Source organism: Helicoverpa armigera, chromosome 8 (assembly GCF_030705265.1).
Source record: "Helicoverpa armigera isolate CAAS_96S chromosome 8, ASM3070526v1, whole genome shotgun sequence".
Classification (NCBI taxonomy): Eukaryota; Metazoa; Arthropoda; class Insecta; order Lepidoptera; family Noctuidae; genus Helicoverpa; species Helicoverpa armigera.
In genome coordinates, this window is record NC_087127.1 from 12,813,671 (window position 1) to 12,957,849 (window position 144,179).

A 144,179-nucleotide genomic window follows, 5' to 3' on the forward strand; every position below is an offset into this window, starting at 1 on the left:
GTGAACTTTTTAGCTGTCAATGAATATTTTAAAAGTCGAGTTGCGCCGTAGGTTTATTAAGGTCCTAACACGTAAATAATCGTTATGACAGAACATTGCTGCGTGAAACACGAAACAAAAGACAGCCGAGGAACTCCAAAACGTCTGTATTTATTTCGCAAGTCTTTTAGTATAATCCGCGAATGACAGTTCATTTATTAGTTTATGGAGATACTATAAAAATTAGCTGGAATTGGCAGTTTTTAGAATAGAAACGTACAAATCTAAGGCTTATGCACGCAATCCAATTTGTTCTTGAGGTTTGAGGCCTATTTTGTGCGTTACTGTTTTGACATGAGATATTTTCAAGGCTGGAATTTATCAGGCTGGAAACTGTCGGAAATAATATAATATTAAGTTCTCACAAGAACTTAATATTTCTCACAAGAACTTAATATTTCCGACAGTTTTAACAAAACTAGATTAACATTTTTAATTCCTCTCTCTAGCATTATCATTTCTATTGCTTCAATGAGCTAATGTGTAGCTCCATAAGTTCATCAAGCTACTTTATAATGTATATTCGAAAATGAAATCTCAAACCGCACATTACAGGTTTCTACTTTACCTAATGTTTACCTAAACCAGCTGATACATACTTAACTAAGTTCCCACTACCTGTAGAAGTTGCTTCAATACTTCGCATCTAAGTTAGTTAAGGCTTCAAACTTGGTCGCCATAATACCCTGTTGTTATAACGATGATATCATGAGAACTAAGAGTTGCTACTTTCTACAAGTTCGTCATTTAGGGGCTGCTTAGTCTAGTATCGGATTCTATCGCGTGTATTTTGTTCTATGTTCATACTGTTAGGTAGGGCCATGTTGGAGCTGAAGAATGCTATAATGTGGACGGAGGTTTTCGGTTTAAATCGAATATAATTGAACTTTGTTTGTGCTATCAAACAAATTACATGTCGAGTTAATACCTACTATTACATTGTAAGCAACTTCTACTTTTTCATTTATCACTTAACTGTCTCCAATCAAGGGGAGTTCCATTGAACTCCCCTTGATTGGAGACAGTTAAGTGGGGTCATTACCCATATCAACATGTTGTATTTTTACATAAGACTGGCATAACTTGATGCGTCTGTTTGTCCATTTGACAAGTCGTGAGGGACGGCGTGTCTCTTTACGTTCCTTTCGTACCAGTCCCGTAGCACGTTTTTTTTAGATAATAATTTGATTGCCTGCCGTCAATCGCATAGTTTATTTTTGGATACAATTTTAAGAATTGTTATTTTATCGGTTATTAAGAAAAAAAGTTACGTTCGCATATTTATTGATTTGGAAAAACCGGAAAAGTCACACAGTTTTCTGATTTATGAAATTCAAATGTACCTGTATATTCCATCTTAATTTCATTGATTATAATAATTTCTTCCTATGTAGTGCAATCAGACCGACACACATTACTAGTAATTTGGTCACATTTCGGCAGAACTTGTGTCAACAAAGTTAACCCACAACACGATTAACGCGACAGTTTCACAACGCGGAGACGAGCGCTAACATATCCTCGCACTAGTGCACAACTTGTCCCTTATACTGCATTGGACTAATTGTATGCACATTCATGAACTTGGACTCGAAATACTTTTGTAACCGAAACTTATGGAAAATTATCTATATAAGCTTGATATGAAGAATAGATTATTACCTCAGGCTAGTCGAAAACGAAGAGCAACATTATCTCGAAAGTTTTCATTGAATCTCTTTCAATAAACTCCGTCCATAGCATTGTTAAAAACAATAAATCCTCAAGATCAGCTAACAAACGCTTAAACGGATCGAGGCACGTAGAAATTTGTTCAGAAAGACAATAAAGCACAGGCCATCGGCGCAATAAAACAATATTCGTCTCTGGCGGCGCGCCAGCTGCTAACAACTCTCACTAAACGGCAGAATTCGCGCTTTTTTACACAAATCCTACAAAAGCAGGTCTTCCAGCCTTTGCTATTGAACACGGCGATATTTCGTACAAAGCTCTGTTTTAAAATACGATGCTGTGCCTCCATGAATAATGAATCCAGCAGCGAGCCAACGAGGTAAGCACTGAATATCTTATATTGTAAGTCATTATTGAAGTCGCCTCATGAATTTTACAAGATTTTACATGAAGACTTGGAATTGTAATATTGCTTTGTGACTACAAGATGGCGGAATTGATCTGAGAAGTACTTTATATTCATAAGCATTTGTGAAAGGAAGCGATGACCGACTGAGCAATATCTGAACGTCTTTGTGTCTTTGTGAGCTCCATAGCGACAGAGTCAACGGTGTGATTGTGCATACAACGTGAAAGATCAACCATAAACTCAGAAAGAATAGTTTAACATTCAAATATCTACTGCCGTTAAAGCCTTGAGGCACAGTCGAACCATTTACAAGATAATGTATCGCTAGATGCACTTTCAAAATCAAGAAACTATGTGTGTCTTCAGTTAAAGCCTGAACTTTTTACAGATGTTTATTCATTTGTGAATACTTTGATGGATTATAGTCATATATTTGACAACAACAAGAAGATTTGCCCATAAATAATACAGTCTAAAACAAAAACAAGCCACTAATCCTAAAGTGACATCCTCTTTCTGATGCAAATCTATGTTGAATCCGAAGTGTCTACACCAAGTCATGATAATCCGCATTCGCCAAACTTTTTGTTTACATCTCTCAGTGAAGCGAATCACCAACAAACGCCTGAAATTGGCCTCCTGAAATATTGCCCAAACGTTGTGTTTGCCTTAGGTAAGGGATAAAAAGGATTTTTGCCAAATTTTACCCTTCGCATGAAAAATGGTCACTGAAAGTTGTGCTCGACAAATTCAGAAACAGCTTTGTAAGCGAGCGCAGAATAGAAAATGCGGGAATAGAATGTTTCGGAAATTAACACCCGCTTTTCTTTAATAACCGGTAAACAAGGCCCTTCATATATGTGGGAACATTTAGCTTCTTGACTTTGTGAGGAAAACAGATAAAATAATATGTGTTCACACCTTCTTCACACTTTTATCTCGATAAAAAGTTGTCGTAACCCATTTTTTTGCTAGAACCTTGTAATCGAACCTGGGTTATAAGAATCAAGGGTTTATTTCAGTTAGAATATTGGTTCAATCGAATTAACGTCGACTTTAGGGTCACCATAACTTCGGTGCTTTATACTTTTTCATTTCTCCATCCGATACTTTATTCTAACTACTAGACCTACAGGAGAAAAAAGTTAGGTTACATTTTCTCTTTTGCCAATATAATCTAAGATTTTTTATACCCATCTAATATTATAAAAGAGAATGTGTGAGATCGTTACTTTTAATGAAAATAAGTTAGCAATCATGTATCTTATATAACTTATCAGCATAACACATAGTTATGCTATTTTTATCCTGTTGCAGTAAGTAGTTCCCACGTAACGTGGCTGAAACCGCTGGCTGAAACTAGTACATCTATGTTCTTATTCTATCTTGTAAATTAACATTACCTTCGCTACACCCAGAAGTTCTTTGCATTATAAAGTGTTTGAGAAAACTTGTAAGTACCACATGTACCGAATGTTTTACATAAATCTCACGACTTGGTATCGGTTTCATCAATTTCCTTCACACCATTTAATATGAACACAAAACTTCACCTTTTGCACAGATAATAATTCACTGTTCACGGTTTATATTGAATTATCCACTTTCTTCGAGGGACTATGAAATACAGAGGTATGATTGCAACTACGACATTAAATGTCGACGACGATATTTGTCTTACAAGTTAGATGTTATAATTCCAGTTAAGCTTTTCAGGTTGAGCCCTAATAAGGCCGTAAGAATTGTAGTGTATAAAGGAAGTGGAAGCGAGCTGCCGACTGCAACAGCCGACATCACATGCAGCTTAGATCAATAATGTATGTTCTTAAGACTGTATGTACTATGTACTTAAATATATGAGATATTCACCCATTCAGATTTAAAACTTCAATCAGTCTCCGATCCGCTATAGTTTTAACTACCCCACAGTATAAATTCCATGGTATAATTCCAGCTGCAAGTCTTGCTAAGCTGGGTAGTGTGGGGCGACTATCGATAGTAGAGTTATCGATAAAGGATTACGGCAATGCGTCGGGTCTGTCGCTTACACGACGCGTCTAATATTCTGTCTGTGACTATTATCGGTTACATACTAGATCAATAACAATCGGCGTTCTTTTGACTTAAACATTTTAATCTTTACATAACTGATATTTTTTTAGGTAATTAGACTACAAGGAAAACGTAAAGTAAATCACAAATATGTTCGCTAAGTTATCTCAATGATTTCTTTCCTGCAAACATTTACTTACCAATATCAACATGCAATAAAAAGACACTTTCACATTATTAGAATCAGTAAAGTTCATGTCTCACCTCCATGCACATTCCATGGCGTCCCATGGCCCATTAGGCAGCGTTATCGGGTATTATGGCACATTATACCCTTATATCGGAACGTAAATAATAAGTATATCGACTGAAAAATACAAGGGGATTTTTTGTTCCATTAACTTTGAGATTTACTTTTTTCCTCCTTTCTACGTTCTGGTTTGAACTGAGAAATAACGTATTATTCTCCTTAATGGAAACTAAGAGTTATGGTGACATAAACCACTTGCCTTATATCCAGTAAAGGTACCTGTGAAAATTGGCGATGAATAGTTTAAAAATTCAGTCGTATTTTCATGGCACTAAGGAGCCAAAACATAAAAACAAAATACGATTTTTTTTCAACAAGCTCCAACTTTTTCAAAAACTCCCGTAGCTCGCAACTCACCCAGTGTGTACTTCACTAAAAGCCAGGCCGTCGCACAATGATTGCAGAATCACCCGGCGCCCATTAAGGCGCCACACGTGAGCAAATATTAGACGCGCGTAATGGCCGCGCGTAAGAGACCAGAAGTTGCGGATGTACTCTAATAGTGGAGGACTTTTACAAGTGTTCGCTACCTTTAGTTTCTATGGTGAGATGTTTCTGTGGCATGTCGGATTGTGTTTGTGTGCGTATGTGAAAGGTGTTAAGTATATGTCACTAGCTTTTGCCATCGGTTTCTCATCTCATCTCATTTCTATAAATGGGCCTGTTTTGAACGATTTTTTCCAATCAATAAATTCCCGGGAATAATGCGTAAAGTTAACACACATGTAAACTTCATTACATAGTTTACTACAAATTCGTATTTTCTGTCCATCCCTATGGCCCTTTGTACGCTTAAATCTTCAAAACAACGTAACCAATTTTCATGCATTTTTTTTTATAGATAGAGTGATTGAAGATTAATTTATATTACAATGCGCCTTCTTGGACAGATAAGTCAGCATACTCCTGACGCGACGTTACGCGTGAAGACGACGTCGATAGGTATGCGACGCTGGCTCACTGGCGGACAGTTGGCGGCGCGCCACTGCGGTGCTTGTTCAGTTGCTTTGAGATGTTCCAAATGAAATTTATTGCCATTTGTAGGTAAGAAATTAGGAAACCCAAGCCAATAACATAGAGTCAATTAAACAAGTCCAGAATTCGCCTGCATCGTCAAGTCAGCATACTTCTGACGCGACGGTACGCGTCAAGTGAAGACGATGTCTGTGGGAATGCAACTCCGGCTCAGTGGCGGGTAGTTGGCGGCGAGCCACCGCGGTCCTCATTCAGGGGCTTTAGATGTTCCAAATGAAATGTATTGCCATTTATAGGTAAGAAATTAGATTTTGAGATCTTGGTTGAAGTGGGTTTTGGAGAAAAGATAAATAACCTTCACAGTCACAAACCATGGTTAAGTTTGCGGCTGCAGTTAAACCAACAGACAATCGTGGAGGTGGTTGTAAACTTTGTGTAACAGTAACGTGCCACAAACTAAAGTTGTAAACAAGGAAAGTAATCAACGGATCAACAACCGCAGCCCTATTGTGACGACATAGTGAAACTCTTGCAGGAAATCAAAACAAGCGGGAACTAGAATAAACATGAATAATAATAGATTTTTGAACAAATAATAAATACATAAATAATTTGCTTATAAATCTACATATACAATTCCTTCTCATTTTTTTTATTTCGATATTGAGTTCTTCACAGCTATATTTGTCAGTTATGGTCTTTATCTTGTTTAATTCTAACCTAGGTAAATAATTTGCAGGAACTTTTTTTGACTACCAACAACCATAGGTATACAAACCACCTTATTGTTTCATCAACGCACTGCACCCACAACGTAGTTATGTGCCGTCAAGAGGAAACTATGAATATCTTCAAACTACATCACAAACTAACTCAACGATCTGTGTCCTATGTGAGGGACGTGATGCTACAGTTAGTAGACCATTGCTATGTTTGTTTGCGTGATCGCTCTGTCAGTAGCGGGCACGTAGTAATGGTAATGGATTTATTACGTTAAATCGGGGTTGAGTGTTTGTGATGCGTTTGGAGGATTTTACCTTGGAATTAGACTAATTTACTGCGCGTAACCTTTAGTGTTTCTTTCTTGAATTCGAAACAAAGTAGAGGGAGTAAGTCTCTCAATGGCAATCAGATGATGATTTACGCTTTATCATATTAAATATAATATTAATATAATCGCTTTATTATATTAAAACTCAAATACACAATACCGGTTAAACCTACTTAATAAAAGTATGTCAATACTCGAGCCCAACATCCCAAAATACAATGTACATATGTAAAGAAAATACATTCGAAATGCGAACGTAATCGGAATCTCCAAAATTGCGGTCGAATACAGACCGCATACAGACAGTATTCTGCTGAAACCAACACAAACCTAATTTACTCGTCCAATGTAATGCATCCGCTGCAGCGAACGAAAGCACACATTATTAAAACAGCGGCCAAAGCGCTGCAGCAGCTGAATGTTGCTGTGGGATTATTTTCGTGATTGGCTTTTTGGCGTATTGGCTATCGGAGCCGTAAAAAAATTAAACTGTTCGACAGTTCAAATTGTGTTTTTTTTACGAATCGCGCTCGAATATCTCCCGAATTATTTCGGTAACTGCAAAATCGGTTATACTACCTTTTTTCCTCTGCGTACTTTGTTTGTAACATTCTAACTTCGAATAGGTATAGCAAATCGCCTTTTGGCGGTTTAAGTCACATCGATTACACTAAGCTACGCTCATTTAGCCCGAGTTGATAAATGATCACACGACCGCAAACCTAATCTTGCGCAAACACAAATACTACAAATTACCTGACCCATTTATAATCTTAACAGGGGCCTTCAATTAATATTATGTATGTGTTTATATTATACACGACTTAGGTACCTACTGAGATTGATGGAGAGTGTACTGTGTGCACTAAAGACATTTAAAAACATGATATTCACAGTTTATTTTTATTAGATACTACAGGTAAATAGAAACAAATATTCCAACAAACAACAGCACTTGAATTAAACATGAGGAATTTCGAGTAAATGGTATTAATTGCCCGGCTCCGGGGTCAATGACCGGTTCACATAAAGCTCAGGGAGGGAATATAATAGTATCGTGGATATTATGTATATTCTGTTGTCTCGGGATATTAAATATTTGTGTCTAAAATGGTGACCATTCTACAGTAAACCTTATAAAGAATGACACACATTACTCCCTTTAATCTCGTTGACCTACATTTTTCCTATTAGATATTTTCTCGCAGTAATTCCAGGTTGACGAAACGAAATAAAACCCAAACAACTTTTGTACCAAAAATTGATAATAATTGACATAAAAGACCGACAGTTGAGACCCCAAAACACTATTCAACTGTCCAGAAACGTTAAAGAAACGTACACAATGACAACGTAATCGAATTGCGAATAGTACTTAAGTCCCGAATCGTGATTGGGTACATTGTACCTGTTTGAGTACAATGGCCGCTAAACGTACTCATCTGAGTACAAAAGTTCTTTGTCGGGGTGTAATGTCGGGGGTTAGGCAGGCTTTTGTTTTCTAATGCCTTTGTTGCATGAGCCTGAAAGGGGCGCTAATGAGTATGTGCAACCACTACATTTTTGTAAATATCTGCGCGAAATAATGAGGTTTCTTGTGAAGCTTGCGTTGAATGAGACTGCTTTGTCAGGTGCGAATATTCTCCAAGAAAAACTGAGGAAAATTCACTGAATATTGAAGGAAAGCTGGGATTTTACACTGAAGTTACATAAAACTTGCATAAAATGTAAGCAGTTCTTACGAAGGTTCGTTTGTTTTGTTTTTCTTTATTTACTTTCTATCAGAAAAAAGCATAGTATGAATAGGCCAATGCCATAACTATAATTTCAATCGTCCATTAACTTATAGCTTTCTGAATAAGTATTTCAGACAAGAGTAAAACTTGCAATCAGCACCATAATTGCCCTACCAAATTAACCTATGAACAATAGCCTACGTAGCACCAAAGTGGGCAATACTTAGAAGCATCACAGTTATAGTCATGTTAACTGGTACAACTTAGGGAGAGCACTTAGTACTCGGGCAGGTACAATTATAGCATACAGGTCTATTAGTGGTACCAATAATATACTGTTATGCGTCTTTACTTCAAGTGAATGCTTTTATGTATTAAGTTAATTTCACAAACTAATTAATATAATTATGAGTGTGTAGGATTATTAACACATAACGGTATGTGTATTCGTATTAACTGATATATTCGTAAAGGATTATTTTATTTATGGGAAATCATCATCATCAGAAGACGGGCCAGCCAATTAGGTACATGATCTCACACATTAATTAGTTTCAATATTGTGTTGAAAAACCTATAGAATGTGCCTGGGCCCATATTAACTTTCGGGTAACTGTCACAAATAATTCATTATTCCTTATCTATACTTTGTTGGGAGTTTTCCCTACTTTTAACTACTTAGCGTTAATCATATTTTTAAGTAACATTAATTTAGGGACGTTGGGAACTTGACATTTAAATAAAAGGAGGTTCAAGATGAACCCGCGCTTTTCCTGATAAAATTAAGTAGAATTTACTTTAGCAAGGTAAGTATTTATAATTCCGGTAGGATTTTTAATGGTTTTCATATCTTTTATAAGTTTTAATTAGTTTTAATAACAGTCTTGTTGCCCCAACAAAACACACTAAGAGCCATTTTCACCAACATGACAAGTAATCGTCTTATTAAATAAAATAACTATTAATTGGAAAAATAGCTCCAATACTCGTAAGCAAAGCAAGATTGACCATGAAGTAGATTTCATTATACCTTCAGCATAAAATAAAATACATAAGTAATGATGTAGTTAGCGATTATTAAATTTGGTGAGCTATAACTGTAGTCATAGTATTAACTGACCAATTACGTAATCGACTGTTGCTAAAATTGTAAATTTAAAAAAACCCCCGACCCAAAAAAAGTACGCAATAATTATGACAAAAGGTTAAAAACGCTAAACCCCATAAAAAGCAAAAAATAACTTTTAACACTACGTAAACTAAATTTTGTCGTGTCGGGGGACCGCTCTAATTCATTACTTTAGATACGTGTTTTTTTTTTAAACGAATGTTGTAATTAGGTAGGTATCGTTTGATTTATGTAAGTATTTATGAAGGTAAAAAGCGGTCCCCCGACACGTCAAAATTTAGTTTACGTAGTGTTAAAAGTTATTTTTGCTTTTATGGGTTTAGCGTTTTTAACCTTTGTCATAATTATTGCGTACTTTTTGGGTCGGGGTTTTTAAATTTACAATTTAATTTTATTTCATGCTTTTTAAAGGAGCTCCTTAATTTTTCCTTCTTTCATTTAATTTATTTTATCTTAAGATGGGGTCGCTATATGCGATCTCGGCCAAAGGAAGCTGTTTAACAATCCTCATGACAAACTGGCTCTGGGAGAATTGCACAGATTGAGAAACAATAAAGATTAACCTTTGGACATTCTAGATTTTCAGCAAAAATGTAAATCGGTTTATCCGTTTCATTCCGGCATTCCAGGGTTTCATCCGCCACATCCCATTTCCAGCATCAGGTTCTCGTCAATCAGAAACATGAAGAGAACTCGTCAAGACAACTTCAACGAGCCCAAACTCGATGGGTTTACTAAAAGGCAGTTCAGGGTTACGTCTCCTACCTTCGTGCCCTAACAGCAGACCAGCTCAGTGGTTCCAAAAGACATTAGTGTTTCAAATTTCAGATCCCACATATACTTGCAAGTAAACTGAGCGTGTAACATTCCTATCACATCTAGCAAACGAGCTGATGACCTTGAAGACCTGAACCGATTTCCACCAAACATAGCTAAGAACACTCCCGACTGACATACCTTTTAAACAAAAAAAACCGCATTACAATCGGATCATCCGTTTGGGAGCTACGATGCCACATACACACACACACACACACACACACACAGACACGTCAAACTTATAACACCCCGTCGTTTTTGCGTCGGGGGTTAAAAATAATCCCTAAATCAACAATTCATATAACAATTCCTTGTTCCTACCACTGCTATCAGTTACAATCTGTGTGCAAAGTTCGCGGGTCGCGGTCACTGCGAGTGTGTAGCGAGCCCGCATCGCAATGTGCGGGTCACCCGACCCGCTAGTTGCTGTATTAACTACTTCTGCAGCCTTAGTGCTCATTAACTGGAAGTTTTTATTTACTTCTACTTTTACTTCTGTTGTGGTTTTTTACGTAAACTTTTTATTTAAATTTAGCAGTGATGAATACATTTTGTCCCTTATTAGCTGTTCGGAGAGAATTATTATTGGTTAGTAAACAAAAATACAATCTTGAACCATGTCTACTATGAATTATGTGTTCTGACTTGCAATGAATCCATACTGTAAACTCTTCTTAATGGAGCCTTGGAAATACCAACCACATTGAATTATTTCTTAGTTCCCTACAAATAAAATTTACCTAACCAATCCAAAAACTCAGTTTGTACCTGTCGATAAGCACTAAATAAAATAAAACTAGCGATGTCCACAAAGCCGTGTCGATATTTCCCACGCTTCACCAGACAGATAGCTTCGGGATCGTTCGGGAGCATTCGGGTTTGTTCGGCGCCGCTGTAAAACTGTCCCGAACGTCAAAGTTTAATAGAATCCAAGTTGTTGGCGAATTGCTTTATTTTCAGATACGTGTCCTGTGTTAGGTGATATAGAGACTTTGAATATTCTACGAGGGTTACAAATATTTAAAGTGTAGCAAAGATGTATTGAATTTGAATGCCCAATACTGATGTAAGAAATCTGTAGGCATTTTTGTAGAGATCTTTCTGCAATATTATCGGAAATAATGACTGAATTATAATGTTAAATCAATTGTAATGTAATGATGTAATCTCGTATCAACAGAGATTGATAAAGGCTTTTGGAAGGACTCATAGAAATACATATTTAGTCGTCTTTCCCGAGATAAGTGCATTTTAGAAAACAAACAAACTCTTTAGCTTTATAATATAAAGCATTGATAAAACGGATATTAATATTTCCATATTTTAGAGGGAAGATAAATCATCGATAGCGACATTTCCTGTGTCAATTATAAATGTTTAATGTTACTCTCTCTAGCTTTCGTTCATAATAAATTAAGTGAACACAAGTGCATGCTGAAGGAATTTGAGTTCTATGCAGTGACAATAGAGCTTAAATTGGTTTAGTTGAGTATAAGTCCTAAGGCGTAGTCCAAGTTATAAGAAATTGCACTTCGCTAATAAATAGCCGTGAAAATCAGATCGTGAAATGAATAAATATATACATACCTAAATATATTATGCACCCTTAAAGTAACATTTTAATCGAACCAATTTTTAATTGGTATCATAACATCTTGCTTTTTCTTAAGAAGTATGAAGTTATATCGGCATACCATTTTGTGAGCAATACAATGGTTTTTAAAGTAATAATAAAATAATATTTTAACCCTCCTCCACCTGTGTCTAGTGCCACACAATTAGCTAAAATCAACAAAGTGAACGGTCGACTGCTCCACAGTACCTAGCGCTGTTGGACGATTCCTTTTGCCGGCACTCGATACTACTTTGTCATCTAATATCATACAATATCTCACTCCATTCTCGATGGGAAAATGAAATAAGTCGATTTTAATCGGATATTATTAAGGGTGCATCTACACGGTGCATGTAGCTGGAGCAAGTTAACATGCGCAAGCGACAAGTGACAAGAGCACGCGGGTGGGTATTTTTCTCTGGTACATGCGCGAGTCGCTGGATACTCACGTTTTTAAAATGAATGTAACCTGCGCATGCCTCAACATGCGCAAGCTATTTGCACCATGTAGAGGCACCTTTACTGATTCAATTTCTTGTAATAACAAAAGACGGTCTGAAGACTTCGAAATGATTTTATTCAGTAGGTCCTCGAAGAGGCTGTATATCACGTTTAAGCGACAGGTGAAGTGACTCAGTATACTCGTCTGTCAGCCCGGATTTGCTCGCGAGCCTCCGACGCTGGTTGAAGCCAGTACTTGATGTCAAGTGATTTATGTTGTCACTTATGTAAGATTGCTTCTGTGTTTTTAATAAGACCTTTTTTTGCTTCATTGAAAGCAATATTTTCGATTTTAAAAGCTTTTGAAAAATTATACTCCGTGTACATTTAATGGTAAAGGACTATACAATTATTTACGAAACTTTTTAATGGAGTAATACCGGTAATAAAAACACTGGTGTACTGTACCTTTTTATTAGGAAAAAGGCGCAACTAATTCCTGCTTACATTGTAATTGCAAAAACATGATACGCAGTTCATTTGCTGCGGTATAAAGGGTATATTTTATGGCCATAATAAAAAGGTAAAATAACGCAAATTAAGACAGTTTAATTGCCCTTTGGGGCACAAGCACACCTTGTTTAAAAACAAAATGAGATATTTTAAAAAATAATGGCAACCAATTTTGGCCTTTATTTTTATCTGACACCATTTTTGTGTAATCTGGTAAATACATGGTTTTGTAATATTTGCTGAAATATTAATATCTGTTCAAAAGTTTATGTCGTATTTAAAATTTATTGTTTTCACATTACCAGTATCTGCCATACCACACCTCAGCGTCTCCTGTTCAGAATACTTCAGCAACAAATTATAACTTTGTCGAAAACAACTTTGTTATAGTGGTCAACAAAATGAGCGAGAATAAATATGAATACAACAAAATAATAATATAAGCTAATCTATGAAATAGCTAATAAATGACCATGTAGCAAAATATTCCATGTTGGTAGTAAGTCTTGGCTATCATTAGAACATTTTTTTATACTCGTTACAGGGATGCCAAAATGAGTGTATTGCCTGTGGCCATACTAAGGAATAGCGTATTGTCAGCCGACCTATATAATATTTGGTAAAGCCTAGGCTGATGATGATAATGTTTATATCATATCTTTTTGTATAGAAATTGTAAAGTATCTGAATATAGCGCAGTGATGATCGCGACGTAATTAACCGCGGCTGGTCGGAGGATCCCCGCGGATCCCTGATTGGACCGCCTTTGTGCAAAGCTTCCTCATTTCACGTAAAGCTTACGGGTGGGGGCGCACTTGTAGCTGGGAATAGAGTATTGTAATATAGAGGACAATGTTATGAATACTGACTAATGTTATAAAAAGCTGAAGAGTTTATATGTTTGCTTCAACGGACTAAGCTTAAGAACTACTAGAGTTTTTAGAAATAAGTTGGTCCCAACTCCCACGGGATGCAGGTGTAACTGCTAACGGAGGGTAGTATAGAACAATACTTATATGTACATTATATATTATAACGTAGGTAATTAGTTCCTTTATTAACAAGAGCGATGGTAGGCTGAGCTTAAAATTATTTATATACACTGTAACACTTATTACTATAAAGATAAGAAACAAACATAATTAAACTAAAACTTAATGCTAACAAGCCGCTGTCACTGCGCCCACACCCACCAATCCCCACTCAATAGCCACCGGGAGAAGCGGCAACAATTTAAACCGACGCTTGCACCGCAATGTGTCAGCCGGGCCACTAATCTGACGCTAATGAATGAATGACAGACGGTGCAGTGTGGGTATCACTGTACAACAACTGGGTTATAAGGTCGCTAGGGGATGGTGTATGTATGCATGCAGCATATTAGGCATCTCTGGACTGCGATGGTTAATGGATGACATTATATGGGTTAACTTGACTTCGTGTACCAGAAACGCATGTTTGATCTTGTTGAGGTTTCCTTTGATAGCTATGTAACAAATCCTCAATTAAGCTACCTAATCATTTCCCACGAGCATGTGGCGTATGTAGAAAATTTATAAAAACAAAAATACTAACTAAAATAATTCTCTGAAAATACAAAGGGTTGTGGTTAGATTATCTTAGTTAATTGACGGAATATTGGACATTACATCATTTGCAGGTAACCGTAATATCTTCACAAATATTTATGATGGAAACCCATTTTCTTACCTAATTGCCGTCGCTACGAGACGGAGGAAGACTACTGAACAAAGCGGAGACGATGCAACTAAATTGAACAAGTTAACAACTCAAGGTAAACTTACCCTTTGGAAAATTAGCGAAACGAAGCAAGATTTCCTTGCAAGACAATAGTAAACATCTCAGTACAATAACTTTATGTTTTTTCTTAATAACTACGTCTTACTTGTGCGACTGATCGCTTTAATTGCATCAATCTAAGATATTGAAGTCAAAAATAGTATCATTAAGCCAAAGTCAATGACAAAGTTCAAAAGCTACTCCAAAAATTGCTACTTTCATGCAGTTCATATGTATCTTATTACCGAGAAATAAGGTCTGTTATGCTTCAACTGTTATGTAAGAACTTTGTAATGAAATGACAAATTGTTGATATGATTCTCGCGACCTTACAAGATACCCTCTGAGAGATACATACACAAGTTATCAATATCATAAAACTTAACAAATTTTATAACAAGGAAATCTATGGATACGCTTTCTAGTGTATAATTTAGGGGTGTGTTCGTGAGCACTCTGATTCCTATAGTCTTCGTGCTAACAGAGAGCAGATAAGTAGTACAGTGATGATAATATTGTAGGCAATGGGTTCAGGTCCCAGCAGGAGTGTGGAAACTATCGCGGTATAAAGGTCATGTCCCACACCATGAAGCTCTTTGAGCGGATCGTTGACTCTCGGCTCCGGCAGGAGTGCATTGTTTCGGATTGTCAGTATGGCTTCCGCCCTGGTCATGGAACCATGGACCCTGTTTTCGCCCTAAGGATCGTGATGGAGAAATACAGGGCGAAGAACACACCTCTGCATTTCCTTTTTCTGGACATGCAGAAGGCCTTCGACTGTGTTCCTCGCATGATGATCCCGTGGGCGCTGCGGTCCAAAGGGGTGCCAGAAGTCTATGTTGACATTATCCGAGACATGTACCGGGATTCCGATTTAGTGGTTCGGACCGCTGTTGGTGACACTACACCCTTCCCTGTTACCGTTGGAGTACACCAGGGCTCCGTCCTTAGCCCGTTTCTGTTCAGCGTGATACTGGACTCATTGTCCGAAAGCATCCGAGATGCGCATGAGCAGCCCCCGTGGTTGCTCATGTATGCTGACGACATCGCGCTGGCAGACGCGGACAAGGGACGGTTGGTGCAACATGGTGCCATGGCGCCTCCACCCGGCCGGGGCAGACTGGGTAGACCCAGGAAATGCTGGCTTGACGTCGTAAGGGATGACATGCGTGCCAATGGACTAACCACCAGGGATGCCGAAGACCGAGCGAAGTGGAGGAGAAGAAGCAGGAAAGCGGACCCCGGGCCCGGAAGGGCAACCGGGACAGCGCTAGGATGATGATGATGGTTCAGGTCCCAACAATGTCAGTATACAAAATACAAATTTGTGCTTTCTTAGTCTTCCTAAATACATCTCTGTATAATATTCTGAAACATTCCTAGTGAGAAGAGACCAGATACTGACGACTAACAGTGTTCTATACATCGTGACTGTAGTTACGTCACCTAAACATTAAAATCAAATTCTTTATCCTAATGGTCCTCCAAGTACTAATAGCAATTAACTTAAACATTACTTAATGAGAAGACTTCAAAAAATAATACTTTGTAGTCATTTGTCTAAGTGTCTGTTATAATAATGTCGTGCGATAACTTTAGCGCAATTAAATATACGCTACTAATTACAAGTGAAGATTCTCAAGTTAGATCCACAGGTTCGAAAAAATACATAAAATTCTATCTACATGTATAATAATATTGATTTTGTAATTACAATTGTTGAGTTAGAAAAAACAATAGAAAATTAAAAGTAATTTGTTTCCGCGATAATATAAAACTTTATGCACCGGTATTATTAGTTTTTCAGTGATAGTTGCAACAATAACTGTTGGTATTTGTGTTTATCCACTGCATTTTTTAAATTTATTTTTTAACACGTAATTTACATTTTATCTGCGATTGTTTTACAAGGTTTTAGTGCTAATATCGTCTCTATAGTTTTACAAAATCCGTGCTAATGTCTGCGAGTGGTCGATTAGTGTCATCCTGACACTAAGCGCCGTCCCGCGCGCCTGTGAGGTAGTGGCTAGTGACATAGTGACAAACTGGTACTTTCTAACATGGGGATTACCGATGAGAAAAATGCGGTTAGGCCTAGTAAGTATGATGTGGATTTATGTTATGTTCTCTTAAAAAATGTATGATAATTGTAAGAGAAAATATGAAAAAAGGAAAGGCTGTACGTACCTATACCATACGCATAATTATAATTTTTAAATAGAAGATTTCAAAGTGCAAATAGTGGGATGATTTTTTTCATCTTCTAACTTTATCGTTATTTATAATAACAAGGTCAAGCAAATGGTATACATCAATGTAACGATAAACTACAATATTTATTTACAAACTAATATGTGACCTCTGGTCACGCTTCGCGTGACCAGAGGGCTGGCTTATTCTTTGGACAAAGAATTAGCATTGCCATTCAACGTGGCAATGCAGCCAGTCTTCTGGGCACGTTTCCGGAGGACAGTGATGCGGAGGAATACTTCGACGCCTGATCGATGCTCTTTTATATTATGTTTTATGTTTATATACATTTTGTATATAGTATTTTATTTTTAGTTTTGTATAAAGATAAGTAGCTTAAGTTTGTATATATATGTGACGTAATTTTCCGTAAACAAATCATTTGACCATTGTTTTCTGAATTAAATGTTCAAATATTCATAAATGGTAAAATATGAGTTTTCATTAGTTTCACACTTCGTATTTATTATTAGATGTTAGCTATTACAGCTGAAACGACTTAGTTATATGAAATTTGCGGAGACAGCATTTTATTATCCCGGTTCTAATAACAAAAAATTAGTCTATAAGTTCCCACTTGATGCAACACAATATTGCGTATAGCCTATTTCAAGTTATTTGAGATATAGGTTTCGCAAAGTAAGGCCATTTTCATGTAATAAGTTCAGCATTATTGGCGTCCACTGGGCACACTTCCAAACTCTGTTCTTCTGTCAAATAATCGTTCATAAAAATCACCCAAAATACAATTTCTACTACACACTACTGATTAACTATAACAGCTTGTATTTTATCTATTCATTTTAACGGAAATATAAATAGATAAACTACTGGCAACTTACTGTACTCACAGACTGGCCATTAGCAGTTTACATATTTCTTCTTGACATGAAAATTGTTTTCTATAGGGATCATTCAACTATGTATACTATGCTTACTATTCATAAAAGCTTTACGTATTATTAAGCCATCATCTTCTTACTGACATTATCTTGATCCATCTTAATCTTATTATTATCATTTCTGCATTGATTCATCCGCTTTGTGATCGCTTATTGATTCGTATTGGACAGGCGAGCCATTAATTTGTAAGTAAATATTGTTCATGAGGAAATTATTATGTCGCTAATGTTACAATAACCCATTTGTTTTGATCTATTCGTTTGTGATCTCCAGTTACATACAAGTTAACAACAATATGTGGTACACAAAGCACACACTATAAGTCCACCTAACATGGAAAACTTTTTATAATACACCATTTTTAGACACAATTAATGCAATCGGAAACCATCACTATGAGTTTGATAAACAACTTTTTTACAAAAAATAAAACTGACTTCCAAAAACAATAAAATCCCAAAATAAATAATTTTTATTGCATCGGTCTAAAAGTCGGTGTCTAATGGTTGTCCTTAAGTTAATTTTGCCACCTCCGCTTTTTGGGAAATGGGTTAAAAATGGCTTTTCTAAATACAGAGTAATAAAGAAGAGGAAAGAACTTATGGAACAGTCCAACCACTGTGACGTTTAAAAAAGCTTGTACTTTAAAGGCCTGAATTAAACAATATGATGACGATGATGAGACTCATTGCTATACCATTTCCACGTAATTCCAGAGGGTCTGGGCGTTCGTCACGCGCAGACGTTGCTGCTGTTCTTCGGCATGCTGTTCGCGTTCACCATGCGCGTCAACATGAGCATGGCCATCGTCGACATGACCGACGAGAGGAAACCCGATGTGAGTCACTTCAGAGACATTCACAATGTTCAGCATGTACAGCTTGTACAAACTTGTCCTCCTCCAAGCCGGTTATCAGCCACAGTGGCTGGTCTCATGTAAGGAGATTATCCAACTGAACAGGACATATTATAGTGCACAAGCATTTGCGCAGACACAAGTCTACTCTCATAACCCGATGGGACGGTAATCCGACACGTCCGGAGAGAGATCAGGCGCAGGACTCTTTGCTCCCTTATGTACTCCCTTATGTAATCCTTTATGTACTCCCTTATGTAATCCTTTATATACTCCCTTATATAATCCTTTATGTACTCCCTTATGCAATCATTATCTACTTCCTTATTTTTTATTTTTTTATTTATTTATTTGATTCAGGCAACTAGGGCCCATAGAAAGTACAATACACAAATATCAATTAACATTAAAATAATTATAAACTAATACATACAAAAATAAATCGTCAAAACAATATCTATTTGTTTACACGAATAGGCGGTGTCGTGTTGCACTGCGTGGTGTCGCGTAGCCTCCCGCGGAATCGCCGGAAAACGACACCTTTCGGCCAAAACGCTTCTTGGAACATGTCGAGATGCTGAGTCGGCACACGTACCACAAACGATTTGAAATTTGTGTTGTGTCTCGGCTCCAACTTCTCGACTTATGTACTCCCTTATGTACTCCCTTATGTAATCCTTTATGTACTCCTTTATGTACTCCCTTATGTACTCCCTTATATACTCCCTTATGTACTCCCTTATGTTCTCCATATGTATGTGTATGTATGTGCTCGCGCAAGTTTTACATTTTAATTTCATTAGTTATATTGTTTCTAATACGATTTCTGAACGCATCTTTTCTAAAAATTTTATACTTCCGCAACCGCACAGTATGAGTTGGCTATCCTTCCCTTTCCCTCCTATCCCGCTACAATACATCAGAAAGAGAAGGAAGATGCGCCGCGCGCACCAACTCTCGGCGCGACTAGCGCCGCAACGCTCCCGCCGTTGTATTCCGAAAACTTTCGAATCACCGCGACACCGCTCCGCATTTTATGTGAAAATAAATAAAATAACCGCACCGCTTCATCTCAAACCGCTTAAAATCTGTGTTAGTGTAGCCGGCACACAAGAACTAATCGTGAGTGACAGTGTTTTTAACCTACGCGTAGTGGAAACAGCATCGCAGGCCTGCAACAACGTGCTCGTCCACCATCCAGCGCAAGTAAGTCCTTTTTCCTTTCACCAAACCCCTTTAGCTTCACTCATACTGTGTCTCGGTTAGCCTAATCCCCGACGAAGCTATTTTCCCGCATCCGCTACGGTCCTTCGATACAGCCCACCATACGGGCATGGTGGTGTAACAACACTGCACCACCATTTTTTCTGGTCCAAATCGACCCGGATCCCAAGAATCAGCGATCTTTTCTCATTATTTTCCCGCATTCTATAGGTCTTTTACCTGGGCTTTAGGTCTAAATACCTATTTTCGTAAAATCGTCATATTGTACGCGTGCATTCTCGAACATTCCCGCTAGGTACTTACCTACTTGTTTGACTGAGAACTACTGTATCAACTTAATACCTACTGCATTGTAATAGCATAGGTAAATACCACTAATATTAGTAAATTCCTTCAGTTAACATAAGTACAAACTTATATTTCAACCGCATTCTTTTGTTTAGTCAACAGCTAAATACCTATTTTACACGCCATCTTTTCTTATTATTCCTTCCTACCTACCAACATGGAGGATATCAAAATAAAAGTTAAAATACTGCAAGCTAAAAACAATGCTATTTACGAACGTTTAACTTCATTGTATGAATCTTCTAAGAAAATAAATATAACTAATATGGAGCTTCGTTCTGCGGAGATATTCATGGCAGACACGGAGATTCTTTCTGTAATCCGCCAGGAATTTAGTTCCAACCTTGATAAACTAAACGCATACCTTTTACAATTAAATCCTGATCATACAGTCGAATATAGTAGCCTCATCTCATTCGACGGTGTTTACACTCGGGTAGAACGAGTTCGTTCTCTTATCATGACTTGTCGTTCAAAATCGTCGACAAGCTCAACGTCGCACGAGAGCGCCGCGCAAAATAAAGGTGTAGTCAAACTACCACCGATTCACATTCCTTCCTTTGATGGTAAAATAAATAACTGGCCGGTTTTCTATGAATCATTTAAATCAAATATCCACAATAACTCTAATCTTACAGATTCCCAACGAGTTCAATATTTAGTAGGTAGTCTCAAAGGCAACGCTTTACAAATTACCGCCGGAATTATTCCGTGCGGAGAAAATTACTCAGCTATTTGGGACAGTTTAGTAAAAAAATACCAAGATAAACGGGCACTTGGTTCGCATTATCTTTCTAATATTTTCAATATTAAACCCGCAATTAACAATTCTATTTCATTGAATAATTTCATAGAAAGTTTTCACGCGTCAGTTTCAGCTTTAGAACAATTACAGATCAAAGACCTAAAAGATTTTATTTTATTAAATTTAGCTTTGAAAAAATTAGATCCTGCTACAGTACAATTATTTGAAATGCATATGAGAGATGAGGAGATTCCTACTTACACGGATTTCGTTGAATTTATAAAATCGCAAGTTAAAATATTAGATCGCACAACATCATCTCGATACGCTCTAGTGAGTAATCACCCTAATAAAAGTATTTCTCCCGCGCCGCGTACTCAGTCACGTGATACTAGCACGGTACATACTTTCGTTACTTGTGACAATAATAACCAGTCTTGTTTGTATTGCAGTAAACATGATCATTTTAAACTTTATATTTGTCCATCTTTTCAATCGCTTTCACCCAATTCGCGTTTGGATTTTATTAAAACCAAACGGGGATGTGTAAACTGTCTTAGTGCTACGCACACTGCTTCACAGTGTAAATCTATACATACTTGTAAACAGTGTAATAAGAAGCATCATTCACTTTTACATCTTGATAATAATAACTCGCAAACGCAGCCTTCTCGCGCGCCCACGGTTGAGTCGGCCGTCGCTGACGCTAGTTCCGCGACCTCGCAACAGGTGGCGCTATGTGCATGCGCTAGCGTAGGTAAAACACCGCGTTCTACAATACTTCTTTCGACTGCGCAAGTATACGTGGACACCAAACATAATAAATACATTTCTGTCAGATGTTTAATAGATAATGCTTCTCAAAATAATATAATTACGTCCGCTTGTTGTAAAAAACTGCAATTAGATATTAACCCGCTTTCAAATTCATTTATAAAGGGCGTTGGAACCTCATCGCGTCCTATCTTAGGTTACGTTGATATAACTGTTTCCGCGAAAAATAAAACAGTTTCTTTCAAAATTACCGCGCTTGTTGTCGATTGCATAACAGATAACTTACCATCTCACTTTGTTGACACTTCTACAGTGCAACATTTGTTCGATTTACCGCTCGCTGACCCACTATGGCATATACCTGGTGAGGTGGAATTGCTACTAGGGGCAAAGCTGTTCCCGTATTTATTATTAAATAACAAAATTATCTCACCTACCGCGCCGTCCGCTATTGAAACCGTGTTTGGTTACATTCTTATGGGTGAGGTGCCCGTTAGTTTATCTAACAAAAATTATAGTCCCGCATCCAGTGAATTAAATACTGCCTCATATTTTTCTACCGCATTAAACATCGATAATACTCATTGTTTTCTTACTTTAGAAGAATCTTTACATAAATTTTGGAACATCGAAGAAGTACCTTCAAAATCTTTCATGAGCCCTGCCGAACTTGAGTGTGAGCAGCTGTACGCTTCTTCTGTGTCACGCGACGCTAGTGGTAGGTATTGTACCGCGTTACCTTTTTGTAAAAATCCAGATTCACTTGGAAATTCTTATGCTGTCGCTTATCGACGTTTTATTCATTTAGAAAATACTAAACTTCGCGACCCTGCTTTGCGCGATAGTTATAACAAAATAATTAAAGAATATCTCGATCAAAATTATTTAACGGAAATTACGTCTAGTTCCTCTGATAAATCAGTAGGTTATTATATACCGCATCACCCTGTTATTAGAGATGATAAACAAACCACAAAAGTCCGCATTGTCCTTGACGCAAGTGCTAAGTCTCACAATGGCGTGTCATTGAATGATCTGTTGCATACAGGGCCGAATTTACAGGCTGATATATTTTATTACTTTTAGATTTCCGATTGTTTCCTATAGCAGTTACATCTGATTTAAAACAAATGTATCTTCAAGTGGCTGTTATTGATGAGCATAGAAAATACCAAAAAATATTATTTCGCTTTAATACCGCAGAACCTATTCGCGAGTTTCAATTTAATCGCGTCGCATTTGGTCTGAAGTCCAGTCCCTTTCTAGCCATGCGCACTGTGCGCCAGCTATCAGAGGATGAAAAACATCGTTTCCCTCGCGCATCCATCGTTGCTTCGCATGATCTTTACATGGATGACCTGGCTTATTCTATTCCATCACTGGAGGAAGCCAAGGTTCTTTCCGCTGAACTCATCGACTTATTTAAGGCCGGGGGCTTTGACCTTGTGAAGTGGGCAAGTAACTCTCCGGAACTACTTGATGCCGTTCCACATTCTAACCGCTCTTCCATTAACTTCTCTGATGGGGACAATATAAAAATTCTCGGACTCAAATGGATTCCTTCTGAAGATTGTTTCACTTTTACCACATCTGACTTAGATAAACGTTGCACTAAACGATCCATACTTTCCACTGTTGCTCGTCTGTGGGATGTTCTAGGTTTTGTTGCTCCTGTAGTTTTATTCGCGAAGCTACTTATTAAAGAATTATGGAAATTAAATACGGATTGGGATGAGACTCCGCCCGATTCTATCGTGCATCTCTTCCAGCAATTTAGTGAGCAATTGCCTTTACTTTCTACGCTAAAGATACCGCGTCACGTAGCCGTTTCTATGGGTTGCGTGATTAATATAGTAGGTTTTGCTGACGCCAGCATGAAGGCATATGGCTGCGTCATATACTTACATGTCACTGATACAAATGGTAACACACACGTATCTTTGGTGTGTGCTAAATCCAAAGTCGCACCTGTTAAGGTCATATCTCTGGCTCGTCTAGAGCTATGTGCCGCTCTTCTTTTGTCAAAATTAATTAAACTAGTTTATGACACTTACCGCTCCCGTACCGCTATTAATAATATATTTGCCTTTTCCGATTCTACTATTACGCTTTCATGGATTCATTCCTCACCGCACAAATGGAACACTTTTGTCAGTAACCGCGTCGCTAAATGTCAAGAAAATCTTGATCCTAAATATTTTTATCACATTAACGGTAAAGAAAATCCTAGTGATTGTCTGTCTCGAGGTCTTCTACCTGAACAGATTTTAAATCATGATTTATGGTGGCATGGCCCTGAGTGGCTTATGCTCCCAACCGCTGAGTGGCCTATCACTCCTTTTGTGTCTTCATGCAACGAACAATTACCTGAATTTAATAGTAAAACTTTAACGTTAGTTACTACCGCTTCTGAAATCAATTTAATATATAACCTTTCTCAAAAAATTTCCTCGCTAAATAAAATATTACACATAATAGTATACATTCTGAGATTTTTGCGCCTTATTCCTTATGACAAATTACAAAAGGTTATTACTGTACGCGAGTTAGCTGCCGCTGAGACTTATTTGATTCGTTGCGTTCAACGACATCACTTTAAACATATCTACGATGAAATTAACAATAAAAAACTTTCCACACAATTTAAAAAACTCGACCTTTTTATTGACGAGCAGGGTATAATTAGAATCGGAGGCAGGCTTTCCAATGCTGATATTCCCTATGAGGCTCAGCATCCCGCACTCTTGCCAAAAGGCGATACATTTACACATATTCTAATAGATTATTATCACCGCGTTCATTGTCACACTGGCGCAAATGTTTTGACTTCTCTTTTGCGACAAAAATATTGGATTCTCTCTTCTAGAGGTGTTATAAGAAAGAGATTACATGCTTGTAACTTCTGTTTTAAACTTTCTCCTTCTCACTCCAGCCCAAAAATGGCTGATTTACCCGCTTGTCGCGTACAAGAGACTAAAGCTTTTGTTCATACGGGTGTGGACTATGCTGGTCCCATCAAAATAACTTTATGTAGACGCCGCGGTCAAAAAAGTCAAAAGGCTTACATATGCCTATTCATTTGTTTTGTTACCAAGGCAGTTCATATTGAATTAGTCACAGACTTATCATCTGATACATTTATCTCCGCTTTTAAAAGATTTATTTCCCGCAGAGGACCAGTTTCTTGTCTATATTCAGACAACGGAACAAATTTCGTAGGAGCCAAGGCTCAATTGCAAGAATTATTTGCTGACCGCTACCGCATAGACTGGAAAATGATTCCACCCCGCGCTCCCCACTTTGGAGGGTTGTGGGAATCTAATATAAAATCTATAAAAACTCATTTATACCGCGTTATTGGTTCCCAACTTCTTACCTATGAGGAGCTTTCGACTGTTCTCACCGAGATTGAGGCAGTTCTAAACTCGAGACCGCTTTGTGTCCTGAATGAGGATCCGTATCCAGAACCGCTTACCCCCGCGCATTTTATAATGGCTTCTCCATTAACTTCCTTGCCTGTCGTGGATGTTCCCGACACAACGAAGTCTCTAACTTGCCGCAAGAAATTACTTGACCAAATGATTTGTAGCTACTGGAAACGCTGGCGTATAGAATATTTACATAATCTTCAAGTTAGACAAAAATGGTTGAATGCTGTAGACAATATTAAAATTGGTACAGTGGTTCTCATACATCAAGATGATCTTCCTCCTTTACGTTGGCCAATGGGTGTAATAACCGAAGTTTTTCCCGGCAAGGATGGGACAACCCGCGTAGCCATGGTGAAGACATGCAGTGGCTCTTTCAAGAGACCTGTGGTCAAACTATGTCCTTTACCATCTCAATAATATTACCGCGTAATCCTAAATTAATATTAGCTTACTTTACTCAGTATACTTACTTTCAATTTCTTTAATTTCCTTTTGAGCATATTGCATATCCTCAAAGCCGGGGAGAATGCTCGCGCAAGTTTTACATTTTAATTTCATTAGTTATATTGTTTCTAATACGATTTCTGAACGCATCTTTTCTAAAAATTTTATACTTCCGCAACCGCACAGTATGAGTTGGCTATCCTTCCCTTTCCCTCCTATCCCGCTACAATACATCAGAAAGAGAAGGAAGATGCGCCGCGCGCACCAACTCTCGGCGCGACTAGCGCCGCAACGCTCCCGCCGTTGTATTCCGAAAACTTTCGAATCACCGCGACACCGCTCCGCATTTTATGTGAAAATAAATAAAATAACCGCACCGCTTCATCTCAAACCGCTTAAAATCTGTGTTAGTGTAGCCGGCACACAAGAACTAATCGTGAGTGACAGTGTTTTTAACCTACGCGTAGTGGAAACAGCATCGCAGGCCTGCAACAACGTGCTCGTCCACCATCCAGCGCAAGTAAGTCCTTTTTCCTTTCACCAAACCCCTTTAGCTTCACTCATACTGTGTCTCGGTTAGCCTAATCCCCGACGAAGCTATTTTCCCGCATCCGCTACGGTCCTTCGATACAGCCCACCATACGGGCATGGTGGTGTAACAACACTGCACCACCAGTATGTGTAATGACTTAGTTTTGAGAAGTTGTAATTATGTTAGTATCTAAAAGATGGATAAACTGAAGTCAATACTAAAAAAATAATTTTAATATTTTTCATTACAATTTTTATATCCCTGTTGTTTTTCTCTACTAACACTAAACGCCCATAAAATTATTAACATTACATACAATAAAATTATCTTGAGGCTATTTAAAACATCTAAACAAATATTGTGTTGTATGTCTTGCAAAAATATAATCTTATCTGTCAAGTCAATTAATTGGCTCGTAAAATTAAAACTGGAAAGATAAGAGGAATAAATAAAGAGTTATCTCACTACTGAATGATAAAATAGTAAACTTTTGTTAAGAACTAAACAAAAAACTATCGCGACGCAGTCTGAATGACTTTAATCTTGACAAAGGTGAGAAGTGTTGGAGAGCAATAATCTTAGGTCAAACTCACCACGTGAGATTTCATACCAAAATAAAATAATCAACAGCTTAATGAATATCATTTTATTACTTACTAGCTTCTGCCCGCGACTTCGTACGCGGATAAAGTCCCTTATGCCAGCGACTACGGGGTCAGCAAAATCAAAGATCTGAACCGTCTGATATTGAATTTTAAGGGCCCGTTGACTTGAAAACAACGGAATACGCATAGCCATTAGAAACGTTCCATATACTTAATTTTTGTACTTCAACGGCAAAAGCACAGCAGACTAAACAAAACGCTGAGAACTGAACCGCAAAAGACGTGACCATAGGGATAAAAGTAGTGATTCTAATTAGTCCGCATTTAAGTTGTGTGTGGCAAAAATATTACACGTATAAATACGTTAAAAAACATTAAATGTTACTGAGATAACAAAGTCGTGATGACTTAGTGGAAGTCGTGGTGGTTTAGTGGGTAGAGAACCAATCTCTCAAGTATGAGCGTACGTCTTTGATTCCAGGTCTGGCAAGTACCTGCCAATGCAACTTTTCTAAGTTCGTATGTACTTTCTACGTATATTTTGGATACCAATGACCGCTTTTTGGAGGCGTCCCCTCCAAATAACGGTCATTGGTATCCATAAACTATAGGTTCCGGCTGTCATTGAACATTCTTGGCAGTCGTTATGGGTAGTCAGATGCCAGTAAGTCTGACCAGTTTTACCAAGGGGTATTGGGTTGAGCGGGTAACTGGGTTGTGGAGCTCAGATAGGCAGTCGCTCCTTGTAAAACACTGGTACTCAGTTGCATCGTGACTGGAAGTCGACTCTAACATAATTGGGACAAAGGCTCTTGAGATAATAACGACAATAATAATGAGATATAAGCACCGCAGGATATCTGAGGCTGATGACAGGGAGTAGCGACCCCGCGGGGCTATACATACTGAGTTCTCCAGGGAGAGTATACTGTCCCCCATCTCCGGCCGGTCGGAGTGAACCATGACGGGGGTAGGTCTCACGCCTCTGGCTTGGCTTGGCCGTCCAGAGTGGAGTCGCTAGAGCAGGGTTAGTAGCCCTGCTCGGAGGATAGGTGCCTCGTGGTAAGTGACCCACAGGGAGCGCGTAATCTGCGTTTAAAATCCGCCGAGGTATCCTCACACTTCAGCCGCTCATATCCCAAGTAGTTTTCATCAACAGTTAGCAATGGTATAGCACAGAACCGGGGATTGTCTTTTTTTTAACGACGTCCACCGGGGATTGTCCTCGGGTTCATTTCTATAGTGTATAAAGGAATAATCGTCGGTTTTGTTTCACCATTTCATTAAAGTTGTCTCAAAAGGGCTTCAGAGTGTTGGCTTCGGCCCCACGTTTGCCTCCCAAAAATTCGGAACTCTGTAGTCCCGAGGTCTGGAAGAGACATACAAAATAATAATGAGATATAACGCAACAAATTTGGAGAGTGGGCGCTCGTGACGCCACGTCTAGGTATGTAAAATTTGTACTAAGCAGTGACTTAACACAAAATTCAAGTTATATCTTCGTTATTATTTGTTTGTGAAAAGGAGAAAAGAAAAAATACGTGTCCATTATTTTAGGATTATCTAAAAGACGGACTAATTACTTTTTTTGATTCACCATACCACCTATTTCATAACATTCATTTCTATCTATAGGTACATTTCAAGTGTAGTATTGCTCTTGAAGTTCCACATCAGGTGTTCCAGATCTTCGATGTATATACGTCAATAGAGAGTGCTTATCAGGTTGAACCACTTTTGCTAAAACGTCATATCTTAATATGCTATTGTCTAGCTGGGCTCCTGGAGTTCCACATCAGGTGTTTTAGATCTTCAATTTGTATAAGTCAATAGAAAGTGCTTATCAAATTGAACAACTTTTGCTAAAACGTCATACCTGTATATGGTACAGAAAAGCTGGGCTCTTGGGGTTCCACATCAGGTATTCCAGATCTTAAAATTTATTATCTCAGCTGAAAATGCTCATCATATGAAACAATTTTTGCCACGGCACCATTTTTGTATCTCTTATAGTTTTGTTGGTCTGTTGGTGTTCTGCATCAGGTCTTCAAGTTTCGAAGATAAATTATAGCCTATATGTTGACCAGGCTTAATACTGATACAACACAGAAAAAATCATTGAAATCCGTTCAGTAGTTCCGAAGATTACCGTGTACAAACAAACAGACATACAGACATACAGACAGAATTTTTTTTTGGATTTGTGCTCCATTACCGTTTCTAAACCCCACCCAATTATTATTTTTTTAAATATATTCAATGTACAGACACAGTTTTTTTACAGATTTATTATATGTACTAGCTGTTGCCCGCGACTTCGTCTGCGTGGGCAATTTGGAATTGTCAAAATACTACTTATGCCGTAGCGTAGGTGTATTCTATTACAATATAATTAGGATTACCACTTAGCAGCAGCACGGGTTGATCAATCAAGGTGGTGTCGACGATGTGTGACTATTTATCTAAACAAAAGAAGTAAAGTTTGTGACGTTGAGGAAATCTCTGGATCTAGTCAACCGATTTGGAAAATTATTACGTAATCCTAACTAATATTATAAATGTGAAAGTAACTCTGTCTGTCTGTCTGTCTGTCTGTCTTTTCTTCACGCCTAAACTACTGAACCGATTTGTGTGAAATTTGGTACAGACATAGTTTGGAACTTGAGAAAGGACATAGGATAGTTTTTATTTCAAAAAAAAAAATTAAAAAAAAAAAAATATTCCGGACATATAGCGCAATCTATTGGTCAAACCAAAAATATGCCGGAAGTCACTATTCCATGCGAACGAAGTCGCGGGCAAAAGCTAGTTCTCACATAAAACAAAGGTCTGACAAAGTTGTCATTTGTACATTTTCTGCAGCAGCTGCGACAAATCAGGAGCCAGAAAGTCTGTCAAACAGTTTTACTTACCATGGATAACGCGGTGTCTAGTTAACTGGGTTGAAGAGATCAGATAGGCACTCCAAGTAAACATTGGTACTCAAAAAGATTCGGTTTGACTGGAAGCCAACACCCACACAATTGAGGAATAGCTGGGTGGATGATGACTGAGTCATCAGGCAAGCGCATAGTTTCACTACTTGTACTTCGGGGATTTTCTGTGCACTCACTCACTATGTTATGTTGGAATTCCATCGAAATGTTTGCATTAGTTCTCGATCGGGTAAAGTATACGTCCGAGAGAGTAAGTCCAATTCGTGTGTTGGCACTTGAAGCCTGCAGTTCTTCCAAGATTTTCAAAATGTACGCTCGCAATTTGTCATTTCTTGGTGGAGCCAGCAGATCAGAAGAAACATAAGTGCTGTGTATACTGTGCGTCACTACTGCACAACGGTAAAATTTCGTCTTTATAAATAGCACAAACGTTCGCTCTCTTGCGGAGGACGTTTAAATACCATATTATGTGTCACACGTAGGTAAACAGGACAACAGTATATTATCATCGAACCACTTTCAAAGATCTGATGAGCGATCAGACCAGAACTGACTTGATCGCCTAGAGAAAATCAGAGCTCTATGAAGCGATCATTCGCTTTGGTTCCTACTGTTATTGTGGTTTTTGAAAATGTATTCAATTAACCAACGATGAATATAATTCTTAGCCGGCCAACTCTTTTGACTTCTCGAAAATCATAACGTTGGTTTTTGTGCAATGCACAAACGGAAATTCGATATATTACACATTCGATGTTCACACTTCTACAGAATTGATATTAAAAGGTTTGACAACGGGCTATAGTAGCGTAGTTAAACTAACTGAAACAATTTTAGTGATCCTTCAATAAAGTTAGAGAAGCGGGTGTGCGTGATGAACATTAAGAGTTGGTAAATACGTGATGAAGATGACCTAATTCATTACTATTCTAATTTGTTCATGTATCACAAAACTCAAGTTAAGGTGGAGAAAAGGATTACCAAGCTCCCAAAGGCCTGGGCATTTGCAACACGTTGCATGGCATCCTGGAAAGTTACGTAATTCTCAGCCATCAATTTGAGCAGCGTGAGGGAGTGTCAGGCTTTGGCCCTAGTGGGCCTCACAGGGGTTTGCTGAATCTCCTTGAGGGGCGCGTGAAATAACGGGTCTCCCAGAAGCCGGAAGGTCGATGACCCACTCAAAACTAATCGCTCACGCCTACGGTGGCCGGGAGTCGTCTCTCGACATCCGGCTTTCGTGGTGTCTTACCGCAGTGGCTGGGATGAGAGTTGGGAATTTTCAGTCGCTCCGCCGCCTCATTCTTTGTCATCCCATTTCTTCTCGCTCCAGATCATGGTTTAAACCGGGGCCGGGTGCGATAGGTCGCACAGTCCGCACAGTGGTGACACCCGGGCGCCACCTCCATGAGATCAGAGTTGGGAATGTATGTTTGCAAAAACTAATAGAACATTTAGCGAAAACACGTTTGATAGTAATTCTGTCTTTGTAACTGAATAATATAAATGATATAAATGTAGCTATATAAAAGATGTTTTTTTAGACTCAGTCCGTGGGTCTGACTGTGACTGTTCGTAATTGTGAACGGTGTATTTGTGATATAATTCTTAGCTCGATAATTTGTGATCAGAAGTTGAAAGCAAGTATGTCTCTGGCCTGCGACGCGTAATTTGTACGTTTTCAAAACGAACGAACTCTTGTCTTCTGTTGACATCTTGTTGACGTATTGTGACAGGTAGTTATTCCCATTGATGTTAATTTTAGAAGTGACACAATGTTTTCGGTCGTATTTTGCCTACATTCTTCATTACTCAAAAAGTATATTAATAAGGACCTTCTATTTATATTTATGTAAGTGAATTCAAAATAATGTAATATATTAAAACCAGGAACTTATTCTTAAGGATGTTTGAATGTTAATTACAATGTTTTTTTTTATAATAATAACATCTTAGACTCGCAATGCACTTTCAGTGTTATGCATGTTTGTTATTGGATGAAATGAATGGATATTCATGTTTATGAGAGGTATAGATTATATTATGTCAGAACAACATATGTAGACTTTTTAAGAATGTGGGGAAGTTCATAATTTCTTCGGGACGTGGGTGCCGTTCCCATGGGAACTACTGCCCGCACCGGGATAAACTATACCCTATGTTACTCGCAGATAATGTAGCTTTCTAATGGTGAAAGAATTATAAAAATGTCCCTGATGATGCGCTGATATTTCTTGTAGTGTTTTTATAGTAGCGAAATACACACGTTGTCATATATTTTTTTCTTGAAAGTAAGAACATACCATGACAAAGTGAAGTCTGTTTTCATTGATATTTTACCTCCTATCAGTTTTATGGCACATCTGTTTCTGCATGATTTTCTTCATCTATAATTTTAGGATATCATTTCTTTAAATTCAGTTTTTTGCTCAAGTTACTTATAAAAGCGTTATTTTCTATGTAAAGATTGATAATAGGCCGATAAACTTACAAAGTTCAACATTCAAATATGTGTCATTATTGCACCCGCTGTTGCAGAAACGTTAACAGAAATTATCGTTCATTGCTCATCCCCTGTAGGTGATAGCGTGATAATATATATCCTATATGTTGAACCGGCCCCCAGGTAATATTCATGCAAAATTTGATTTAAATCTATGCAGTACTTTTCGAGTTCAGTGAGACCAAACATACAGACAAACAGACAAACAGACAAACAGACAAAAATTCTAAAAACTATATATTTGGGTTCAGAATCGATAATAGATCACCCCCCAAGTATTCTTTTAAAAAAATATTCAATGTACAGTTTTGACTTTCCTATCATTTTATTATATGTATAGATATAGATTTAACTCAATGAAATCTACCTACGTGGAAAATTTTGTAACAAGATAAATCCAGTCATAATTGTGCTAAAATAACTGAACTCAGATAGCAGTTAAATAATATGAAATAATAACAATGTTTTTATGACTTGTTCTTTCATAATGAAGTGAACGTGTACAGTTGGGAAAATTACTTAATTGCACCTCACGCGTTATCTTAAGCTTTCGCAAATAATTTTTAATACCAAAATTTTAAATCCTCACTGAAATTATTTAAGACACAAGAACCTTTTTAAATCTCTGGCTTCTGCCAGCGGTTTTACCCGCATCCCGTGAAAATTTCAGCACGAACCCGGGAAAAAGTAGCTTTCCTCGAAAAATGGGCTTCTGAGTCTGTAAGAGTTTTCAAATCGGACTAGTAGTTTCTGAGATTATTGCATTCAAGTAAGCAAACAAAGCAACAAACTCAGGTTTAAAATATTAGTAAAGATTCAGTTCAGAAGGATTGGTGGAGCATGTTATAGCGTAATGAATTGCAGTCGATTTCGATAAGGTAAAATCTATTAATACTCAGTTGTGAACTGCAAATTTCCGGTTTCAGTGATCAGGATTAACATGCTCATAATCTCGTGCGCAGTCGCACGATCTCAGTTATCTATAACACGTGTGTTGTGATGTTATTGTAATGTTATTGATGTACATGTTAGTATGTTACACTGAATTGTTAGAGGTCGTTAGTACTATATTATTTTTTATCTTCAATATCAAGTCGGTCTCTCCAAGACGAAGAAATCAAATTCAACAACATATTTAAAAAATCATGAAGAAGAACGAGTGTTAAAAACTTAGGATTTTGTGTTTATTTTAATATGGTCCATATAATGAGGTCACAGATTTAGGTCAAAAGTCACTCTTATTTATTTATTCTGCTTCTAAGGTCGGCTGGTAATTTTAACGCATTATATCTTTTAATTCTCAGTATACAAACATTTCAGTGGAAATACAATAGACATCGAACATTGTGAAAATAAATCCTTCTTTTTTACACGTACTCGCCTTACAGAAAGTAGGTTAACATTTATAACCCTGGCCATTTCCACTGGTCTTCCTTAGAATGGAAAGTTTATGATGTCAGTCGGACGGTGACGACCTCACCCCGCCCACTTAGATATGGCCGACCTTATCCTGAGTGACGTCACGACGGGCCACTGCGCGCACGCAGTTAGTTAAACTATATATCAAGTACGATATTAGGTTAATTACATTTTCTGACGTAACTGGCACAAAAATATGAACTAGATTTAATTTTGATAGACATAGAAAATCATACAGCTTATTTAATGCAATGGTGAAATGTGCCTCACATATTAGCTCAACTGTTGTTTATCGAATGTTCAATAATGATTCCAGGAAATATCTGATCAGTAGTCGTGGTTAGATACGCTAATTAATCTGTGGATTATAATAATGATGCGCAAAATGTGCAGAGCGCCGTGATCATAGCAATGTATTGTGTTGCTGCGTATTCCAAGTATTCGTAATTAGCTAGACATTATATGCTAATGAGCTATGCAGTTTGCTTTACATGGATGTTATTGTAACATACTCGAGTAATCTACGCTTGATTAGATTTAAAATGTTAACTGTAAATACCAATGCATCCATTAATTATGCGTAATTATCACAAAGTGAGATTTTTCAGCCTTGTCTCAATAAAATCCTGAATATGATTAAAGTCCATATGATAACCTAATGGAACAGTTTCACCTTTACCTGGTTCGGTGATAGTCAGTCAAAATCACTTGTGGTTCAACGATGAACCATTCATAATATCTGTTACTGCTATTTATTTAAAATATCTCTTATTTCGTTATTCATGCAATAACTATAAATTAACTTCCGCCCGCGATTTCAGAATTTGTGCGAATTTGGATTTTTTTGGAATTTGCGCAAAGCAAATAAACATCAAAACTAAATGCCTGCCAAATGCAGGCAACACCGTACACTTACTCGTATATGTTCTGCTATTGCCTGTTCTTTTCTTTTTCCCTCTTTGTGTGGGAAAAAGCCTGTGTCCAGCACTGAAAGAATAACGAAAAGCTGACAATGATATTTGACTGTTTTTCATTGTATCTTCTGCAGCACTTCCCCTGGCCTCACAGCGTGCAGGCTGTGATCCTGTCCTCGTTCTTCTGGGGCTACGTGATCCTGCAGGTGCCGGCAGGGGAGCTTGCTTCCAGGTTCGGTGGCAAGTGGCTGTTCACCACCTCTATTGTCGTCAACTCCGCGATCTCGCTGCTGCTGCCCACGGGGGCTGAATGGGTGAGTGAAAAATAAATTGCCACTTCAGAATATAAGCTATAGCATAGTTATACATTAAAGCGATTATGATTAGAAAGACACACGTAGCACCTGCTAAGTATTTCATGTTAAGTCGCTGGAAAAAAATACTACTGCACTTCATTATCATCATGATCCATCATACATTATTTACCTTTTCTGGCGGCGAGGCATCTTGTGTCTTCTTATGAAAATTAATTTCATATACCTCACCTACGTCCAGTAGGTCACTGTATAATGTAAATATTGCCCACCAGGGTGGTTGGAAGCTGGTGTGCATCTGCCGAGTGCTGCAGGGTCTGACGCAGGCGTTCATCTACCCGAGCACGCACCACCTCGTCAGCCAGTGGATGCCCAAGGAGGAGAAGGGGCTGCTCACCACCACTGTTTATGCTGGTGAGTAAACACTTGATAAATAAAATAATATTAATAGTGTATGCAACCATCCGCTAATTGTGCATTGTAACTTACATTCATAAAATCTATTTAATTAAAAATTAATTGTTATTCGTTAGTCTGATAAAAACTCGAGAACGGCTGGGCCGATTGAGCTGATTTTGGTTTTAAAAGGTTTGTAGAGGTCCAGGGAATGTTTGAACGATACGAAGTTCGCGGGATCAAGCTGCTGATGATTTTAAAGATAAAATCAGAAAATGTATTAAGGTTGCCTATATTTTTTTGCCATTCGGTCCTAAAGCTTTCATCAGATTTATAATGGTAAGTTACTTTAGTCACGTTTGTAAAGTTACAAAATGTAAAAGACACAAGTTAGGCGGAACTCCTGATAAAACTATTACCGCAAACATTTCAATATGCAACATAGTTGTATACTTCAGAATAAACAAGAGAGCTCGTATTAATTTGTGGCCGTCAACAAGTCACAATGAAGTCACCGAGTGCAGTTGCAACGCTGGCATTATGCAGCACAAGTGCAACAACAGATGCATTAACTGCAGTCACAAGTACTACGTAATTGGACGGGTTGCAGCCGGTGCTCAGTTGCACATAAATAGGGTTTGTTACAGACATCATTATGGCACCATAATGGGATACAATGGGAATAATTTGACCAGGAATAGCTTAAGCATGAAATATGCCAAGCTGTCATTATATTTTGTATTGGAAGAAAATACAGATAATTGAAGTGTAGCACGAGTGACACAGTAAATTAATCGTGTGACTCCCTCGTGCCAGACTTCAACATCAAATAGTAAACAAAGTTAATTACCTCACAAACTGCTTTAATTATTTACTTTCAATCAATTCTTTAATTGACTGCGAGTAAATAATAAATAACTCAGTCGAGTCTTTACACACTCAACTATCACAAATTAAAGTAACGAGTGAACATGACACTCGGGCTCAATTGAAACTCAATCAATTACGAGGGCTGTGATTAAGGATTCAAATGATGTTTGCAGGCGGGCAACTGGGCATAGCTCTGCAATTACTGGCATCAGGCTTCCTGGCCACGTCATGGGGCTGGCAGGCTATATTCTACGCGAACGGAACCTTGGGAGCAATCTGGTCGATCACATACATCATATTTGGTGCTGATTCACCAGAATCATCCAAATTCATTTCGGATGAAGAAGTATTGTATATTCAGACTTCTTTGGGAAGAGATGGCGAACAAAAGGTAACTATGACGTGTTTTTGTCTTTGTTTAGAAATGAAATTGATTTCTAAACATCCCCTAAAATATTAGTTCATTTTATCACTACAAAGTATAAAACAAAGTCGCTTTTTCTGTCCCTATATCTCTCCGTACGCTTAAATCTTCAAAACTACGCAACCCTGTTCTCATGCGGTTTTCTTAATAGATAGAGTGATTGAAGAAGTTTTATATGTATAATTACATCCATTAAATTGTGGGGAAATGCTGTTATCCTGTGCGTCGTATCTTATAAAAATCCGTTTTTTTTTACTCTTTCCATTCATTACCTTAACATAAATTAGTATTATATTTTTGCAGAAATACCCGACTCCATGGCGCAGCATCGTGACATCGCTGCCGTTTTGGGCGGTGATCGTGGCGCACTGCGGTCAGAACTGGGGCTTCTTCACGCTCATGACCGAGATGCCCACTTACATGGCCAAAGTGCTCAATGTTGATCTCAAAAATGTAAGTACTATAGTATCCATAGACCCTTAACAGAACAAAAATGCGGAACTTATTGAAACTAAAAAACTATGCCAAGTTAGTGTCCTAAACAACTAGAACTAAGAAGAGCTTCTGAACACGTTTTTAGTAGTAACATTTTCGCTTGTACCTAGATTAAAATTATTCTGCACCCTTCCTTAGACGCTCTGCATACTCAATTTAAGCTAGTATGCTTTGGAAGCGCGCCAAAAAGCTCTCATTCGCATTTATTAGCTTAAGATGAGACATAAGAATATAGCTAATATTATATTGTATATAATTTTTTCAATTTATCTTTCAGAATGGTATGCTATCGTGTCTGCCGTACCTGAGTATGTACTTGCTCAGTTTCGTCATGGGAGCCATGACAGACGTCATCATCAAGAACCAATGGCTGTCAGTGTCAGCTACTAGGAAACTTTTTAATTCTATTGGTGAGTGATGATCAATAACTATGTATCTATCAATATAACGTTTGTTACCGTACATTGTTACTGTGACTATACATTTTTATTGGAACATAGCAACAGGTTTTCGTTACTGCTCTCGATTTCATTATCGACAGAAGTTTACATAAAAACATTCCATTCAACGAATCATCATATCAGGAAACTATGTAATATACCAACTACTATTGAAAAATATGTATTTTTCTTAGGTCTATGGGGTCCAGCAGTAGCCCTGATAGGTCTGTCATATGCGCCTGAAGGAAACATGGCGTTTGCCGTGGCTATGCTTACTCTCGCTGTCGGTATCAACGCCGGCCAGTACACTGGATATATGGTAAGGAAACTGTCTGTTATTTACGTCGATTGATATTTTTATTGATGTTAAGTGTAACTAAGTTACGTTTTTAACGGAATCTAAAATCAATCCAATATTTTAAACTAAACAATCCCATTCACGCGACACCATCCGATTAGGTCCACCATAGACTCAAACGACAAACTGTAAGTAAAGTTGCAAGCTAACGCTGCAACAACTGGCGATGATTAATGGAATGCATCAAGTTTGCACGCTCCACTCATATATCTTCAGAGGCTGTGAAGTGGAAAGCACAGTCGGGATAATATAGGAAGATAAACGACCGCCGCTGTTAAAGAATAAACGTGTACTAGTCAGCATAAACGGTCCCGTGTCTGGGGATACGCGTCAGCCGAGCTTGCTGTCTACACGTTATATATCGTTTTGTTTTATAAACTTTCTCAAGGGAATTTCCTGAAAGATACAAAACATGGCCCTAAATTATTTAAGGCTGACATCTGAATCTACTAACATAATGATAACTAAAAATGTTATACCAAAAAACAATTTGTAAAAGCTCTATTCAATGTTATCTTTTTTTCTCACAACAACTTCATAAACAAGGCTGCAAAGACAGGATATTAAAAGCACAACTAAAGAACTTACCAAAGAAACTGTCCCAGTCAGTTCAATTATACAGGAGCAAGTTTTCCAAACGCTGAAGAAATAATTAATTAATAGTGGTGGCCACAAGACAGTGCCCTGTGGCACGCTTGTTCACTGCTTATGGAATTAAACAAATTACGAACCACAAGGCAGGGGAGGTTAAGTTGGAGATGAAAGTTTCACAGCGCTTGTGTTTGATTTGTACTATTCAGGGTTCACAGTACTCGAAGATGAGAATTTCAAAAATAATTATATGTAAGCCACAATAGATAAGTACCTATAATAAACTTAATAATTTGTTTCTTTCCTTTGTAGTTGGTCCACATAGACCTGGCTCCTAACTTCAGCGGTTGTCTGATGGGCATCACCAATTTCTTGGCAAACATCATCTCTATCATCGCGCCCCTGGTCTGTGGATTCATTGTTCATGATGAGGTAAGGAATTTGTTTCAAAACATTACGTACTCATTTAAAAACCAATAACTTATAAAAACTTTAAGTAAATAGGTACTTAATATAGCATTTTTTAGTTTTTCAAAGTCTAAAACATTTTCAGCAATACCTAAGTTGCAGACCATTCTAAAAATAGTTTTCAATTTACCGTAGCCTGAAGAACATGAAGATAATAATTCTAACAAACTAATATTAATATTTGGTGTTACAGACGGATCCGTCGGAGTGGCGTAAAGTGTTCTTCATAGCCTCAGGAGTGTACTTCTTTACAAACCTGTTCTTCATACTGTTCAGTACATCGGTGAGGCAGCCCTGGAACGAGCCTAAAGTCGACGACGTCGGTACGCGAAAATACACTCTATCTTCATAGCTATTAAGGTGAATTTTGTACGGCTTTTGAAATTAATTAGTTTTTTAATATTTCCAGAAATGAAAGCTCCTGAAGTGAAAGAACCTGAAAAGTCGAAGTTGGATGCGGAATGGAGTCGACGCTGAGCTGGATTTAGTTATATGTATTCGAGTACCTGAATTAAGTTTGATATATTTTTTAATAAAAAGTCATGATTAGGATAATGTTAAATTATTTCTTTTATTTAACCTAGTCCTAGACCTTTTGAAAGTAGACATATATTCTTAAACCAACACTCTGAAGTTCCAACCTTCCAAGAAAATCATAGAATTGTCTCACGTTTCTCGGGTCTGAACGAATTCATCAGTCATTCACACCGAAATGACCATTTCCGCACCTCACGAGACTGTGTATTGTCCTTCCCCAACTCATGTAGCTCTCCATACATAGTTGATGTGCTTCAAACCTGCACTTGGTGGGAATACGAATTACTAGTTCTAAAAATAACTAACAGAAGGTCGTGTATCTTCTTTTCCTTTTTTATTTCGTGTTGTTAACTAGAAAGTTAGGGCAAACTGAAATAGTCAAGAAAAAGTTTTTTTTTCAGTTAATTCTTGATTCATCATTCCCAAATTATGATTATTGAAAACTGACAAGAGGAATGATTAAGAAACAATACAACGCACTTGAATAATCAGCAACAAAAACAAGAGGATGCTCCGATTACACAATTTCGAGTATTACCAAACGATCGATACTCATTGTTTCCGAAGCTTTATTCGTGACCCCAGAATCAAACAGGGCAAATGAATTCTAATGACCTTGACTTGATCTTGAACCTCAGGCGATGTGAACTTGCGAGGTCAATCAGCGAGTTCATTTGCATTCCGATTGGAAATCGTTGATGTGTCGCTTGAGACGCCTCCGAGTGGATTTTTCATTAGTTCTCCGTGCTATGATGAACTCATTTTAAAAATGCGACTAACTTCTCTTAGTCGACACTTGAGACTTGATATCAAATACTTATCAAATGTAGTTTACCAAATCCAAAGATTTTACACGCTTTTTATTAGCTTCACCTGTATGTTTGTATGTTTGTAGGTTTGTATGTTTGTATGTTTGTTTGTAACCGACTTCTTTGGGCGCGATTTTGACCCACTTTAAACGGCCAGATTTCGTTCAAACTTTGTAGGTTTATTGAGGACCGATGACAATACACTAATTTGATAAAATTATTCCATTTTAACCGACTTCCCAAAAAGGAGGAGGTTACACATACACATCGATTACTCCGAGGTTTATAGACCGATTTACGTGATTCTTTTTTTGTTCGACTTGGAATAGCTGCCAGTTGGTCCCATATTCATCAGGTCAGGATCTGATGATGGAAACCCTGAGAAATCGAGGGCAACCTTCAAAACTTGTAGGCATACATAGGGTAAAAACTTGACACTTAGGTGTACGCCTAAAAGCACTATTCAACTGTGAAGATTTGGAGCTGACCTGATGATGGAGACCAGAGAGGGTCGAGGGAACTCGACAACTGAATATGTAAACTACCTCGTGTTTGGGCTTAAATTATTTGTATTGACAAGACCTTTGCAACAGTGAAGGTTTGGAGCTGACCTGATGATGGAGACCAGAGAAAATGGAGGGAACTCGACAACTGAATATGTAAAATACCTCGTTTGGACTTATATTCTTTGTATTGATGAGAACTTCCCACTTGTATGGATAGTGACAACTATTCGTATCACTGAAAAGCTTTAAATAAATAACCTTTTACAAAAAATTAAACCGAGTTCCCAAAACACTAAAAAGCAAAAAAACTAATTTTAGGTGCATCGGCCTAGAAGTCGGTGGCAAAATTAACTTAGTAACATCCATTAGACACCGACTTCTAGGCTTTTCAATTTGCAAAATATGATCTTTGTTAATTTATATAATTTTCATATATAGTCGATAAGGTAAGAAAATTAATTAAAATTTTCTAGAATTTTTCTCTACAGTCGATAAGGCAGGACTCGATGTTAATTTTTATTTCCAATAATTATCTTTAGCCGTTTTCTCTAATATTGACAAATTTTTGTATACTAAAGAGAATTTTAATTCTACAAAACAAATAATAGTTTGAAAACAAACTAAAAAGTAGAAAATAAATAATAGTTTAAAAAAACTAAAAAACACGCTTTTTATAGAAAAACGAACTAAAAAATAGGAAATAAATTTTAATGAATTTAAATTAAGAAAACAGTGTTAAAATTTCAATGAATATAAATTAATAATAGTGTGAATAAAAAATATTTAAAAAAAGCGTGGGGTGCTTTTTAAGATATTATCGAAATGAAAATCACTGTACTCATATCTGTCAATAAAATATTTATAACTATTGACACCATGCACCCCACGCTTTTTTTTAAATATTTTTTTTGTATTCACACTATTATTAATTTATATTCATTGAAATTTTTAACACTGTTTTCTTAATTTAAATTCATTAAAATTTATTTCCTATTTTTTAGTTCGTTTTTCTATAAAAAGCGTGTTTTTTAGTTTTTTTTTTTTTTGTTAACTTGGTCAGACTGGCCTAAGTAAACAATACTATCAATATTTCACCAAACTTCATATGTTATTCCGGGATCAGTTTGAGACTACACAATCTAAAGATTTCCGAAGACACGTCCGTCCAGGACCAGTGCACACTATTGCTTCAAAATTCATATGACCATTACCACTGGTCTATAGTATACGTGTCGAGAATCCAAGCGATACCGGCCTAATACGTTACGTGTAATGAATGCGAGATCGGCGTGAGTCATAGCCTTTACAGTAACCTTCCCTAGTGTCGTCGGTGAGTATTGAACCCGAGGTACCTACGTGAGACGAGGTTCCGGGTTCGCTTAGGAGCGCTTTGGATGCAAGGATGGGAAGCCGGAAAATTATTTAGTGCTAGGATAAGGATGTGTTTTGTATGAAAATTTTACTTTGGGGAACTGAAAGCCTTTACATTTTCTAGTGCGTTACCAAAGGAGCTATAAGGGGAAGAATTTTAAAGAATTTTATAGTTTGAATATTCAGTTTAAAGTCAGGCATTCTTATCTAAAATCCTGAACAAAGGGGCATTAAAAAGAGAACAAGGTTTTCATACTTAAGTCTCTGGAAGTACACATTTTTATTCGGAACACATCGCGGTGCTCAGTTTGCCTCGCACTTGGTAAAGATCTTCACAAACAGCTTAAGGTTCCCTTTTCTAAAGAGATTTGAGAATAAACGATAAGTCGTATTCGAATATTTCATGAATACAATATTCTGGGTGAGGTTGTAGATTTTACGTCTATTTTAGCTGTTAAATATTTTTTTTAATAAAGAAGGCTCGTAAGTATTAATATTTTTAGCTCGTCTCGAACTTAGTAGTTAAAAAGTTTAGTTTTGCTGTAAGTCACTCTGTGACCCGAAGTTACAAAGAATCAAAAAAGCGAAACATAAAACTTGACAATAAGAAGTTTTCCTAGTTTCAAGAGCAGACGAAGAGTTTAATTAAAAGTAAAATGGCGCACTTTATCTAGCAGTTAGTTGGCTAATCTTGTGAATATTAACGACCGGAGCTAGTGTTCTGAGGACTCGCTTTACAAAACTTATTTAGATTGATTGTAGATTCACTTAAAAAATGATTGCTATTATTTTCTTTTAGGCGTCGTTTATCGATGTTGCTCGGATATATTTTTGCTATTTGTTGGCGATGGAGTTTCGGTTGTTAGTGTTATGGATGAGCTTCCCGCTTCAGACTGATGACTGCGGACACATATAGCCCATTACCAGTGACAAACTGCTCGCACCAAAAATGTAGAACCATAGTTTAGTAAATTCCAGCGACGAAGCACCCCGTATATCAATGTTCCGCTTCAATTTCAGTGTAACTAACTGCAGAGTCCCACGCTCTGGAACTATGGAGTCTTGTAAATCAGCCGAGTTATATTTGTGCAATTCTGGAGTAAATTGAATATGTGCGGAGATTGCGCCGGTATTGGCAGGCTAGGTTATAGGGCAGCTAGAACATACTTCAGCGTGGAATATTCGTGGGGTGCAATCACAATGCTCGGGGGACTGCCTTGCGGAATATTAACTGCGGTATCGTGAACGAGTATGTTGCCGATGCTAATATGGAGATATTGGATTCGCTTTCGGTTCGCAATACTGGTGTCTAACTTGATTGTTTTCGGTTATTGGTACAGTTTCAGAAACGTGTTTCTTTCCACGTGTGGCAAACACAATTTTAAACTACGGGGCATCTAAATAAGTACATAAGAGACAAACTTTGTGGTGCATTATGTTTCAGACGATAGGAGTAGGGAAACATAACTTTGGTTGTTCATTGATCTGATTCATTCCCAATCTGTGTAAATATAATAACATCAATTTAATTTGTATTGCAATAAATGATAAAAGAAAAACAATAATTGGTCTGTGTCTGTGGCCGGCAGCGTCACGAGCCGTCTCCGTGATAATGGAATTGTTCAGAGCAGACGTATTACAGCTTACAACGTCATTATGGTAATAAATTGAATTCACATGCATTTCATTTCATTTCGTAAATTCATTAATTACGTTCCGTTTATCAGAAACGGACCTCTTCATATGATCGGAACCTTTTATTCTGTTGCGATATTACAAAATTTATTTTATTTTTCACTTACGCAATATGCCTTAATATTTTTTGCCTTAATATCGGCTAACCTGGCCAAAAGGAAAACTTAATATAGTTTGAGACAATCATAAAGGAAGTTTCGAGAACGAGTGGTGAGCGCCATAAGATCCCTGTTTTCATGAATGCTGCTTTGATAAAGTCCTAGTATTATACTTGGTTTACCTATCAATTTCCTTTACAAATAAATCCTCTAAAATACAGCAATGTTTCCATAAATCTGTCGCCACGAGGAGCGCTCAGCGGAATCTGTTCGCTCACGTAATATACGGCCGCGCCCGACACCGGAGCGCACTCATAGCATTTAATGATACAATTAATGTATGCTGCAGCGAATGCCGCGATTGTTTGCGAAAACACTCACTCTAATTAATTAAGGAGCTTACACCTAAATAGAACAGGAACGCTAAAATGTTGGGGACTAAATTAATACTAATTTAGTAGCACGCTTTGTTGAAGCTTTTTGAAAGAAATACTAAAGATTTTTTTTTGAACGAAAGAGTTTAGGCCCATTCAGACATTAAGTCTCAATACATTATCGGACAATATGCAATACTCAATACTGAATCATCCTGCCTTGCTTTGATTATGGCAACCATTAGCCCAGTAGCAGCTCAACAAAACACCAACGATGATAAGCGTTCACTATCTGATAAGCCGACAATCACTCACCTACTAGATTATAGATGCGAGATAATTTCATCAAATCTCACCACGCGTCGACGGAGCGCGGCCACACGCCACACGCCACAGCCACCGCCGCGCCACAGCCACAGGCCACGCCACATGATGTGCGGCAATCAATCAGATGAGCGCGGTAATTGCAACAGCACTGATTACCTGGGTTCTGTTTGTACCACGCTCGCTGATAGCTTGATCGATAATGTTACTGAGTGTTAGTAGATTTGATAGACTGGCTCTTTGATCTGTGTTCCGGACTGGGAATCAAACCTGGGACACCAACCATGGTAGTTGAAAATAACAAAGCTTTAACTTAGCTTAGACTTACTCCGAAAATAACTTCATTAATTAGGAGGTTAAAAGTTTGCTCAAAGCAGTTGAAACTTGAAAAATCTATTTTCACGAATTGGATGAAACCGAGAGAGAAGTCTAGAAAAATAATAAATTAAAACAAGGAAACTGATTCCTGGAGCAAAAATAACGTCGTGACGATATCCTATCCGCACGCACGTGCTCGCCTCAGGGAACAGGCGTCGGCAGATGAAGTTATAGCGACACTAGTATTTTTATGTTTTCTTTTAATGACCTACATTTTATTAATTCCCTTTATGGAAGCTGTGTGAGAGGGTTTCCAATTGTTGATAAAGAGCGAACGTGAGTTAGGGTTTGAATTAAATACCCAAAAAAAAAGTTTTTCGTCACAACTTTCAATTTACTTCATAAATCATTCTCTTCAATTTGCATCCCACAAACGGATGGAGTGGTCCCAAATAAGGATCGAAACTACGACACGCATAGCAACAGCGAATTTTTCAACTTCTACACCCAACCTTTAATCACAATTATCTCTCACTTTAACCATACATACCTGTAAAACAACAACCATTGATCATTGTATACACCTAGACACGTCTCTTGACCACAACAGTTGATATCTTCAGCAAACACTTGATCATTAAGAGGAGCTGTCAATTATTTAGTTTATCATTATCAGCTAGATTGTGGCACATAATCTGGATTATGTTCGAGTGCTGCGATAGCCATCTCGTGTCACTTACAATAAATCAAACTTGTTGACTTAATCCGCGTGATTTGTGTGTCAATAATAAGGTAAACAGGCTAAGGTTATACCCATTGTCTTTAGTCTCTATCCTTTCTAAAAAATAAATATGCTAAAGTAGTAACTCTGCCTGTCAGTCTCGCTTTCACGCCAAAGCAATTAAACCGATTTAAATAAAATGTTGTACACAGATAGTCTGAACTTCTAGAGCTGTTTCAATACTACCCGAGCAGCCATTTTTGTACTTCAACTTGCTCTTAGGCATCTAAAATACTTTCAATTACATTAACTGTATTATTTCTTTATGCTCCAAGCCTTCAATTTCGAATCCCCGAACACAATTAACACAAGTCTATAACAACTATAACAAAACACTAGTCGACCTTCACGACCACTAGGGGATGTTTTACTACCCTCAAACATAGCAATAAACGTGAGGTACTTAGAGCCATCGTAAAGCGTCGCTGTCGATGACTTGGTAATTCCATCGGATGCTTCCCAACACATTGTGATAGTTCTCGCCTGAGGGAAACGTGCTGTACTACATAAAATCAGCGTAAGCGTTATATTTATGGGTAATAAAGTTTATTATTAGACCTTGATAGCTGATCTAATAAAGGCTGAATATAACACGTGACTCCTCCACTACGCCTTATAGAAAAGACGGTTCAATGTCCGATATGAAAACTTCCCACTGAAAAATTGTAGGTCACTGAATCATCAATTAGGTGTAATCGTTTAATGTCAGCATTTAAATTCAGCTGTAATCGGCACTTAGCTGCTATAATATTATTTTATAGAATTCAAATGCTAATAGTATTACTGAACCGAACAGCGCGCAAATTGGGGTTATCGTAACACAATAATATTTGGCGTACGTACATAATAATTAATTTATAGTTAATCTCATTACAATAACAGTATCATCCCTCAGGATAAAACATAATAGTTAGTTTTATTATAATGGCCATCAAAACGCAAAATTAATCATTTTCCTAGTGAACGGTATTAATCGTGTTTCGAGCTAGTTGCGTTATTTAATGAATCGCTCATCAAATGAATTCTTAATGGATTTATCTGTTTTATTCGGATCGCTGGCTCGCTGTATTAATCGTACAATATTTTGGCAACTATTTTCTCTCGCTGCGGTATTTTTTTACATTTATCTTGAGTACCTATCAGTATCCAGAATAATGAAAATACAAGTACGCCATTTTGTACAAGATATGGAAATTCACACTTGGCTCATCTTGTTGACCTCTGTCAAATTCTGAATAGTGATTCGGGTTCTGAGAAGGAAAATAGCTTTATCATATCAAGTAGACCAGACAGCATTGCCACGTTGGATGGCAATGCTTACTTTTTGGCCAAAATAAAAACCAGCCCTTGGGTCACCTGAAGTGTCAGCAAGTCGCTTAGCGATATCCTTATATAGGAGATGAGCACTTGGACCCCACGGCCCGAGGGTTTCAACCCCAAACGGCTCAAAGGTATAGTTACCCACCAGGGTACTATATTTGCGCCGTTTGAGGTCCTCTGCAGCCGCAGCAGCGTAACCAGCACATCGCGCCGAGCTAGGAAGGTGAGATGGTGCAAGAGTATCGACACAGGTCGCGTCCCATACTAAAGACCTACCCATCTTCCACGGGAACAACGACATACCGTCTGGTCTCTTGCCATCGTCGCGTACCAGACCACTGGGTTCTAATATGGCTGGAACGCCGACGGCAACAAGAGCGCGACGGATTATGTCATTGATATTCGCATGCCGTGCAAAACGGCCGGCGCTGCGGCTACATGACAAGCCGTGGTGTCCAAGGCTGCTGACAGCTTCACCACATGGGCAGCGGTGAGGAGAGCAGCACGGAGCACCCAAACGCAAGCAAATAGCTAGCCGGAAAGTGGTGTCGTCAAACAAGGTGCCTATGTTTGACGACGGAAGAGCCAGAAGCCATAAACCTGACTCCCATTCGCCCACAGCCAGAATTGCCATAAGCATTGCCATCCAACGTGGCAATGCTGCCAGCCTCTTGGGTACACTCCCGGTGGGCAGCGATGAGGAGGAGTTTTTTGATGCAATTTTTTAAATATTTTTATTTATAGTAAGTGTATATATTAGGTAATAAGTTAGTTGTATGTTGTATATATATTTATTATTAAGTTATTGTAAAAAGTTATTTGTAAATAAATTCCTACCTAATTGAATTAATTTGGATAGGTACTCCCAGTTAGTAGACCAGACAAGTATTCTATCAATTGCTGAGCCGCTATCGATTTTATTTATTCTTAGTACAAAAGTTATAAGTTTACCGCCCAATAATATAGCGCCCTTTTGCTGTCCAATAATTGGGAAACAGACTGTGTAAATTGTATAGAGGATAGCAACACATACAGCCTACAAGTAAATAATCTATCTAATGGAATCTGTCCTAGATAGATTTTCACGTATTTTCCTTATAATCGCGCAAGTACGAAAAGTGAAAGGACAGATTGTATTAGGACTAGAATATCTAATGTTTAACTGCTAAGTATGTTAACTTGTGGAGGAAAATATTGTAATTTATAGTTTACTAATGAGGTCGCTACTTGAGTGTCACTCCGGGACTATACCGCGAATTTATATGTGAGTACTTATTTTTTGATATTTCATATTATTATTATTTATTGAACACAAGAACTACTAAATCAACTTTTTTGTATATTATAATGTTACTACAAGTTAATCTAGTGATTGCCACAGTCGCACGTGCCGCATCTCATCAGAATATCAATCACGCATCGATCTGTTGTCCTTTAGTCGAACTTGATCATTACATCTCGTTTCAACAAGACAATACAAAGCTGATCCTAGGTCGTGCGTCTTAGATCCAAATCTAAATCGTTTAAGGCCTAATTAAATAGGTTTGTTAATAAAGAGCTTCAAATCAAAGATGAAGGCATTTAAATCAGTTCTTCAAAATGCCATGGATTAAATATATTTTTTACTATGTTAATCATTTGAATGTAGGCCTCAATATAGACTGGCTATTAATAGATTTTTATCCAAGAGGACACGCGGTAAAAACAAAATGATAAATGTGAAGGAAAACCATAGAGCGTCCTAATGTGTGAAATTAATTGACTCGACTGTACGTGCTCCACGTACAAATAGCTTTGATGATAACAATTTAACCTTTAGACTAACTTGAAATAATATCATGGACTCCGTAATAAAAATATGAGAAAAGACTTCCGTGACATAATAAAGCAAAAAACAAAACAACAAATTATGACGGACAGGTGAATGAAAGAAGATAATTTTACTATCAATGAAATGTTATGCAATGTAAATACATCAAAATTATCAAGATAGTGTTAAACCGTCATTCAGTAGTTATCGTTATCGCTCCTGATCTCGCCCGATTGTAATATCTCGGTTGAGGTGATGCGATTGACATACATACCAACATACCAAGCACAACATAGGCCATTCATGATGTAACCCAGATACAGTTTATCAGTTTTCACCATTTTATCGTGTTAGGATTAAAAATTAGGTATGTAAGCTCTTCGAAGCTTACTCATATTCCACGGCGGTTTCACCTCTGCTTCTTGTCAACTACTTCAGGCACCCAGATAAAAAGTCCTCTGTAGCTTTCCTTGATAATATCTAACACTGAAAATTTCAAATCGGACCAGTACTACGTAAGATTAGCTCTTGCAACCAAACAAACAAACTTCAGCTATATATTATTAGTAAAGTTTAGCAAAAATAGTGTTTGGGAGCTATTGGCAGGTGATCATCAACCTTAAATAAGTTTCAAATTACTTATAGCTTAAGAAAACAGACGTCACCTAACTCGAGCGTCACTGCAATTGTTTTATGCTAAGCATACAGGCAGAGCACAAACCACATTATCCTTTACAATCAGAATATTAAATTAACACTTTGTACAAAACAATAACTAAGTGCGTCTTCCTCAGAGGGTCAATTCTGAGAACTGTTCGATATTGCACCTGATAGATGTCACGTAACTGACTGTCATACTCGACCTTGCAGTCTAGGCAGAGCTAGCTAGTTCGATCATTTGGCTATTATAAGATGAGAAGATAAAGACGAAGCTTTTATGAATACATAAAAATTATTATACAGTAGAAATCACGTTTTTAGAAATAAAATGGGTTTACAGTAGACACTTTTAAATGAATGTACCACCAACTTTTCACACCGCAGAACACAAACTTTACTTAGCAACTTACTCTAAAGCTGGATAATGCAAGGGAATATGATTTTTCCAAGTTATGATCATAACTTTGAACACCTTTTCACGAACGTTTCCCAATATATTGGTATCAACTTCTGGTCATGGACGCAGCTGAGAAACAGTAGGTACCGAATAATACAATTCCTTTTGGTGTAAGAATCCTTTTTCTTCTATTGGAAAAACCTAGCGATGCACGTTCTTTGAGATAGATTATCATCTTGGCGCCTTGACCGATCACAAATGCAGCTCTTCGCATCAATATTCCCAGCTGTCACACGGATATAGCCTAGGTATGCTAGTTAAGGACGAGTTTCAAGATTTTCGACACCGTTTTCCTCAGGCAATATAATTTCGTGCATTTTCCTTGATCAGAAGATAAATTAAGGAAACACGTTAAATGGTGACAAATATCTCGAGATGCGTAAATAAGTTTGGTTAGTACGTGAGGGGGGTTTTAATATAGTTAGTTACGTAGTTTATTTTTGTTATATTTTGGTGTGTGATACTGCATAATACTGTATCATTGGACGCGTGTCATTTATTTCATCTTACGTGAACAATTCATGGCAATAATTGTATTCAAGTTTGAAACTATGTTACGTAACATGATTAATGATGTGCAATTACGTATCAATTATAACAGCGCTATGCAATTTCAAGTAGATGACAAGTTAACTTTGTTATCAAACCAATCCAGTTAGAAAAGTCACGGTGAACTGGCACTTTTATCGATTTCCAGAAGAGAGTATTTTGATTATGTATTTTTCAATACCATATTGTGTCTGCCATTTTGTAACAAAACAAAAGAGATCAGATATATTTTTAGTAAGTAATTAATTTATACAGCATCATTTATGGAAACCATGCTGTTATGTACAAAACGTAACTACGAATAGTTGAAACAGCTAAAACAGTAGCAATTGACAAGCAAAACCAATAAAGTGGACGCCTGCACTTGTATAATGATCACAATTATTAAGAACTACCGACCCGCCCCGGCTTCGCACGGAATAACAGTGTTTTCCCACTATTTAATGCATGTTATTATACATATAAACCTTCCTCTTTAATCACTCTATCTATTAAAAAAACCGCATCAAAATCGGTTGCGTAGTTTTGAAGACTTAAGCGTAGGTACAAAGGGACATAGGGACAGAAAAAGTGACTTTGTTTTATACTACGTAGTGATAACACTAGGTGCCAATATATGAACTGTTTGCTTTTACGATGGATCTCATTTAATTGTGTTAACATTCTACTTGCACATCTACGAATCATAGGATCCGATATGTACAAGTGTTTATATCTTAACAGCAAGAAAATATCGCTTGACCCATATTACGATGCTATAAGTAGGTACATGTTTAGATTATTTGTCTTCTAGTATCAAAATATTGCTAATGTTTAAGTAAGATGCACAACAATTATTGTTTTTAAAGCGATGTAATTAACATGATTATCTTCAGACGGGGAGTCCCGAATACTCGATTCTTCTGTCTTGTTGTAGGCATTGAACTTGCACTGCTAAAATCTAGACAACATTTCAACATACCTACCAGAATTTACCGATAGAAATGATTGACACGGAGATAGATACCCTGGAGGTTGTACATAGTATTACTTAGGCTCGGGGTATTGTAAGCAGGTCTCTTGAGACTCGTGTAACACCGCGAAAGTGCTTATATTTTTATATATACAAAGATCGAGGCGATAATCACAGCAGTGTTTAGCATAATTGCCCCCGGTGCAGAGGGCGACGGAGGGAATTAACTCTCCTCCTCTGTCCGCGTCACTGCCAACCAAATTAACGAGATGAACATTTAATTAGTAGCAAAGTTTCTTTCCCAAAAATACGACGTTAAGATGACTATTGTTTTACGCGAGCACAACTGTGTTATAAGCACTGGGAGCAATTTTAAATTATACTATTCAATTCGTTTAATTCATGCTAAGAAGAGATTAATCAAAACCTTCAAGAAAATCACAGTTAGTTTAACGAATATCATTGACCCCGACTAGAAAAAACTGAAATTAGAAAAATGTCCTTCAACCGTTTATGCAATCGTGTAACTGGAACAGTTATTTTTGACACAAAATGTGTCTCGGTTACTGCGATCATCACAATAACGAACAATCATCAGAAATTCTTTGTAATTCTACTAATTTGTATACATGAATATTATTTAGTATTTTAGTAACAAATACAAATGCGACTTTATTTGTAATGTTTCACTGTTAACGTTGGAAGGTGCAGATGAGATTTTGTATGAAGATAAGTGGTCTTAGGTTTATAGTAACAGTCTATATTTCAGGTCGGTTTTTGTTTTAACGACTCTGTGAAACCTTAGCGTGATCGCATAAAACAACTTGAACCTTTACAACAAAGAAGTATGGAAGTGGGTTCAAAGAAAGTCCGTTGTTTTATTGTTAATTACGTCAGTAGGGATTCCAACTGTTTCTGGACCCGCCCGAGTCCCCGCTCGTTCGGGGACCTTTTATTTATTTCCCCCTTCTATAGGAGACGAATTGTTAATTGTAAGTTGGGGTCATTGGGGAACGCCGTTAATATAAGGTTCAACTTAACCGTTTAATGTTCGTCTTTTTAAAGTTAGCGGTCAGACAGTTTTATGGGTAAAGGCGAATGAAAAAGTTAGTTCGTCTTCATTAAGTAAGTGGCTTAACTTTATACATTTATGTCTTAAGTAACCGTTTTTACACACCAACATTTTGAATGTTAAAATATATTAAAAAAAACGTAGTTCTTTATAAAATGAGAAGCTTTTTATTTCTTATAAGATACATTCTTATACTTATACAATTTAGATTTGTTTTTATTTCAGTTTCGATAAAAAAACTATTTCTTAAATACAATCACTTTCTTTATTAAAGGCAAGTCACGATGATCACCTTCTATCAGCAAATTGTCGATTTGTTCTACATAACATTAAGACGCTCTCTAGCCGCGGTGACGTCACACGCGTCAAGTGCAATGCGATGTGTCAATGAGTAACAGACATGTGTCTTGTTTGTTTGAAACAAAATATACGGCCTACTGCTGTATTTTGAAAAAATATTTAAGTGTTCGTTAGCTAATGTATAGAAAAAGGTTAAAAATGGTCAAAGTGGTTTAGTAAGCAGTGAAACCTGGTGGAAGCTAGCATTTACGATAAGGGCCTCAGTGAATCAGGCTTTCAGTAGAATATAAGGAAGCTTTTATATCTCACAAGACGTCTCAAAAATGCTTATATATTTTTGCAATATAGTTCAAAATCAGTAAGCTGGCGACATATCTAAGCGATCGATATAAAGGCCTGAGCGGCGCGACGCGCGCGCATAGACGAGGCGCGCGTGCGACGCTCACTTCCTCCCCGCGTTGCCTTGGCGACCACACCAACCGACTATTGTTTATACATTATTACATACGATACGATATAGCAAACGAACGATTTTATTGATTTTATTGAAACAGTGTAGTGTGTGAAGTGAACATGGTTGATAGTGAAACGCAAGATGTGTCGTCGCAGAAGTCCGGTGAGTTGCAATTTTTGGAGTTTTTATTGTTAGTTAAAAAAAAAAGTATAAAATCTTCTTTGTATTTGTTTTTTGCTTAATACAAATATAATGGCTTTTTAACAATTCATGAGTCAGACATTTTAAATGTAAACAATACACAATAATGATTATTATCAGTAACAGGAACTAGAGTGTAATCAATAATTAATTACAATACCCCATCTATTTTATCCACATCCTGATCTTAGATAAAACTTATCCGGAAAATCGAACCATTATTATCTTCAAAATGACTTCATTTCTTTTTATTGTCGTTTAATACATTTATATTGTTTCGTTAAATTAACTATAAAAACTTAGGACAGTCTTTCGCAATAACTGTATCAATTAATAAACAAGAAGGCTGAAGCTGCAAAATGTTTGATACATTTCGATAGCACCTTATACAAACCATCATCCCAAAATACATCGTTATGCTACGAAACCTTAAACTATTCAGAAATTCAGCTGCGCTCAGATATTTTCTCTTTCAATACAATATTTTTTATGCTTTTTCATATTATATTTGGTTACCAAAAAAATGGGCGAATAAAAACAATATTTTCTGATCATAAAGTAATGTTATTATCGTTTATTTTCCTTTGTATTTTGTAGTTTTATCGCGCACTGTAATACTTTCATTTACGTAATTTATTGCTTATGATTACGATGGCTATGTTAGGATTACTTGTATTTATTGCCGATTATCGGTTCATATTTACTCGTATTTATCAGGTTTTTCTGTGATAATGAAGATAGATGGCATTTGACAAAGATATCAATGACAATAACAGTTTTCCTCACTGAATTACACGAGTTAGAGTGTTACGACATGAAAAGATTAAATTAGTTAATTCCTTAGACAAAGAGATCGTTGTATTTTTTTTTTTGGGTTTTGAACCTACCATTATGAACGGGTACTATAACTTAAAAACTTAACTACCTCGCAGCAAAAATAGGTTTGTGTAATATGAACATCTGCCTATTGAATTTTGTTAAAACTTTTTTAGTCTATGCACTCTCTCTGCTCAACAGTGTATTGATTCTCTCAAATATTCACTTCACCCAGCTACCGTAATTTAATAAATTTATATTAACCATGTTGGGGTGGTTTTGCAAAAGTGTTTTACCAAAATAAAATTGAAAATAAAATAAACTTTCACCTGAATAAACAAAAATTAAATTATTTTGTTTGTACTAGTGTAAATAGTGCCGGGCCGGTAAATATTTGCTACTCTTTAAAACGCAGCTTTTCATGAAACACTTGTATGTACTGAGTACACACGGGACTGAAATGTCTAAATATTTATTGAGAATTACTTTAAAGTCTCGTTTTTGATACTAAAACTGTAGTAATTGAATTAAAACCATTTTCAGCTTTGATACTTCGTAGAAATAGTAAATGATAAATTATCCGCAAGGTATTGCTAAAACGAGATGAGTAAGCTAAACAGTCGCAATAACTAAAATACAGTATTTAACAATAACAGACCCATTAGGATTTTCTTCACTTTTACGTAAAAGTAGACTTGGGACCTTCAAATTGCATATAGTTGACCTGAATTCATAACTGTAGCACTCCATGTGTTCACAATAGATAACGTTTCAAGTGAAGAGCTCGTTGTATATTCTGCACATTCACCGGCGATTGTGAAACCCTTCAGGCCACTTCCAGCGCCGTGTATACTTGTGTATACATAGTCTGAGGGCACTAATGGCCGGCCCTTTTAAATAGACATCATCATTAGTTAGCGTCGGGCCCAATATGGTGACTTTGTAACGATTTTCTATGTTGCGGATGGCATTTAAATTACGTATTAACCATGTGTTTGAGAGATAATTCGGTCTAACCATGCTTTGTTTATGTTGCGACTGACCACGGTATTAATCATAGCGAGGACATGTTTTTATGTTTTTTTGTTATTCTAAACAATACTCTTGTGCAACCATACAAATTGCCAACCAATTAATCAAATGATTTCTCTCAAACTGTACTTGAACTAAGAGTTGTAGTAATAAGATGTTAACAAAGCAGTGGTTGGTGTGGTTGTTCTGGTTGTCTTGTAAACAACCACAATGGCCGCTCGTTAGTGCCGCATTTAGTTTCACTTTTTGTTTTCCGAAGAGTTCGTCTATTGTGAGAGTAATGGCAATTTCACGATCCATTTCAGTCGGCCCTTAACTGTTCCTTCTATAACTCGTCTACAAGAACTTTGTTTTGACTTTTAATTTTAAAATATTCATAAATCAACATTATACTCAGAATCAGCGAGGAATAAACTCCAATTAATTATTTAAATAATAATGATCATTGCTTTCACAATCAGATGCGGTTAATTATTATTTTGTAAATATTGTATTGTTTGTAAATATTGGTTTGCATCATGCAGTTAATCATTTTAAAATTACTTTCGATAAAGTAATGATATCTCAACCATATTGATTTAAGTAAATAGCTTTCAGCCAATTTCACGATATCTGTTTACATATCTGGAGAATTATACAAAAGAAATAAGAATTTATCGTGCCCAATATTTCGAAGTTATTGAAAGTCATACAACGAAACTGCTATCAAGATCTGCATCAGCGTTTAGCGTTTAATGTCCACACGTCTGATTGTGAAAACATTAAATATCGTTTACGATGCAAATCGATTCCGATATCGATAGAAATAACGAAAAACAACTCGGATCACAATAAGAGCACAGTGCAAGTACTATTGTGGGGGACAACTCTATAATACGGGTTGATACGCTAACCGATTTCAGTAATGTTTGTTAACATTTAGACTTTGTTCCTCGTGTAGAATGACTGGCCGAATTTGTATCGTCATAAATAGTGTTATGTACTATGTACAATTGTACACCATGATTGTTAAAACCATTGTAGCTATTACGTTTATCTATGTTATCCCTTTTCGTAATTACTTCAATTGTTAGTTTGGATTCGCTTCTCGCCTGTCGATTTTTTTCAGTAAACAAGACAAAAATGACTACTGGAATTATCAGCAGTTTTTATCAAACTACACTCTTTTGCAAAAAAAACGGGCACCTATGCGAAATCTTAGTTTTAAGGACTTTACGTGTATTTCAAAGGGTTTTAATAATTGTAGTATGTTTCTAGCATCAAAAGAGTTAGTCGAGTACGCGTGAGAGTGTATTCTAAATTTGAATTTTGTACAATTGCTAGGAAATTGGTTAAACCTTGTTTTGGACTAATCGCTAGCAGAAAGTTCGTCGGTGTTTTGAAAAGTTTTCGAAGTGATTTTCAGGAAAATGATAATGCAGTTTTAATTAATGATTAATGTACTTTTTTGTTAGATCAAAACATTTTTGAAAAACTATGCGTATTTGATAAAATTTTCACCTGCTCTAAATGGGCTATACTGATGATTGATGGCAATGTTAAGAGTTTCGGTATTTTAGTATAAAGCGTTCTATCGTTTAGATATTGTACCCACGTGTTTTAAAATATCGCTTTTTCATAAATAAACACTATTTAGAAGAGTATCAGTACCTTTGACTGCGACAAAACCAATTTAAAGTAAGCAGTGCCGATCACAACTCGTCTCCTATCGGACTTTGACATTTAAAAATACCAAATTTTGTGATAAATGTTAAAATTAACCATATGAAAAATGATGAGGAGGGTTAAAGTTATCTAAAAAGTCAAATTATTGCCGCGTTGAAGCTCTCGATAATTCCATAGGTATCGGGTTACTAAACGGCGATTTAGCTGAAAGGGAGTCAAGCATTCAAAATTATTGGCCAAACGTATGTTTCTTAAGAAATGAGCAGATAGCCAATTATTGTAATGATTTAAACAGGAAAGTGCTGTAGATGCCAGAAAATCTCATTGTAGGCAACTTATTTAATAAAATATCCGTGGGATGAAAACACGCTATTTGAACGCTCAGACTCATAGATCTTCAGAGGTCTACGGAGTTTCCCAAGAGACGAGGTTGTTTAAAAATCATTGACTACGAGACCTTAAGACCTCGTGCTAACAGTCTATGTGCTATTTTCTGTATTTTGTAGATATTAAAAGACTTTTAAAAATTTCAAAGTCTGATGGGAGACGAGTTGAGATCGGCACTGCTTACTTTAAATTGGTTTTGTCGCAGCTCAAAGTACTGATACTCTTCTAAATAGTGTTTATTTATGAAAAAGCGATATTTTAAAACACGTGGGTACAATATCTAAATAATAGAACGCTTTATACTAAAATACCGAAACTCTTAACATTGCCACCAATCATCAGTATAGCCCATTTAGAACAGGTGAAAATTTTATCAAATACGCATAGTTTTTCAAAAATGTTTTGATCTAGTAAAAAAGTACATTAATCATTAATTAAAACTGCATTATCATTTTCCTGAAAATCACTTCGAAAATTTTTCAAAACACCCACGAAATTTCTGCTAGCGATTAGTCCAAAACAAGGTTTAACCAATTTCTTAGCAATTGTACAAAATTCAAATTTAGAATACACTCTCACGCATGCTCGACTAACTCTTTTGATGCTAGAAACATACTACAATCATTAAAACCCTTTGAAATACACGTAAAGTCCTTAAAACTAAGATTTCACATAGGTGCCCGTTTTTTTTGCAAAAGAGTTTATTTTTATTGCCCACTCGTGGACATTGTGATTTGTACTATAATCGTGTTTTTTATATCTTATGTTGGTGCGCATAGCGGAATGATTGATGGCAATTACAATAAAATCAGCAATTTGCACGACACTCGTTTTTATTATTGTTTAGACATATTTGTCGCATTTACCGAAATATTTCATTTGAAGAATGTTCTTCGATATGTGCATGATTCATTGCGACAAATATGTCCCTATGCAGTTACGTTTTTTAAAGCAAAATATCCTCTAACGAGTAAGAATTCACGCAAATTGTTGTATCAACAAAACAGTTGTTAAAGTTCTATTACATAACCCGAGATGATGGATCACTTCATTATGCATACCTATTTGTATTATAAAGTTGAGCAAAAAACTATGCCAAAGTCATGACAGCTTATTACACTTAATAGTATAGGACAGTTATTTACGAGACAAAGTGCTGATCATTATCCTTATCGAACAAGACGTGTAGATACGAAACATATGACAAACTAGCTGCGCCTTAGTATCGGCTTGTAATTACCGCGGTACATGCATTATATTCTAAGGCGACAGTAATGATTACACATTGCACTTTAGGAAGTAAGTACCCGCTTGCCTCTGGCCGGGACGTCGTAAAATGCTATCCTTGCGGTGATCCCGGATACTATATTAGCATAATTAATTGTCCAGTCTAGACGTTAGTAAAGTATTAGAGACTGCGTAGAACTGGATATTATTGATTGACCTTTACTTTTGAATTTTTATTTCACTTTTTCTTTAGACGTCTACGAGAATAATAGTAGGTGAGGTCAAACTAAATTGTAGATACTTGCCTAATGCTATAAATAGGTGACTTACCTATAAACTATACATAATTATTATTTTGGTATCTACAGTATCTTCTGCACCTAGTTTTAGTGGTCTATAGATACTCTTTCCAATGCATCATTTCATTTTCGTAATCTACTCGTTTTTAAGACTGAGACTATATTATAACGAAAGTACCGTATTGCTCCATTAAAGGATAAGCAGGTTTTGGACAAACACACATTTTTAGAGCACGTGACAAATAACATTGCGCTATATCATAACGTAATTCAATAGTCGGAAACGAATGGCTAATGAGCATCTGATGTGAGCCTCCAGCTGTCACTGCGCTCATTACAAACTTGTTTTATTTTGTTGTAGCTATAAACGCAACATCTTCCTGGATATTAATTAACGTTACTTACTGTACGTATTATTGAGACGAGGATGAAGACTTCAAAGAGGCTAATAAGATAACTAAGTCTTGCAATGAAGATATTCGCATGAAATCCGGAAAACGTTTCACCAAAAAGGTTTCGATCTGTAAATCTTCATAATCATACGAATATTGGTAAAACCTCGTAGGTATCGTTTACCGCGAGGGAGCGGGAAATGTAGCTAAAACAACATTAACCCGAATCAGCCTTTATGTAAATCGAGGTGAAATGTCTGCCTAAAAACTAGCCGGAGCTTCTTCACCAAACTATCTACATGGAATATTAAGAGGGCTGGAAATATTGCGGAGGTCGCGGGACCTGGACCGCTATTGCTATCTAAATATTTATGATCTTTACAATCTGGGACTCGGTATATTTGAACATAAATACGTTATAAGATTCACATTTTTAGGGAGAAAATCTCAACCTCTATCGTATCTAGATTATAATAGTTCACGCTCACCACAAAATATACAAACTATTTAACACAATCAGTTCCGATCTAAAATGAAATTTATTATGTGTATGTTTAAAAATTCTAATCGATTGAAATCTAATCACTCGACGTTGATTGATCAGTTAAGTAACGTTTGGGTTCAATAGAGCCAATCTCCAGGGCTAACAATTCAAGCAGAAACTTTGATGGGTCTCCGCCCAAATCCCCATACATGTTTCACAATTCTGGCAATTTGGGGAAGCCGATAATGGGATGACCGATTTCTGAGGAAACCCGCTTCGGAGAGTAAATCCTGTTGTACATGATTTTGTACCTGTGAATAATAAACACACGTCCCTTCCGTACCTGAAAATTTATAGAACGCTTGCCTTTTGTTTATTGGGTAGTTTTCGAAACAATTTTTAACGCTAATGGTCGCTGCACACAGCGGGCGGGGCGCGACGGGACGGGACGGCGACGCGACGCTGAGCAGTTGTAATGTACTAGATATTACGGAGGCCGCCACACAGACCCGTCCCGCTCGGCGCGACGCGACGCGACGATCTAGTACATTGTGTCACGTCGCCGTCCCGTCCCGTCGCGCCCCGCCCGCTGTGTGCAGAGACCATAAAAGGTCGTTGTCCTATTACAGTTTACTAAGGTTAGGAAAAAGGTCTATCCTCGAGAAACGATTGAGAGCTTATTTATTTGACCGTCTGATGGTATTTTATCCTTAGTTACCTTCTGTTAAAAGAAAAGGTTTCTAACAATTTCAGCTTATTTTCAGACCCATTGAGCTGTTGTTTCTTTCTTATAAAATTTAAATCACAGTATTTAAGGCCTGACACTACACTACAGTCGTACTTCCCGAGTCATCTTCACGCACAACCTTTAAGGTTGTTCTGCATTCGGTCAGTCACTCGGTGGCCACTATCCTCCCGCGGCGCGTGCGCGTGGAGGCGAAGGTAACGGCGCGCGTCTGGTCACGCGCATGACTCATACGCATCGGAACCGCTGACTTCCGATGTCCTCACTAGGTGTGCTGCATTTACCGGTACTGTTGATGCATTCTGCGTTGTGTTGTAGGTCTTGAATACAAATGTGGAGCGTGTGGAATATTTTTGGTAAAGAGCAAAGGCATTTTTTGTCAATGAAAGGTTTTTATGTCTAGGTGGATCGTTTTGGATGGAATAATATTGTTTTGCATGCATCCAATGAAGTACATAGTTAGCTTAAAGTTCCGAACAAAACACTACTGACTCCGCAATTTCCAAACCCTTCGAAGAATGGCCGCTACTTAGTACAAAATTGGCACAATGATTATATTATTATTGATGGCAGTAGCATCGTTATCGTATCACAAATGACTGCGATTATCGATTAGCTGTCGGGCATCAATCTCTCGGGGCCGGACACAGCCGAGCGCGCCCGAACATTCCCGAGCGCATGGCACGTCAAAGAGCGATGCATCTGAATGTTGGGCAGCGGTACATTCTATATCGGATAAGTAAACAGGTGGAACATTACAGAAATGCTTTCAAATGTTTTGAAAGTCTTCAAAACAGGAGTCCCTCTAAGGACACTTCTTGGAGAAGGTACACATTTACCGCTTACAAACGCACACTTTGCTAACGCGCCTTTAGAGTACCAGGATTTCTATTGAAGTGCACGCGAGGGCGATGAAATTTTAACTCACACATAGTTTCTCGAAATTGTAAACCTATTACGAACAAGTTCCGAGCTAAACTCTGGAAACTCTTCGAAATCGTACCTAGAAAGTGTTTGCTAACAATATAATATCTAAACATTTACTGAAAATGTGTGAGACTAGCTGTTTCCTGCGATTTCATCCGGATAAAATACCCATGTCACCCGGGATAGTACAGCTTACTAAGGTTACAAATAAAATTTTCCTCTAGTCTAGAAAATCATACAAACGTTTATTTACACATACCTACAAATTATAGATATGTGATTACAATTGCCTGACCAAATGCTACATTGCATGCGGCACCAGCTGTCCGATCATATCATCTAAACACATTTAATTAGCTATGTCCGAGTTATCGGACCGAATCTATACATATACCTACATACTGAATTATTTCACTAGTCTGCACCTACGAATAAGACGAATATAAAAACTGTAGGTATTGTGGTTCTAAGTTTGGCCGCTAAATCGAACTATATTCAATTTGCTCATTAATAAACAGCTCGAGATATTTATACAACACCTATTTAATTAAATTGATACAAAAAAGAAAAGGAGCGCAAAAAATATTGTAATTGTTTACTAAATAACAATGAAATGTAAATTACATTCCAGAGTTCGCAAACTTGATTTATACTGAACACAAATCTCAGAGAAAACCAGATAATCTTTGTAGGGAGATAAAGTTAGGAATTATGACAATCCGTCCTGATTTCTGCAAAATCACATTTCTTAACGTATAAACCCGACGTGAAAATATTTCCCGCAATCCACAGATTGTTATCATTCGTCAAATCTCACGATAACATCAAGCGTCGTCAGATTCCGATCAAAAAACAATGTTTCAGTTTTTGCACTCGAGACAAGAAATCCCCGACACGTGACACGAGTTACATATCAACGCGAACACAGCTCCTCAATTAGTGATACCCATTATAACATTAATAAGAAATGTTCTACAAACAATCGCGGTAATGTAAACATTTTCTCACATTTTGATATGTGCGTCAATGATTGAACAATTACAACTAATTGATTGATGTCACGTGGTCGCACACGGACTCATTACAGTTAATGCAATTAATTGCACAGTTTTTACAAGCTTCACTCACGGATTTTATAAAAAGTTTTAATTGTTAGGGAATACCTATCAATGATTCTAAAGAATCAATTAATTTCTAGAGTCCACATGAATACTCCTACGTAGTGAGGTTGATATTTACGGCCAATATGTAATACACCCTAGGGAAAATTGTCATTGCGTCGCCCTTAAAAAAAACGTAAGTGCATATTGTTATAAGACACTTCCTGTTTTTCAAAATCGTAACATAATATTTTTGGGGTCTGAGATTAATGCCAGCGTTGCCCCCGGCTGGTGACCACGATACCCGGGTTACAGTGAGCCCTTAGGCCGGGGCAAACCAAACAAAAATGTATTTATCAAGGCGCCTTTCCAAACAAAACGAACATCATTCATCATCGTCCACTGTAACAAATGAAAATGCGAAAAAAGGTGGGCTATTGTGTCGCCGCGCTTTTCCAGTTTAATGCGCCCATATCCGCATCCAACCAGTTAGAAGCGGATAAAAATGGCATTTATTATTATGATGAAATTGGTGAAGAAATGATAGCGACACTGAAGATAGATCAGTGTCATATCAGAGCTAATAACAAAATTAAATATAGGACAAAGTCACTACTCATGTTGAGGGGTTATTGAAGTAGCTCTTCAGAAATACCAGTTTAAATCAGTTAACGTGATTAATTAATATTGTAAACACTCGTTAATATTTATTATTACCGGGAGAGAAATTGTGGGAGATGTTATGTTTTCTTTTTTGATAGCCTGTCGACAGATTTTTTATTTTTTCAATTATAGGTAAGCTCTATAAAATCGAAAAAATGGATTCAGTCGTTGATTTTAAACTCCTAGTTTCATAAAAATAAAAGTAAATGTAGAAGCCTAAAGTATGCCTATTTCTTTATATAAAGAAGTGTAGAATGCGTGCGCGTGCGCTCGCGCAAGTACAGTGTCGCGCGACCGCGCACGCGACGGAAGGCCGACCGGTGCAGGTTGTACTAATAGGGATCCTAACTGTACTCATAGTTACATGCTTACGTTTGTTTGTTTATTTTTTATGCTATTACAGGTTTCCAATGCCTAAGTATGAACCTATGTTTTTTAAATAATGGCACATAGATATATTTTGTGTTGTCTTAAGGGCCCCTTATTCCGAAAGTTTAGGCATTTTACGCACCGAGACGGCTTGCGTCCGCGTTGCACAGGAGCCGTCGCGATATGAACTCTGGTGACCTATGGCGGCGGGCGAGCACGCCACAGTATAGATAAATAAATCAGTAGTTCAAATATAATTGGTGTGCTGGTAACAATAGTTTGTTTGCAACAAAAACGTGTAGCTTGATGTGCTGTCCACTCCACTGTTGACTGTAAACACTAATACACTTAGGTATATTGTTATAAATGTACCTATGATTTTTTTTAACCGACTTCCCAAAAAGAGGAGGTTCTCAATTCGTCGGGATCTTTTTTTTTTACATATATGTTCACCGATTACTCGAAGACGCCTGGACCGATTTGCAAAATTTTTTTTTGTTTGATAGGGTACACCTTCCAGATGGTCCCATAATCACCAGATCAGGATCTGATGATGAAAACCCTGAGAAATTGAGGGCAACTTTCGAAAATTGTAGGCGTGCATAGGTTAAAAACTTGACAATGAGGTGTATGTCTGATAACACTATGCAACAATGAAGGTTTGGAGCTGAGCTGATGATGGAGACGAGAGAAGGTCGAGGGAACTCGACAACTGAATATGTAAACTACCTCGTGTTTGGGCTTATATTATTTGTATTGACGATAACTTTGCAACTGTGAAGGTTTGGAGCTGACCTGATGATGGAGACCGGAGAAGGTCGAGGGAACTCGACAACTGAATATGTAAACTAGGTACCTCGTGTTTGGGCTTATATTATTCGTATTGATGAGAACTTTCCACAAATGCGGATAGTGACAACTATGCTTGTCACTGAAAAACCAAAAACCGATGCACCTAAGAATAGTTTTTTTTTGCTTTTCAGTGTTTTTGGGAATCGGTTTTATTTTATTTTTTTAAGTTTTTTATTACTGCTTGGTAAAATCATCAAATGAGTTCTGTCGCTCCTGCGGGTTGTTCGAACGGCCACGGTATTCTGATATAACAGTCTCGTGAATGAAAAAGCAGGCGATGATCATTCTGTAGAACTTGAAGAATGGTTGTAGAAGATTTGGTGGGTAATATAATGAAAGACTAATATGATTAATTGTAATATAATAAAATAAAAAAATAAAGTGTATAGGTATAAAAATTAAAAGTAAAAAGTAATTAATTAGTAAAAAGTCGTGGTGGCCTAGTGGGTAAAGGACCAATCTCTCAAGTACGAGGGCGCGGGTTCGATCCCAGGTCAGGCAAGTACCAATGCAACTTTTCTAAGTTTGTATGTACTTTCTAAGTATATCTTAGACATCATTGGCTGTGATTCGGATGGCACGTTAAACTATAGGTCCCGGCTGTCATTGAACATCCTTGGCAGTCGTTACGGGTAGTCAGAAGCCAATAAGTCTGACACCAGTCTAGCCAGGGGTATCGGGTTACCCGGGTAACTGGGTTGAGGAGGTCAGATAGGCAGTCGCTTCTTGTAAAGCACTGGTACTCAGCTGAATCCGGTTAGACTGGAAGCTGACCCCAACATGATTGGGAAAAGGCTCGGAGGATGAGGATGAGGTATAAAAATTAAAAGTCGTGGTGGCCTAGTGGGTAAAGGACCAACCTCTCAAGTATGAGGGCGCGGGTTCGATCCCAGGTCAGGCAAGTACCAATGCAACTTTTCTAAGTTTGTATGTACTTTCTAAGTATATCTTAGACACCATTGGCTGTGTTTCGGATGGCACGTTAAACTGTAGGTCCCGGCTGTCATTGAACATCCTTGGCAGTCGTTACGGGTAGTCAGAAGCCAGTAAGTCTGACACCAGTCTAACCAAAGGGTATCGGGTTGCCCGGGTAACTGGGTTGAGGAGGTCAGATAGGCAGTCGCTTCTTGTAAAGCACTGGTACTCAGCTGAATCCGGTTAGACTGGAAGCCGACCCCAACATGATTGGGAAAAGGCTCGGAGGATGATGAGGTATAAAAATTAAAATTCACAAAAATTTAGTGGTCGTGTGCTAGGTCCAGGTTCAATTTCATCGACCGAGACATTCCTCAATGCTAGGCGCGAGTCTCCTCTAAGAGGGTCAAAGCCACAATTCTCATGGCACTCCCCTCCGAGTTGGGAACTAGGACCTGATAGCAAATCAGGATTGTCTTGCGATTCCTCATTTTCCTTATTTTCGGATGATATGTTGTCTTCAAGGGTCAGGCTTCTTATGCTCATACCACGCGTATGTCTGGGGTTCACTATTTCAGGAAGTAGGCATTTATGGTAAAATCGTATTATTTTGGACTCCATTTTAGATTTCCAAAATAAGTCATCTCTTTTAATCATTTCTATGTGGACTGGCTCTTTTTCTCCGGCCCAAATTCCGAGTAGACATTGCCGTCGTCTTGCCACATGCAACTGTCCCTGAATTTGGTAAAACCAATTACTATTTGTATTAATTGACGTAGTGCGCGTTTTTTTATTAAATTTTAATATTTGTACTTTGTTTTCTTCTATGGCTTTTTTTAAGCCAATTTTTAATGCTGAAAAAGGACATTTGACTTCCACCAGAATGTCCTTTCCAATGAGCCCATCTGGCGTAGCACCAATGAATGGGAATTCTGTATCTATAAACAGACCACAGGGCTCAATAGATACGTTTTCTTGTTGTTGTATCTTGAGCAATGCTTGCTGCTCATTTTCAATACCGTAAGCAATGGATGCAACACGGCCTAAATTTGTTTTATATAAAATATTTTTTACTAATGGTGCGGTATCTTTTGATACTTGCCTTTTGCAAATAGGACCGAAATTGGAGGCAGTAATAAGATTTTTTCGAATTTCTAGCCATTCGCTACTGTCTCGTTGTAATATTGTAGTGCGCTCAATCGCATCCTTGTCAGCAGTAAGAATTTCTAAGTTTTTTAGAAATTCTTTTTTAGCTACTTCTAGTTCAGACAGGGACATATCTGGGTCTAAACTAGCGGGGCCATAGTCATTTTGTTTTGGTTTCGTGTCTGCCAATTTCCTGATTTTCCTTTTAGCTGGACGTTCCGAGTTGTTTTTTCTTTTCTGGGCTTCTTCTCTTTTCCTTTCCACAACTTCAGCTAATCCCTCTTCTGGTCGATTTGTATTTCTTAATGTGTTTTTTATAAACGATATTGCTGACTTTTCGTTAAATTTTACCACCGCAGCATTACATCGTGCTTGATAGCCTCGTTTCAAGGCAAAATTAATTCGCTTTCCTCCTATAAACTTCGCAATGACATTGTTGAAACATTCGACAAGATTTGTATTATAGTTCGGCCGCTCAGAGAATGCGTTTCTGACACATCGCGATTGAACTGACGACGTAACTTTGTAATGGCGTTGCAGTACGATAAAAATATTTTTGCTGGTTGTTTATCGTTTTAACAATTGTTGAGCATTAAAACAACATAATTATATCAATAATAATCAATGAATGTTGTAATTTTGTGCCAAATTGAGTGTCAAATAACTTGGTAAACAATATTTTTCTAAATCTATACTGCGCTATTACAATGTTATGTCAGCGCTTTATATTTGTAGTGCTGTGATAAAAATAACAGGCAAGTATCGTAATCTGTTCTGGTTGATGGTTCTTATACAGTTATACTTATAATATAAAATAATACGTTTTGTTTTTCTTTTTAAGAATTTGAAAATAATGGACTATAGGATAACTTTTATAAAATATAAAACTAAAACTATGATCAAACTGAACGCGCGAAAGAAAGTAGCATTTTTATATTTAGGTTGAAAATGGTAACCCCAAATGGCATCATGGGCCGTCATTTTGTGACGCTAAATAGTCGTCATTTGTTGTCGTTTCGTGCGCTAAGACTAGTGCCCTGCCTCATTAGGACGCCAATGGCGACGTCGCCGGCTACGTATCCAAGCAGTTAGTATTGAAATGTATGGAACCTAACTCACTTGGCGACGGTTTGGTAACGTCGCCAAATTGGAGGCGTGGCCACGAGCTACAGTTCCCTATGTGGCTTCTGGCTACCATGGCAACTTGGCGACGTGGCCACAGTAGCCACTATAATGTACACGGTAAAGCGCACCTCCCTCAAACAGTCGCCAATGTGGTCGCCAGTCAGCTTGCAATTTCTTGAGCGACGAAGTAAACAATTGACTGTCGAGACGCCATGGCCACTCGACTTGGCGACATTTGGATGCCAGAAGTAGCCAGACCTGTGCCGCTGGCGACGTCGCCATGGCGTCCCAGTGAGGTAGAGCTCTAAAAACCTGATTTTGGAAGATTTTGACCGAGATATCAGGATTGATTCTGTTATTGATAATACCTAATATACACGTAATATACACGTAGGCGAAGATGATGATGAAGACACCACCTCCTCAAGCGAATCGGAGTCTGATTAACATTCTGTACGCACATTCAATTCAATGTACTTACTTTATTGCATAGAAATACAGATTGTAACTTTGTAACAAAGAATAAATAAAACGATTTTATTATATGAATATTACCTTTTTTTGGTTTCCACTTAAATAACTAAAATATAAATTTTAAATGATTCCGCCAATTTAAAACGAAAATAATCTTAAAATAATGCGGCGGTTTATTTTGGGGGAACGGTAACGAACTCAGTGTTATGTTGTGCCCATCACTAGTCCTGACTAACTGATAGGTGTCAGGAACGCATTCTCTGAACGGCCGAACTATAACGTTCTCTATTAAACTTCGTGATTTTACTGCCACATTAGAAATAATCGAATTTATCCGGAACAGAAATGTTGAATTTCGAATGGTTTTCAGTCCGTCGCTATACAGTTTTTCTTTGTCACAGTTATAATCCTGACACATCCTGTGATCGCCGTATGCATGCGCTACAGAATTGATTATATCACTGTGAAGGATAGTTACAGCATCGTCCTTAAGATTTTTATTATGGTGTATAACTGACCTTACTATTGCTTTCCTCATTGACATAATTTTCACATCTGTCAAAGTTTTTCGATGAGCTAAAAGGTATTTTGTTTCTGAAACTAGACTACGTAATTTTTTGCATAAATTTCTCAATATGTGATTTCTGCACTCAATTTTCTCTACTGTAATATTTTGGTCTTTATATGGATTTTCTTTTAGTACTTTTGCGTATGTCGAGGCGTCTCCGTCTGCAATCATTCTTTTGTAAATTATTCCATACATGGAAATGGAAAGTTTGAAACCCTCTGCAATTATCTGGCCCTCCATTGAACATGACGAACCATGGAAATTTTTAAAACATTTGTGCTCGTTAGGAGCGACATTTTTGTTCTCTGCGCGGGCGCACACGAGGCAGTATTTATTTTTTACAGCCAGAAAAATTATTTTACCGGTCCTTCTACCGATAATTGCTGCAGTTCCAGATGCAGCTTTATAATTCGATCCATACGATCTTGCACACCAAGAAGCATCCACGTAAACATCAATTACTGGTATGCCATTTTTGGTGCGACCTTCTGCGATAGCCAATTTCTTTTCTTCTTCTGCGGCATCTTGCATCGATGCGGCTGCTGTTTTTTCACAACATTCGTACACTTTATCCTGGAGTTGATTGTAATAATTTGTAGAAAATACGGGAATGTTCATTGCAGAAAAAAGCTCTTCGAATTGTGAGTAGCCAATCCCTGTTGCTACCATGCCAGTGGTGGCTGCGATATTTACATTAACTTTTGACTCAGTCTTTTCGGAATTTATAAAGCAAAGTTGTTTACAAATATTACATTCAAATTTAAATACTGAAATTAAGCCAATTCTTTTTTCACTGATTAGCTGAAAATTTTCCTGTTTGCAGTCGAACAAGTTGTTGTGACGTGCTTTTTCTTGTAATTGACTAAATAAATAATTGATATCAATAACGCGTCGTCCTGTCACTGTTTGGAACTGGTCTTCTTGAATTTCAGGTTCAACGGTATAGTAATCATCTTCCTCTTCTTGATTTTCAGTTTCAACAATAATGGAATCATCTTTGTCTTTTCCAGTTGTCTTTTGAAGTTTGTCTTCATGGTTTTCAGTTTCAACAATCATGGAATTATCTTCGTCATCCCTAGTTTTTCTGCAACAATGGAATGTCATTAACGTAATGAAACGGATTTGGTTTCAAAGTCACTGAAATAAAGTTGAACAAAAAATCATTTACTGCCATGTTACATCCCATAATAGGATACATAAAACATGTGATAAGTAGGAAAACTAAAGCGCGACGGGAGATAACGTCAAACTTGTAGCGGATGGATAACACTGCTCCGCCATAGTATATTATGTAATATGTATATAATGTACTTACGCATCCTGTCCTTCTTTAGAGTGCCCATCGGTACTTGTTTTGGACATCAAAGTACCTTTTTCGGTACGTGGTCTCAGAGCACTGGAATGGAATCATTACATATTTTCAAAAAAATGAAATTAACAAACACTAATTTAATAAAATATAATTGAATTAATATAATAATAAAAAATAATAACTTCATGTTTCCAATGAGTAGAACACGTTCATAAAAAAAAAAAATATTTTTATTATATTATTAGAATAATTTAAAAATAAAAATATTGTTCATTGTTATGACTCATATAGTCACAAACACACCCCGTTGCGAGCGCGGTCCGAGCCTTGTATCAATGGAGCCGAGACGCGCGCCGTCGCCGGCGCCGCTTCATTGATACAAGCTTTGGACCGTCATGCGTAATTTTTTTTTATTTAAATTATTCAGATCTCATAAATACATACCTATTTTTTATTATTAACGTACTACTCTTTGGATACATGGATTGGATACATACGTGGGCTGACGTTGTAAGACGACTAAAAAGTCACGGTGTATAAAAAACTTCTGTTTTAAAATGTTTTGACAGTATTTCAGAATAATACGAAATTACCTAATAAACAGAATCACCGTAGGTATGTAATGGATTATTTTTAATTACAAATTAGTCACAGAAAATATTTCGTCTACCTTACAACATACTCTCGCCATGATCACAAAAAATGTCAACTCCTATTAGTAATAATCTTTGAGGGTAGGTAGGTAGGTTTTCCTGGGTCGACACTAGAAAAACTTATTACGGCGCTTACCTACCCACCTAATTGTACCTACTGCGTTTATTAAACGAAAAAACGAAATATGACAAAATAAGTAGGTACATACTAAAGGTACCTTTCTGAATCAACCGGCAGGCTAAAAAACGACAGTTCACTGTTTATTGTTGTAAAACCGTCCACTGAACAATTATAATACGACTTTTTTTGTTGCTCAATTATTACTTTTTCTTTTGTGATTAAAATTAAAAATATTACAATCAAATTACAGTTAGGTATCACAACGCGTGTACATTTATCTACCTTGTGTGTGACCCGCGTGTCTCGTGTCTCAAGCGGCAGCCGCCAAAGAGTAAAATAATGGCAGCCGCGCTCGCACTGTTTTGAGTCGTTTTGAGACAGCGCGTCTGTGAACACGCACACATAGACACCTATGTCTGCGTGTCTCGAACGCGCTTTGTATGTAGATTGACTTCTGTACCTATTTATTTTGTGCCGCGCGACCATAAACCGTGCTCAGGGTACTTACCTAGTAAGTACAAGTAGTGACCGATAGCCATGTTCAATTTCTTTCAAATCTTCATAAACATAATAAAAGAATGTAATAATAAAAACAAAACACAACATACCTAAGTACCTACTTACACCTCCTTGAATTTGACCAGGATGCAAAACTGCACTTTGTAAAGGTATAAGAATGTTTCCATTATAGATTTAAAATTCTAGTCATACTGACTTCACTGGTCTGTGTAGAGAAGTAATTAGGTATATTGTGACGTATTTATGGAATAAGTACTTACGCAATACATTTTCGGATTTTCTTCACTTCAGATACCCTTTTTTTCTTAATTTTGTTCTTTCTATTCGCCATTTTAATTACTTATAATACAACACGTTTATTTACGCGCGCGGCATCGATAATTTGTGGTCGCGAGCAAAAGTTGCATAGGTCCTCCCTTGACGACGTCCGGCAGGACACTGGCGCGGTGCGCGCGACGCGCGCGTGCCGTTTTCACGTATTTATTTTATATTAAAAAAATAATTTGCCATATTACAAATTTATCTAATAATATCCCTGTCAAACCCGATTAGTAAATGAAATGTAAAATTTTCATAAAAGTTGCGTTCTCCCAAGTCTCATAAAACTTAAAATACTTTCAAAATCGACTTTACTTCAGCTTTTTTTTTTATCGAGTGAAATGTTAAATAATGTGTTTTTAACAAAAAAAGTCACTACATCAAAGATGTATCTATACTATATATTTTTTTGCGGATTTAAATATGGTGATTTCTCTGAAAACAACTCGATCTAGAAACGTAAATTTCGAAGAAGGGGCCCTTAAATCTGATGTAATTTAACATTATTTTATTTGAATTATGTATGAAAGTTTAAGCCTGTATAAATCTAACTATGTATATCTATTGACTAATGTAAACAGACAACGCAGTAGGGCGTCAGCTGTTTCAAGCGTCTGAGTGTAACATTGACAACTAGACCGACTTCCTGAGTCCGCCTAGGCGCTACTGATTTGGAATAATGCGGTCTGGCCACGTTAGTGGACTAACTCGGAAGTTTTGTTGGTTCGAATCCAAAATTTTAAACTTTTAGTTCTAGGATACATAGTATCTATAATATTTATAAGATATCAGGCGATTATATTGACGCCTTATGTATAAAATGAAACGCTCTTAGTTCGGTAGTTTTGAGTTGATTATACTTTCTAAAACAATGCGTGTAAAATCGAAATAATAAGCCGAATATGAGAACATGCCCCTTTTATTTAGATTCTTATCTACTAAAATCAATATAAGTCACTGTAATTTTTTTTTTCATTCACATTGGTTTTATTTACATAGTTATATACATTGATATTTACAACACAAAAAAAAACTATCCTAGTAGAACAATAAAAAAAAATATAATATATATACACTATATCTAAAAGGTGTCAAAAAATGCATCCCCATCGCTGTCAACTGGGAGCGTACCCAAGAGGCTGGCATTACCTCGTTGGATGGCCATGCTGATCCTTTGTCCGAGGTAATAGCCAGCCTTTTGGTCGCGAGAAGCGTCAAAAGTCACTGTAATTGTATGACTTTAACAGCATGTATTAATGGCTACATTTCACCGTGCTCACGTGTATGTTTACATACAAACACTCTGCTACAAGATAAGGCTCCCATTCAACTCGCCACTCGAGTGCATTGCGCTGCACTTCGAGTGCACTCGCGCATGTTGTACCTGCTACTGTAACACTTAACAGATGCCCTGTTTTTTACTTTCTTTCAATTGCTTACGAAGGTCTCGTGTGCTGCTTAGTTCTTGCTACGAATGAAACCTTGAAATCCTATTTTGGTACCATGACAGTCGCGAAACCATCCGTAACTCACTACTTACACTTCATTACACCTATTATTTACGGATGAAAAAAACAGCTGAACTGATTAAGGTGTGATTTGATATAGAGATAATGACACCACAATTTACCTGCACCCCTGCATCCATGTCTATGTATTATAATTAAATCATTAAAGCACTAAATAAATTCCGCAAGGTGACATAACTAATTATATTTTAACGACACCTGAGTCAGCTTCGCGTCAGTTGCACCATTATACAAATACATACAAACATACACTTCTGACACATCATGTACAATGAGGAGCAGTTTTCTGTGCATGAAATAATAATATAATGTGTGTGATGCCATGCGGAACCAATTACAGTGCGCCCAGTATGCCTGTGTATTATTGTGCGCGCACTGTACTCGACTTTTTCATCACTTACGATCTTTTGTTGACAACAAAATTATATCATATGGATTTTTGTGTGAAATGTATTTCCTGTATAATTAGGTTTAAAATAAAATTGGCGTTTGATTAATACGTTTGCGAACCGTATAATTGATTAAAATGGTGACCTTCATATAATAAAACCTGAAAATAAATACGTTCCAAAAATACTTATAGTGTCTTTTGATTGAAATTGCACACAGTATGAATGGTGTGACCCGGAAAAACCGCTAGTGTGAAAGCGCTGCAAGGCACTAACTTTTGAACGCAAAAGTTATTTGGCACGATAATGTACAACGATAGAACTTGCAAAAGCATTTCGCATTCAAGTTCACTGGCGCCAGCAACTGGCTCGCCAACTATCAACTATTACTAGCAAGGTCGAGTGACAGCAAGCAAAGGTTATTGACAATTTTAGTTTTAAATTCCTTATCATTTTATTCCTACCGCCTTTCAATTGCAACTGGTTTTAATCAATTACAAACCTCCAACATGCATTTAGTTACGTCCTTATTACCGTGAGTTACGGTTGCATTTTCTACTAATTTACACTTTGTATAATTTGGTTTAAAACTTGATTAAAAAGACTAGAATTATACCACTGTTTATTGTGTCTGTAAATCTAACATGCGGTACACTTAATTTAACTAAGCATGAATAAAATTAATAAAGCTTATAAGACTGCAGCAATAACAATTAAAAGCTAAGCCAAAACGCAACTTAAACAATACAACTTAAAACGTTAAGAAACGAGCATAAATAAAACGCTTAAAAGTTTAGGGAAGCGCGGAATAGCAAATGAGTTCGAATATAATCCTCCATGCTTAGCACAAAGACTGCATAATCGGGAGCACAAAGTTCAAACTACCCTCCCGGGGCGACGTGTACAGATAGTCAGCACGATAATCTTGGGACCAACTAGTTGCTAAATTGCACTTAACTACACGTTACAGGTACTATCTCGTTAGGATATTTAAAGGAACACTGAAAATTCCTGTTTAGAAATTGTATAAGTACAAAGTAAATAGTGCATAAACATAAGACTATCGTTCTATTTCTTGTTATTTTGCTGGAGGCTCTTAGCAGAGGCGTTAGTTTAAGAAATACAAAATGAGTATTTTGGCCGTCTATACCTAATAGCTATTATAATGTGAATAGAAACTTATTCTTTCTACGCATTAATGAACCAACTCGCGTTAGGTACAGTAGCACTCGCTAGCCCCACATAATGAAGAGCGTGCACTTGACTGATGTCCTCCCTGTCAAGTGCTCAGATAACGCTAGCCCTGTTTCAATGTCCGCCGCACTCAAAAGAACATATCTTTTTAAGTTTATCTTTCGCTTTCATGTCAAGTCGACTCTAACCTTCATTATCCTACTAACATTTATATTTCTACACAATGAACACACACTCGCACTTTATGAATCTAGATCAAAGGGCACCTTTTAACTAATCTCTGGCTTATGAGAGGATTTTCTGTATTCATACATTCAGACCATTTCTAATTATGAGATGATTTTTCTAGGCGTCTAATCATAATTAGGTTCCATCTTTATTATAGAAGCCTGCTATCTGCAAATTATAAGAAATTGTTATTGCCTAGGAATCAAATATAATTAACATTGGTGGTCTTTGAAGTAAAGTACCAATTAACAGAATCTACCTACACACCAAATTGAGTTTTGAGGTGCTTCGTGTACAGTCAACTTCAGATCAGTGGTAACAGTTTTATAGGAAAATCGTACTTATTACTATTGAGTTAAGGTGCATGACAGTTACCACTGATGTGCGGTCTACCGTACCAACAAGGTCAAATTATATCAATACGAAATGGGCATTTTGTTGGAAAATAAATAATGTGCTCTAGGGGCCTCATTTATTGAAAACTTGTAAAACTACTGCGCTTCATAAAATAGAAACTATAATATGTTGTGCACGTTACTATTTTGTTAGCAACTATTTCTCTCAACACAAGAGCTGAAATTTGAACATAGCAATATATATCACGTGTTGCTACAAGTGAACAGTTCACGTTGAGCAGTGTATAGGCCGCGCACTGCCCCGGCACTGCCCCGGCTCAGCTATTGACTGCTAATTGCCTCGCCACATTCATCGGAGCCCTCGCTGTGGAGTGTCCGACCCTCGTGGCCTCTTCGCTTTGTTCGCTCAGCTTTCACTCCGACTCCATCATCTGTGGAGTAAGTTGTACCTGTAACTTGGAAACAAGCCTGTTTTAAAAGACTAAGTTAAATCCTAATGTTTGATAAAAAGAAAATAAAGAAAGAATGTAAAGCATTTTCGGTACTGTAAAGCCTCTTACAGAAATACCAATATTATTATTTACAGGAATAGTGACTCGCTAGAATGTTACTAAACCTCACAACATTATCTGGATGAGTTTTCTTATTTTCTGCTCCAACATTTTGTATTTAGATAAACAATGAGGAAAAACAATTTATTTGGATCCCATTTGTGCTGTAATGAAGTCGGAGACAAATGGGAACCAATCCATATGTCCATCAATAACAAATTTGGGGCTGCCCTTAGTATTTTTAGCAAAAAAGGTAAATACTCACTAAACTGAAATGGGCTATAAGTAATGAGGAACACACAATGTCTCTTATAAATTGTATTTTTATGTTTCCTACGAAAAACTACTCTGGACGAGCGCCAAAGTATGTTTTAATCTCGTTTAAGTAAAACGAGGTGTTATTAATGTCTACTTTTATTTAACGGGAATGTATTTATAAAAGTTTTTTGCTTTACTTTTTCCAAACGTGTGAATTAATAAAGAGTTCAAATCTAAATGTTTATTGATAAACCTGTACCAAGAAAGTATGAATCTGACTACTGACTGTTCTCGCGTGCCATTAAAACAAATGCTATCGTAAGATAAAGTTCCTACAAATGATGTGACGCCATATCTCGCTACCAATGTACAGCACCATGTAAGAAACTAGCGTAAAAGATGGCCAGCTCTTAGCAAGCTCTTCAAACAAATACATTTTCTCCAAGCGTTGTAAAATGCAACCCTCTGCTGCGGGGATTTATATCGAATAATGGTAATATATTAAGACTAGAAAAGTTTAGTTTGAAGCTGCTGCTGCTTTTACAGTCGTAATTTTTTGTTTAAGTGCAGTTAATCTTGCGCTGCTTTTCATAAACTATTCCCAAGTAACAAGTAATCTACTTCGATATCAAAGTGGTGGTCAAATATTTCCGATACCTTCAAATAACCACAACCTGTCAATCCGAATACAATTAAATAATGACCCATTGATGTGTTCGAATAGCTATAACCAGCTAATAATTAGCCATTGTGCGTTCAGGGCACTGCACAAAATAATATAATTTCACGTTTAAGCCGCCGGTCACGTCTGTACCAGCGTCATTACTTGTTCTAATCAAACGTGCATCACACACCTGTAGACTAGCAGTGTCACACGCAGTTCCATTGACTGAACTCTGTACAATGGTGGTCAATTCCTTGAATTATTTTTTCATTCGCTTTGATATGTAAGGATACCATTAAAACCATTAGATACAAGGTAAACCAGTAGAAAATACCACTGGAGAACAACCTTTATTTACACTACCTACCACCTCAGTGTTTATTTGCCTTTGCGAGAATTCTGTTACGACCCAAGAGGTATTTAATACCGCACTGCAACTTATCAAAGAAACTCTCATTGTATGAAAATTAAAAGTCGTAACCAACTTCTGACCAAGAAACTTAATATGCAACTGCAAAAATAGTTGACAATATTAAAGTGCAAAGAGACGTAAAGTCGACATTGTTCGCACGACTTTTCTCTTTAATGCGGAATGTTTAAAACAAGAACAAGAAAATAAAATTGCATTCGCAGCTGTTGAACAATTTTCTCAAGAAGTTTTTATTTAAATATTCGACACGCAGTAGTGGCCGCTGAGCTCCCTCAAGACGCGGCATACAAATGAACTCTCTTACCTTTTGTTAAAGATTGTATTAAGAGAAATATGATTTTACGCTCAGTTCGCCCCGGAGCTAGGCCACGCTGAAAGTATTATATTAGTGTTATTTCTTCGAGAGTGTGTGGACTTATTGGGTTTATTCCAGACGTAGGGCCGACTAATATCGTAGAAAAGTTTTATGAAAGAAATGCTTCGGTGACTTTCTTTCTTATATTGATAAGACGTTCAATCGATTGGTATAACGTTACAATGTGCTGCACTCATTGAACAGAACCAGATAACTATTTAACCTTTTAATGAAAAATGAACAAGTACTAGACAAAGAGTCATTCCTAAAATAGTAATCCCAACAAATCTAAACATAGTATCACATTACGAACTCATTCATCAGTCGTATAATCTGTTGAGTGTTACACCAACATTTGGCCGCGCACATGCACGCGGTGAGCGCGTCGCGTATTACTGCAGCGCGGCTACACACGCTGCCATTGTCATCGGATTAGGATAAAGGTTTTGGCAAATGCAGCTTCATATACTATTTGGTTGTTTTACTAACTATTACAAATTCCACTACTATGTCCGGTTTTGATTGAAATGTTAATTGTTGTTAAGCCAAACTTAACATTTGAAAAAATGTGATTCCATTTAATTTTGAGAAATTGTGATCAGGCAAATATGTTTATCTTGATGATTTTGTAATAGGTGATTGATACGTAAATAAATCAAATAAACTAGAATGCATGCTGGCTTTGGTAAGAGCTTTTAAAAGTGAGCTAATAACTACTACCTCTAAGCCTCGTGTTGAAACCTAAAATAAACCAGCAGGTAATGCAGGTTTAGTGCGAGAGAGTCGATACAACGCAGGTGCTCGGCCGCCAGTCGAAACAAAACAATGCACTGATGGACGCGCTGTGATGCTACCTGTAAATGTTCCTACTCGAAGATATTTTGAGAACTTTATCAATCCCTCAATGTAGGTGGTTCTAATAAAAACATATTATTTTCTTTACCAAAAAATGTCATAATCACATTAAATGAAATGCGTTAATATACTGGTTGATATATATATGTCGATTAACACAAAGAAAAAAGAAAAATACGTAAAAATAAAAAATGCATTTTTCAAACAAAGTAAATAGAATAAAAATGTGCGAAAATTAGAACACCATATAAAAGTCAGTCATTACAAACAGCTGAAATTCTCCCTTGAAAACTGACAGCTGTCAACTGATCAAAACATTCGATACTCCTAACTTTATCTCTGCTTTCCACATGATGTTGTAAATTATAAAAACGAAAAATGACTCCAGTGGCTAAACCACTGAATGGATTATGTTATTTTTTTTACAATTCGCTATAGAATATCATGAAGTACATGTGATAGAATTTAATGTGATTATGAACGACACACCCGATATAAATGAGAAAAAATTAAAGCACTCCTAATTGCTTACTTAGTTCTTATCCAAAATGAAATATTTCCTCTAAATCCAAGAGAAGCACTAACGGCTACATTAATATTCGCAATTTCAGTTTCACTGAATTGTTCATTTAATTTATAACTTAATCAATTCTGATTGATGGTCCAAATCTAATTGTCAGATCCGTCAGCATCCAGTCTATTAAGAATTTAAGTTGTTTTGAAGCCCAGTTATTTATAAAGGAAATCTCGTTTTATCCGAACAATTAATAAATTCAAAGCTGGGTTTATTTCTTAGCGCTATCTCTGCGGAGTCGTCACGCTCCTCTTTAGAGCCGACATTTGTAAAATGAGTTTTTAGATATAAACAGAGTCTGTCAGCGCATGCTCCTGTGAAATGTAATGCTTTGCGAGTTATATGTGCGCATTATTTTTCATGTTGTATCTTATTTTGTTTTATTGTTACAGACGTTATAATAGTAAATACAAATGTAGGCGTTTTGTCTGACTTCCGTTGAATCCACAAAATAGCTTAGTAATGTACTTTCATCTTACCTAATATATAGACTAAAACTAAAATTATTCTCATAATCACATACCTCCACAGTCATGAGTCGCATCTCACGAGACAGTGAGAAGTTCCAAGCGCGTGCATTATGACACAATACAAAACGTTCAGTTGTTCGCTGTACACTGACGAGCCTGCTGCGTCACGTAACCATGGTGTTCATAGCCAGCGAGCCGTGAAATACTAACTAAAGGGTTGCACTAGTCATACATGGGGAAATTTTAGTAACACTAGTTGTGTGTTCGTTTTTTTGCACTAAGTTTTGATCAAATATATCGATAACAGTTACTGATCCTGAAATACCTGTATGTAAAAATGGTGACCATGACGGTGCCATAAACAAAAATATCTCAACACTCAAGCACCTCGACTAGGACATTCATTTAAAAAAAAATTGTTGATAAATTAAGTATAAGACAAGCAGAGCCACAAGACACACGCAGTTAATAGAATTCCCGTTCCAGGACGACAGGAGTTTTAATTTATGTAATGGAGTACCAGCATGTAAATACATAGACTGTATTTAACTGTACTGAGACAATGCTGTCAACCTATGCGGCCCAGGTTTGCAAACAGGATTCCATGATGACGATTCAATAGCGTTTTAAATACATTTTTGTGGGACCACTTTTCAGCGAATGCCTGGATTGGATTGGGTTCGACCCTTCATTAAGTTTGTTATACGTGGTTGATAGACGGGTCCATTTTCTAATTGAATCTCTAGGATTCAGATCTAAATCTCTTCCATTCGATATAGTTTTAAGAGATTTTACTTAGAAATGCATTATATTAGTGGTAAAGGGTGGGCGTTTTGGGGGCTGTCTTTTGTTTTCTGTCGTTCGAAAAGTACTTACTGTTTTGCAGCCAAGTTTGAATAAACGATTTTTGATTTGATTTGATTTAATTCTACATACATAATAAATAATTATTTCGTTTCATTAACAGAGAGTAAGCTGGGCATGCGTCACCTGATGGCGCTGATCATGTTCCTGGCGACGACGGTGTCGTACGCGACGCGCGTGTCCATGAGTGTTGGCATCGTCGCCATGACGTCCAACAACAGCTACGGGTACCCGGTGAGTTCACACCACTTGTTCATGGTGTTATGGTGTTTGTTTATCGTAGACAGAGAATATAAGAGGAAAGTAAATGAGGTGTTTTAAAACTATCCGGTATTAAACCGACTTCCCAAAACACTAAAAAGCAAAAAGAAAACTATTTTTAGGTGCATCGGCCTAGAATTCGGTGTCTAATGGATGTTACTAAGTTAATTTTGCCACCGACTTCTAAGCCGATGCACCTAAAAATAGTTTTTTTTTTGCTTTTTAGTGTTTTGGGAAGTCGGTTTAATTTTTTTGTAAAAAAGTTTTTTATTTAAAGCTTTTCAGTGATACGTATAGTTGTCACTATCCATACAAGTGGGAAGTTCTCATCAATACAAAGAATATAAGTCCAAATACGAGGTATTTTACATATTCAGTTGTCGAGTTCCCTCGACTTTCTCTGGTCTCCATCATCAGGTCAGCTTCAAACCTTCACTGTTGCAAAGGTCTTGTCAATACAAATAATTTAAGCCCAAACACGAGGTAGTTTACATATTCAGTTGTCGAGTTCCCTCGACCCTCTCTGGTTTCCATCATCAGATCAGCTCCAAATCTTCACTGTTGAATAGTGCTTTTAGGCGTACACCTGAGTATCAAGTTTTTACCCTATGTATGCCTACAACTTTCGAAGGTTGCCCTCGATTTCTCAGGGTTTCCATCATCAGATCCTGACCTGATGACTATGGGACCAACTGGCAGCTATTCCGAGTCGAACAAAAAAAGAATCACGTAAATCGGTCCATAAACCTCAGAGTAATCGATGTACATACATACCTTTTTGGGAAGTCGGTTAAAAATCTTTCTGAATTTGCCTTAAGCCACAATTTTAAACTACAAGGATAAAATAAAATGAATCTTTGAAAATAAAATTCCAAATTACCCCCAGTTTTGTCTTGAGCTTCAGAAAATAAAACTTTATAAGTCCTACTTAAAGCAACGACTTCAACACATAATCCTAAGCGTCGTCTATTAGCGCCATCTATACGACGTGAAACAAAACACTTCGGGGAATTATCTCCGGAGCGTCTGCCTGAATCCCCTTTATCTGACAAAGACTTTTTTACAACTCTTTATTTTAAACGTAGATCGCAGACCTTAGGGACGCCCGTCTTAGCTTTCAGCATTTTAAACTTGATCAGGGTTTGTTGATTTTACTTTAGAGGTAAAGCTCTTAATCGGGTGCTTGAAATGTAGAGAATAATGTGGTATATAATGCTAATGTATAAGTAGTAAGTACGATGAAAATACTTGGGGTGTACTAAGGAATCTCTGTTGCTCTACTTATTTTGTTCCCATACACAGTTACACTACTGTTTTACATTAATGTCAAAGTAGTAGTGATTCATAATTTTAAAAAATAATTATGCGGTAAGGTAAATAATAATTCCAACTTAAACTTTCTGATTATCATGAATCCGCCCTAAGCGCCAGCCCTACAAAGCTATCATCAAATAGCAAAAAATCCCGCAGACTTTAGTGGTATTGTCGCAAAAACGTTCCACGAAGGCGAGTCGTTTGGGGCACGTCGCGACTAATGACGCACGTACGACTGTCGCAAAAACCTCGCGTCTACGCTGTGTAATAGGTTAATTGTTTGTGATGTTCCTCTCGTACTATCATAGCGAGCGATTAACGCAATCGTTTTTGCAGAGTCGGCCATCTCTTCTGTTGTTACAGAATTGAGTTTGGAATATTTGATGAAATTAAATGAGCACTTGGGTGTATTGCATGCAGCTTTCGAATTTCAAAGACATAAAATTTGTATTCTAATTGTTTATGAAAATTCTGTAATATGGGACTTTCACATAGTGTAGCACCTGTCTAGGCACGTTTGTGCGTAGGTATTTATAGCACAAATCGATACCATCAATGGTTTGAATCGTATAATATTTCAATAATGTTCGTCAATAACAGCTATTATTTAAATGTTTACTACCCTTTATAGCGTCGGTGCGCTGTCGAATGCGGCTCACGTTCCTATACTTTATCTATCGGCAAATATCTGCGAATGCATGAAATAAAACTAAATACTAAAGTAAATGCTGAATTAGTTTCGATGCCATTTGTATTTATAGACAAAACTGTAAAAGTAAACGCACTGTAAACGTTATCGCTGTAGTTGGTTTTAATTGACAGAATTGGAATGCGACGTTTCGTTTTTGTGTCTTATATCTTAACTAGCTTCTACCAGCGGTTTCACTCGCATCCCGAGAATCCAAGAAATTTTCAAATCGGACCAGTAGTTCCTGAGATTAGCGCGTTCAAACAAACAAACAAACTCTTCAGCTTTATAATATTAGTATAGATGTCTGTGACAATTTTATTATTATTTACATTGAAAAGTCACACGGAACTTTCAAAGTAACTGCGTCCACTAACCTGATCTCTCTACCCAGGTGTTCGACTGGCCCCGCAGTATCCAGGACACGATCCTGTCGTCATTCTTCTGGGGCTACATAGTGCTGCAGATCCCGGCGGGGTACCTCGCCGGACGGTTCGGCGGCAAGTACCTCATGCTCGTCTCCATGGCAACCACCGGGGTCGTCAACTTGCTGCTGCCTATCGCTGCTATCAAGGTAAGAAACGCTGTGGTTTATTTGTACTGTCGAATGGAACCACTTTGCTGAACTGAATTAGGATAAGGATCAATAGAAATGCTGCTGAAAACCTACCTAACAATTTCATTAACAAAATTAAGTACTTCATAAAAAAGATTAGCTTAAAATGAACGATGTTTCCTTAACAATAACTGAAGTAATGCAAAGTTGGAGGCGTTCAGGTGAACGCTTGGCGCGGCGCCAGTTCACGCGATATTGTTAGGCGTGAGTAGGAGACAAGCTTCATAGTCGTTTCATTACGCCACTTGGCACCTTCGCTCTAAGCACTCTAGTCTATACTATTGTACTGTAATTATTTTAATTTGGATGTTTAGTGAACGCTATTTGTTTTCCTTCGCCCTAAAAGGTAGCCTATAGCGGTATATTCAGTGTATATATGGAGCATACCCTTTATCTCAAAGTTTACTACAATCTTATATACTTTTAACATTAACAATGACCCATTCATTTCCTATGTTAGTTAATGCGAACATTACATTACTAAATTATAATGTTTCATATGGAAACATTTCTCGAAATTTATTTAAAATTATGATCATCCGGGACAGTGAAATGCAGGGAATATACATTCGCTAGTACTTTACAATGGACATTCAGCTACAATGTGCAGTAATTTAGTTGGACATTGTTACAACCACGCGTATTTATTTGTTATTTTAGCAAAATTCTAGAAACGAATGCAGCTTTTGTGAACAGTACGAAATACTAGCGCGGAACTGCAGCAGTGCGGATACCATTTTTATTTTAATTATTTACACTTTTATCCTACACAAAGTGTGTAATATATACATTTATGAGGAAATTCACAGTTTTAGAAATGCAAAGCGTGTATGTAACATAAAATTACAAAGTCCTTATGGGGGGTATCTATCTCTTAATTAAATACTTAATTATATTAATTTGAAATGATATAGAACATATTGAGGAACATACATCAGAAAATATTGAGGATTCAGAAACTCTATCGTTCTGTATTCACCCGTGTTGATTTAAGAAATATTCGTAAACCCAGTGACGCTGGTCACAGTACCGTGTTTACATTCATGTGAACGCTTTGCGGTGTGTTTGTGCGTCTGTACGGAAACCTACTGTAAACAAACTCTAACTCACTCAAAGGCATCTAACGACAAAGGTATCGTATGTTTTTCTTTGTCAATCTATTTTACCTCACAGTTTCATATGTATGTTTTCTGTTAGCATTGCTTTCGTTGTCCAACAGACCATAAATTCGTATCTTATCTTTTTCACAACACTATCTAAATTGATCAATGATGTCAACAAAATAAATCATTTAGATAGTATTAATTGCTGTCTGAATGTCCGTTCTACGCACATCGATCTAATAAAAGCGGTCATTTCTTCACATTTTCTATACCATTACGTAGAGAAGCACACGTTCCCTTCAACCCTATAACAAAGGTTAGGCTAGTTATAAATTAGGATTTCAGTTTTATTGGCGGACGATGTGTCTAGCCTAGACTGATCCGAGCAGAAGGCTAGCATTTATTTCTGACAGAGTTAAGGCGGAGACAAAAGGTCACTGAAGACCTCCCACGTCGCGTTTTATCCGAAGTTGACATAAAACTGTGATAAAGATCGCTAGTTATCTGACATATTGGAGGTTGTTAAAATAGTGCCGATAGACGTGCGTAGCTACCGAGACATGGGACACCGTACGTCAATTAGTTGCGAGATACTGACACAAAGTTTTCTGTTCGCTCGTTGTTGTTCCAAGTCTTTTTGTGTTTCCTCGTTTATCTTCCAATGACATTCGGAGAATTGTTACCAAGTAAAGTTTCAATAGTATTTAATATAGAACAAGGAAGTATTCAGATATTAGTATTCTTCTTCTCAAGATTTGTGTTTTTGAGGAACACGAAAGTTTTCTCCCCTTAACATGGCATCGTGTTGCCGGTGGTCGGACAGCAAGGACCTCACATTGGGATGGTTTATTAGGACATTTGTCGGAGCAGGCATCCTTCACGTGGGTCTATCAGACAAAATAATTCTACCAAATGGAATGGACAATGTTTGCCGAACTGATAACTCTCGCTTCTATTTGTGATTTATTTTTTATTATACTGTAGGCCTTTTCGTTTATTTTAAGACACAAAATAAAAAGCATGTTTTATTTCATTCCAAGAAATAAAAATATAGAGCATTTTCCTTCCAGTTCTGTTAAAGGAAACACAATTTTCCCGTGAGTCTGTTAAGACACAATTATTGCAACCTTTGTGTAAATAAAAAGGGAAATCACCTTTTTTTTGTTTTGTGTTATACACTGTAGCATGTGCTACAGTTTGTTTCAGCAGGTGTTAGAACAAAATTTCGGAATTTAAAACATCGTAAGAGAAAAGTTTTACAACGTTAAATCCTCGACAAGTTAGGCGCATTGACCATTACAATAAATTCCATAGGATTTCCAGTCTTTATCCGTTAATGGAGCCCAAAACAGGCTTGCAAAGCGTTCCCTTTAAATGAAATAAAGAAGTTCATAACAAACAAACGGACAGTAAATCTCCCAATTAAGTTCGCGCTTGTTCGTGCTCTCTTATTGATGGGGGTCGTTAGAGCGCGCCGACGCCATCGCTCACGGGAGACCAGCGCCATGGCCGCGTCAGCACAGACATACAATGCCGGATTTATCTTTGTTAACAATGATTAGGCGTGTCATGTTACGTGCTAAATGACCTGTATTAAAAGGTGTCTCTTCATAACGAACAAGAATATTAAGACATTCAACTGGCTCTATTTACTTCAGTTTTGGTCAAAAAATCTCATAATCTTTATTTACTTTATCATTTAACCTTAAACATAATAAAAATCTGTGAGTCTTAAAAGAAAAGGTCACGTCAGAATTTAATTTAAAAAAGATCAACTGCCTGTTAGCTGAGCCACAGTCGAGCAATAAAGAACACAATTAAACGGAATAAATATTTGTGTTTAACTTAACAAGCTGACTAGGAACACCTGCGTTATAAATGACCCTTAATTGCTGCAAAAAGTTCTTAACACGGAGTATTTACTGCAGTATGACGGTGTTTGTTTGCAGGGTAGAATTGTAAGGATATACTCTTCCCAAACATACATATAGGACAGTATTTACACATTTTTTTTTGTGATGGCAAAAATCTTCAAATCCCTTTGTGGGTTAGCAGTATCAGGGAGTTTCAGACTATTACTGACTAAAAATCCATCACGTTCCTTCGTAGGCTTTTTTTGTACCAGGGCCGCGGTAACACTATTTGATCCACACAGCTATTTACTAATGTACCCAGGCAAGTTGTATACTGATGTCAGGCTATACTGATTCCAGGGTGACTACATGGCGGTGTGCGCGTGCCGCATCGTGATGGGCGTGGCGCAGGGGCTGCTGTATCCCAGTCTGCACGGCGTGCTCGGCCACTGGGTGCCCGTGTCCGAACGCAGCCGGCTCGGCACCTTCGTCTATGCTGGTAGGCACCTCTATCCTACCAGTCATTCTAAAGCTTTTGAAAACTAAAAAGTATTTATAATACTGTAAATTAAGTTCGACTGCTATAAATTGTCAAGGCAAGACGATCGAAAGCAATTAAGTAAATCAATTTGCAAGAATAAAGTCTGTACGGAGTTGGAGGCTACACCAAGAAACCCAAACAAATCAATTAGTTTCTCTACCTTTTGAAAATCATTCGCAATCTTAATGATGGCGGAAGAGAGTGATTGCTTCAAATCGATATGACTTGAACAAAGGTAGTTAATCAAATCGACTCCAAAGAGGACTCGATTTTGTTTTATGATCAAACGAGTCAAATTAATGGAATGCCGTTAATCTTCCTTTGAATTTTTAAATCAATCACCTAAACTAACTATTTATTTTAGCCTTTAATAGAAGACTAAAATCAATGTTGTTTATTATTTTTGGCAGTCAATCAATAAGTTTTACAAATTAAGAAATGCGTTATTGTGAATCGCTTACAAAACTTTCAGGTACATGAATATGCTGTAAGTAATTACAACTCCATTTGAACTCCTCAGTTTAATTGCTGACATTAGCCGAAAGTTCTGGCCATTCGAGTTCAAGTACTTCAACCACAGTTTGAAGAGCCCTATCCAATGATAAATAAATCTAATTTAAATGTTCAATAATACTTAGTCAAGTTTTAAAGCTTAGGAGAGGACTAACAACTTTTCAAAGGCTAATCTCAATAGAAATCATTATTGATTTGCTAAATCTAGTAAAAGGTTCCATTTCAATAAGCCTTGTCTCATTATGATTAATACAGAGCTCCTTAGACTAGGCAAGTTAACCTTGCAACTAATAATCCATTACAACCTAAAGAATGTACATAAGGACACTGAACTCGTATCAATGACCACTGTTATCATTAACATTAGGTATCATATTCTTCTCCAGGCGCTCAACTCGGTACCATCATCGAGCTGATGACGTCAGGCGCGTTGTCAGCCAGTCGCTTCGGCTGGCCCTCCGTCTTCTACGTAGCTGGCATCACCTGCATCGTGTGGTCCATCGTGTGGCTCATAGTGGGAGACTCCACGCCCGCTTCCAGTCGGTGGATCTCCAAGAAAGAGAGGAAGTACATCGAAATGAATTCTGGCTCTAATGAACTAGGACATGGTGTAAGTTTTTAAATAATTTCCTTATAAAATGACTTGATGAAACAACGATTACTGACGTAAGAATATCTCTTGTTACAGAAAATGCCTACACCCTGGCTGAGTATCCTAACATCGCTTCCATTCTGGGCCATTTTGCTGGCGCACAGTGGACAGAACTTAGGATTCTGGACACTCCTCACTGAACTACCTTCCTACATGAACCACGTTCTAAATGTGGATATCAAACAGGTAGCTTGATCATTTTCCAATACCTAATTTCGACATTAATTTCAAATACCTATGTTGCATCAATAACTTCTTTAATATGTTAATTTTCCAGAACGGCCAGTTATCTGCTCTGCCGTACATTGCTATGTGGCTCCTGAGTTTCTTCTTCAGCTGGTTGGCAGACTTCCTCGTCAACAGAAACATTATCCGACTAGTCACATCCAGGAGAATATTCAATACTATAGGTAAAATTAAGCGCACATTTTGAGCTTCTACAGTGTATTGGAAACTGCATTAACTCTGATACATAGTTTGTTTTAACTTCAAGCAAAGATGAGTTCGGGTCAAGTACCTGTTATAACAACAATATTTTAAATGATTTCCAGCGCAATGGGGTCCTGCGGTGGCTCTGCTTGGGCTGTCGTACCTGCCTGCTGGCAACCTGTCTCTGGCTGTGATCATCCTCACCGTCACTGTCGGCCTCAACGGCGCTCACTACGTCGGGTTCATGGTAAGAAGTGCATTCCATTTCATACATCAAGTATATGTCTTACATGTTTAACCAAAGACTGATAAAACCAAAAGATAATTTATATTCCGAATTAAATCTCTTAACAGTATTGTGATTATGATATTTATTTACAAGTGTGAAAGTACCGTTGTGAATCTGATTAATGAGTAATTTTCTTTCAGTTGTCCCACATTGACCTGTCTCCGAACCACGCGAGTACAATGATGGGCTTCACCAACGGCATCGGAGCCATCTTCTCGATCCTCGCACCTCTTACCGTCTCCTTCGTCGTTGAAGACGAGGTAAGCCCACCTTCACATAACATTCTTAGTCCTAAGTAAAAATCAGGTCATGACATGCTAATAAAAATAATTGCGTTAATTTCAGACGAGTGCTGATGACTGGCGGAAAGTGTTCTTCATCTCGGTGGCCTTCTACTTCTTAGCGAACCTGTTCTACCTTCTGTTCATATCTGCTGACGTGCAGGAGTGGAACGATCCTAAACCATCCAAACCTATTGGTAAGGACATATCCATCTTGTCGTCTTGATTAGAATTCCAAGCAGTGTCAACATGATAGATCTAACTCATATATGCAGTTTTAGATATTTTGTATAGTTTAATTAAACTTTGTATCCATTTAATATTTGCAGAAGATGGAGAAAAGAAAGTAGAAGACAAGAATGCTGAGAAGAACCCTGAGAAGAACACGAATAATGTCGGAGAACACAAGTTTTGATGTAAAGTGATGTGAATGTAAGAACTAGTCATAATGTTAGTGCGAGAAGAGAGCAACCCGTGGCACCTCGCATGTTGAGTCTACCAGCAATATCGTGTAATGAGTACATACATAATGGAACATCTTATAGTGATCAGATATCGCTGTAATTAACATGGAAATTGTAATCGGTGTCTGAATAACTGGAAGTATGGCCACTGGAAGTACTGCTCAAGGTATTGACATAATAAGACATAATATAGCCTGTGATACGTTTGGAAGAAGTTACCTTCACACCAACAGTTTAACTGCATGTGGTATTATGTTGCCTATGATATAACATCATTGTCTATCGTATTAGGTTTTCAGCGGAACCTTAAAGACGGATGAACGTAAATATTACGTCAATAATCACTTTTACCTTTCTGATAATAAGACGATTTGTTTTTGTTATATTTTATGTCTAAATTCAAAATAATGTTTATATTAAACGTCCAAGTTTGCCATACATTCCTAGAACCAGAGTATTTCTTCAATTTAGGTACAGTACAAATAATTCAGACATTCTTGTAAATATTTTTGCTCAATAACATGTCTAATTAAAACGTAATGTATGTCAGTCGGAGCTTCACGTCATAATTGTGTAGGACTGCCTACAGGCTGTCACAGTAACGTTTTCACAAATCAAATGATAATTAAGTTATAAACAGAGCGACGTTTATGAGACAAATTATTATTTTGTTGCGGAACTTTGTGGGTTTTGTCACAACCCACGTCAATTAGCATGGATAAATTACGTCTTCCCTTTGAAAAAGGGATATTTTGTACCTACTTTTATTTCTACATAATTTTTAATCAGCAAAATAATCTAATAAATAGTTAATTTAATTAAACTTAATTATACCGAAAAACAGTGAATGTAACGGAAACCAAAGAGGATTCTGTAAATCTGTAATCGTTACCAGTGCCTTCTATGTCATAATTTATTTGTAAATATTTATTAAACTACATAATTATGATTACTTTTTAGGTTAAGTTTAAATAAATATTTTTTGATTTTAATACAGTTTATTCTCTTACCTACATTTTATAATGACCTTACCTGTATTGAAAAAGAAAGAGTTGTAAGTGAAAGCCGCGATCCCTTTAGAAATGTCGGTAATAATGCAACAGGAAACCTTTGGCTGTGTTCAAAGAAACCTGCCTTCAGCCCTGATGAGGCCCTTCCTGGAGCTTGAAAGAAGATACTGTAGTGCTCGCTAATGAATCCAAGACGGTGAAACCCTTCCTACTATGAAATATGATTCATGTGTACACCTACACTATTATAAGTGGACTTGCAACTGTTTAACATAATAAAAATCAGTGTCTATTCTGAACATTAATTTGTGAAATTACGTTTACCGATCCGAGCCAATTATTTGGTTTACTATTCAATTTCGGTTCTCGAATGTCCAAAGTTACACTGTCTATATAATTTCGACAGTTTTTTTATATTTACTCAGCAACATAATGCATAATATTTATACCCGTCCATAACAGAAACAAGTGAATGTTTTGTAGCGGGTTCTATATCGTGATTAATATGGTCCTGCGTCCCTCGAGGAAGCAAGTGTTCTCTCTGCTGGTCTCCAGCGACCCTCGCACGAATGTTGCGGTCGATGCCTTCACTTGCAATCAGTATAAGTGGTGCCTGTACTAGAGGTACCTTCATTCAGTATACTATAAATGTATGGAAAGCTATAACATCGTTCCTACTTGCTAACTCGGGCCGTGAAGCCACAATAATTCGCAGCTCGCCAACAGCTAAAAGCAATATTAGTGTCTCATATCTTCCTATAAAACCTTACAGCGCTCATGTTAATCTCACCATTCCCTTTCCACAGCTAGTATGTTGTTCCCAAGCTACATGGAAGTCCACTCGGCGTGACGTCATCTGTGTTAAGACCACATATATCAGGCTTATGCCCCGAAGCTACATCAGCTTTAAATAATGTCTCTCACATACATTTTTCAAGTATACGAAATAGAGTTTAAAATAAAGGATGGTGTGTTGCTGCTTGATCTATAGGTAATCCCGCCAGAAACTGCCATAGTATGTATGTATAGTGTTAATGTATTAGGCGTCAGAACAATATCTGCTAAGGCTAACTACAGCGTCCAACTGAAATAGGATCACTAGTAGCAATTTACTATAGTGTCAACAAATAAACAAATCTGATCTGCGATAGGTGGCATGTTCATTACAGTGGGCTTTGATTGTCATTTTACCGAAAATAATGTATCTTAAAAACCACGTATCTACAATTTTTTAAACTGTTGTCAAAATATCGTTTTAATATAGTCACAGTCACCCCTAGGTGTAAGTACAGTATTTGGTTAATACGTGGGAAGTTGATCTCCGGTTGTATACTTTCCGAGTTCGCAGTACAGGGTGAGTGTCGATAATCTGTTTGATGCGCGCCGCCCTCGCGTCACGCTACATCGCGTCACGTCGCGTCAGGCACGTCACAGCGCGTCACTACTTGTTGAATGTAAGGTTTATCCCGTGTTTGTGACGACTTTACTATCAAAGCACTAACCATGACGACACTAGGATTTAGTTTTTGCTCCGAAAGAGTTGCATATCAAGTGAGATTGGGATTGCTGTTTCAAAATAAAATTGTCAGCAGAATTTTTGCACATGTCTCGCTTCAACTGTATATTATAAACTTAAGCATTTCTTACTTTTAACAAGAAACTAAATTTTAAAATGAATCAAATGAAATGTGGTGGAAAAGAAATCCTCTTGAAATATGAAAACTTTTCTCCAAGACTGCAGTACTCAGGCTTCCACACGACCTGATCTTACTGGAAATCTTCAAAGCCTTACAAATCCCACACTTAATACTGCAGTAAAAGAAGAAATTAAGTATTTAATTGTGTTAAAATCTCTTGTAAGTTCCTAACAAAGTGCTGAAGTAAATCTCACTAAATGGTCCATGAGCCGATCACCAAGCTAAGTACGTATCGAATATGGTTCATTAATATTAAATTTAACGATACGAAACGATCCACTTCACTTCGATAAAATGGTGAAATAGTAATACTGTACTGTAGGCATTGAAACTATTATAACTAACCGTCATATGAATTAAATACAAAAGCGACTTTAGTAAGCACCAAAGGCATTAAACATAGCTAGTTAGCATTTATTACAAGAATCAATGGTGGAAAACAGTGAAAGATTTTTATAGCAGCTAATGTGAGCACACTTGTATGAAGTACTATTTGTATGAACTTGTGCACACTTGTATGAAGTTGTTGAAGGTACCTACTATTTTCGATCCTATTACGTAACCAAACCAGATCAGCTGATAGAAATGCAGATATACGTGCGAACATTCTAGAAAAGCTGTATAGTGACGGTAAAGCTCCTGGCCAATGTATGCGAGTTTTCAGCAAAACCGCAGATACGCGCTACTAACCCGATTTGTTACTAACTTCGACCAGCGTAGTATTCGTCACTTGTGGCTCCCAGTTACAGGCGGATATGCACGGTGTTAACAATTTTCGTATCGACTGTACCAAGGAGGATCAGAATCACCTATAGGTAGGTACTTGTTTGTTCAAGAACAGTAACTTTAAAACTTAAGTCATTTGTTGGAGCACAATAAAACGGGAACATTTTATATTGTTCCTATTCAACTTTTGTATGTAGTAACACAAGAAAAATATAAAAATATGAGTTTAATAACTTTTTGTGTAAGTTTATTCTCGAAGCTCCTGGAAGTTGTTTTATAAGGAGCTTTATCACCCCGCACCGCGGTCTAGCAAGCTATACTTCTTACTTATGGAGAAACAATTTACGTCTACGTTATTGTTGAAGATGTTTAAGCCTGCTCTGTAAGTTTACAAAACTAGCTGGGTGGCTCGATAAAGTTACATAAATAATAGAGTTCTTCAGAAATTATTTTCTAGTCTCTGTTCTGAACATAATACCTCTAGAGAATAAGAAAACATTTCTTTATTTCGCAAATACTTTAGTCTATTAAGTGTAACCTGTTGATGAGAATAATGAATTTTCCCGTAACAAAGTCATTTGTCCTGCTCCCCGCATGCGGCTGGCTGCGGGCACCGAGTACAAAAAGTTGGTTAGTGACGTGCTCGTGAGCAAACTGCGCAACTTCCCCGATACACAGGTGCTTACCTTAAAATGGCCGCCACAACAACTTGGCTAATAAACATTCAGAACACACTTTTATGTGTCAGGATACACATGGGATACACCTACTTTAATTTAGTCCCTTACACGTGGGTGGACATAAGATAATTGATATATAAAAAAAAACTTTTCAAATTAACATTTAACTTTTGATTCATGTTATTTTAAAACATCTCTAAAAGTGTTAGAAACTTTTAGTTATATACAAAATCATTGGCAGTTACAAAATTGCTCCAAGTGCTCATATTTTAAAATTCATAAATAGGGCTACATTTAACTTGACCGCTTCAGTAGATACTGTATAGTCTGCCGACATGTATCGACTAGCTTAGCAACATTGTCAGCAGAACATAAACCTCTCTTGTGCAAGATCGAGTTTATCTGCATCGAAGCAATTAGCATGATTTACGACAACCATAGGGAAACTTCGCCATTGTAACCGCTCAGGTATCGGTCGCATTGTTCAGGTGATCTTTAGAAAAGGGATAGACGTCATTATTTCTTGATTTATTTTAAGCACAATATTGGGCTCATCATTCTTTGACATGAGCTATAATGAGAGTATCACTACTGTACTCGTAATTTTTATAATAAGACATTTTATCATCACCATCCACAATTTAATGAAAGTGTGGGTTTAGCCGCATGAGCAGTCTAGGCAAATATAGTCCCGTTTCCCTCGAATTGAAAGTCTAGGTGCTATTCCAAAAATCCTAATGTGTTTGGGACAAATGACATTCACCTAGCACCTAAAAACTAGCAGTAACGAGGTACCTTACAGAGGCAGCTGTTCCACAATGGCCACACATCATTCACGCACGGTTGTCGCCAATGGGCCGGCTGGCCGCGCCCATTACCGAGCGCCCGCACATCGCGTATAGAAGTAAGCCTGCTAGCGACGCCGGGTGATATATGTCATTACGTGGACCTCGTAAATATACCCCGAGTCGAGGAATATGAGCCCAGAACTGATTTAAAAGGCTAAAATGAAGAATGGCTTCTTACACTTTATCATTATAATACATAGTTTCCGCACAGGACTTCCGCACTGGCCTTGGAATATTCCAAAGCTTTGTGAAAAATTGCTTTCAGAAACTTTCATCTAAATACATTCAATAGAAAGGTAATACTTAATCAAAGATAAACGTATCTCAATATTAATCTAGTAATAGTAATTAAATTAATTATACATTCCATAAATTGTGCGCTAATAAAAATTCAATGAATATAAATTGGCGATCCATCGCTGTGCCAATTACCGACCTCCTCGGAGGCGAGCAACTAATTACGCAATGTAATCATCAAAATCACTTTTCATAAATTCATTTTCAATGTTATGAATTGCTCTCCTAAATATTTATTTCAATCTTTATAAAATCCCCAATTCACTTGCATCCAATAAACTGATCGAGGAAACTGGGATATTGTTAGCTGCTGCACATATTTGAAATTCTATAAGTGAATTCAAACATTGTTGTAACAACAAATCCCGAAGTATCGCAATTTCCTCGATATATTCGGAAGCAACATTTTCTGAAATTTACAAAACTACAGCTTGAGAGCTCTATTTAGGATTATCCTTACGTGTGTGCACATGCTGTCTATAGCGCACGTCCTCGTTACCTAAGTCGTGGAGTTTGTCATTTTCAAAGGACAGTTTTCACAGACGTAACTTAAAAATTTTGCTATAACATTATTTTTAAGATATCAAATAGTTCCTTTATCAAAACTGATACACTTGTAAAATCTAAACCAATGGCGACTTTTGTAAGAGATGGTTCCTTTGCGTCCTGCTATCTTACATCTCGAGTAGGTATGGCTTTCTTAGTTTTTTTTTATTACCGTAGGTATAGTCATTTTGCGGAACCTTATTGAAGTTAGAACAAAGTAGTCGACTCAGTAGTTATGGAAGCGAGATCACTGTAATGACATCGATAGTGCTAGAAGCCCATACATCATGCGCCTTCTTCACGAGTAAACTGCAGTCATCGATCAACATGCCATTGCCCATGAGACATCGATACCAGCTTGTAACAATGTCGATAGTGGAATACGTGCATTATGTTATTGTTCATACAGTATTTATAGGTAAGTGTAATTCTATGATGTGATGACATTAATACAATTCATGTTATATGAGTATTTATTTCCATAAAGAAAATCTCGAGTGCAACATGTGACTTTTCATCTCACCTCATCGAGAAAATTTCTAAACTCAAAAAAAGAAAATGCCACGCACGTCACACATGGCAAATTCAAAAGATTTTGTATTTTGTAATTCAGCAGAAGTACAACCTATTAAAAAAATTATTTATTCAAAAACTCAGTTTAAAAATGTAATGAGGTTTAAAATCGACCTCAAAACAATAAAAAATAATAATTTCATCCCACTTCATCGACGAAATTACTATTAAAACCGGCCAAGTGCGAGTCGGACTCGTGCACGAAGGGTTCCGTAAATTACAGTTAAATCAACCTATCTCAAAAACTATAAGAGATACTTTGATCAAACCAAAAATCGTTGAAAGAGTTAATTAGCATGCATCACCTCTATTTTTTTTAGAATTTTATACCCCGTAGTTATAAAAATAGAGGGGGGGGGACATACTTTTTACGACTTTGAGAGCTGATATCTCAAAAAACCGTTCACTTTAAGAAAAATGTTTTTTAGAAAACTTTATATCATTTTAAAAGACCTTTCCATTGATACCCCACACGGGTATGTACATCGAAAAAAAAAATTTCATCCCTCAGTTACATGTATGGGGGGCCCCACCCCCAATTCTTTTTTTTACTATTTAGTGTCATATTTTTGTAGCGGTTCATACAACACATATTCCCATCAAATTTCATCACTGTAGTACTTATAGTTTCCGAGTAAATCGGCTGTGACAGACGGACAGACGGACAGACGGACAGACGGACATGACGAAACTATAAGGGTTCCGTTTTTGCCATTTTGGCTACGGAACCCTAACAAAATGGCGCGCACATAATGAGTATCAAATTAAAAAGAAGTACCTATTAAAGTTCATTTATTTCAAAACTCAGTTTTAAAATGAAACGAGGTTAAAAATCTATGTAAAAATAATAATAAAAATTACTTAATTAATTGAATAATTATTTTAAGCAGTATTTTATTTGTTTAATATGTATTTGTTTGGAAACTCTTATCGAGATTGTCACAAATGGAGTATTGCACACGATGTTCTAAATTCAAATCACTTTACCGCTCTAGAGGATAAAAACGACTTTTGCGCTCAGATATCAAAGGGTATAACTACTCTTTCCGAGATGGTGGGATGAAAACGCTATTTAAGCGAACCAATTCATTTTTATGATCGTTGTTCAGGACGTAGTAACTATTATATAATCTGTGGTTCAGGTATCAATCTGTTGGTTGTTCATGCGCACACCCACCAATCAGAACCGACGGCATGACTCGCGCCAAACTTAGACTCGCCAAGCTTAGACTCGCCAAGTTTAGACTCGCCTAGTGTTCAGTTTTCAAAAAAAGAAGCGCGCGCGCGGGCACGACACGATATCGCTGCGCAATTTAACCAAAAAAAAAATCGATTACGACTAATATTTTCCGTGTGAAAACATATCATCCCGGGATCAAGAACGGAGTGAAAGCTCAACGGGCTGTGCAGGTCGCAGCCCAAGATTCACAAGGTACGTGCGTGCATTGTATCTTAACTTTGGCTTGTCAAGGATCTTCCAGAACAACAAATTTACGTACGTTATCGTAAGACCACAACCTGGTTTAACCAAATTAGCACTCCGTATCACAATTACATTTCGGCTGGTGCGAGTTGCTACACCTTCAATCAAAGTTTTACGAACTTACATCGTACGTCTTACATTATTAATTAGTGATACGGTATTATTTATTAGATACGTGTATTGTGTATAGTTCGCTGAAGGCGTGAATGTGTATGGTTCGCCCCTATCCGCGATCTCTTTGATATTTATCTCGCCTCAGCGCACTCTGATACGGGTGGACTCGGCCAACTGTCAGACAATATCACGACCAACATTCCTTATCACAGTTATGAGTTATACGGAAGGCTTTTAGCTTTATCTTAATTATTTAGAAATAACTCCCAATGACAACAATTCATAAATTATAATTATAATCTGTTTGTCAGACACAAATCTTATTCCAACCATTTAATAAGTGATAAAGTTCTACAAGAACAAAGATTTAATGGAAATAAGTCGACAGAGCTAAACGATTTATGAACAAAAAGCGAATCAAAATATTAATTCAATTAAGAGTTGTGAAGTTTCCGAGAATCGAGTCTCTTAGTTCGGCGAGTGCTCCGCTCACTATGAATACATTACTCTATTCATTTGCTTTTCCCAAAACCGTTTGTAAGATGTTGCTAAACTGAATTAAAGTGATAAAGATGGTTAGCTAACTTAATAACATGAATTAAAAAACATGCTAATTTCACAGACCCGTGGTAGGTAAAAGTACCCACATCAACTATAAATCACTACAAACTAAGACACGAGCCGAGTTCTAAAATGTTCTAGAAAGTCGACAACGTTTTTATAGTTCAACACGATTAACGAGGAAAAATTGTTTATGAATACATAGTTATTTTGCAACGTTATATTTTTATGAAAAGGGCGAACGTGTGTACTTCAGCATCCATCCATTACTATCAATCTAGTTTATCAAGTTACGTCAATCTTACTTACAAAAATTTTAAGCTCTTGCAATAATATTCCGAGCTGGATTATTGACAGCTTGTTACAATTTCGACAAAAATATATAAGAACAATGTAAAGCATTTATTAAAGGGTCAAAAATAATATCAATAAACAATTTAATTATTTTTCCCAGTGTATTTTACATTCTAAAAGTTTATGATAGCGCCATCTAGCGGGGTTTTCCGGAATCTAGCCGCGAGTTGGCCACTCAGACGTTTGGTTTACAAATGTTTGTAACTCCACATTTTCGTGGACTGCTACTTTACTGTTTGAGAAGCATGCATCGTGTGATAGTCGACAGAGGGCAGCCGTTGTTTTTAGTTTATGAAAACGGTTCCGAACCTCAGTCTGATATTGCAGCGATACAAAGCTACTGTATGTTGTATTGGCCAAAATATAAGTTACCTAAGCTTATGATTGCTGATTTCGAAAGACAGCATATAATGTTGAATTTCTGTACCTCTATAGCACCGTAGCTCAAATAAATATATTGAATTGAATTGAATTGAACCGTAATAGCACCATGTTTAGGCAAACATAAATTAAATTCAAAAGTTGAATTTATTCTTTGGTATAGAAATATTTTGGTTTAAAATGTAATGTTGATTATGTTTAAATCATAAATTTTTAATATCTTATTACAAAGTTCAGATTATACGAATTCCTAAATGGTAAAGACTAACATTTAAGAGAAAAGGGCAAATCTAAAACAAAATGCCCTTTATTTTAGAGAGCGTCTCTAATTTAAAGTTACGTCAAGACATAATATTACTGGGCTTTGTCGTAATGTCAAGTAAACTCGCAGGTGTACAAACGTTTTCATTAGTACGGGACCCGTACGTGTACAAATACCTTAAGGAGGGTATTCAATTAATCTGTCCGCACGTGCCCTCTCACCCACTGACGTCGAGTGCTCCGGAGCTGGCAGCTCACAATTACCAGATATTATAATATTGTGCAATGTAGGCCAATTGTTACTTGATCAAGTATAGAGTGATATTTAATGACACTAATAGTCATAGCATATACCAGATGCAAACATTAAACTGTACTGTCTGATTGTTAAAATGCACCAAAAAAATCCTTTGTGAGTTAGTGAATGAACCGCGCGCGTCGGATTTCCGAAACGAAAAACACGAAGCGTTTCAACGAAAAGTAAAAAAGTATTTTCAACCGTTCATTTGTGTTTTGAACCTGTTGGAAATTTCAAATTAAATTCACTTAGTGGTTTCAGCGAAGCGTTGAATTACCTCGCTTTAATATAATGCAAAAGCAAGAACCGCCGCAAGTCACGGCCGCCATCTTGATTACACGACCTAAAAAACTCCCCACTTTGATTGTTTAATCTTATTCTCGCGAGCTTTCCTCACCCCACTCGCTCAGCAGCGAGCGCCAACTTTGTGCTCACTAACCATTCATTTTAACTACACGTACAAGTTATATGAGAAAGTTTGTGTATAACTACATTAATGTAATAGATTGGCGAACAAGCCGCTTCCAACTCATTGAAAGTGTTTGCGCACAATACCGAGGGACCGCGTGTTGTGCCTCCGTCACGATATGTCGCGCGACACGCGTCGCTCTGACACATGCCATTGTTGCCGCAACAATAGATTAGGCGCACAATGTATAACATCACGCATGTTCCCCATGGGGTAACACAGGCGTGTGCAAACCCATCTATCTTATAGAACCGAACCCATCGCTAACTATTAGATACAGTTTCAAACTTCTGCTGCTACTGTAAAATTATACTCTGTCTAGTTTATGACCGCATTCATAAGGCAACGTGAAAGATTAGTGCGGACGATGCAAGTTTTTTATTCATGTTTTAATAAGCTTTCCCGGGAAGTGGTTAGTTTTTCTTGGAAATAAAATAGAAGCGTATCGCGGGCCTTGTGAAGCTCCGGTATCGTCGTAATTAACTACAGCTTCCACGAATTGAAGCTGAATCTTTGATACGATAGATGAACGCTTCAATAAGCCAATTCTAAGTAGTACGCCGAGTACGGCTTTCTGCGCTAGAATTAATGAAACTGTCAAGCTTTTGTCTCACTGTAGAGGCAGCTCAATGATAATAATGATAAGATTGTACAGATTACTGAAATAGGTATAAACGAGCCGAAATACCTCGAATATTAAAAGGTCGTGACATTTTGCAAGCGATGCTTAAATATAATCTAAAAAGGTAAAATCAATACGTGAGCGAGTATCGAATGATATCAAATAATGCATATGAGACGTTTTCTGAAATATTTTGCTGCTACGAGTGATATTTTATTTATATTTCTTCCAAAACCAACAAAATTGAGTAAATAATACTGTTCAATTGACAATTAAGTTTACAGTTTAGGCGGATAATTGAATAGTCAATGTTCTGAAAATCGTTTAAACTATAAATTGACATGAAACTGCTCACAATAGTGAACTTATTTGGTTGATTACCGTTATTCAGCAGAACTTGTGATCTACATACGAACATACATAATATAAATATGTAGATATACACACGCGTTGTGAGTGGAGGGCGTATGAGAGCTCTCCAAGTTTATCAAAGGCTCGTAGTTTTCTCATCAAAGTAAAAGAGAAAGTATTGGGAGCCGAGAGATTATCGGCAATAACTGAGCTCCGACACGATACCACTCACTGTGATAAATGATCACTTTTGTTGCTAAACAAGAATTACTTCGCTGACAATAAACCCATTACAATAATTACAAACATGATCCATCCATTCAGCCAGATAACTGATGAGTGCTTTGTTCCAGACAACCTTAAATAGCTATCTTAGCACAAAATGTACTTAGATATACAAATAACGTAAAACTTTTCTAGTCGAGGTAAAAGAATGCAACTTTAATATGAATCTAGTGTTAGTACTTACACTAATGTAATTTTATATTATGATACGCTCATACCTACATTATTATAAAAACGAAATGAAACATTGTCATGTACGAGACCGTAAAAGTTTCCCCGGTTAATTAAGGTAATGGCCTAGTAATGTACAGACTTTGTAAGCTTAATTATTATTAGGGTCCCATTTACAGCGCACCCTTTACAAGGTACCTTAGTATTACAGACTATTCATTCTTACTGCGGAGATAGAATTCAGCACAAAAATCTAGGTATTTACATAATACGTTACGAACAGTGATCTAGGTCAGGTTAAAAAAAGATGTTCTGTATTATGAATTCCCGCGTCGTCTCCGCGGTGCTCGAGAACAGGTACTGTCACGTACAATACCCACACAACAACTTACACACATTTCACTCTGCAAGCATTATTGAAGACAGACGCCAAATTATTTCGCTTTTACCAAAACGTAGACGATCTCACGTTTTACCTTCATCGGATCTACAAAATGTTTGCAACGTATAAAATTTTAGTGTTTTTCCAATATTAACAAGGATATTGTACAGATAAAGCGTTGTTCTAAAATGCAAAGTATCTTCTGGTAATAAAATGTTAAGAGCAGGCACTTACAACGTAGCTGTATCAATCCTTGCATATTTTGTGTAACATTGTTCCGCGTTTCAAATGAAAATTGTCTGCAGCACAATAACCCGGTTCAATTCCATTGTTATTGCAATATTCATGATTTCATCAGGCCTTTAGTAAGGGACAAATAACAAGGAAACATTTCCATCGAATATTTTTCGATTATTTTACTTAGAATTAATGTGAACACATTATTTTCTGAAAATAATCAATCATGGCCTGTCTGAAGACCTTTAGAAATCCTAACACGAATTTGAAAGGAGCTCATTTCTAAAGGGAAACTTTTTCTCTTTCACTGGGATTCTGTACTGAGGATACATACGGGAGGGACAAAGTACCGGATTTTTAAGCTCATTTGGAAAACATTTTACTCAGAAAGATCCCTTTACATGAATATTTGAGAGGTTTTGGCTACGTTAGATCTTTTATTACACTATCGTGCACTTAACTACCACACTTTTTTCATTTGAATATTTGTACCTTTGTGAAAAGAGATGTACCCATTCCTCAAGTAATCTAGATAAATTGATTATTTTTATTTGCGTAAAACAAATCGCTTTGAGAGCGTCTACAATGGCTCAGAAATTCGTCTCAGCTCGTTAAATAAAGAAAAATGCGGCGAGTTATTCCAGTGAACAGTGAGAAAGCCTCTGAGCAGCGCAGCAGAGAGCAGTCTCGCGATCGTCTGCAAACTGATATTGATAGAAGTCGAGCTGCGCGCTGAGCCTGCCATTAATTACCCTTATCGCACCGCCCACTGTATTGCTCACGAGGAGTTTTTCTACTTTTACACAAGAAAATAAAATATATATTAGAGAACTGCTTGCTTGCCAAAATATAATTCAGATAATGTACCTACCGCAACACCAGTTATTTAACACTTGTAGATACAATTAAGAACTAACGGAACTGAGAAAAACGTCTGAAGTAATCCTTTATTTTAATCTCAACTGCACAGGGAAATGAAACTGAATTTTCCTTTATATCATTTTACATCAGAGAGGAAAGTGCAGATATATCGCAGATAATATTATTGTGCTCGGTAAAAAGTTGTCACGTTACAACAAAAAATTGTAACCGAAGTACCAAAGCGGTAAATACTATATTTAATGATTGGAAGTATTTTTTTAATCCTGAAATAAATAGTACCTTTTAATTACCTACTAGATATTGTAAAGAACTATATATTTTCTAACCACGGACTAGTTAAAAAAATGTATGTGTTAACAATTGAATACAGATTTTATAGATCTAAATTTGTAAATAGCTTTTTTTTTAAATTAGCTTATGCTGTCCCACTGCTGGGCAAAGGCTCTACATGGGGGGGTAGATATGATATGAAAAAAATGAAAAGGATATGAAAAGTTTGCCTTCTGCATGTCACACTCGTGCGCGTGATATCGGAGTAGCCTAGTTTCCCAGATATGTGCGGTCCGGCGTCCGGCTGCGGCCGGCGCCGGCCCGGCCATGCGATACCGCCCGTGCGGTTCACGTTTCACAAACGCGCCACTGTTGCTAACTTACTCCGATTGTGCACTGCTGTTTCTATAGATATTCCTGTTTTACACTGGCTAAAGGTTTCAGCCGTTTTCAGCACACGCTTCAAAAAATATTATATCCTGAAATACTTAAACCAATTAACGCATACATACAGTAATGTAGTCAATCTGTTTCCACTGAGTAAACAATCATTGTTGGTGTAACATCCTATAGGTAATGGGTTTAGACTTCAAAGGACCCGTAGCGAGCGCGGGGAATTAGATTTTATGTGGATATGAGAATTAGAACTATAGAAGCCACACAGAATTAACTGACTTGCAGGAAACGATTAGGACTCATTTGGGTGTGGATGGAGCACGTTACAATATGCTGAACTTCGTAGTTTGCACTGTCACTCACACACTATCCCTTTTTATAAATAAGTATATGCCAAGTCTCATTTAATTCCTCTGAAATGTACACATATTTACACAGCACTTAAAAATGTACCAGCTGCACAGATTAAAGTTAAGGTAAAACTACGGTTTAGTATAACTTAGGTTTGTATAAAAATTGCGGATCCTCCCGATTTGTTTGTCCAGTTTCAGTGTTCTTATCTTGCTCTAACTACTATGAATATACGTCAGTTCTACGTAATAGCTACGAACGAGTTTCCTCTAGTAAGAGCAATATTTTGAAACTGAAAAATCAATGAAGCATTGTTTGTCTGAAACTATAAGGGAGCAAACAAAAGTAAACCGCTCGTACTCTCTGTAAGTTGAACGAAGCACACCGCAGCCGCTGCAAGCAGTTTGTTAGTTCTAGTGTTTGCGCTTACAACCGAAATGTACCGCGCAAATATGCACGCCACACCGCCAGCAGCTGCAGCTTGCTTAAGCGCTGTTTTATGTACAACCACCGCAAGCATTCACTTTAACTTGTTCATAATGTTATATCTGTTGCTGTATTATCATAATGAAAGTTTTTTATTAAACGCATTGTCATATAGATGTCGTAAATCTTAGCTTCTTCAGTGAATAGAATGAAAATTTACAACAGAGACACTAAAGCTATATTTGATGTGCACTCAACACCAAAATAGTGATAAAAATAAAGTCCACTAATAAAAATAACAAGATCAAACTCTAACGCTAGTGGATGAACTTAAGACGCTTAACAAGCGTGGGTAATATTAACAGCTCACTGGTTTATTACTCAATTATAATAATAACCTAATCATAATTGATTTCGGTGATCATTACGGAACAGTGGTTTGTGCGCCCAGGAAGACCGGGATATTTCAAACTAGCTAAATTAAGACAGAAGTTTGTTCAGCCCGGTGAGGACACGGCACTCCGGTAATGTTGTTTTCGTTTCATACAGCTGAGTGCAGGCAACCTATTTTCGATATCCTTATAAAGATTCTTATTTAGATAAAGTCGCAAACCTTTTCTGTTGGCAAAGTCGGTCGAAGCCGTAAGTCAGTTTTTGTAAGTGTGATCAGCGGGTACAGACGGCGACGATGTGTGCCGTCATACATTAGTGTTAGCCGCGGGTCACTGAACCCTTTGAAGCCATCCCTTTGTCTCGCCTCGTCACCCCCGGGGTGGCCGGAAGGATATCGTTATCCTTTCTATAATTGTCTCCCGTCAAATGAATGTGAAGAAAATAGCTTAACTATTGGAGTGTTCACTGTTATCGCCCCTGATATCAAACGTAACTGGGGTACTAGTTTCAGAGTTTTTATTCAGACTCAAAATAGCGTATAAAACCTTAATGTTTGTGTGTAATATTTTTTACAAAATGGTAAACAGCATACATTATGTGATCACAAAGGTCAGGAAATGGCTTCCCTCGGGCGCGCGGTGTCCGGAACTGAACACAATGATAGATGTGTCGCGGGCGCCGGCGCTCGGCGTCGCCGGGGGTGCTCGGGGGTGCTCGGTAGTGCTCGGGTGCGCTCGGCGTGATCACGCGGAGATGGACGACAATATGATGGAATAGCGTCGCGTGTTTGAACGAAGGGATCCTCGCTGAATAGATGGAACGTTTTTCATAGTTTGTTCGGTAAATGTTTGAGTAACAGGCTTCAGACGTATAGGCACACGTGTGAATGGCAAGGTTGATGTGTAGTCAGCAGGGCTTTATAGCTGTTATTTTTTTCAGGTATACAATACAAATGTACTTATGTAAATGTATCTCCGAAGAAATAAGTATTGCAAAATATTAATTGTAAACCCACAGTAACACGAGCGGCAAGTAATCGCTCGTCACGTCACGACCGTTCAGTTAAAGTTTCTTATCAGTTAGCGATAACAACATGGCGGTTACAATTTACTTAATAACAACAAATGGACAACTGTTATGGAACTAGCCTTGTATCTACAGACAGACGTGTAATGTACGAAGTTCTCATAGTTGTTATTATCCTGAGAATTGGTCACTGTTGTTTTATGGCGGATAATGGCGGTCGGCGAGGGCTGCGGATATCCCGAACACTATCAGCAGAATGGCCCTAGTTACTCTAATTTGGTGTAACGTTGCTATCCAAACTAATTGATACCTATAACGGAGTTTGGTAGCTGAAACCATTTCCCAAGTAGCTCTTTCTACAATATCTGTTTAAAAGTAGCGAGTACCTAATCTTTATTACTCACCTACTTAAGGAGTATCTCAGTCGCACACATGCGCACTTCATTTCCTAGCTATTTATACTACTTACCTACGACGTAATTCGAAAAGTAAATCTTCATATTACATAGTGAGTGGTCTGGTTAGAATTACTAAGTTGCTACTAACGAGAGTAATACGAACCTTTTCCTAAGTCGGTTATAAAACGTAACGACTCAAATGAGATCACTCATTTTATAAAATTCCGCTTTCGCTTAGTGCGGGCCCTTGTTCGTCGTAAACTGAGAAGGTCAAAGGGTCAATTACATGGGGTCTGTGACGGAGGACAAAGAGCGGTTCAGTCTAACGGATCCACTTAACACGGATCTTCCGCAGCCTCTCACCGACTATATTCACTGGTGAAAGCCTCCGCACTCGGCTTTACGAGTTATTGTCATTGTCTATTCATGGTTTTTGTACATAATGTTATCCTTTACCAGTTACACTTGAGCGCTATAAATCTTCAGACAGATAGGTGAGGCAGACATAAATCTTAAGCCTTAACGTCTTATTTAAATATATAGTTTTAGAGATCAGCGATGATTAGATATCTGCTAGTGACGTGGTTTTACTACACTTATGTAAATAATACTTCAAACTAAGATTAAGATTTATTTATTCGCATAAATCATTCTACTAATTTATTACAGGTAGATAATGATATTTCAAATAAAAGAATTTGACTTTAACTTCAAATGCTTCTTAAATTAAGAGCTGTATACTCTCATTATCATAATAAAGAAATAAACCGGCCAAGTGCGAGTCGGACTCGCGCACCGAGGGTTCCGTACAAATCCTGTATAGATAAAAAGTGAGTCTCGCGCCAACCGTTCAGTTTAGAACAATCATAGTTATGGTAATTTCGTGAGAGTCAAAATAGTTAATATTTTTTATTTTACAATTTAACTAAAATAGTAGGCCAGTACCTTGTAAAAGTTATTTTATTAAAGTTATTTATATACAACATTTTATTGTCATCATTCAGAAATCTAATTGAAAATAACTAATTATGTCTTAAAGATCATTGGGCATATCTGACCCGTTTTGTAAAAAAGTGGCGGACATGAATCAAAGTAGTTTTAAATCGTGGAGAATGGTATGACGTTTCTTTGAATATAAATATTTTATTAAAATTCCATAGAGACAAATGTCCAGGATCATCATCCTCCGAGCCTTTTCCCAATCATGTTGGGGTCGGCTTCCAGTCTAACCGGATTCAGCTGAGTACCAGTGCTTTACAAGAAGCGACTGCCTATCTGACCACCTCAACCCAGTTACCCGGGCAACCCGATACCCCTTGGTTAGACTGGTGTCAGACTTACTGGCTTCTGACTACCCGTAACGACTGCCAAGGATGTTCAATGACAGCCGGGACCTAGAGTTTAACGTGCCATCCGAAACACAGCCAATGGTGTCTAAGATATACTTAGAAAGTACATACAAACTTAGAAAAGTTGCATTGGTACTTGCCTGACCTGGGATCGAACCCGCGCCCTCGTACTTGAGGTTGGTCCTTTACCCACTAGGCCACCACGACTTCCAGGATCGTTTGAAAAATATAAAATACAAGCAGTTTCAGAGGATCGTACAGGTTGCAGTGCTAGGTTTTATTGTTAAAGACTTTTCATAAAAAGGAAGATGCCAATTCGGATGACCTGGATCTGATGAGGATCTGGAAACCCTGAGAAATCGAGGGCAACTCTTGAATATTGTAGGCACGCATCGAGTCAAAACCAGACATGTGAGTGTATTCGAGGGTACTGGTAAACAGTGAAGGTTTGGAGCTGATTTGATTATGGAGACTACAGAGAGTCGAAGGAACTCCTGAACGGTATGTTGCAACTACCACGTGTTTGGTCTTATTTTATTCGTGTTGGCGAAGACTTTCCACATAGATAGGTTTGACTACCATTGTGCATAGCAAAGATCAGATATAAGTAGTTATGGGAACTCCTTTACAATTTATAACGTAACCTTGTGTTGGAGCTTATTTTATTTTAGGTGATGAGAATTCACTACTAATGGGATCTTTTATTTTTGAGGGATTAATCACCTAACGAGCCCCAGTTTCAAGTTTTTTTCGAAACTGCCTGATGACTTGTAACTGTCGAATTGTAACAACGACTGGTAGAGAGTAGGATTCGGGGCTGCTGGCTTTACGTTTCTAGAGCCTTGACAAAAGTGTAATTCTGTCCCTTTCTTTGTTTTATAAAGTCGGCTTTATTTTATTTTGTAGCATTTTACAAACAAATCCAATTTCAAACATAATAAAAAAGCAACAAGAAAACAAACTACGCGAGAGGGCGCTGCGCTGGGCCTCACGCAAAATAAAAGTGCTCCGTAATAAAAAATCTTTAAAAATATTAATAGTGAATTGAAGTGTATGAAACTTAACTAGTATGTGACACATATAGTAGTTAATACGAGACAATATAGTGAAACAGTGCTTATTAAGATACAGTGTAAATAATTAAGAAAAACAATAACTCTGAGTGTAATTAGAAAAACAGTGCATAAAGTAACTAAATTCATAATAAAACAAAGTGTAAAAACATAAAATACCGTATTCTATAAACGCTATAAACATTAAAGTAAGTTTAGTGCAAAAACATTAACATTTTAAAAAAATAACAACAAAGTTTTTAAAAAAGTGACGCCAAAAAGTGATTTGAATTTAAATTGCCATAACGGATTGTTTGTTTGTATAAACATCTAATAACCAGAAACCATACACTAAATTCGACATCGAATAATATGTACCGGTAGCCCCGTGCAAAGGAGTCCTACTTTTGCCGTTCAACAAATCCACGAATGTCCGTGAGTTCAAATCCCGCTACGTGCATTCGCTTTTCGTTAAGAGCAACATTTTTCAAATAATATTTGTGAGTTATTATTACTACTATGTCCTTAAATTTGACAAGAAATAACAACAGTGTCCGTAAGATGGCGCCACTGGTACCTTGTCACAAATGTAAAAAAATGGTCTATGTAAAAAATACCGCTCTATGCTCTGCCTGCAATAATAGATACGAGTTAGACTGCGATGGCTATTGCCCGGTTTACACTTTGTTAAGTTAACACTGCAGGTGATTAGTGCAGGTGTTTAGTAATCAAGGTGTGAACGGAAGCGTAAAGTGATTAGTGTTAAGTGATACGTGCGATTAGTACTTATTGATTAGTGCGAGTGAATAGAATCAAGGTCTATTTTTGTTGTTAAGTGACTACCCCCTCTCAACTTTTCTACTACCCTCTCTCGCAATTTGCCGCGCAGTGTGTTGCGCAGTGTCAAGTTCAAAGCGAAAATGAAGTGGACGGAACAACATACTTTAAAATTCGTACACGAATACATAAAGTTTGAATGCCTATGCAATGTAAAGTGCGCAGAATTTAAAAACAAACAGTTGAGAGATGCGGCCCTATTGAAACTGAGTGAAGCGATGGGAATTCCCGATTTCAAAATTGAGTTCATTTTCTATATCAGATACCACAATAGATACAATCTCCTTAATTATTTGTCTCAATATTAGGCTCTGTTCATCTTCCATTTCTAGAGACAGTATGCACAACGGACAGTACCACTATGAGCTTCTTCCTAAACACTGTGTAAACGGAGATGGAAAAGACTACTTAACACTTGAGACTTATCGCGTAAAGTTAACGCTTAACACTTATCACTTCACACTTCGCAAAGTGTAAACCGGCCTTAACCCGAAGCAACTTACCGTCTTAAGGACGCAGAAGCTAAAAAGAAATGGAGGTGTAAGTTGTGTATAAAAAATAAGAAATATGCAGACGATAATGTACAGTCTAACATTACCTTACGGAAAAAGCAACCACTCATTAAACCAGTATCTCCGATACAACTAGCCGCTAACATAAATGATAATGTAAATGATGAAACGCTACACCAATCGCCAGTACAACACAGCACTATGCTATTTGACTCACACATACTCACAGAATGCGAGACTTCTGATGAATCATTCAGTACCCCCAAGATATCTAGAAGTGTTGATAAAACAATAACTGACCTAGTATCAACCTCAGAAATGAGGTGCACAATAACTCAACTAACACTTAAACTTGAAAGTACAGAAAATAAACTGGGAGATTTGCTATCAGAAAACAGTGACTTACGGGAACAAATTAAAAAATTAGCTGTGGAAAACCAGAGACTGGAATCTGTCATAAGCCATTCTAACCAGAAGAAAAACTGTGCCCTAACAAAACAGAATAACATGTGCACTGCACAAAACTCGCCAACTTCAGACGGTCCCTCTACTAATAATGACTACGGGAAGATATCATTGCTAAAACAGGAAATCGACACTCTACAACAACAACTACAGGTCGCAGAACAAGAGATCTCAAAACTCACTGGTCGCATTGAAGAACTTATGCGCCATAGTCACCACATAAATGTAAATGAGTCTCTAAAAGTTACACAAAATATGAGACTAAACACTATGCCTAATGCTACGAAGTGGTTGAAACCAACTAACGAAAAGAAGATAGTTATCTACGGCTCCCAGCGGTGCGTCGGACTAGCAGCAGCCATATCACGCTCGCGTGCCAACACGCAGTATGAGAGGTACAGAGTCGTCGCTGAAACGAAACCGAATGCTCCGACCAGAGAAATATTAGTCAACTGTAGAAATAGCGAACTCTCACCTGATGACAAACTAATTATATGTGTAGGGGAAAACGACCATAATCCGACACTAATCTTATCTCAGCTAGAAATAATATTAAATAAGTTTAAAAATAACTGTGTGATTGTACTGAACGTCCTAAATAATGTAAATATAAATGTAAATAAATTGAATTACTCTATAGATAACCTATGTAAAAAATATGAAAAATGCTATTTCTTAAACAAAAAGCGCAGTAAGCACTTTGAAATATGTGAGTCAATAAATTATGCTATTGATTCTTGTGACTATAATGATAAATACTTGAACCCAAGCGCTATTCGGAAATGGTTAGTGCGTAACAAATCAAGTTCTAATACAAACACCAGTGTAAATGAACCCAAGAAAGGGACAATTCCTTATTACTTTACATGCTTAAAAGAAAGTAGCCACGATGAACGTTGCGTGAATATTCAACCCGACGCAAAGGCTTCAAAGGGACCATACCCTATTATTTTCCCGTCTTAAATAAGAATAAAATCAATCGCTTTTTCGTGCCTAAAAATAATGAAAATATACACAATTTTAAAATACTACACCAAAATATAGCGAGTATCTTGTCCAAAAAAGAATTATTGGAAATAACAATTGAAGAATTAAAAGAAATAAATAATGATCCAGATGTAATTTGCCTATCAGAAACATTTATAAAAAAAGGAAACGAGTTCTACGCTAAAATACATAACTACACTATGGCTTCTAATTATTCGAGAGAAAAGCAAAGAGGTGGCACTTGCATATACGTAAAAAAAGGACTAAATTCTAAAGAGCTAACATTCTTAAATAACTACGCTGCTCAAAATGTGTTTGAAGTCTGCGGTGTAGAAATAATATCTTCTAATAAAATTATAATAATATGTGTATACCGAACACCCCAATCTGATCCACATCAATTCTTAATCAAATTAGGTAACCTTATGCATAACTTATCAAATAAATACAAATCTAAAACGAACATTGTGATAACCGGCGACTTTAATATCAATACACTACGAAAGGGAATGTAACAAACGAACTCCAGGACTTGGCAAATAACTATAACTTTAAAATCCACATAAATGTCCCAACCCGGAAATTGTCTTGTATCGATCACATATTAAGCAATATTACTAATGCAAATGCTACTGTCCTACCTCTACATCTGTCTGATCACGATACTGCACAAATGTTAACCTTTCCTGTTAAACCTGCCACACAAAACTCTGAAAAATATTATATTTACAAAAGAGACTTTAATTTAGAGTACATAAGTAAATTTAAGGGTCACTTGCAGAATCTGTCATGGTCTGATGTTTACCTAAACACTGATCTAAATTCTGCATTTAATGAGTTCCATGATTGGCTTTGCCTACTGTATAATCTCTGCTTTCCGAAAACAAGAATTAAGGTAAATAACAATAATAAAACACAAAAATGGATAAGCAGAGGATTAAAACAAAGTTGTAAAACTAAACGCAAACTACGGTATCTGTATTATAAAAACAAAAATAGTAACAATAGAAATAAATATAATTGCTACTCTGATTTACTAAAAAAGTGTATAAGTTTGTCAAAAAAAAACGTAAATATAAAATATATTAACAATCACGATAACAAATGCATAGCAACTTGGTCAGTTATTAAAAGCGAAATTAATAAATTACCCACTAAAAACACCATAGAAACGATAAAGTCAAATGGTAAAGACATTAAAGACCCTATCGAAATAGCTTCTGTATTTAATGATCATTACACCAACTTACCACAGATCAAAGCACAGACGAGCAATCAACACATTAGTCCAAGTAGATATCCAAACTCGATGTTTCTAAAACCTATGTCACCCAGCGAAGTGCGGCAGGAAATAATGTCCTTAAGCAATACTCACTCAGAGGGTTACGATGAAATTAACACAAAAATCATAAAAGCCTGCTGTGAAGAACTATGTGAAATCTTAACGTACCTTATCAATATGTCATTCTCAGAGGGTATATTCCCCGACAGATTAAAACTCGCCATAGTAAAACCAATATTTAAAAAAGGAGACAAATTTGATGTCAATAATTATCGCCCAATAACACTTATACCCATCTTATCGAAAGTGTTTGAAAAATGCATGCATAAGAGGTTGATTGATTATTGCAGTAAATTTAAAATTATTGCTGAAGAACAGTTCGGATTTCAAAAAAACAAGTCTACATCCTTAGCCATATTTACACTCATGAAAACTATACTCTCTAATGTTAATAACAACTATCTCACTACTGGTCTTTTCTTCGATTTATCAAAAGCTTTCGATCTAGTCTCGCACGAATTACTATTAAAAAAATTAGATTCTATAGGAGTTAGAGGTCCCGCTCATGAGTGGATATCGTCGTATCTAGGTGATAGGCAGAAAAGCGTCGTTATAAACAAAATTAATAATAATAAAGATATGGCATCATACTATTCTAAATATAATCCAAATAAATATGGCGTTCCACAAGGAAGTGTCCTTGGTCCCGTACTATTTTTAATTTATATAAATGATATCGTTAAAATAACCCCACATAAGTGCATATTATTTGCTGATGATATATCCATCATAGTAACGTCCAACAAAACATGTAATACTGTTAAAGATCATGAGGTTGAAATTAATAACACAATAGACTCATTACTAACTTGGCTAAATATAAACCGCTTGAAAATAAACTTAGAAATCCGTCTTCATTCAATTTAACCAAACTAACAATTACAAAAATAACATCAATCTCAACATCCCTACAATCAAAGAAGTTACACATACTCGGTTCTTAGGTATAATCATAGATAAAAATATAAACTGGAAAGAGCACGTAGATAATTTCAGTACCAAAATTAATAAATTTGTATATGCTCTAAAAATAGTAAAAAGAGTAACAAACATCAAAACGGCAATAATGTCTTATCGTGCCTACGTTGAATCATTGCTGCGTTATGGGCTTATCATGTGGGGTAATAGTACCGACATGAACCGTGCATTTATTGCACAAAAAAAGTGCATAAGATCGATTTGGGGTATGCAACCTGACGACTCATGTCGACCAGTATTCAAAAAACTTGGTTTGTTACCACTACCATCACTTTATATATATGAAATTTGTATGTTCGTAGCAAAGAACAAAAATTTATTTAAGTCAGCAAATGAGGTATTACAGCGGAGCAGACGTGATCCATACACGCTAGTTCTTGATGACCTACCAAGACTGACAAAATATAACAAAAACTGCCTCGCAATGTGTGTACGTATTTATAACAAAATTCCTAGAAACCTGAAATTATTACATGTAAGAGCTCTGAAGGCAAAACTACACGAATGGCTAGTCAAATGTAGCTTTTATAGTGTCAGTGAATTTCTTGATCGAAATTTTGATCTCAAATAGGTTAATGTTAATTTAATATTAAGATGTTAGTTTTAAGTTATACATTTTTGCATGCTATTATATAGCTAAACATGCTTGTTCCTTATATATCTTATGTAACACCAAAAATACCATGTTTAAAGCAAATAAAGATTATTATTATTATTTCTCGTTATTATTAAAATATCTCACATCTATGTGTGGCTTGAGATTGCACGGGCCGAAGCCAAGTGCTTTTAGGTAAGTGGGTTGAACAAAGTTATGAATTTAAAAATTTACGTGTTAATCTGCATGTATTTAGGATAACCGCCTTTTGGAGAAGAAGATAGGTAGATGGACTGATGTTTAATGAATTAAGACTGTTGTGTAATGTTTTTGGGATGACTCCTGTGCTGGATAATATGATGGGGATAGTTTTGGTGTGTGTGATATTCCACTGTGTTTTGAGCTCTATAGATAAATCTGTGTACTTCGCTATTTTCTCGGTGTGTGTGCTAGTGAGATTATGGGTGTTGCATATAGCTATGTCTATTATGTACACAAATTTATTTTGTTTATCTACCATAAGTATGTCTGGTCTATTGTTATAAATGGTTTTATCGGTGATTATAGTTCTATCCCAGTACAATTTGAATTTATCGTTTTCTAATACTGCTTGTGGTTTGTATTTGTAGTAGGGTACTTTGTCTGTAATTAGTTTTGTTTGGATTGCTAGTGATTGATGGATTATTGCAGCTACTTGGTCATGGCGGTGTTTGTAGTCTGTTTGGGCTATGGCTCTACACGCCCCCGTGATGTGCTGGATGGTCTCGGATGCACCATGACACCGTCTGCAGGAGTCGTTGTAGTTGGGTCGGCGGATTATGAATTTTTGGTAGTTGCCTGTATCTATAACCTGGTCTTGAATGGCGATCATAAATCCCTCCGTCTCAGGGAAGAGCTCACCTCGCTGCAGCCACGCGTTCGATGCTTTCATATCGACATGAGGTTGCTGCAAGTCGAGGCGATGTCTTCCGTGAAGAGATTTACGCTCCCAAGCTGCTATTTTGTCGGTTTTGCTAGTAGTTGTTTCATTGGATTGTGTGTCGGTATCGTGTAAATTAAGTGGAGTGAGTTTTTTATCTACTTGTGTAATTACTTTGTGCAGGGTTGATTCAAGTGATTTCCCTATAAAGAACTTTCTCAAAGTTGTTATTTGTTTGTTATGCAAGTTCTCTACATCTATAAGACCGCGTCCTCCTTCGTCTCGCGGTAATGTGAGCCTTTGTACGCAGGATCGTGGGTGGTGTTTCCTGTTTATAGTTAAGGAGGTATTAATGAGACGTTGTAATTTGGTTAAGTCGGTTTTAGACCAGTTTATAATACCGAAGGAGTACGTGAGTATAGGAATTGCAAATGAGTTAATGGATTTTACTAAGTTTCGCGATGTCAGTTGGGATCTAATTAACATGTTGAGTCTGTGTTTGTATTTTGTTATTATTTTGTTTTTTGTGTGTTTTTGATCAATTTGGTGTGACTGTTCAAACCCTAAGTATTTGTAGGTGTCATTCTGTGAAAGAGGTTCTATTTGTTGGTCAGACTGTAGTATGTATGGGTTGCTATCAACATGCTTTCCATTTCTAAGGGAGAATGTTTTACATTTATCGATGCCAAATGACATGTTGATATCATCTGAACAGGTTTGAGTAAGATCTGCAAGTGTATGAAGCCCTGATATACTATTGCTGTAGAGTTTGATATCATCCATGAACATTAAATGAGTTAACTTAAGGTTTTCCGGTGTTTCATTGCTTTTGATTGTAAGACCACTACCAGAAGCGTTCAGAAGGTTTGATAGAGGATTTAGAGCCAGGCAAAACCAAAGGGGGCTTAAAGCATCCCCTTGGTAAATTCCTCGCTTTATGAGTATGGGATCTGTTTCTATTGATTTTCCTATTTTAAGTTTTGTATTCCAATGTTTCATCGATTCCGTCAAAAAATGTATTATATCGGGGTGGATTTTATAGTGTTCAAGTATGTACAGTAGCCAACTATGGGGGACGGAATCGAAAGCCTTTTGGTAATCTATGTACATAGTGTAGATGTCATTTTTTAATTTAACATTATGTTTCATGGCTATAGCATCTATGGTTAATTGTTCTTTACACCCCTGGCTATATTTTCGGCACCCTTTTTGTTCTTCCGCTAGGATGTTGTTTTGCATGGCGTGTTTGTATATAATTTCTGCAATGCAACCAGTCTTTAATTTATAGATAGTTTGTAGGCAAGTTATGGGTCTGTATTTCGCAGGGTTCGTATAATCGGAATCTTTGGGAAGCATGTAGGTTAAGCCTTGTGTGATAAATTCTGGGATATTTTCTGGGTATTTAATGAAATTGTTGATGTGATTATAAATAGATGGGTGTAGGTGAGTAAGTTTCTTGTAGTAATAATTGTGAATGTGGTCTGTGCCAGGGGCTTTCCAGTTATGTGCTTTTTTAATGACGCTTACAAAAATCTCTAGTGGGATAGCGGTGAATGACATATCAGTTATGTTTTCTAAATTCCGTTTATCTTCCTGTACCCATGTAGCAGTTTGATTGTGTTCTGATGTATTCGACCAAATGTTAGACCAGTAGGAGTGTAGTTGTTCAGGAGTAGGGTTGGGTCTGTCGGTTGTCTGTTGTCCATTTTGTGTATTTGTGGTGTCTGTGGTTAAAGTTCTGTAGAACTGTCTTTCATTGTTAGTAAATTGCATATTTTGGTCCTTTCGTTTAGTGCAGTTAAAATACCTGCGTCGCCTACTTGTTACGGCGGAGAGTTTCTGTTTCAAGCTATCCATAAATTGCTCGTTTGTTGTGTTAGGTTCTTCGTAGCTAGAGTGTGTTCTGTATTTGTGTTTGATTCTATCAATGTGTGTAATTAGTCTTAAGTGCCTGTTTCCGTTGATGTATTGTGCCATTCTTCCTATGTCTTTGCGTATTTTTTCTATTTTTATATCTAGTCGTTTTAGCCACTTTGGTCTTCGGTCTACTACTGTGTTGCGTTGTTGTGGAGATGTTTGTGAAAGTGTTTGTGTAGATGTTGTTTGCTCTCTAAGTTTAGTTCCATTAGAAATTGCTGCGGTATAGGCAGCGCAATAGATAAGTGTATGAGTTTTCAGAAAGTTGTCTTCTTTAGATGCGTACTTTGGTAAAACATTGTTATTTAAATATGTAATTATGTGTGCAAATTTCTTTGACGTTTTCTGTTTGGGTATAAAAGGTCTATTTGTGGGGTCTGATAATGAATATTTGTTGTAGGTTTCTTCAAATAGCTTTTCTATTTTGGTGTCTAGAGATTCATCTACAAACATAGGACTTATCGTTTCTTGCTCTACTGTATCTAAATGTGGAAGTGCACTATCAATTGTTATTGGGATATCTGTTTGATTTAAGCCATTACTACTGCGTAAGTTGATAGGTTGGGTATTTATAGTTGGATTGCTCGTTATTGTGTCGTCATATGTATCTAGTGTGGGCTGAATGTTGAGGAAATCCCTAACTTGTCGTTTTATTTCTTCTAATCTATCATCAGAGATAAGCCTATTATTTATAATTACTCTACGCTGATCAGCAATACGCTGTTCAGAGACATGTGTGATACAGGAGAATCGTTGTGTTATGATTGTGTGCAGTTGTTTTCTGTAAGCTGTTCTATTGGTTTCTAAATGTGTTATTTTAAAATATTCTGTTATTATTGCCTCATTTATATCGTCAGTCCACCTTAAACGACCAGTTGTGTTTATGGGTTGTTGTGATTCAGCTACGAAAGGTTGTGTAAGTGCTAGTGTAGTGTCATTGCTATTTTGTAGACCAATTCGTACCTCATTCTTTATGGACTCTAACGTGGTTTCAGGAAGTAATTTATTTCGTAAAATTGCGCGTTTCTGATCTCCTAAACGTTGTTTTGATACTGGTATCTCGGGAAAATTTTGTGTGAATTTAACATATAATGGGTCTAAATAACCGCGGCTTTTAGTATCTAAATCGGTAACTTGAAGGTAAGTGCGCCAGATGAACTCATTCATCTCTCTTGTCCATCTCAATCGCGCGCGAGCTTGGCCAGTGGTGGGTGTAAGATTGTCGGCTACTGCCTCCTGCACAACATCCATGGCTGCAGAATTTATAGAACTAGGTGGGGAGTTAGAGGAAGAATCAGTATTATAGTTCAAACAAGAAAGAGGAGAAGAAGGGAGTGAAGGGAATAGAGATACAGAAGAAGATGGTCTGCTGTAACCTTGTTCGGGTGACCCGGTAGGAGCCCGCAGACTCAACTCACTACCACCGATGGTTCGTATGCTGGAGCGCCCAGCATCGGCTCCAGGCGCGCCCCGGCGATCGCCCCCGGGCAGCGATCCTATACGTAATTTTCTCTTTGCTCTAGTCTCCATTTTGTCGATGGGTTACTATTGCCACGTTAGCCGCCCAGTAATATTATTTTTGCGTTGCCCGCCCCCCACGTGATCTGGTGTTCGATCGGGACGTGTGGTTAGGTTTCAGGGGGCTTATTATTATTATAAATGTATGTCTCTTCCAGACCTCGGGACTATAGAGTCCCGGATTTTTGGGAGGCGAACGTGGGGCCGAAGCCAACACGCTGAAGCCCTTTTGAGACAACTTTAATGAAATGGTGACACAAAACCGACGATTATCCCTGTATACACTATAGAAATGTACCCAAGGACAATCCCCGGTTCTGTGCTAAACTATTGCTAACTATGGATGAAAACTACTTAAACTATTGTGATGGGATGCTAATGGACAAGGAATGGGGTAACTACGGGAACTATGGCACCTGCCGATAACAATGTAATAAATACACGTAAAAATGGCAGGTGGAGACTCGCCAACTCACTTACTGGGCCCCCGGGAATCAGTCACTGAAAAGCAACAAGAGGGCAACAGGGACATGAGCGGCTGAGAAGGGTGAGGATACCTCGGCGGACTTTAAACGCAGATCACGCGCTCCCTGTGGGTCCAGCATCACCGGCCCACTCGCCACTTACCACGAGGCACCTACCCTCCGAGCAGGACTAACCTTGCTCTAGCGACTCCACTCTGACCGGCCGGTGAAGGCAAGCCAAGAGGCGGGAGACCTATCCCCCGTCATGCTTCACTCCGGCAAGCCGGAGGTGGGGGACAGTATACTCTCCCTGGAGCACTCGGATATATAGCCCCGCGGGGTCGCTACTCCCCGTCATCCGCCTCAGATGCCCTGCGGGGCTTATTATTATTATTATTTTGGGGTAAACATTTCTGTTTCTTAGCCTTTTGGCTAGTTTTGACTACATTTACGGGCGGGTGCCAAGTAAATGTAGCGTGTAGTGTGTATTTATTGTGTGGTGTTGATGTGAGGTGTTATTCCATGTTCATCCAATTGCATGAACTTTCGTACTATGCGACACGTGTTGAGGATTGCGGCTTTTTGGAGTAAAATGTAGGTGGAATCTTTAAGATTTATTAGTTTCAGGCTGTGGTGGAGGTGATTAGGTACAACACCCGTGGTGGAGATAACAATGGGTACTACATAGACTTTATCTTGTCTCCAGATTCTTGAGACTTCTTCTTTCAATTCCTCATATTTGCTGATCTTTTCGTCTATGGTTTTTTGTAGGTTGTGTGTGTTGGGTACTGCTATGTCTATGAGATAGGTGATTTTGTTGACTTTGTCCTGAAGTGTTATGTCTGGTCGGTTGTAGTGTATTGTCCTGTCTGTGAGAATAGCGCGGTCATAGTAGAGTTTGTGTGTGGTGTTTTCTAAAATGGTTTGTGGTGTATATTTGTAGTATGGTGTGTTTGTGTCTTGTATGAGTTTGTGTTTGAGTGCTAGTTTTTGATGGATGATGTTTGCGACCTGGTTGTGTCTGTGTGTGTAGTCTGTCTGTGTGAGTGTTGTGCATGCCCCTGTGATGTGTTGTATGGTCTCTGGTTGTGTGTGACATTTGCGGCATTTGTCATTAGTGGCTGTGGGGTCTTTGATAATATATTTTCTGTAGTTTTTAGTGTTAATAATCTGATCTTGGATTGCTATGATAAACCCTTCGGTTTCTGGGAACAGGTTACCGATTTTGAGCCATTTATTCGAGGCTATCGTGTCTATGTGTGGTTGTTCCAGGTCGTGTGGGTGTCGTCCGTGCAGGACTTTCTTCTTCCAGTCCTCTATTTTTTGTGTTTGTGGGTCAGTAGTGTTGTTGTGTTGTGTGTCTGTTTGTTCGTGTAAGTTGAGTGGAGTGTAGTTGTGATCATTTAGCGTAACCGATTTATGGATGATACTGGTGTGTGATTTTGTGTGGAAGAATGTTTTCAGCCTATGAATTTGTTTCTGCCAAAGATAGTTGATGTCTATTAGGCCTCGCCCTCCGTTTTGGCGTTTGATGGTGAGACGCTCTATTGCAGATTTCGGGTGTAGATTATTGTGTTTGGTGAGTGTGGTGCGTGTTGTTCGTTCGATTTGTTGTATGTCAGTTTTGGACCATTTTATAATTCCGAACGAGTAGGTCAATATTGGAATTGCATAGGTGTTCAATGCTTTGATGAGATGTTTTCCAGAGAGTTGTTTTTTGCATATTGCGGTCACTCTCCGTTTATACTCTGTAATTAATGTGTTTTTAATAGAAGTATGGTCCAATCCTTTGAGTTGTTTGTAGCCTAGGTATTTGTACAGATCTGTTGGTTCCATAGCTGCAATTGTGTCTGAAGTGTTAACAGTGTAGTCTCCCGGTTTTACTTTGCCCCTAATTATGTGTAGTGTTTTGCATTTGTCTAGTCCAAATTGCATGTTGATGTCTGTACTGAATTCTGTGGTGATGTCTATTAATTGTTTCATGTCTCTCTCTGTTTTTGTGTATAGTTTAATGTCATCCATATAGATGAGGTGTGATATCGTGATTTCGTCTATTGTGGTGTGTTTTAGAGGGTATCCAGCTTGGCAGTTGTTGAGTAGGTTGGACAAGGGGTTCAGCGCTAGGCAGAACCACAATGGACTCAGGGAGTCGCCCTGATATATACCTTTTCTAATAGATATTTGTCGTGTTGTGATAGTGTCGTTGTTGTAATGTAAGTGTAATGTTGTTTTCCAGTGGGCCATGATGTGATGTAGGAAGTCTATTATTTTAGGGTTTATTTTGTAAATGTGTAATATTTGGATTAACCATGTATGTGGGATACTATCAAAAGCTTTTTTGTAATCTATGTATGTACAGTGCAGATTTCTATTCTTGGTGGTAGCGTGTTTGTGTATTACTGAGTCTATAATTAATTGTTCCTTACATCCCATGTGGCCCCTTCTACACCCTTTCTGTTCCTCTGCTATAATGTTATAGTGTTCAATGTGTTTGTTGATTTTATTTGTGAGTACGGAGGTGAGTATTTTGTATATTGTGGGAAGACATGTGATTGGTCTGTATTGGGAAGGTTGAGGTGAGTATTGAGCCTTTGGTAGCATGTAAGTTATTCCGGTTGCGATGAAATCAGGTATGTTTTGTTTTCCTAGGACTATATCTGTGAAGTTTTTTGCGATAATTTTGTGTAGTGAGTCAAATTTTTTGTACCAGTAATTGTGTATTTTGTCAATACCAGGTGATTTCCAGTTGTGTAATTTTGCTGTAGTGTAATTAATGTCTGATTCTGAAATGTCTGTGAATTCCATTTCTTCTAGTGTATTCCATTTGGTTATTTCCTCAGTTATCCAACTGGCTTTATCGTTATGTTGAACCTCTTCTTCCCAAATACCAGCCCAAAATGATTCTAGTTGCTCTGTTGTTGGTAATTGTGTGTTAGTGTTAATGTCAGTTGTTGTGTGTATTTGTGATTTGTGTAAGTTTCTGTAGAAGTTCTTTTCGTTAGTAGCAAACATGGTGTTATCGTGTTTGCGTTCCTGTGCCTTTTTGTATCTCCTTAGCCTATGAACTTTTAGCGCAAGCTTCTGTTTTAATGTGTCTAAGAACTCTTCAGGCTTTCTGTTGTCTTTCTCGTGTCTAGTGTGTGTTGTCATGTTCTTGAAAATAGCTTCAACTCTTTTAACTACTCTATTAGATCTATTGTTGTTTATATATTGCGTTAGTCTACCGCAGTCCGCTCGTAATTTTTCGATATCTCTTTCGAGTCTTTGTTGCCATGGTGGTTTATTTACTGTTCTTGGTCTTGTGTTGCCAGTGTATTGTGTAATTTTATAATTAAGCTCTTCGGATATGACTAACGCTGTGCAGTATATCAGTGTATGTACGTCTATAATTGTCATGTTTTCATCTATGTATTGGTGTAGTATGATAGTGTTAAATATACGTGCTAAGTGAGTCAGTTTTGGTGTGTATTTAAGTTTAGGTAGCTTTGGACGTACTGCTGGGTCCATCCCCGAGTACTGTGTTAAGGCAGTTTTAAGTTTTTCGTGTATTTCTTGGATGTACGTGTCTGATAACTGATTTTGATGGAAATTTTCTAGTGTTTCGATATCGTTTTCTAGCGTTATGGTAATGTTTTCAGTTTGTGTGGATGTGTGTGTGCCTTGTGAGTATGGTAGTGTGTGAGTGTACGGTTGAGATTGTGTGTTTGTTTGAGATTGAGTAGGTGAGTGTGATTGTACTTGTGTTGTGTTTTGTGTTGCCGTGTGTGTTTCTGTCATAATGTTGTTACTTAAATCTAGCTGTTGCCGCACTTCTTCTTTTAGTTTATCTATTTCTACTTGGGATAGAAGTTTATTCCTAACTATTGCTCTTCTTTGATCTGAAATGCGTTGTTCTGAGACACTAATTTCGGGGTACTGTCGTGTAAAAAGTTCATGCAATTGTTGTCTGTAGGTAGTCAAATCTGTCTCTAATTTAGTGATATAAAGGTAAGTTCGCATGATAAAGGTGTTTACTTCTTTGCTCCATCTCATGCGAACTCTTGGTTTTCCAGCCTTGGTGGACGCGGGCATGAAGGCACTTGCCCCCCGCGCAACATTCAAAGCTGGCAGTGGTGGATAATATCTCATACTAGTATGAGGAGGTGATGGGTGTGTGGGAGGTGACGATGGTATCGATGGTGAGGATGCTCTTGAGGGTGTGTAAGAGATGGTACTAGGACTAAATGGTTCTATTGGAGTGTCTGTATGGTTATTTCCTTTTTGTCACAATCCATCCAAAGGTTGTCTGTAAGAGATCGCTTTTAGCGATAAGACCGCCCATTGTGTCACCAACTTCAAATTTTTTTTGTTTATTCTTGTTGTTTTTTTAATTGGTGTGCATAATAAAGAATATATCTATCTATCTATCTATCTGTACGGTCTGTATGTCTGTCACCATCGTCACTGTTGTCGGCTGTAGTATCTTTGTCGGTGGGAGCCCGCCTGTTCAACTCCTCACCGCTGACGGTTCGCATGCTGTGACACCCAGCGTCAGCTCCAGGTGTGCCCCGGCGATCGCCCCCGGGCAGCGGCCCTATACGTTTTCTTTTAGAACGAGTCTCCATGTTAATGGGTTACCTTTGCCTTGTTAGCCGTATAAGTTTCGATAGTATACGTGTCCGCCCCCCACGTGGTCTGATGTTCGACGCGGACGTAAGGTAGGGATTTAGGGGGCTTATTATTATTATAAATGTATGTCTCTTCCAGACCTCGGGACTATAGAGTCCCGGATTTTTGGGAGGCGAACGTGGGGCCGAAGCCAACACGCTGAAGCCCTTTTGAGACAACTTTAATGAAATGGTGACACAAAACCGACGATTATCCCTGTATACACTATAGAAATGTACCCAAGGACAATCCCCGGTTCTGTGCTAAACTATTGCTAACTATGGATGAAAACTACTTGGGCTATTGTGATGGGATGCTAATGGACTAGGAATGGGGAAACTACGGGAACTATGGCACCTGCCGATAACAATGTAATAAATACACGTAAAAATGGCAGGTGGAGACTCGCCAACTCACTTACTGGGCCCCCGGGAATCAGTCACTGAATAGCAACAAGAGGGCAACAGGTACATGAGCGGCTGAGAAGGGTGAGGATACCTCGGCGGACTTTAAACGCAGATCACGCGCTCCCTGTGGGTCCAGCATCACCGGCCCACTCGCCACTTACCACGAGGCACCTACCCTCCGAGCATTGCTCTAGCGACTCCACTCTGACCGGCCGGTGAAGGCAAGCCAAGAGGCGGGAGACCTATCCCCCGTCATGCTTCACTCCGGCAAGCCGGAGATGGGGGACAGTATACTCTCCCTGGAGCACTCGGATATATAGCCCCGCGGGGTCGCTACTCCCCGTCATCCGCCTCAGATGCCCTGCGGGGCTTATTATTATTATTATTTTTAGTTTATGTTTTTTTTCCTCCGGTTAACCGGGTGCTTGGTATCTGATGACGACACGGGCCTAAGCCAAGTGTTCACCAGTTGGGTTGATGACGTTTTGGTTATTATCTGGGTGTGTTTGGATAGCTGTGATAGAGTGTGTGCGTGTGTTTTGGTGTGTATCTATTTCACATTGAAGGAACTTTCGAACTAGTCGGCAGGTGTTTAGAATCACCGCTTTCTGAAGCAATTGATAGGTGTTTGGAGGCAGGTTAAGAGATTGAAGGGATTGATGGAGCTGTTTAGGTATTACACCAGTTGTGGATAAGACTATGGGGATGATGGTAACTTTTTGTAAGTGCCAGAGACGTGTTATTTCGTCTTTAAGCTCAATGTATTTAGTTAGTTTTTCGGCTATTGTATGCTGCATGTTGTGGGTGTTTGGGACGGCGATGTCGATCAAGTATCCGGTCTTGTTGGTTTTGTCTATGAGTGTGATGTCTGGTCTGTTAAAATGAATTGTGCGGTCGGTAAGGATGGCTCGATCGAAGTACAGTTTGGTTGTAGAGTTTTCTAAGACGGTTTCTGGGGTGTATTTATAGTATGGTACTACGGAATTAATTAGTTTATACTGATGGGCTAGTTTCTGGTGAATGACATTTGCGACTTGGTCGTGTCTGTACTTGTAGTCGGTCTGGGCTATTGATTTACATGCGCCGGTTATGTGTTGTATGGTTTCGGGTGAGCTATTGCATTTTCGACAAATATCATTGTTTAAGTTCTTAATAATGTATTTTCTATAATTTCTTGTTTCAATTACTTGATCTTGTATCGCCATCATGAACCCTTCAGTCTCCGGGAAGAGTTCGCCTCGATTTAGCCATGCGTTCGACGCCTCTTTGTCGACATTTTGTTGGCATAAATCTTGGCGGTGTCTGCCGTGCAGAGACTTCTGGGTCCATTCTAGCAGTTTGGTCTTGTCGTCGGTGATTCTTTCGTTCTTCTGTTCAGATGTGTCTTGTAGATTTAAGGGTGTGTAGCGTCGGTCGTTTTGGGATATTAATCTGTGAAGTGTGGATGATGAATTTTTCATGTAAAAATAATGCCGGAGAGTTTTGATCTGCTTATTATGTAAATTCAGAATATCTATAAGTCCTCTACCTCCTTCTTTCCTGGGTAAGGTTAGTCTTTTATTATTATTATTAAAAGCAAGAAAGAAATTAAAAAGATGTTGGGTGCATCGGTCTAGAAGTCGGTGTCTAGAGAATGCATCTATATTTATTTAACCAACTTTTAACAGTTTCTTGTTGTTTTTGAAGTTGTTTTTTTTTTGTAAAAAGTTTTTATTTTTAACTTTTGTGAAAAGTTCTCGTTAATACGATTAATATAAGCCCAAAAACGTCGTAACTAAAACATACCGTTGAGGAGTTCTTTCGACTTTCTCACGTCTCCATCATCAGGTAAGCTCTAAACCTTCACTGTTTGATAGTATCACCAGACATACATCTGAGAATCAAGTTTTAATCCTATGCATGCCTACAATTTCTGATAGTTGCCCTCGATTTCTCAGAATTTCCATCATCAGATCCTGACCTAATGACAATGGAAATAAACGGCGAGTATACTCTTTCACTACAAAGAAATGATTTCTCAAATCCGTCAAACTTGGTCGTTTAAATTCCCCATTGAAATGATGAAAATATTTGATGTTTACACCTGATTTTCTCTAAATTCCCATGGTTCACATTGATGCGACTAATGCCATAGTAAATCAGAGCCTTTATCATTATACTGTGCTATATTTCGTTCGTATCCGCCGTGGGTATGGTTTCCATACTAAGGTGCCCAATAACCTTTTTCACAGTTTAGAGGCAATTATATTTAAGAAGTGTTTGATATGAATTTCAACTTTAATATCTCTACGCGTTCATGTGAAAAAGGGTAGGTAGTAAGTTTATAATTTCTAAAAAATATTTTATGTCATGTAAGCAAAAATAATATTTTATGTAACTTCAAAATCATTTTCGCAATTTTTCCTTTATCTGTACTATACAACGTTGCTTCGTGCCAAATTTCAAGATTCTGAGTTCACGGGAAGTACCTTGTAGGTTTTGATTCCCTAGCGTGTGACGGAAATTCGTCTAAGGTGTCGGTATAACTGTTGTATCTTTTGATCGCGTTAACTTAGAAGTTTGATTTTTTCACTGCCTAAAGGTACAATAGACCTAGGTATTTGGTATAAATTTCAATTTGATACCTTTATTCGTTGGTGAGAAATAAGGTAGTAAGTTTCATTTTATTAAAATATTTTTTTTTATGTTATATAACTAAAAAATGAGATTTTCGGAATTTTTCCTATATTTGCATTATATGACAATGCTTCATGCCAAATTTCAAGACCCTGAGTTTACGGCAAGTATCCTGTAGGTTTTGATTCCTTTGCGAGTGTCGAAAATTTGTTGGAAATATCGACATAATCGGCTGTATCTTTTGATTGGCTTGGCTTAGAAGTTTGATATTTTCACAGCCTAAAGAAACAATAGACCTGAGTATTTCATGTGAATTTCAGGTTGATACGTCCACGCGTTCTTGAGATAAAGGGTCTTGACAGACAGACAGACAGACAGACAGACAGACAGACAGACAGACAGACAGACAGACAGACAGACAGACAGACAGACAGACAGACGGACAACAAAGTGATCCTATAAGGGTTCCGTTTTTTCCTTTTGAGGTACGGAACCCTAAAAACCAAAAAATTTAACATGAAGTACTGGGAGCATGCCTCTCGACTCCGCCCGGCACACATTATGTCCCAAAAACGACACAAATATGCGAATTAATGAGCCCATTTATATTTCAGCTCAAAAATTATACACCACGATTTAAAAAGTAAATACGCCGAGATTACGTTGTTACTGAGTGAAACGGGTTTTACGAGAACCTTACATTATTTATTGAGCTTAATAGAGGTTTTATTCAAAGTTCAGGAGGCCTTCCATCACATGGATATTTTAATTTAACTCCGTAAAGCTTTCATTAAGAAAATCGCCGCTTTACTAATCATTCTAGCTTAATCTGAGAATTTATAAAAACTACGATAAAGTTATTTCAAAGTCGTTGGAGGGTTGAAAGGGTTAACAGCTCTAATAATTACGAGATGACTCGGCAGCCATCGCTCGCGCACTACTTTACAAGATAAATTACACTATTTATACAATATACTGTACTGCGATTCTATAAAACTCGATCAACAACTCGCATTTCACTTCGATTCGTAATGTCATTTCATACTTTAGGGGAGGTAGGGGAGGGATGGGCACTTTTTCACAATTTATTGCATAAAAAATCAGATTTTACAGATCATTATCAACTTTTATTGCCATTTCTTATATTCGGCTAGATATAATGAAAGAGCTTTCCTAAAAATTACACTCAGTTTCAACATTACGAGATATTTAAACGGTTTTATTTAGCTCACCCCGTTTGTTTTATTATTTATTCTTGGATCAAATTTAGTAATTCAAATTTCACCCTCTTCCTGTCAACCGATTGGTCTGAAATTTTGTATACACCTTTAATTAAATCCAATATGGCCGCCGGCACAAAATGGCACAGCCCCCTCAATATGGGTATCAAATGAAAGGGCTACACAAGTAGAATACTGTCAGCAACCCCAGCGGGGCCCAACAGGGCCAAGGCCTGCCTGCACGTCGATTCTATAAAATTCGAACAACAACTCGCATTTCACTTCGCTATTCACTCTCACTTCGCATTCGATTCAGAACGACCTTGATTTTGCATTCTGTAAACATCACCTAATCACTTGCGAAGTGAAGTGAGCTCGACAACGACCAATGCTGGGCTAGTGACTTCCCCACTCGACAAAATGTCAACCGAGATTAATCAGTTTTGACACAGAATTTTAGCTAAATATGATGTTTTAGTTATAATTTGTTATTGTAAGGAATTTGAGGCAGCTTTTAAGTATAAAATAAACAGAAATCTCTAAATTCGTGCTGTGAATATAATCTATGCTTACCCTACGAAAAAAAATACTGACAGCGCCAATTTGCCTTTCTTGCTGATTTTGAGGAAACCTTATATATTTTTTTACTACGGCATATTGTTCAGAGCTTCCACTACTTCATTTATGCAACGAGATGCAGACGGTTGCGATAAATAAGTTCTGATGCCCTCTTTAATAACCTTCTGGTAACTGCCACTAGCCAAGAATGATAAAGTACATAGTATCTGTGAAACAATAAATCAATAAAAAATGTAATACCTACTTTATCTGGATTTAGTGAAAACAAAATTGAGACCAATTTGGTTATTTTCATGCTTAAGAGAACACCAATATTATAACTGAAGTACAGAGTCTTTTGAAAACATATCAGCTGGCGGGGAAACCACATAAAGGGAATACTCGTTATTAAGAACTAAGTGTTTTTCTTATTATTGTGTGCTTGATTACAATTTTTCAACTATAAACTGTGTCAATACTTACTTTTACACGAGTTGTAAGTCCTTTGCCTCGACGTTTTGTGGGCTTTATCAGGGCAGTAAATCAGACTCCAGTTGGTCAATTAGCTCCTTTGACAATCTATATATGCTCACATAGTCATCATCGCGAGTTAATAAAGATAAACTACGAATTCTAGCAGATTGTTGACGCTTTTCTAAATTATCTAAAGCATGAGCTTCTTCTAATAAAGATTTAAGCAAAAACATTCTAGCCATCGTTAAAGGTAGGCACTTAATCACTTTAAAACACTTAGAACTTTATTTAAACACTATTTTAAATATAATAGTCTCTAGATCAAGTTGGCAACGGTACCTGAAACAAGATTCTATAAAGGATTTTTCGCGCAGATTTATAACCTCACAAATTTTCACTGACGAAGAAGAGCAAAATTTACAAATTATACATTACATGGTATGTCCAAGCCTCCCTACCATAGGGAGCATTGGACACTTTTTAGTTTATGAAAAAAAATCGGTAAAAACTTTTAAGTTAAACGGTTTTATCTTATGTGCACTGAAAACTAGAAAATAAAAATAGTTACTTACCTGTCAACCTACGTAGGTGGTCCCGGTCATATTAGACTAAAATAAAAACGTGGGGCCCATTAACTATTGCTGTAGTACTCTCTTCTAAAGGTATAATAGGTGTGGATTGCATCGACTTACTATAATTGTAACTGGAGATTTTGACAATCAATAATTAATAATAGAAAATACACATACCTTTCATTAGTTTTCTTTATAACGATCCGAAACCGCAACAAAATATTTAAGTACTTTTACGAGTGTTTGTTCTTGACAACTCACAGAAATGACAGATAGTCTATGGATGAACACCGTTACCAGTCGGTAACGTAAACTACCCAATAAAAACAAAACTATGATCAGAAATCAGAATAAAAGGACCCCCTTTATTCTGATTTGATCATGTCTCCCAACTGCCCATCTCTCCCCTACCTCCCTATAGATAGACAGATTTTGAGAGATCTGTCAAAATCTCGACTTTGATTTAGTTCAACTTGTCAACACGCTCGATAGTGTAGCGCTAGTGTAGTTTGACAATGTCAATCACGAAACTTTAAGGTAGAATTCCGTGGGTCGCGATTGTCGCAGCCGCGCGCGACAAAAGTCAACCTATGAAAATGTATGGCACCGCTGCCGAGGGCTGCGACAGTCGCGCGCGGACGACGAATTTCGTGAGCCGCTCGCGGCCGTACGCTTCTCAACATGGTCTAGCGCTTAATAACATCTATAGAATTTTAGTAAAACCAGAATTAAATTTTTGACAATGCCGCGAGCAGCTTACGAAATTCGTCGGCCGCGCGCGACTGTCACGGGCCTCGACAACGGTGCCATACATTTTCATAGGTTGACTATTGTCGCGTCCACGGAATTCTACCTTTAGATCGAAGTCGAAGTGAGAGTGATGTCGAAGTGAGTTGTGATATTTTATAGAATCGACATGCTGATTTCATTTGGATTTTTAAAAATGTAGTATTTCGATGTCTGCGAAGCGTATTAAAATATTTTTTTTATATCTACTTAATGACAAATATTTACATAATATTTTTCAAAGTAGAATGGATGTTGTTATTCAGGGGGAGGAGCCCTTAGCTTCATTTCAATAAATGATTTTGTCTTTGACTGCGTTTGACTTGCGAATGAAGCCAGAATGTTTTGTCGGAAGTAAGCAATGAGTGATCGTGGCTAACGTCGGACCGGCACAGCTCTGATAGCAACTTAATTACGCTGCAAGGAGTGACTGGCAGCGCTGACGTCATCAATCACCGCCGCCGCCTGCTAATTGAAACGGACCTGCGTGTCATGCCGCTGGGCATATGTCTTAGCATGGACGCTTATCTGTCGTCCAGGTTCGAAAGTGGCCCAGATTTGTTAGCTTTTTGTTTAAGGATTCTAAATGTCAAAGTGGCACTGTAACTGTGTTCAGTAAAAGAGGAAACAACCAAAAAATATTCCAACAAACTAAAAGGTTTCTACATTATTGAGGAAAACAAAATGCTCGCTGAAAAAGGAGCTATTTATTGCGGTAAGACCTCGGCCCCACACAGACGTGGGTGCACAGTATAGTCTATATTATTTGTGTCTTTCATCTGAGATCGGATTGTATAAAAATGTCCTAAAATATTTTCTTGGAATGAAGAGATGAAAGCAATTTTCTCGTATGATATAGGAGTTTAGTGCGAGTGGTCAGCGGCAGGCGAGCGTAACTACGCCCCGTTTGATTTGTGAACACATCGCGACCTTATTGTATGGCTTGTGTTTTATGAGCGGTTATTTCTATATTGTGTGGACAACATTTTCTGGGACAAATTGTAAATCAATACGTTCATACTCAACTGTTTACAGTTTTTTCGTTTTGTAAGCGTTTTCCAATCCATTAGAGGCGTATGTGTCGACGTGTCACATTCAGTGCCATCAATGCTTTGTGCCGACCAGTCAGCGCTTCGTTTGAGCTCACATAATGACAGGGCATCTCACGGGAGCACCCCTACAGGGGCTCACAGGGGCTCACAGGAGCGCACAGGAGCGTACAGGGGCTCACAGGGGCTCCCCTCACTTGGCGCATCTTAAACAATTCTCTACAAAGAAATTACTTTCCCAAGTGGCGTGACGCGCGCGGAATAACTTAATTTAAACACATTATTTTGATTAAACTCTTCAGAAATGACGATCATTTCTTATTCGTTGTGTGTATTAAAATGAGCAAGCATTGTGTCTGAAATGGATGCTGCTTTGTCTGATGTAGGTCATTCGGCAGTAGCTATTACTAGACTATAGGTATGTGATTTTATGTAGGGCAAGAGCCAGTTGACTAACTAATCTATGAAGATCCCGAAATCCAGATTTGCGCTAATTTTATAACGGATATAATAGTTTAAAGTCTGCTTAACATCACAAAAATACTCATGATATTTTCCAATACGATGTCATTACAAAAGGTCGTAAGTGCAAATTATATTTTGTATGTTGTACGTCTGTACTGACATTCACCTCATAATGGAAAACTCAATTCAAATAAAGGAATAATAAAATACCTGTCTACATGTAAACTCGTGTCGTATTCGCAGCTTCGAAGGATTTTTTATATACTACGTGTCCCTCAGTCAATAACATACAAAAGTTCGGTGGTTTAAGGTGATTATTTTTTATGATGCCTATTGAATTTTTGACCGTATCTAATGGACAATTTATGGACAACTAAGCTATAGAAACATTATAATACTGTCAGCAAAGCCTAGAAGCATTTTATTTTCATACACACAACATTTTCAATAGATTTATAGTAGTCGAGGGTCGAGCCGATCTCTGACAACAACTTGTTTTGCTAGCGCCACTGTTTCTGACATGTTATGTAAAGCTTTACGAAAAATAACATTTCATACCTTTTATTTAGGGACAAAAATAATGTTTTTTTTTGCATTGTGTTTGAAAATAATATTTTCTTTAGATTTTTTACGTACCTGGCTCGTGTTGCTGGATGGTCACAGTGCACCTGCAGCGTCCTGAAGCGCGGCGGTCTGTAATTACGAGCTGCTGAACAATGTCGCGTTACTGATCGACGTGACGTATAATTAAGTTGTCAGCAACTTGAGCAGAGAGCTGTCTGACCTCTTGTTTAGCCTCTTAATTAAGAGTACCTCTCGTAGCTCGAGGGTGCTTCAGTAAAAACAAGAGGAAAACCGATGACGTCACTAATATGTAAGTTAAGCTGAGAATTTCTCGGAAGATCTTGTGACAATAGCTGAACAAACAGGTCCCCGCGCGCCAGATAACTTACAGTTAGTCGGACGTTCGGCATCGGCTCCCGGCGCAGGTGCCGCACAGGAGCCGCACAGGGGCCGCTCAGGTGCCGCTCAGGTGCCGCCCGCGGGTGTTTGTCCATCGGAAAGGTAAACTACCGACGCCATATATTATTTACGCTTTCTCGCGAACTATGAATATAGAAGGAATCCCGATCCCAGAGGTGCCATAAAAGCAATTTTACTGCAAAGTTAGGATCAAATGCAAGTGAGAACGTACGAACGTACCTATTCTATATTTGTTTGAAAACTAATTTCCAGTTTTCACTAAGAGGCAGCTTCTCCCGTCATTGTAAATCCTGTGTTTTATGATAATCTCACAGATGTGGGTCCAGCATGCGACGTTGTTTTCACAAATTATGTCATATTACGTTTTCTTATTACGCACAAAGGAGTTCATGAATAAATTAATATTTAACAAAACATGGCCCGTACAACAATAGACCCGTACGTCGTGTGTTTGTGCCCTTCGGCTGGGTAGCGACACACAAAGCGCAATGTTTGTTTGTTAGCGTGTCGGTACACAGCTCTGATATAATTAATACTGTTGACTCAGGCCGGCTAATCATATCGGCTACTGTGTACATGATCATGTCGCAATTACGTTTCAAAGGGCGTGATTGGTGCGGCGCGGTGCGGCGCAGTGTGGCACGGGGCGACACGGTGCGGCGCGGCGCGGTACACTCGCGACGTAATTACTGATACAGGTACTCCAGTGCTGTGTGTGAGACCAGCTACTTGATACTGTAACTTGGAAGCCATTACTAATTAATTTACAACATAATTACTATAAAATAATAATTAAATAACATACTATTTGTAGTAGAAACTTTTTAAATAGTAGGTAATTATGTATCAGATATATTCTTAATCTGCTTAAAATTTCCTTGAATCAGTGTAACATTAACTTGGTTTGCGTGAGAGTCTGTTACTTGTCTCTCGAGTTGCCTCCACATTGTTGTCGCTTGAACAACAAGTTAGCCTGAATAATATATTATTAAGAAGCAACTCTAATTCGCATATTGTTCGTGTATTAAGTACTTTTTTACACTTTTATATTGTAAAGCTGAATTGTTTACTTAAAAGTGCTTATCTCAAGAATGGATGGATGAATTTGAAAAATTCTCAGGGTTAATAAGCTAAGTAAGGCATCAGGATACTTTTGATGTCTGTATGCGGCGTGTGGGAGTACGTCATGTCAGTATAACTGCCGGTAGAAGTTAGTACTCAATATATAAACTATTCTTAAAAACCAGAAGCAGGTTTGTTTAATATGAAATAATATGAAATAGTTTGAACATGAAAATCAACTAAGATTAATCAAGAACCCGGCAAAATCGTATTCTGTCCAACTATAGATACACGGCTGAATAGCGAAGTGTCCATGGTCGTTCGTTTCTGCTGCCCTCTATGTAACTACTGGCAGCTAACACTATTGAAATATATAAATTCAAATAGTTCTTGCCTACGTTACTTGATAAGGTACTTAATACTGCCAAAACTGGGATATCGCACAGGATGGACTCGTATTTTCTAGATAGCTTAGTTCTTTAGAAAAGCAAAATCATTATAACCTGTCCAATAGTAATCCGTTCTTGAGTTCTTCAGTTATCAATACATTTCGTAGAATGCGATAGTTTATGTACTTTTTATTTCGTTCGTTAATTGGCAAAGTTTTGTTATCAGCGGCTTGTTATTTATTTTGAAAGATTCTAAATACAGAAAAGTTCAGTGAATAAAAATTGAACATTTTGAGAGAATCTATTCAAATAGAAAATACATTCGGACAAACATAAAGGGGAAATCAAATCGAAAGAGTTTCAACATTTGTAAAGCAAATAAACTCTTTGCAAATCGTTCATGAAAACGCCGCGGAAAATATAAAACCAATTAAAAGCAGATTTACAAAATAATATTTCCGTGCGTAATGGTAGTTTCAATTTCCAACAGTTGGATTACAGCCATGTTAATGAAGCAATAAATTGTTTTTATGTACCTCATGTGGTTATTATACAATTTCATTAATTATTATTTCACACAGAGTAAGTCCATCATGAATCATTTTACCAACATTTCACGAAACACAAACGAGAAATAATTATGTTTCCCAAACAAAGCAATAACAAATAACTTTTGAAGTTAAATTAATGACTGCAACGTAAAATCGAGACCAGCTTTCAATTAATTTAATTAAATGAATAGCTTTTGTTTCTGTGCTAAGACGTAAGTTAATAAGGAACCATAATTTAACGTTTCACAAACGAGTTCCCGTCACCTTCTCAATCGGATTGTAAGTGCACTCCGGCGTCACTCCGGCGTCGCGGCGCCACCAATTACTCTTTAATACGGCCCGGGTTAAACTCGCCTCAATGCGGTGGATGCGACTCGCAGCGCAACTGAGGGCGAGCTTTGACCACTGATTCTTCGCATCTACTCGCTCTAGCAACAAATTGCCTAAAACGTTTCTAAAATATCCTAGGAACCTAGAATCCTTGCAAGCATGCACTAGTCAGTAATCTAGTACCTAATGGATTATGGTGCAAATCCACTACGGTTACACACTTTTTGCGAATTGCGTGCGAATAACTTCGTAACCTCGGCATTAGGAGTGGCTGTGTGAGGCTGCGATTGCGTTGCTATCGGAGCCGGCTTGCCCTTAATTCTTCCGCGCCAGTGCACAGTGCGGTGAGCGCGGTAATGGACGCCACGCAGATAATGCCTTTGTTCCTGTTCATGCCTACTTGTGTTGCATTCAACACTCCATTCATAACATTCACTTCATTTAATGCTGAATTATATCAATTAATTTCACTCGATATGAAATAAATTCTAACAGGGACTGATAAATGAAATGATTTCGGGGATGAAATGCCACTATGATATGAATGCCTATTGGCCATATTATAACATGAGCTTAACGCATGGAATAGAATAGATTTATTAATTTGTAAACATGAATAGGTAACAAACATAGGCATGTATTAAATTAACTTGATTCTAAATATATCATTCTGAAAACAAAATCAAATTCCGCACAACTTTGTCAGATAATTTACTTTATTTAAAAATCTTTTACTGAGGGTCTTAAATGTAAGTCGGTCAGCAAAAGAAAAAAATAATAAAAGAATCTAAGTAGAATTACTTCTGCACCAATAGACAACTTACATTTTCTTTTTTATACGGCCGGCTGCTCCCACAGAATTCTATTTAAATAAGTATTCTTCTATTTGCGTACTTACTGTTTGTTCTGCGAACTTTGATACTTTGTTCAGGTTGATGTCGTTTAAATATAAAATAAACTTATATTGTTGTTTTAAGGCTTAGAATAAAAACAGGTAGGTATACGGTTTTTTCCTAGAGCGCGATGGTCCGCAGTAAGGTAACGATGACTACGAGACACTAGCGTAGTTAGGTCTACGCAGCCCTGCGTAGCAGTCGTAGCACGCTACGCAGCAGTCGTAGCACGCTACGCAGCAGTCGTAGCACGCTACGCAGCAGTCGTAGCACGCTACGCAGCAGTCGTAGCACGCTACGCAGCAGTCGTAGCACGCTACGCAGCAGTCGTGGCACTCGCTACGCAACATTTGCTTAAACTCGTACCAACAAAGGTACCTACCAGAATTATTAATCTGACAGTCATAATTTTTATCAGATTGTTTTCTTTTTAAAATGTTAAGTGTTTTATATATTACTTTTAAAAAACTCCAAAGCCAAAGCAAAGTACGGTTAATCCGTAATTTACCAACTGGTAATTTCACTGTGTTCCGGGCGGACAGGTTTTGACGACGTCTATAAATTGCCTCGGCTATTAAAAAGATAACATTCAGGTATTTTGATGTTCACAATCACCGAGTCATAGCTGTGAGGGAGTTTTAATTGTAGTAGTTGAAGGATTATTGTCCCATTAAAGCTTAGACTCAACACACACAGATATTCTAATGTGAAATTTTATACCTAGACTAGATTATTTTACTACCTGAATCTTTTAATCATAACAAGAAGTCAAGGAGTAAGATTACTGCGCTTAGGTGTGAAGGAGTTAACGCATAAGTTAGTGCACCAGTTAAAGTCTCAAGTTGCTTCGTTCAGTTCACGCTCATTAATGCTCGACGTGCCGGCGTGTAACTTTACCTTCCATTAACATAACTGACTCGGAAACTGACAGTTATTATATTTCCTGTCCTTACAACTCTCTGTTGCGAAACATTAAATCTCTCTTACCCTCTGTAAATGAGAACAAAATGTTGGCTGAAGTTTACTAAAACGTTGATATCGAATCGCTATGAGAGGTCTAATCAATCACCTCGAATCAATTTCAAACTCCAATCTGGCGGCGAGGCGAGACTTGAGAATAGATCGCTCGGCGTGACGTGACGCGCGGCGCGGTGCGGCGCGGTGCGGCACGGGGCGGTGCGGCGCGACACGGGGCGGCGAGAGAGACTTAAATGAGCCGATAAACTCCGTCTCTTTCGGAACAAACGCCACCGATGCTAATAATTCAGGTAGCGACCTCATTTTTATTTCATGTTGCGTCAACTTTTTATTCCACTTCAGAATGACACTGTCAGTCTGACATGTTTTGTCAAAGCTGTATAAATACATTTATAATCCAGAGAAGCCCTTTTTATTTGTTTACGTTTTGTGTTCGTTTGTATTGAATCGATTTAATAATTGTTATTGTGTGTTTGGAAGTAGACACCAGCATGGGAGATAATTTGCCGCTGATTCCCGAGAAGGAGTAAGTGTATTGCCATGGGGGGTCATAGTTATTAATCTTCCCAGAAGGGATGAGTAAACAACATGTATATTTATAACTTGACCTTGTTTCCGCCAGTTATGTTAGACTCCCATAAAATGTAATCAGGACAAATCGTAGTTGGCAATAGGCCATCCACCGGAAAACAAATCTAGGATTTGTTACGTTATGGCAAATTATGTAGGAAATCTAGCTAGATCTTGTTGCTGTTCACAAATCCCGTGGAATGAAATCAATCACTGTTTAAAGAGCGTAGTTTGATTATGGTAGCTTCAAGCTGGGTACTAATGCAGTCAGACGAGTGAGCTGAGCTATGTGTGTGTGTGTGTGTGTGTGTGTGCAGGTCGCTGTGTGCGGACGTGCGGCCGCTGCTGCGCGCGGTGTTCCGCGAGCTGGACTACCTGCCGCCGCTCACCACGGAGCTGCCCGTGCCCGTCGCCGCGCAGCACCTCTCCAGCGCGCCGCTCGCCGACGCCGACCACTGGGTCAGTGCCGCCACCGTATGCCTACACCTATCACAGCTCTATATACTTGAAGAAGAATATTACATCACATTAGCATCTATTTAATATGATCAGATAAATATTAGTAAAGAACCTAAATACTACAGATGGCTTCTTAAATTTAAGAGCCCAGTTCTTGTCGGTGCAGCTCCTTCCATTTACGCCTATCTAGCGCCAACTCCTGAACTTCCTTATTACTTACTACAGATGGCAGAAGAAATAAATTATAATGACCGTATAGTCCAACCAATTACATAATAGTTACTACGGTACTACGGTCACTACGGTACTTAAGAAAATCTATTCAACAGAACTAAGTACGTAACGAAATCAAATCATAGGTGACATTATCCCAAAATCGAATTCCACCGTCTCAAGAAACTAGAAGTACCTATAATATTGCCTACCAATAAAAAGTCAAGACTTTTGGCACAAGCCCAAAAGTATCACAAAATATTATAATAGCAATCTTTTGATACTCTATGTTGCGGTAATCGTTGTTAGAAGTTTTTCACAAAATGTGTAAATCGACGGAAGCCAGATATATAAAAAATAGGTCTTATAAAAGCATTTAATATAAAAAACCGATAAGAAAAATATAGGGATTTCTGTATAAAAAATACTGGTAACTAAGCAAAGATGAATCAGTCAAGCGGAGGTAAGTAATAGTCATAATTCGGGCATTAATCTCGCGAGACCTCCGATATTTCACCTCCGCCTGCGCGCCCGGCGGCTCCCGGCGCGGCTCGTCACGGAGCCGCGTCAAGTGCGAGAATGTTCCAAATCCCCGCCGTTCCAAATGTGTGAGGGCTTTTGATCGCTCCCCCGGTGACACTAGACAAACTTCAGCTTTATCCCGCTATTGGAAAGGCTTACACATTCCACAAAAACATGTAAAACACACGTCGCTGCTGACTGTTTTGTATTGCGTATATTTATCTCACTTACATAACACAAAGTAACAGTAACGTAATTATCATGTTCTAAAGTCGAAAAGGTTTGGAAAATTAATAATTTTCAGGTTCTTCTTCATTTGTCTTTGGCTTTATATTTCTATTTTACAGATTACAGATTTTTACTCAATACCATGCATTTAAAATATCACTGGTTCATTCACTTGCCGTATGCATACAAATAGCGCGTTGTCCAGCCATTGTCGCGTAATGGAAACAAAAGCAAACGCAATCTAGTTACAAGAACAGTTTCCATCGCCTAAACTAACACATGCGGTTGGTTTGCACTATGTATGTGTGTTTGAAAACGATTGTACAGGATAGCTAGACTTACGCAATCTTGCCTAAATTTACTTTTGAAGGAGCATCACCAGTCACTTAGAGTATTACATTTTGAATATTAATCATATAATCAATAACCTGATACACCTAAAACCAATAATACATTATTAATGATCAATATGCCAAAATATTTTATGAATCCCACAACGATGTGTAATTAGGAAAGAATAGGCAATTCTTGAACGGTATGGCGGCGGTGCGGTGCGGTTATGGCTTTAAAGTAATTTCAAGCTATTTGGTAGTATGGCGCTCCACGCTGGAATGTTGGCGAGGATCGTGGAATATCGGCATAAGCGCGGCGCGTGAATTGACACTCAATACAGCAATCAGGTCACTTGGCAGTAGTCGACCGCCTCTCTCTTCCTCGCGGACGACTCCCTGCAACAACTTCGTTTACGAATAAAATATTATTTAAATTATGTTTGGAAAGTAGCCAGATGAAAGACAAGGACCGTTCCTCTCCTTTTTGTCCAAGAAACATTTTAAATTTTAAATAAGAGGATAACAAGGAAAGTTAGAAAGTATTAAATATTTTTTAACAAACGGACATGATGGAATTTTTATGTAACTTTTTTAGAAACTTTTCTTTTGTTCCCAAAACTTTATTTTGTATTGCAATCTTTATGGAACTTTATTTTTGAGCCTAACAATTCTCTTTTATATGTGTAAGATATGTATGACGAATATTCGCATTCACAAAATTGCGTGTATTCGCATGGTTCTTCAACATAGTTTCATGCGAGTGTGTGTTGCAAAAAAGAAAAATATTTTAATGTCGGCAGCAGATAATCGTATTCGCGAATAGTCAAATATTGACATTCGTCACAGCACTTTGTGTATTTATGTCACATGGTAACAATAATTCTTTTCCAGGAAAAAATACGGCAATAAAACACCAATTTACTAGATGTGTGAATACAAATGTGCGTAAAGTACCATTTCCACTGCGAAGTACATTATTCTCGTGAGCTCAGTTAATGTAGGCACACGACGGACACACACACACCACCACTACTCACACGTTACACGAACAGGTGAAGTACTTCATGAGAGTACTTCTCATACATGCTGCTACATGAAATTTTTGCTGAAGTATTTTAAACATTATTTACTCGTTTCGGGCAGTTTCAGCCGCAAGCAAAGAGAATTACTTCATGCATCACTCTTCTATTATATGATACCAATTCATATCTCGTTTTGACAAGGTATAAAATTATCATAGCAAGGGTCGCACTGACCATGCTTATGTACTTCTCAACAAAATCCAAGCCAAAAACTGCCACACCTAAGGATATACATAAAGTGAGCTCGTTTTGCGTAAATCGGATTGTCAATAATATAATCAACAAAATGTAGGGTAGCTGTGTGTAACTAAAATACCAAGACGACCAACACCTCAGTCTGCCCTTGACCATGGATGCTGTGAAAGATCCAAAACGGCGGGATTAAATAATATTAATATAACCGCGATAAAATGCGTAAAAATATTTTTATTTCAATGTCGCGTTTTCATAAGTTTTATGTATATCGTTGTGTTATCCAGATAGAGAAGTACAACTCGGAGTGTTCGGAGATCAGCCGTCGCGAGGCGGAGCTGAAGCAGCAGCAGGCGCGGCGCGTGGCGCGCGAGCCGCTGCCCAACATCCACGCGCCCGCGCCGCCCCGCGCGCCCCCGCCCGCGCCCCGCTGGCGCCTGCGCCCCGGCCTCATCGAGCGCCACCACCTCGTGCCCACCCTGCAACAGAATGCTGCACGTATGTCACATCACTGTGCACCTCGTTATCATCAGCCTAGCCTTATCCTACCCCCTTCAAATCGGTTGCTAGTTCAATCAAATGTACCTGTTTACCAGTATTTTACATGGAGCATTGCCTAGCTGGCCTCCTTACCTTAAACATTTTCTTATTCATACGCTATGCTGTCTAAACAGCACTGTTTGTTAACCCCCGACGCAAAAACGACGGGGTGTTATAAGTTTGACGTGTCTGTGTGTGTGTGTGTGTGTGTGTGTGTGTGTGTGTGTGTATGTGGCATCGTAGCTCCCAAACGGATGATCCGATTGTAATGCGGTTTTTTTTGTTTAAAAGGTATGTCAGTCGGGAGTGTTCTTAGCTATGTTTGGTGGAAATCGGTTCAGGTCTTCAAGGTCATCAGCTCGTTTGTTAGGTGTGAGAGGAATGTTACACGCTCAGTTTACTTGCAAGTATATGTGGGATCTGAAATTTGAAATACTAATGTCTTTTGGAACCACTGAGCTGGTCTGCTGTTAGGGCACGAAGGTAGGAGACGTAACCCTGAACTGCCTTTTAGTGAACCCATCGAGTTTGGGCTCGTTGAATTTGTCGTGACGAGTTCTCTTCATGTTTCTGATTGACGAGAACCTGATGCTGGAAATGGGATGTGGCGGATGAAACCCTGAAATGCCGGAATGAAACAGATAAACCGATTTATATTTTTGCTGAAAATCTAGAATGTCCAAAGGTTAATCTTTATTGTTTCTCAATCTGTGCAATTCTCCCAGAGCCAGTTTGTCATGAGGATTGTTAAACAGCCTCCTTTGGCCGAGATCGCATATAGCGACCCCATCTTAAGATAAAATAAATTAAATGAAAGAAGGAAAAAATAAGGAGCTCCTTTAAAAAGCATGAAATAAAATTAAATTATAAATTTAAAAAAACCCCCGACCCAAAAAAGTACGCAATAATTATGACAAAAGGTTAAAAACGCTAAACTCTATAAAAAGCAAAAAATAACTTTTAACACTACGTAAACTAAATTTTGACGTGTCGGGGGACCGCTTTTTACCTTCATAAATACTTACATAAATCAAACGATACCTACCTAATTACAACATTCGTTTAAAAAAAACACGTATCTAAAGTAATGAATTTGAGCGGTCCCCCGACACGACAAAATTTAGTTTACGTAGTGTTAAAAGTTATTTTTTGCTTTTTATAGAGTTTAGCGTTTTTAACCTTTTGTCATAATTATTGCGTACTTTTTTTTAAAATGAAAACAGCAGCGATGACTGATCTACACCCTACCGTAAGTGGTCGTCGGTTGAATAGTTAAAAAATAGACATCTTAGTTGCAATAAGTCATCATACGACCATATCTGTTTCATAGAAAGGTCATTCGCGAAAACCCTATTTTTAAGAATTTGTTACCCTTCACATTAAAAAAACCGTTTATCATTTTGTCTTTAAGTTTTAAGTAAGAATGCTATGAGATGTATTGCCACCATGAAGCTATACTATAACTATGAGCGGAATGCAACAGAACTGAATTCACTTGTGTATCGTACTCATTACTTTAGTCTGTGCGCAGTCTGCAAACTATGTTCGTAGGTATATTCTCAGCGGAGAGGGTTTCGTCTTAATGAATAATTCGATATGTCGTGAATATTAACGTCCCCGGAGTGCCTCCGTGATATGTGACATGGCTGACACACTGTGCAACTTACCTAATCCGTTTTCTAAACTTTTGTTAATATTGAGGAACCCTTAATGTACCCAAAACATTGTTCGACTACCTAGTAAGTAATTCACAACTAATTTCAACCTTCGCTATACATTATTTCGTTTTAGATTTATGAATCAGGCGTGTTCCAAAAATAAGCTCTTTATCTGAAATGACAAGTTAATATTTCACAGTGAATGATGTTATTATTAATTCGAGTCTATTTATTCTACAGTCCAACGGTTTGTGGTTATTTTGACAGATTTAATCCAACTTTAAGCATATTTGATTGTTTGTTCGGAAACGATTCGGCGGATTTAAATGGTGCGCAATTTGTGCACGGGCTTAATGCTCATTTAATATTGAGTATTACTAAAGGATTATCGGAATTGAAACCGCGCTGTCATTAGCAGGCTTGAGTAAACTCGTGTGTGCAGCTTGCTCGCGACTCCTGCAACTGTCGTGTGCTCACTGATGCCAATTCTCGTACAGCTCGAGTGTGCTCAGGTAATTAATGAGCACACTCTCGCACATATCTAGGCGGGAACTAATTTCACTAAACTAGTTTTGGTAATCTCTGTGGAAGTGAAGTTCGGTGTGCTTTGAGCGCGAATGACGTAAAACAAATCTACGGTATACCTACGTGAATACGTAATTCTCGTGAAGAGGTACGATTAGCGAGCTCATCGGGGCGAATATGTTCACATTTTCGTATTTTAATTACTGTATAGATATTCCAATTCTACTTACCGCCATGTGAAATGTTCTCGGAGTCGCAACGATATATGTAAAGATTTGCTTTAAAATGGGAATAATGCGATGTCATACCTATTACCTGTTAGCTCATGACGAAGGTACCCCTCGAGGGTCCATGGATCAAAGTTAAGCAGGTTCTGCCAGACAGTGTCGTAGATGGATCGAAAAACCAAAACTCCATTTTGTAGTCTTTTAATATAATTTTTCTAAAGGGTCGTGGTAGTCATATGGACAGAAGTCTTACTAAGAAAAGTCTCGGTATGCGAATAAGCTGTTCCCGCGGTTCCACCCGCGTCTCGGGTGTACTATATCCCGCACCTAGATAAAAAGTTAACTGTATACTTTCTTAGGCTGTAAACTGTCTGTGTACCATCAATTTTAATCAGCTTAGTAGTAGTTTTTGGGTGCTAGCCTCTAAGACAGATGGTAAGGATTACAGCAGCTAATAAGATGGTGTGGTCAGGAGACGGCAGCCTGTGGATCAAAAACATCCTGGCGACGAGCTCGGGCGACGTGAGCGTGGCGCGGCGGAGGCGCTCGCCGCGCGCGCCGCCGCCGCCGCGCCTCGCCGCCGGCGACGACTACCACACCGTGCAGACGCTCAGGTAGCCGCCTTCTTACTGCCTTGTGCTCATGCTATGTATGTTATATAGAAATAAGCAATTTCTTAGAACAAACTATTCATGTCAATTCTATTGAAAACATGACAAAATCATAAAGTGAAATGTTTACTACGAGTATGCAATAAAGCATTAACGGAATTTTTCAAGCGTATTATAAAATTTATTGCCAATTTCAAATGGTGCAAACATCGTAAGGAAACCCCTTATGGATGCCATAAAATTGTGTTTCCAATACTTTTATGTAAGCAATACGTCATCATAAAGAGTAGGAACGCGGAGCCATTCATTACTTCTCTATATGATATTGAAAATGAGGTTATTTACGAGGCTTCGGGGGACCTCACAGGTAAACACGCCTTGTTGGACACTTATTCACTGCC

General features: G+C 37.6%; 4 protein-coding genes across 5 annotated transcripts in view; 3 read left to right on the forward strand and 1 right to left on the reverse strand.

The window, feature by feature from the left end:
- Positions 1 to 16,500: 16,500 nt before the first annotated feature.
- Positions 16,501 to 39,359, forward strand: LOC110379715 (putative inorganic phosphate cotransporter). 2 transcript variants are annotated; one of them, XM_064035759.1, is made up of 11 exons: positions 16,501 to 16,657; positions 18,430 to 18,551; positions 34,576 to 34,755; positions 35,031 to 35,169; positions 36,195 to 36,412; positions 36,749 to 36,898; positions 37,218 to 37,350; positions 37,575 to 37,699; positions 38,642 to 38,761; positions 38,991 to 39,120; positions 39,207 to 39,359. In XM_064035759.1, the coding sequence occupies exons 1-11, from the start codon at positions 16,621 to 16,623 to the stop codon at positions 39,272 to 39,274; spliced, it is 1,422 nt and encodes a 473-aa protein (XP_063891829.1). In that variant the 5' UTR covers positions 16,501 to 16,620; the 3' UTR covers positions 39,275 to 39,359. The 2 variants fall into 2 exon arrangements, with proteins under 2 accessions (XP_063891829.1, XP_063891830.1); XM_064035760.1 differs by having other exon boundaries at positions 34,648 to 34,755.
- A 13,754-nt stretch (positions 39,360 to 53,113) lies between these two features.
- Positions 53,114 to 90,207, forward strand: LOC110379719 (putative inorganic phosphate cotransporter). Its single transcript, XM_021339479.3, has 11 exons — positions 53,114 to 53,346; positions 80,315 to 80,445; positions 82,869 to 83,048; positions 86,407 to 86,545; positions 87,487 to 87,710; positions 87,789 to 87,938; positions 88,030 to 88,162; positions 88,304 to 88,428; positions 88,611 to 88,730; positions 88,816 to 88,948; positions 89,081 to 90,207. The coding sequence occupies exons 1-11, from the start codon at positions 53,304 to 53,306 to the stop codon at positions 89,164 to 89,166; spliced, it is 1,464 nt and encodes a 487-aa protein (XP_021195154.3). The 5' UTR covers positions 53,114 to 53,303; the 3' UTR covers positions 89,167 to 90,207.
- LOC135117195 (uncharacterized) lies at positions 67,992 to 71,973 on the reverse strand. Its single transcript, XM_064035761.1, has 3 exons — positions 71,437 to 71,973; positions 69,887 to 69,967; positions 67,992 to 69,655 (listed from the first exon to the last, which is right to left on the reverse strand). The coding sequence occupies exons 1-3, from the start codon at positions 71,505 to 71,507 to the stop codon at positions 68,110 to 68,112; spliced, it is 1,698 nt and encodes a 565-aa protein (XP_063891831.1). The 5' UTR covers positions 71,508 to 71,973; the 3' UTR covers positions 67,992 to 68,109.
- A 46,663-nt stretch (positions 90,208 to 136,870) lies between the features above and the next one.
- Positions 136,871 to 144,179, forward strand: part of LOC110379716 (uncharacterized) — a 32,453-nt gene continuing 25,144 nt past the window's right edge. Inside the window, exons 1-4 of the mRNA XM_064035824.1 lie at positions 136,871 to 137,145; positions 137,507 to 137,648; positions 140,505 to 140,715; positions 143,640 to 143,781. Of these exons, the coding sequence (XP_063891894.1) occupies positions 137,111 to 137,145; positions 137,507 to 137,648; positions 140,505 to 140,715; positions 143,640 to 143,781 (530 nt within the window). The 5' untranslated portion in view covers positions 136,871 to 137,110. The remainder of the gene's footprint in view (positions 137,146 to 137,506; positions 137,649 to 140,504; positions 140,716 to 143,639; positions 143,782 to 144,179) is intronic.

Excerpts from the sequence above, each read along its gene's own strand:
- LOC110379715 (XM_064035759.1), top strand. The coding sequence starts at position 16,621 with ATGGGGATTACCGATGAGAAAAATGCGGTTAGGCCTA. Across the intron at positions 37,351-37,574 it reads GAAACTTTTTAATTCTATTG|GTCTATGGGGTCCAGCAGTA; the intron begins GTGAGTGATGAT and ends TATTTTTCTTAG. Across the intron at positions 38,762-38,990 it reads GATTCATTGTTCATGATGAG|ACGGATCCGTCGGAGTGGCG; the intron begins GTAAGGAATTTG and ends TTGGTGTTACAG.
- LOC110379719 (XM_021339479.3), top strand. The coding sequence starts at position 53,304 with ATGGTTGATAGTGAAACGCAAGATGTGTCGTCGCAGAAGTCCG. Across the intron at positions 53,347-80,314 it reads TGTGTCGTCGCAGAAGTCCG|AGAGTAAGCTGGGCATGCGT; the intron begins GTGAGTTGCAAT and ends TTTCATTAACAG. Across the intron at positions 88,731-88,815 it reads CCTTCGTCGTTGAAGACGAG|ACGAGTGCTGATGACTGGCG; the intron begins GTAAGCCCACCT and ends CGTTAATTTCAG.
- LOC135117195 (XM_064035761.1), bottom strand. The coding sequence starts at position 71,507 with ATGGCGAATAGAAAGAACAAAATTAAGAAAAAAAGGGTATCTGAAGTG. Across the intron at positions 69,968-71,436 it reads AAAATCCGAAAATGTATTGC|TGCTCTGAGACCACGTACCG; the intron begins GTAAGTACTTAT and ends ATTCCATTCCAG. Across the intron at positions 69,656-69,886 it reads TCTAAAGAAGGACAGGATGC|AAAAACTAGGGATGACGAAG; the intron begins GTAAGTACATTA and ends CCATTGTTGCAG.